Here is a 144,179-nt window from a genome sequence, read left to right as displayed (position 1 = left end):
TATGTACCTATTATCGCCGATTACCCCGGCCTCCTTCCAGCTTCACACGTAAGTGATCCGAAGACACCTTATTCAAAAGAAATCTCTCCTTCCTCATTACCCACCACACTATCCTGTGCTCAAAAGCGGAAGGGTTCAGCGCGCCGTACCGCTCTAAGGGTACCTCCGAAGAGGGCGTCCCCTACTCCGGGCGAGTCTTCCAAGAGGCAAGCAAACGAAGACACGGTCGTACCTTCATCGAAGAGGTATGAATTCGCCAACATGCACCTGAGCAGTCACATCCAACCGTAACCTTCCCGTTTTCCATGTGTTAGGAGAAAGGTGCGCCGGACTATATCCAGAGGTTCGAGCGGACGTACTTCCTGCAGCCATGATTCAAATCCTACCATGAAGACGGGGGCTGATGTGGGGGCAACGCCGAACTGTCCTCTAGCCAAGGACTCGGATGATGTATTCGTCACCAACTCGGAAGTGGAGAGTGCCATGAATCATCGGCGCCGCCGGGCCATTTTACAAGACCCTGTCTTTTCAGAAGAGTCGTTTAACGCATTCAGCTCGGCCGATGCATACATCCGAGCAGCTCGAGATGGAATTAACAGGGCCACAAAGCAACATTTGTAAGATGTGCAGGTAAATTTGTTTTGTCTGACTATGATAACCATATGCCAGTAGCCCCCGAGACTTAAAGGAGTTGAAACAACTGATTTAAGGATCAATGTACAACCAGGTGCTTACGGAGAAGAACACCCAGCTAGCTCAGGAACTAGAAAAGTGTCAGCGCCAGCTTCTTGCTGCCAATGCCGAACTGGAGAAATACAAGGCATCTCCCGGTAATATTTCCCTCTATAGAAAATTCATAATGATACACCGATAGTGTGAATCTGGGTACTTATCTTTGTGTTGGGTCGTTAGACCAAGTACGGGAGCAGCTGGATGCCACTCGAAGCGAAGAACACGGAGCCAAAAAGCTACTAGCAGCGGGCGAGAGTGTATTGACAAAAGTCGTTCAGGAGAAAAAGGAACTCCAGGATTCGAATGCCAAACTGGGTGAAGAACTGAAAGATGTGCGAGCTTAGCTAGCGGACTCTGTGAAGGAGAACAAGAAGCTGCGAGGCGGCATATTCAGTATGTGGCCGCTTTTACCTTATAACAGTTTGGAGGTAACGGTAGCTGATATAGCTGTAATTGCAGGTGTATTGATGAACCGCCCTGAAGAGGAGATGTCCAGATCTTCAAGTGATCTTCTGCAAGGGCTGTCGCAGTTGCATGAGCAATCTCGGCAAGCGATGTGGAGTGTAGCCAAGGCGTTATGGCCATCCGACTCCCCTCCATGAAGCATGGAGAAGCTAGTAGAGTTGTTCAAGGGAGCGTGGCGGCGTGTCCGGCTGTGGAAGATATCGGCCCGCCGAGAGGGTGCGCGAGAGGCCTCGGCCATGGTGAAGACGCGATATACCAAGATGGATCCTAATCACATGGCTCGTGTCGGACCGCTAGGGCCGAATGGGGAAGAAATTCCCATTAGTTTAGTATATGACCAAGTAGAGGTGGCCGCCAAATATTCCCAACAGGAGTGTAAATTAGACCGCCTTTTGGACGGTATAGAGGAGGAAGTGTTTGAGTCGTGAGCGACTATGAACTTTCCTTCTAGCTGGATAATAAAGACAATTGTCATCATCGACCTTTTCGCTTCAACCTCTTGACCTGAAGGTTTGGAGTGTTTTCGAACACCGTAGTGGTAGAATATACCGGGGTATGCATGGAAACCAGGCGTAGGGGTCATAATTGCTCAAACAGACAATGTGTATCTGGCTAGTTATGTTCTATTACATTATGTAAGAAACATCTTCCAGAGAGAATAGTTCCGTTAAGGGTTCCTTTCCCTGGGTGTGCATACATGTTAATGTGCATGTCCGAACTTTGATTGATAAAATCATAGAGTAAGTAACATCTAGGGTTCACAATGGAGTGAATGCGGAAACACCTTTAATTCACAGACTGAATATTCCCTTAAGAATGCTAGCTTTCGGCTTCACCCATTCTGAGGTACACATCCGGATGACCCAGCAGTAACAATCGCAGAGGTGCTCCCTTTATGCCCTAGCCGAACTAACGGGAATGTAGGGCATAAGCACAGGAACCGGGCAACCCAGATTGGCCAAAACTTAAGTCATATCGACGCATATAGTGGCAAAGAAAAGGTACATACGGAAAAAAGGAACGCATATGTGCTGAGCTTGATGCTCGAAGAATAGTCGCAAGCTTCTGTACGAGAAGCCCCCAGGTATAATGAATGTACATATTTAGAGATGTACGCATCAGGTAGGGATGGTCTAGCCGCACTAAAGCCGTAAGGCTAAAGAGAAAACGAAAAAAGGTAAAAGACGAAAAGAGAGAAAAAATAAATAATGGAAATAACAGGAGGGAGGAAACGAACACAGAGTTCGGCGTTAGGCATAAAATCGTCGTAGTCTGGCCGCATTCCAGGGGTTCGGCTCCAGGTGATTATCTGACTCATCACGTAGGCGGTACGCTCCTCCGGTGGGAACTTCGTCAATGATGAAGGGACCCTCCCACTTGGTCTTGAGTTTGTCCTTTTTCTTCTCCGGCAAGCATAGAACGAGTTCACCAACGTTATACGTATTGGCCCGCACTTCTCTGCTTTGATACCTGCCAGCCTGCAGTTGATAAAATGCAGAACGGGCTTTGGCGACATCGCGCTCCTCCTCCAAGGCATCTAAGTTGTCCTGCCGATCAAGCTAGGCTTCTCTCTCTTTGTACATATGCACTCGAGGTGAGTCATGAATAACATCGCAGGGTAACACTGCTTCCGCACCGTACACCATGAAGAAGGGTGTATATCCAGTAGAGCGGTTGGGCGTGGTCTGCAGTCCCCAGAGTATGGGGTCAAGTTCCTCCACCCAGTGCTTGTCCGATTCCTTCAAAGACCGCACTAGTCTGGGTTTGATGCCGCTCATAATAAGACCATTAGCCTGTTCGACTTGACCGTTTTTTTGCGGGTGATAGACAGAGGCGTAATTGAGCTTAATGGCTAGATTAGCGCACCAGGTTTTCACCTCATTGGCTGCAAAATTGGAGCCATTATCGGTGATTATACTGTGCGGGACACCATAACGGTGTACCACGCTGGATATGAAATCTATTACTGGCCCCGCTTCGGCCGTTTTAACTGGTTTGACCTCTATACACTTAGTGAATTTATCCACCATGACCAGCAGATACTTTCTCTTATGGCTTCCTCCTTTAAGGGGTCCGACCATATCGAGTCCCCGGACCGCAAAAGGCCAAGTGATGGGGATTGTTTGTAAGGCAGTCGGGGGCATATGGCTTTGATTGGCAAAGAGTTGGCATCCGACGCAACATTGGACAAGGTCCTGTGCATCTGCTCGGGTCATCGGCCAATAAAACCCTGTACAGAAGGCCTTGCTAACAAGGGCCCGAGCAGCGGTGTGGTGACCGCCGAGTCCATCATGAATTTCAGCCAAGAGTTTCCGCCCCTCTTCCCCGGATATACATCGTTGAAGGACTCCGGTGGCGCTTTTCTTATAGAGCTCTCCATCATGAACCATGTATGCCTTTGAATGCCAAACAATGCAGCAGGCCTCATTCTGGTCCTCAGGAAGCTCTTTCCTGTTAAGGTAGGCCAGGAAGGGTTCAGTCCATGGGGCAATGACTGCCATGATGAGATGCGCCGATGGTGTTATTTCGGTGGCTGAGCCCCCGACGACGTCGCTGTTTCTGGGATCTGGGGTTATGTTTGGATCTAGACTAGTATTGCTGTTTTCCCCCCTGCCACACCACAGATGGCTTAAAGAGCATTTCCAGGAAAATATTAGGTGGGACGGGGACGCGCTTAGCACCGATATGAGCAAGAACATCCGCCGCTTGATTACTTTCTCGAGCCACATGATGGAACTCGAGCCCTTCGAACTGGGCCGACATTTTTATGACTGTGTTATGATACGCTGCCATCTTTGGATCTTTGGCGTCGAAATATCCATTTATTTGAGATATTGCAAGGTTTGAGTCCCCGCATACTTGTAGGCGTTGTATGCCCATGGAGACAGCCATCCAGAGACCATGCAATAAGGCCTCGTATTCGGCTGCGTTATTGGAGCCTGTGTATAGTATTTGGAGAACGTACTGGATGACGTCTCCAGTAGGGGATGTTAAAACGACGCCCGCTCCTAACTCTGCCAGCATTTTGGAGCCGTCGAAATACATTACCCAATTGGAGTACGTGCCATACTCTTTAGGGAGTTCGGCCTCTGTCCATTCGGCGACGAAGTCGGCCAGTACTTGGGATTTGATAGCCCGATGCGGCTTATATGTAATGTCAAATGGGAGGAGCTCGATGGCCCATTTGGCAATCCGGCCCATAGCATCGCGGTTGTTTATAATGTCATTGAGTGGTACTTCGGAGGCCACCGTGATCGAATACTCCTGGAAGTAGTGACAGAGCTTTCAGGGTGCCATGAAGACCGTGTATGCTATCTTTTGATAATGAGGATACCAGGATTTGCATAGTGTTCATCCTCCAGTAGATACGTAGTATACTGGCTTCTGAAGCGGGAATTTATGTCCATCCTGTTCTCGTTCAACGACGAGTATGGCGCTGACCACCTGATATGTTGCCAATATGTATAATAACATCGGTTCGCCGGCGTTTGGTGCGGCCAGGATTGGATTGCTCGCAAGAAGGGTTTTTATTTCCTCCAGTCCAGCTGTTGCCACGTCCGTCCACTCGAAGTGGTCGGTTCGCCGTAGAAGGCGATAGAGTGGCAGTGCCTTTTCTCTCAATCTGGAGATAAAGCGGCTTAGAGATGCTATGCAACCCGCGAGCTTTTGAACTTGTTTAAGGTTTGTTGGCTTAGCCAATTGTGACAAAGCTCAGATTTTGGCTGGGTTTGCTTCAATTCCTCTATTGGAAATGATGAAGCCCAGCAGTTTTCCAGCAGGGATGCCGAAAACGCACTTCTCCGGATTGAGCTTAATGTCATACACGCGGAGGTTGTCGAATGTGAGACGTAAATCGTCTATTAGTGTTTCGACGTTCCTAGTTTTGATGTCGACGTCGTCCATGTAAGCTTCAACTGTCTTGCCGATCTGTTTCTCCAGGCATGTTTGAATCATGCGTTGGTATGTGGCGCCGGCGTTCTTGAGCCCGAAGGGCATAGTGTTGAAGCAGAATGGCCCATATGGGGTGATGAATGTCATTGCAGCTTGATCGCATTCCTTCATTTTGATTTGATGGTATCCGGAATATGCATCAAGAAAACACAGTAAGTCGTGTCCTACGATGGTGTCAATGATTTGATCGATGCGGGGGAGGGGGATGGGATCCTTGGGGCATGCCTTGTTGATGTCTTTAAAATCGACACACAGGCGCCAGGATTTGTCCTTCTTTGGTACCATCACCAAATTTGCCAGCCAGTCTAGATGTTTTATTTCTCTAATGAATCCGGCCTCGATTAGCTTGGCTAGCTCTTCCCCCATAGCTTGGCATTTGGGTTCGGAGAAGCGCCGCAGTGTTTGCTTGACTGGTTTGTGTCCCTTCAATATATTGAGGCTGTGTTCGGCCATCTCGCGTGGGATTCCTAGGATATCAGAAGGGTGCCAGGCGAATATATCCCAATTCTCACGCAGGAACTCTCGTAGAGCGGCGTCAACCATTGGGTCTAGTTGTGCTCCTATGGATGCTGTCTTCTTGGGGTCCATTGGGTGGACTTGTAATTTGACTATTTCTTCTGCCGGCTTGAATGAGGTGGATTTGGGTCGTTTGTCTAGGACCACATCATCTCTGTCCACCGTGGAGCAGCGCGGTTAATTCTTCGGCAGCGAGGGCTTCAGATAATGCCTTGATAACCCACAAGTATAGGGGATCAATTGTAGCCTCTTTCTATAAGTAAGAGTGTCAAACCCAGCGGGGAGCTAAAAGTAGAACAAATATTCCCTCAAGTTCTATCGACCACCGATACAACTCTACGCACGCTTAGCGTTCGCTTTACCTAGAACAAGTATGAAACTAGAAGTACTTTGTAGGTGTTGTTGGATAGGTTTGCAAGATAATAAAGAGCGCGTAAATAAAAGCTAGGGGTTGTTTAGATAAAGACACAACTAAGTTAGTTTTAGTAAAGAGCATTTTGTTACGAGAAATTTATTTGCCCCTAGGCAATTGATAACTAGAACGGTAATCATTATTGCGATTTTATTTGAGGGAGATGCATAAGCTAACATACTTTCTCTACTTGGGTCATATGCACTTATGATTGGAACTCTAGCAAGCATCCGCAACTACTAAAGATCATTAAGGTAAAACCCAACCATAGCATTGAAGTATCAAGTCCTCTTTATCCCATACGCAAACAAACTACTTACTCGGGTCTGTGCTTCTGTCACTCACGCCACCCACCATAAGCAAATCATGAACATATTGCAAACCCTACCGCGGGAATCCCTCATGCTTGCGCGACACGGAGAGCACCATACGACAACACCAATAATAAAACATACAACTCAAACCAATCACGATCATCCAATAACCCATAGGACAAAACGGATCTACTCAAACATCATAGGATAGCCATACATCATTGGGAAATAATATATAGCGTTGAGCACCATGTTTAAGTAGAGATTACAGCGGGTAAAATAGGGGTTACACCGCTGCATAGAGGGGGAGGAGTTGGTGATGATGGCGGTAAAGTTGTTGGTGAAGATTGCGGTGATGATGACGGCCCCCGGTGGCACTCCGGTGGCACCGGAAGCGAGGGGGAGAGATCCCCCTCCTCCTTCTTCCTTGACCTCCTCCCTAGATGGGAGAAGGGTTTCCCCTCTGGTCCTTGGTCTCCATGGCATGGGAGGGGCGAGATCCCCTCCGAGATTGGATCTGCCTCTCTGTCTCTCTCTGTTTCTGCGTTCCCTGATTCTGGTCTTTCACCGTTTCTTATATTCCCGGAGATCCGTAACTCCGATCGGGATAAATTTTTAACACGATCTCTATCCGGATATTAGCTTTCTTGCGGCGAAAGAAGGGCACCAACCGCCTTACGGGGTGGACACGAGGGTCAGGGGTGCGCCCAGGGGGGTGGGGTGCGCCCCCCTGCCTTGTGCCTCCCTCGGGCACCGTCTCGCGTGGATTTTTCTTCCCAAAAATCATATATATTCCAAAAAAAATTCTTCATCAGTTTTTATCCCGTTTAGACTCTGTTTGATATGGATATTCCGTGAAACAAAAAACATGCAACAAATAGGAACTGGCACTGGGCACTGGATCAATATGTTAGTCCCGAAAATAGTATAAAAAGTTGCCAAAAGTATATGAAAGTTGTAGAATATTGGCATGGAACAATCAAAAATTATAGATACGACGGAGACGTATTAGCATCCCCAAGCTTAATTCCTGCTCGTCCTCCAGTAGGTAAATGATAAAAAAGATAATTTTTGATGTGGAATGCTACCTAGCATAATCTTGATCATGTAATCTAATCATGGCATGAATATTAAGACATGAGTGATTCAAAGCAATAGTCTATCATTTGACATAAAAACAATAATACTTCAAGCCTAGTAATAAAGCAATCATGTATTTTCAAAATAACATGGCCAAAGAAAGTTATCCCTACAAAATCATATGGTCTGGCTATGCTCTATCTTCACCACACAAAATATTCAAATCATGCACAACCCTGATGACAAGCCAAGCAATTGTTTAATAATTTTTACGTTCTCAAACCTTTTCAACTTTCACGCAATACATGAGCGTGAGCCATGGACATAGCACTATAGATGGAATAGAATGGTGGTTGTGGAGAAGACAAAAAGGAAAAGATAGTCTCACATCAACTAGGCGTATCAACGGGCTATGGAGATGCCCATCAATAGATATCAATGTGAGTGAGTAGGGATTGCCATGCAACGGATGTACTAAGAGCTATAAGTGTATGAAACCTCAGAGTGAAACTAAGTGGGTGTGCATCCAACTTGCTTGCTCATGAAGACCTCGGGCATTTGAGGAAGCCCATCATCGGAATATACAATCCAAGTTCTATAATGAAAATTCCCACTAGTATATGAAAGTGATAACTCAAGAGACTCTCTATATGAAGAACATGGTGCTACTCTGAAGCACAAGTGTGGTAAAAGGATAGTAACATTGTCCCTTCTCTCTTTTTCTCTCATTTTTTGGCCCTTCTCTTTTTTTCCTTTTTTGGCCTTTCTTTTTTTTCTCTTTTTTCTTTTTCTTTTTTTTATTTTTTCGTCCGGAGTCTCATCCCGACTTGTGGGGGAATCATAGTCTCCATCATCCTTTCCTCACTGGGACAATGCTCTAATAATGATCATCACACTTTTATTTACATACAATTCAATATTACAACTCGATGCTAGAACAAAGGTATGACTCTATATGAATGCCTCCGGCGGTGTACCAGGATGTGCAATGATCTAGCGTAGCAATGACATCAAAAAAGGACAAGCCATGAAAACATCATGCTAGCTATCTTACGATCATGCAAAGGAATATGACAATAAATGCTCAAGTCATGTATATGATGATGATGGAATTTGCATGGCAATATATCTTGGTGGCTGTTTTGAGGAAGGTATATGGTGGGTTTAAGGTACCGGCGAAAGTTGCGCGATACTAGAGAGGCTAGCAATGGTGGAAGGGTGAGAGTGCGTATAATCCATGGACTCAACATTAGTCATAAAGAAATCACATACTTATTGCAAAAAATCTATTAGTTATCGAAACAAAGTACTACGCGCATGCTCCTAGGGGGATAGATTGGTAGGAAAACACCATCGCTCGTCGCCGACCGCCACTCATAAGGAAGACAATCAATAAATAAATCATGCCCCGACTTCATCACATAACGGTTCACCATACGTGCATGCTATGGGAATCACAAACCTCAACACAAGTATTTCTATAATCCACAACTACCCACTAGCATGACTCTATTATCACCATCTTTATATCGCAAAACTATTGCAAGGAATCAAACATATCATATTCAGTGATCTACAAGTTTTATGTAGGATTTTATGACTAACCATGTGAATGACCAATTCCTGTCATCTCTCTAAATAGATATAAGTGAAGCAGGAGAGTTTAATTCTTTCTACAAAAGATATGCCCACGCTCTAAAAAATATAATTGAAGCAAAAGAGCATTCTACAAATGACGGTTTTCTATGTAAAGAGAAACGGGCAATCCAAACTTCAAATGATATAAGTGAAGCACATGAAGCATTCTATAAAGCCAAACTCAAAAGATATAAGTGAAGTGCAATGAGAATTCTATAAATCAACCAAGGACTATCTCATATCAGCATGGTTCATAAAAGAGAAATGAAAACTAAATGCAAAAGACACTCCAAGATTTGCACATATCGCATGAACGAAACGAATCCAAAAACATATTGATACTTGTTGAAGAAAAATGGGATGCCTTCCGGGGCATTCCCAAGCTTAGACGCTTGAGTCTCCTTGAATATTTACTTGGGGTGCCTCGGGCATCCCCAAGCTTGAGCTCTTTCCTCTCTTCCTTCATCTCACATCAAGACCTTCTCGATCATCGAACACTTCGTCCACACAAAAGTTCAACAGAAAACTCGGTAAGATCCGTTAGTATAATAAAGAAAATCACTACTCTAAGTAATGTTGCAAACCAATTCATATTTTGTTTTTTCATTATAGCTACTGTAATATAACTTTTCCATGGCTTAATCCACTGATATAAATCGATAGTTTCATCAAAACAAGCAAACTATGCATCAAAAACAGAATGTGTCTAAAACAGAACAATATGTAATAATCTGAACATTCACCATACCTCTGGTACTCCAAAAATTCTACCAAAATTAGGAAAAATAAACAATTTGTATAGAAAGACAGTACAAAAAGAATCAGAACCATTTGACGTTCCAGTAAAAAAATGTAAAATCGCGCACTACAGCCAAAGTTTCTATCCTACACCGTACAAACCAACAAGCATTGTAAACATCCTAAAGGCAAACCTTGACACGCTATTTTTATAATACAATGGAATTGTACAAGGGGATAATTATTTTTGTTGAAAAGTTTCTGTAATTAAGATTCACAAAGTTTCCATGGGCATGAACAAAGTTCAAGGACGTCCCCAACTTTCACAATGCTCGTCTATCTCACTTTCACTTTTCTTTTTGAAAAGTTTTGGGTTCCCCTATTTATTTTTTTGTTTTTAAACTATATAAAAGCACACAACAAAAATAAACGACTCTCTAAAACTTCCGGGTTGTCTCCCTGGCAGCGCTTTCTTTAAAGCCATTAAGCTAGGCATAGTGCTCAAGTAATGGATCCACCCGGATCCCAAGGTATATCAAAGACAATTTTAATTAAAAATGATTTGTAATTTAGTAGTGAGCAAAAAGTAACATATATCATGTAATGACGAAGTCTAACTCTCTTCCTATGCATCGGCATGTCATAAAAGAACAATCCATGCACACACAGGAAAGGCCAATGCATAGTATAAACAGTTTCTTGCAATTTTATCGTATTGGAAACATAGAGAGGTGGAGATATAGTTCCTCTCTCATAATAATTGCAAGTAGGAGTAGCAAGCACATGCATATTATGTTCATCAAAATCATCATGTGTAATAGTAAAACGCAACCCATCAATATAATCCTTAATAAGGGTAAACTTCTCCGATATAGTGTAGTCGGGAGATTTCAAAAAGATAATAGGACTATCCTGCGTGGGTGCAATAGCAACAATTTCATGTTTAACATAAGGAACTATAGCAAGTCCATCTCCATAAGCATAATTCATGTTGGCATCTTGGCCACAAGCATAGCAAGCATCATCAAAAAGGGATATTTCAAGAGAATCAACGGGATCATAATAGTCATCATAGCAATCATCCTTCGGTAAGCACGAAGGGAAATTAAACAATGTATGAGTTGAAGAGTTACTCTCATTAGAAGGTGGGCACGGGTAGCTAATCTGCTCTTCCTCCTTTCATTCTTTGCTCTCCTCATCATCTTTTTCATCCAATGAGGACACAGTTTCATCAATTTCTTCTTCCATAGACTCCTGCAAAATATTAATCTCTTCTTGGACAGCGGAGGAGTCCTCAATATATGGTTTAACATAGGCATTAGAAGCATAATTATCATAACAATATTCAAGTATGGCAATATTTTCAGACTTGTAAAGAGTAGCATCATACTTTTCAATCAAAGAAGCAATTTCATAAGCACCCTTAAAAGCAACAAATTCTTCAATTTGTTGAACATCATAGTAATTATAAACACCCTTAGCATAAGAAGATACGATTCCATTATCACTAAACAAACATTGGTAGGGAAGCTGTTTCTTAGGGTCTTCAGAACAACAAGTATAATCATATATTTATCCAAGCATGGCATTGCAAATGATGAATTTGATCCAGTAAACGTTTCCCTTTTTCAGATATGTGGTGTCGCACATAACAAGCATGCTCATCTAAAGATTTGCCCTCAACTAAGCTAGTTGGGGTTTCAGCACGAGCACATAGGGATCGAAGATGATCCAAGTACTAAGCTTCAGGAGTGTGATAGATTTTGAGTGGTTCTTCAACCAATACTTCAGTAGGTACAACTAATTTTTTTGGTATTTTGTGTTTCCTACCCATAACTAAAGATAGAAAACGACTAAGAACAACAAATAAAAATTACTTAGTGATAAAGAAAACAAGCATACACGAGAATATTCACCGCACGCTATGGCTCCCCGGCGACGGCGCCAGAAAAATGTCTTGATAACCCACAAGTATAGGGGATCAATTGTAGCCTCTTTCGATAAGTAAGAGTGTCGAACCCAATGAGGAGCTAAAGGTAGAATGAATATTCCTTCAAGTTCTGTCGACCATCGATACAACTCTACGCACGCTTAGCGTTTGCTTTACCTAGAACAAGTATGAAACTAGAAGTACTTTGTAGGTGTTGTTGGATAGGTTTGCAAGATAATAAATAGCACATAAATAAAAGCTAGGGGCTGTTTAGATAAAGACACAACTAAGTTAGTTTTAGTAAAGAGCTTTTTGTTACGAGGAAGTTATTTGTCCCTAGGCAATCGATAACTAGACCGGTAATCATTATTGCGATTTTATTTGAGGGAGAGGCATAAGCTAACATAATTTATCTACTTGGATCATATGCACTTATGATTGGAACTCTAGCAAGCATCTGCAACTACTAAAGATCATTAAGGTAAAACCCAACCATAGCATCAAGTCCTCTTTATCCCATATGCAAACAACCTACTTACTCGGGTATGTGCTTCTGTCACTCATGCCACTCACCATAAGCAAATCATGAACATATTGCAAACCCTACAACGGGAATCCCTCACGCTTGCGCGACACGGAGAGCACCATAGGACAGCACCAATAATAAAACATGCAACTCAAACCAATCACGATCATCAAATAACCCATAGGACAAAACGGATCTACTCAAACATCATAGGGTAGCCATACATCATTGGGAAATAATATATAGCATTGAGCACCATGTTTAAGTAGAGATTACAGCGGGTAAAAGAGGGGTTACACTGCTGCATAGATGGGGGAGGAGTTGGTGATGATGGCGGTGAAGTTGTTGGTGAAGATTGCGGTGATGATGATGGCCCCCGGTGGCACTCCTGTGCCACCGGAAGCAAGGGGGAGAGAGCCCCCCCTCCTTCTTGTTCTTCCTTGACCTCCTCCCTAGATGGGAGAAGGGTTTCCCCTCTGGTCCTTGGTCTCCATGGCATGGGAGGGGCGCGAGCCCCTTCGAGATTGGATCTGTCTCTCTGTCTCTCTCTGTTTCTGCGTTCCTTGATTCTTCCCTTTCACTATTTCTTATATTCCGGGAGATCCGTAACTCTGATTGGGCTGAAATTTTAACACGATCTCTATACGGATATTAGCTTTCTTGGGCGAAAGAAGGGCACCAACCGCCTTACGGGGTGTCCATGAGGGTCAGGGGCGCGCCCCCCTGCCTCGTGCCTCCCTCGGGCACCGTCTCGCGTGGATTTTTTTTCCCAAAAATCATATATATTCCAAAAAAATCTCCATCAGTTTTTATCCCGTTTGGACTCTGTTTGATATGGATATTCTGCGAAACAAAAAATATGCAACAAATAGGAACTGGCACTGGGCACTAGATCAATATGTTAGTCCCAAAAATAGTATAAAAAGTAGCTAAAAGTATATGAAAGTTGTAGAATATTGGCCTGGAACAATCAAAAATTATAGATACGATGGAGAAGTATCATGCCTCATGGGCTAGGGATGCGGTTTTATTCTCGGCGCGGAGTGCTATGTCCGGATCACTAACTAGAGTGATTATGCCGTTGGGCCCGGGCATCTTAAGCTTCATGTACCCGTAATGGGGTATTGCGTGAAAGCGCGTGAATGCATCTCGCCCTAAGAGGGCATGATATCCTCTGTTGAAGGGGGCCACCTAGAAGGTTATTTCTTCGGACCCAATAGCTCTCCGGCATGCCGAATACCACGTCGAGTGTGATTTTTCCCGCACACCGTGCCTCCCGATTGGGAATGATTCCTCAGAAGGTCGTGCTGCTTTGCTCAATGCGGCTCCTGTCTATTTCCATCTTTTGTATTGTATCCTCATAGATGAGGTTTAGTCCGCTGACGCCGTCCATGAGAACCTTGGTGAGCCGAAAGCCATCCATAATTGGGCTGAGGACCAAGGCGACTGGTGCTTGGACTGTCCTGTGTTTTGGTTTGTCACTAGCGTTAAAGGTTATCGCTGTGTCATTCCAGGGGTTTATTGTTGCGATCTGGCAGACTTCGGCGATTTTGCGGAGTGCCCTTTTGCGCCTATTATTTGAAGTGAATGTCTCAAAGACTATCAGTACTCTGGGTTCATCGTCTTCTGGAGGGTGTTGCTCCGGGATGTCCTTGGTGAGGATGTCCTCGCCGTTTTTGGCTACCTGCTGGAGTATCCAACATGCTCTAAGGCTGTGGGTTGGTATAGTATCCGGTGTGGTGTGTATTTTGCAGGGGCCATCAAGCCATCCCTCTATAACGGTTCCGCGCCACGTAATGGGTTTGTATTTCTTGGCTATTGGTCTGGGCGCGTTACAGGGGTGCACCCTTTTTGCTTAGACCAGTGGTTGAGTTGGGGCCGATAGCTCCCAAACTATGTGATCTCTCCAGGCGCTCTCCATTGCGCTGTACTTTGGTACAATAGTTGCCAAGTCAGCGAAGTGTAGTATGCGGCAACGATTAATGGCGTTGAGGAGTCCTTCGCTCGTGCAGTTATTGCGGAACGCTGATATCGCGTCCTCGTCGCGGCAATCCTTGACAAGTAGAAATCTGGCCCAGAAGTGGTGGACCGTTTCTTGAGACTGCTGTTTTGTGCTCGTGAGAGCACTTATGTCTGGGTGGGTGGGTGGAATTGGATCTGAACCCTGACCCGATTGATGATCTGGAGTCTGAGGTTTTTTCAGACTGAACAGTCCGGGCTCCAGAGTGTCTTCTGATTTTGGAAGCCTACCGTCCGACTCTAAGTTTGGAGGGCAAGGTGTGTCCTTCTGCCTGTAGGTGTCCGGCTTCTCGAGGTCAGAGATCCGAACATAATTCATCCTCAATATAGAGGAAGGGTTATCTTGCTCCTCGACTACCGCTATCTGGTGGGTGATCGGTGGAGAATTAACCTCTCTCTGGTCGGGTTTAAGCCCAATCCGATCGTAGTCTGTAGCAACTCCCAAGGCAGTAATACGATCTAGGAGTTCATTCAAAGACGATAACTCCGCCGGATCCATCCGTTTGGCATATTCAGAATCAACACAGATGTGTTTTTCAATTACTCGAGAGGTCATCCTCGCCGCCTTAGAGGCTGAGTGGGCGATCATGGTAAAATCGCCCAGCCGGAGGGTTTGGCCCGAGGCGAGAGCTCCTCCAGAGGTAATATTTTCCTTGACGATAAATCGAGCCATCAACTTCTGCAACGACGGCACAGTGGAACTCTCAATGAAAGCACCAATGTCGGTGTCAAAACCGGCGGATCTCGGGTAGGGGGTCCCGAATTGTGCATCTAAGGTTAATGCTAACAGGAGACAGGGGACACGATATTTACCCAGGTTCGGGCCCTCTCTATGGAGGTAATACCCTACTTCCTTCTTGATTGATCTTGAAGAATATGAGTGTTACAAGAGTTGATCTACTACGAGATCGTAATGGCTAAACCCTAGAAATCTAGCCTGTATGACTATGGTCTTGAGTATCCTCTATCCATACTAAGTCCTCCGGTTTATATAGACATCGGGGGGATCTAGGGTTACATAGAGTCGGTTACATAATATGGAATCTTCATATGTTATTCGCCGAGCTTGCCTTTCACGCCAAGGAGAGTCCCATCCGAACACGGGCACCGTCTTCGGTCTTCATATCTTCACAGCCCATCAGTCTGGCCCATACATAACAGGCCGGACGCCCGAGGACCCCTTAGTCTAGGACTCCCTCACCGGCACTGAGTCTAAACCCCCCCGGACACTCCGGACCCTGGGCTAATGACTTAGAAAATTTTCAAAATCCAGATTCCACAATGGGTCAAGGTTCAGATTCAAGCCCCCCCACCGACCACAATCAATACTCTCCAAGCAATTTCGGTCCCCCGGATATATGTGATTTAATGTATATACGACAGCAACCTCTGGAAACAGTCCATCACTTTTGGGCTAGATTCCCACTTGTTAAAAACAAGATCAAAGATGAGCGCGGCCGCAATCTGTGACCGAGCGGCAAAGGCAGCCCAAATGGCCATTGTTGCTTCTCAGGTGGCGGCAGCAACATCTGCATCGGGGATAGCAACTGGCGAGAGCGGCATGACAGCTGTCCATTCCGTAGCGGCGGCCTTAGCCCTGATGGAGGCCACCCACGACCATGTCAAGGCCGCCCACGCCCAGCTCCTGGCGGTCACCGCACAAATCGAACGAAGCTTCTTCGACAATGGTCGGCAACCCACGGCCGAAGAGCTGGCAATCGCCGAGAGCGTTCGAGTAGCCGTCCGTTCCTCCGCCGCATACCTTGCGACGACGGAGCCCGTCCAAGCACGATCGTGTCCACCCACGCCCAGCTTGTGGCGGCCTTTTCCAAAGAGATGGTGGACGCAGATGGTGAGATGCTTGCCGAGTATGGTGCGATGGATGCCATGGAGCCCCTTCCCCAGGAGACCGTCAGGCGTGAGCTGGACATGGAGGCGGTGGCAGAGATCAACGAGCACCAGCCATAATAGTACTCTTTGTTTTGTTTAATTAAGAGCGTTGGTCTTTAATTTGTTAGAGTAATGTTTAGGTCAGCTAGCTCTGTTTAATTGCTGAACTTGCTCGATTAAGAAGTGTGGGTGTGCTGTAGTCTCCTTTGTGTACCCAAATTATGCAATGACGTGGATGACCACTGTAACCATGGAAATTCAAACCAAAACTTTTGAAGTTCAAACTCATCACACACGAGTTAAGCTATCTGAATCGTTTGTGATGTCCACATATCGTACACAGTTCTGAATAAGGGGCCATGTCTGATGACACTTTGCGCGCCAGTTTTTTTCGCTGAAGCAATTCCAAATTTTCGGCTTTCGCGGAAATATCTAACTCCCCGCCCCTCCCCCTACCAAAAGCCACATTTCCCCTCTTTTCGCCTTCCTTTCCAAGTTGAAACCTTCACTCCTTGCTTGCAGCGCCGCCTCCTCGTTGGCGACCCTCCTTCATGCTGCTCGGCCTCCTCTATCCAGGCAGGTAATCCACTCCCGACCCCCGTCCTCCTCATCCTTCCACATCCCACATGCCCCGACCGCTGGCGCGAGCACGACACCTTCCACCCAACTCACCGACCCCTCCACGAAATAAGCGGCGGCCTAAGCCATGGTGCACGCAATATAGCCAGGACCTCAAGGAGCATTTGGCAGCGGAGAAGCAAATCGCGGCCGCACGTGCGGATGAGGTCGCGATGGCTGCCATTCGTGTCGACCCCCAGATCTTGAAGGAGCACCTTGCCATTTGCTAGCTACACCAGTTAAGCATGCTCGGTTTACCCATTGCATGTGCTGCTCCTGCCTTTCCTTCACAAATTCTAGTGAATTGTGCTATCTAATTTTACCTTGAAATCTGTTGCTCTAGTGTATATGTTCTATATGTTGTGTAGTGTGGTGCTCACTTATTAACTGTTTCGTTAATTAGTTGTCGTCTTCAGTTAACTGTTTGGTTCAATTCTGCAAATGTGATGTTCAATTCTTCAGGATGCAATTTTGTATTGTCTTCCGTGCGAGAAATAAATTGAATTTATCTTTACAAAATTCTAGGTGCATTCTGTTATTGTATACCATGTGAGGAATAAATTGAATTTGGCTGTAGTAAATACATGATAAACAAATACAATAGCTACAATTGGTTGTAGTTAACTGTTTGGTTAATTGTCTGATCTTCTATTAGGAGTATGTTATATTGTGCAATGTGGTGCTTAGTTAATGTTTGGTTCATTTCTTGTGGTGTTTAGTTAACTGCTTGGTTCAGTTCTGCAATGCAATGTCCAATTGTCGTGGGTAGAATTTTGTATTGTTGTGCATGTGAGGAATAAATCAAATTTGGTTGCACTTAATACATGAGAAACATATACAAGTGCTATATTTCCTAGTTCTTAATCATGCTTGGTTTGGGTAAATGGTTTTCCGGTGTGGCTTGAATTAATCTGATGAATCCGCAATGTGCTTATTTTTCATCAACATATTTTACTGATAGCATGTGAACCCTTACTTAACCTAATGACTAACTACCTTATATGTGTTGCAGGGAAACAATGGGAAGCACTGAGGTTTAAAATTGAGGTTAGCACGTGCATGGTCTGTTCTCTAATAGCACATTATTGTGCAATTGCAGGAACCATTCTAATGTTTAGGTTTTTAACAATTTGGTTTTGCACATGTTGGTCCTACTGTGAGAGGTTTTGACCCACTGTTCCACCCTTTTTGCATATGGGGAAATAAGTTGTCCATGAATATCAATCAAATCAAGAAACTCAGAAAGATTGTTAGGATAAAGAAATTATCGACAAAAAACAACAAGATCTTTGTCTGCATAATGAAGAAGACATCAGTTCACTACAAGACAGTACTAACTATTATACCTTGCCTTTTTTATTCCTTTGCCCCATTTTCAATACAGAGAAGATATTTATGCACATCCTTGTTTTCAGGCCTTTCCAAAGAAGTTCACTGATGATTACCTCTCAAACCACCTCTATTGTTAGGAGGCGAGGAAGGTTTTCATAGAACACCCACGGTTCAATATTGAAGTGTTCCTAAAGAGGACGAAGGACGGACGGTCAATCATTCACAAGCACTGGCCTAAAGTTGTAAAGACCTTCAACATGAATGAAGGCTCAATATTCGCCTTCCGCTTCAGCAGTTTTCCAGATGAGATGCATCTGTCTATATACCGTCTATGATGCTAATTTCGAAAGGTTCTACATGTTGCATGTGGAACTTGCTGCTAGTGTAGTTGTGTAATGGGGTAGCTGAGTGCTGAAGCTATATCATGTTGTACTCTGATGTATTTCAATTATGAAATTCTACTTCCTTAATATGTAAATGAAATATATTGTGTGCTTAATATGAAATGTCAATTAGATCAATAAATGGATTATGAATAATCGGATAATTAGCCTGCTAATGGTGAATTTGCCTGCTAATTGGGTTTTGCTATTGCAAACAGTTGTTGAAATGATACCATGGGCGATGACCTCAGGCAACGCATACAGTTTCTAGGAATAAACCATGTTGGATCAATGAACAATCACAAACGACTTTCTCTTGAAAACTGTGATAGGTGGGAACCCGATGAATGAGTTCACGCCTGAGGGTGGCCCGATCTTCACGTCGTAGGATCGAATTGGGAGGGATAACTAGCTGCAAGCAGCCGGGATAACTAGCTTTATACCTGCTAAGGTCGGATGCAACCCGTACGTTGGGGATGGCTGACCGAAGCTACAAGAACTCTGACCCGCTGTCCGAACAATTACAGAACCACAAACCGGGACTAATCCACACAAAATGGCCGGAACCGTAGAGCACGAACTAGAGGGAACCAGAGGCCCCTTCTCGCGAATCCGAATGAACTCAGAAGAGCAAAGGTAGCAAGATCTCTCGGATCTCTCTAGCAGTCTTGTTGCATAAGCTTGTAGCTGAATGGTTTGACAAAAGGTTTTTTAGTTGATGGGGGAGATGGGGTTTTATAGCAGGGACAACCCCGCTTGGCTAGGTGTGAAAATGGTTCCAAAAGTAAACAAGTTTGCATGGCTTTCTTGGGAGAATAAGCAGTCAATTTTGGGAGTTGTTGGAGAGCTCCTCGAAAATTCGCGAAGCCTTGATAGCCTGGACACCTTCCACGAGAATGACTACAACTTTTGACTCACAACTCCAAATGGTGTGAGGTTTTTTGCATTGAAAAGATAATTTGATGTAGCTTCTGCTGATGTACCCATATAGCTCCGTCTCTCTACCACATGGGTGTGGCACACCAAAACATCAGAGGTAAAAACTGACAACATCAGCTTCACTTGAAACTTGTTTCCTCCAAACTTGTTCCTCCAAACCGGTTGCTTCAAGAGCTCGTAGGTTGTTGGGTTTCTTCCATGTGATACCTAAGTTCAACCAACAACAATGGAGATGAAAGTGCAGCCATGTGTTCAAGATTGTGATCTGAACATAAGTTAGCGTTCACCTGGCCATGTGTTTGCTTGATTCGGCTTAGTATTTCTTTCCAACTAAATTTTGCACTTTTCTGAAATGTCGTGTATGATGTACCCATGTGCTCATCAAAGTGTTTGCGTTAGGCCAACTTGCGCAAACGTTTACCACATAAAAACTGTGTGTGATGGACAGCCTTTGCCACACAGTTTCTTCTACGGACCGTGTGTGATAGATTCAATAACGCAAACGATTTAACGAGAAAAATTGTGTGTGATGTACCTATGAACGGAAACGTTTTCCTTGGAGCGACTGTGTGGGATGTGCATACGAATGGAAACGTTTATCGAGGACTGATTGTGTGGGATGTACTTACGACCGGAAACAATTTCTCTGTATAATTGTATTTTTTAGCTCTATTGTACGTATTTCCGTATTTGAGCGCTCGCCGGTCGCACACGACCTCATTTTGCCGAACATGGGTGCCAGGAGGGCATATCCCCGACGGTATCTGGGTCGAGTGGGAAGGACCCCCCTATCGCCCACACTCACTTGGCGACGGTTCCAAATGTCGTCGCAGAAAGGGGTTAAAACCGTTTGTTTAGGACCGACGCGCACCAGTGGGCAAATGGCAAATAATGTAAATTGCGAGGAGATGAGATTTGTGATTAGGAACCTGGTAGATGTCGATGATGTCTCCTCGCAATGGTGCCAGAAATTGGCGAGTTGTCGGGAAGCTATCTTGACTCTATCCTCCCCGGCAACGGCGCCAGAAATTCCTTTTGATGTCTGCTAGACTACCTCGGTATTTCCCCAAACAGGAAGGGATGATGCAGCACAGCGACGGTAGGTATTTCCCTCAGTGATGAGACCAAGGTTATCAAACCAGTAGGAGAACAAAGCAACACTATGTAAACAACACATGCACACAAATAACAAATACTCGCAACCCGACGTGTTAAAGGGGTTGTCAATCCCTTTCGGGTAACGGCGCCAAAAATTGGCAAACGGACGCGCTAAAAATATGATAGGTGAGATAGATAGATCTCGGATAAAATAAATTGCAGCAAGGTACTTTTGTATTTTTGGTTTAATAGATCTAAAAATAAAAGAAAAGGAAAATAGATCGCAATGGAAAATATATTAAGGAAGAGACCCAGGGGCCGTACTTTTCACTAGTGGCTTCTCTCGAGAAAAATAGCAAACGGTGGGTGAACAAATTACTGTTGGGAAATTGATAGAACTTAAAATAATCATGAACATATCCATCCAATGATCATTATATAGGCATCACATCCAATATTAGTAGACCGACTCCTGCCTGCATCTACTACTATTACTCCACACATTGACCGCTATCCAGCATGCATCTAGTGTATTAAGTTCATGAAGAAATGGAGTAATGCAATAAGAACGATGACATGATGTAGACAAGATCTTTTTATGTAGAAATAGACCCAATCTTGTTATCCTTAATTGCAATGATACATACGTGTCGATTTCCCTTCTGTCACTGGGATCAAGCACCGTAAGATCGAACCCATCACAAAGAACCTCTTCCCATTGCAAGATAAATAGATCAAGTTGGCCAAACAAAACCCAAATATCGGAGAAGAAATACGAGGCTATAATCAATCATGCATATAAGAGATCAAAGAAGACTCAAATAACTTTCATGGATAAAAATAGATAGATCTGATCATAAACTCAAAGTTAATCAGATCCCAACAAACACATCGCAAAAGAATTACATCATTTGGATCTCCAAGAGACCATTGTATTGAGAATCAAACGAGAGAGAGAGGAAGCCATCTAGCTACTAACTATGGAACCGAAGGTCTACAAAGAACTACTCACGAATCATCGGAGAGGCACCAATGGACATGCTCTGTGATGGTGTCTAGATTAGATCTGGTTTTTCTGGAACTTTGCGGTGGCTGGAATTGATTTTCATCGACTCCCCTAGGGTTTCTGGAATATTAGGGTATTTATATAGTAAAGAGGCAGTCCAGGGGCACCCGAGGTGGGCACAACCCACCAGGGCACCCCTGGGCCTCCAAGCGTGCCCTGGTGGGTTGTGCTCCCCTCAAAGCACCCCCAGGCACTTCTCCGGCCCATTGGATGTCTTCTGGTCCAAAAAAATTCACAAAAAGTCTCGCTGCATTTGGACTCTATTTGATGTTGATTACCTACGATGTAAAAAACATGCAAAAAATAGCAACTGGCACTTGGTACTATGTCAATAGGTTAGTACCAAAAAATGATATAAGATGACTATAAAATTATTATAAAACATCCAAGAATGATAATATAACAGCATGGAACAATAAAAATATAGATACATTGGAGACGTATCAGAGCGCCACAAGCCAAAATTGAGCGACTCCATGATGAGCGACAAGAAAAACTTAGTGCTTTTAGCCACCAAACCAGACATGAGGGATGTGGGTGAGAGCCCATCGAGTGTTCTTCACTTTGTACTTGTGGGCAAAGATGAAGCGGTGAGGACTAATACCTCATGACATCTACCTTTGGTGTTGTCTTGTTTATTGCAGGAATTCAAGGATGTATTTCCCAATGAGCTACCTCCCGAACTTCCTCCACTCTGTGGAATCGAACACCAAATCGATCTCATCCCCGGCGCACCTCTACCGAACAAGGCACCATACCACGTCAACCCCGACGAGACCAAAGAAATCTGTCGCCAAGTATAACATCTCATAGAGAATGGGTATGTACGCGAGAGCTTAAGTCCATGTGTCGTTCCGGTTATTCTCCTGCATAAGAGAGATGGTAGTTATCGCATGTGTTTGATTGTTGTCCAATAAATGCTATCATCGTTCGTTATAGACACCCCATTCCATGCCTTGATGATATGCTAGATGAGCTTAGTGGAGCCACCATTTTCTAAAAAAATGATCTTAAAATTGGCTACTATCAAATTCGCATTCAAGAGGGGATGAATGGAAATCATCTTTCAAAACCAAATTTGGCTGATATGAATGGTTAGTTATGCCTATGGGCTTATCTAAAGCACCTAGCACTTTCATGCGTGTGCTGTATTATGTTCTTCGCAAATACATTGGCATATGTGTTGTGATATATTTTGACGATATACTTGTGTTTAGTCAATCTCTTGAGGATCATGTCATACATCTTAGGGACGTATTGCAAGTTCTTAGAAATGAGCGTCTTTAGGCGAATATGGGAAATGCACTTTTGGTGTTGACAAGCTTGTTTTCTTAGGATTTATTGTGTCTTCTAAGGGTGTTAATGTTGATCAGACTAAAATTGATGCTATTAAAACTTTGCCACAACCAACCAATTTGCAACAAATGCGTAGCTTCCTTGGCCTAGCCGGTTTTTATCATCGATTTTTTAAGGACTTTAGCACTATTGCATCACCATTACACGCATTGATTAAGAAGAATACGGTATTTGTTTGGGGACCTTCCCAAGATACCGCATTTCTTGAGCTTAAGAATTTGCTTACCCATGCTCCATTGCTTGTATTACCCAACTTTGATAAAACGTTTGAAGTGCATTGCAAAGTGATGTCGCTTGAACTACGTTGGTATTTCCCCAAAGAGGAAGGGATGATGCAGCACAGCTACGGTAGGTATTTCCCTCAATTATGAAACCAAGGTATCAATCTAGTAGGAGAACCAAGCAACACTATGTATACGGTACCTACACACAAAGAAAAAAATACTTGCAACCCGACGCTTATGAGGGGTTGTCAATCCCTCTTACAGGTAACGGCGTAGGAAATTGTCCAGATGATGGGATAAAATTGTGATAGATTGGATAAATAGATCTCAAATAAAAGATTCAAATAAAATATGCAGCAAAGTATTTTTGGGTTTTTGGAATGATAGATCTGAAAATAAAAGCAAATAAAAATAGATATCAAAGGCAAATAATAGACCGAAAAGCAAATATGATAAAGAATAGACCCCAGGCGCGTAGATTTCACTAACGGCTTCTCTCAAGAAATAGCACATGGTGGGTAAACAAATTACTATTGGGCAATTGATAGAACCTCAAATAATTATGACGATATCCAGGTAATGATCATTATATAGGCATCATGTCCAAGATTAGTAGACCGACTCCTGCCTGCATCTACTACTATTACTCCACACATCGACCACTATCCAGCACGCATCTAGTGTATTATGTTCATGGAGAAATGGAGTAATGCAATAAGAATAATGACATGATGTATACAAGATCTATTCATGTAGGAATAGACCCCATCTTGTTATCCTTAATGGCAACGATCAATACGTGTCTTGTTGCCCCTTCTGTCACAAGGAAAGAACACTACACGACTGAACCCATCACAAAGCACCTCTTCCCATGGCAAGAAAAATCAATCTAGTTGGCCTAACTGAACCAAAGATTCAAAGAAGAAATACGAGGCTATAAATAATCATGCATATAAGAGATCAAAACTCAAATAACTTTCATGGATAAAATAGATCTAATCATAAACTCAAAATTCATCAGATCCCAATAAACACATCGCAAAAAGAGTTACATCAAATAGATCTCCAAGAGACCATTCTATTGAGAATCAAAAGAGAGAGATGAAGCCATCGAGCTACTGCCTACGAACCCATAGGTCTACAATGAACTACTCACGCATCATCGAAGAGGCACCAATGAGGATGATGAACCCCTCCGTGAGGGTGTCTAGATTGGATCTCATGGTTCTAGAACTTGTGGCAGCTGGAATTGTGTTTCGTCGACTCCCATAGGGTTTTTGGAATATTTGGGTATTGATAGGGCGAAGAGGTGGTGCGGGAGGCCACCAAGGTGGGCACAACCCACCAGGGCACGTCTGGGCCTCTAGGCGTGCCCAGGTGGGTTGGGCCCCCCTTGGGGCACCCGTCTGGCACTTCTTTGGCCCATGTTGTTCCTTCTAGTCCAGAAAAATTCTCCAAAAAGTTTCGCTGCGTTTGGACTCCGTTTGGTATAGATTTTCTGCAATATAAAAAACAAGCAAAAAAACAACAAGTGGCACTGGGCACTATGTCAATAGGTTAGTCCCAAAAAATGATATAAAGTTGCCATGAAATGATTGTAAAACATCCAAGAATGATAATACAACAGGATGGAACAGTAAAAAATTATAGATACGTTGGAGACATATCAGCATCCCCAAGCCTAATTCCCGCTCGTCCTTGAGTAGGTAAATGATAAAAACAGAATTTTTGATGTGGAATGCTGCCTAACATGTTAATCACATATTGTTTTGTTTTGTAGCATGGACATATGGACTTTTATATGGTTCAAAGCAATAGTCTAGTTTTGACATGAAGATTTCAATACTCAAGCATATCAACAAGCAACCATGTCTTTCAAAATATCAATGCTAAAGCAAGTTATCCCTTGCCCATCATGCTCAATGATTTATCCATTCATGGAACATACTCGCATATTAGCTACATCCAATGCTCAAGTATGATCATAGTGCCCCTTAGTCGGTGCTTTATAAGAGAAGATGGAGACTCAAGTAAAAATAAAAATCGCATAAAGCAAATAGAAAGGCCCTTCGCAGAGGGAAGTAGGGATTTGTAGAGGTGCGAGAGCTCAAAGCTTAAACTGAAGATAAAAAAATTGAGAGGCATACTTTTCCCGTCAATGAAAATGATCGAGTAATTCCCAACACTTTCCATGCTAGATATATCATAGGCGGTTCCCAAATAGAAAATAAAGTTTATTCCTTTTTCCACCATTCTTTCACATTCCACGGCTAGCCGTATCCACGGGTACTGTCCATACCATCACTTTCCAAGGAATTTATTATTTTAGAACATAAAGTAAATTTCTTTTTTTTTCATTTCGGGACTGGGCATCCCTATTACCGCCGCACTCTCGTGCAATGACAAGTGAATAAACACTCATCTTGAGAATAACACATCTAGCATGGAAAATATTAGCCACCCCGTGCCGCTTCATGAGGGTTACGAGCACACAAAAAGGAAATTTATTTTAAAAATTAGAGATGACACATACAAATTTGCTTAGAACGGCATGGAAACACCGCATATAGGTAGGTATGGTGGACTCATATGGCAAAACTAGGTTAAAGGACTCTGGATGCACAACTAGTATTTCTACTTAGTATAAGTGAAGTCTAGCAAATACATTGAGAAGCATCCAACCAAGAAACGAAAAATCACATAAGCGAGCATTAAGCATAACTAACACTGAATAATGCACCACAAGTAGGATGTAATTTCATTGCATACCTATTGAATTCCGTGCTTGCATAGGGAATCACAAACCTTAACACCAATATTCTTACTAAAGCATAATTACTCACCAACATGACTCACATATCACTATCATCATATCGCAAAACTATTACAAAGAATCAAGTTTATTTTGTCCAATGATCTTCATAAAAGTTTTTATTATATCCTTCTTTAATATCTATCACTTTGGGACTATTTTCATATGTTTATTTTGAGAAGTCCAAACAAATCTAAGTGAAGAAAATGAGCATAAAATTTACTGTTGTGTTTGGACACCTTTTGGTACTGATATTCTGCAAAGTAAAAAAACAAGCAAAAAACAGCAAATGGCACTGGGCACTATGTCAATAGGTTAGTCCCAAAAAATGATATAATTTTGCTATAGAATGATTGTAAAACATCCAAGAATGATAATATAACAGCATGGAACAATCAAAATTTATAGATACATTGGAGACCTATCACGAAGCTAGTCGTAATGGTGCACTGATTGAGCTTAATTTAGTGAGAAACTTTCCGGAGCGCAACTTAATTATCCCATTTATGACAGGGAGTTATATGCTTTAGTGAGAGTTTTGCATGTGTGGGAGAATCATCATCGTCCTCGTGAATTTGCCATCCATACGAATCATGAAACGCTTAAGTACCTTAAGGTCAAACGAAATTGAATAAGCGACATGCCAACTGGAGTGAGTTCATTGAGTCGTTTCCTTATGTGATCAAGTACATCAAAGGTAAGGAAAATGTCATGGAAGACACTCTTTCCCGGAAATGCATGTTTGTAACTCAACTTGAATTGAATGCCATAGGTTTTGAGCACACAAAGACTTGTATGCTCATGATGTTTCATTTGCAATTCCTATTTGTATCCCCGAGTCTTCTCTTTGTTTGTTGCTTTTGCAAGAGGCTCACAGCGGAGGACTTATGGGACACTTCAAACGCGACAAGACATTCACTACGCTCTCCAAGAACTACCTTTGGCCCAAGATGTTTTGCGACATCTCATGCTACACCAACCGGTGCTCTACATGTCGCAAAGCTAAGTCTAAAGTTCAATCCCATGGTCTCTATATGCCACTTCCTATTCTGTATCACCCATGGGAAGATATTAGTATGGACTTTGTGCTTGGATTGCCTAGAACTCAAAATGGAAAAGATTTGGTATTTGTTGTTGTGGACAGTTTCTCTAATATGGCGGACTTTATTCCATGTAACAAGATAGATGATGCTTCGCATGTTGCAAATCTCTTCTGTAGGGAAATCTTGCGATTGCATGGAGTGCCAAACACTATTGTGTCGGACCGCGACATCAAGTTCCTTAGCTACTTTTGGGAGACCCTACCCGCCAAGCTTAGGAATCAAGCTATACTCTTCTCATCGGCATACCATCTGCAAACCGATGGCCAAACAGAGGTCACCAACCGGATGCTATCGGCTCTCCTCCATGTGTTGATCAAGAAGAACATCAAGGAGTGGGAGGAATGGTTACCCATCATCGAGTACACCTACAATCGAGCAATACACTCAAATACCGGCAAGTCCCCATTTGAGGTCGTCTACAGATTCAATCCATTGTCCCCATTGAACATTCTACCGCTACCTCTACAAGAGCACATCAACATGGACGTGAAGATACAAGGCAAACAATCAAGCACCAAGTACAACGACTCACAACCATGATCAACATCAACAAGCAACCCATGATATTCAACATTGGAGATCTTGTGTGGTTACACCTTCGCAAGGAATGCTTCCCCAACGAGCACAAGTCCAAGCTACTACCACGCGTTGATGGCCCCTTTAAGGTGCTAGCATGCTACAACAACAATGCCTACAAGACCGACATTGCACACGACAAGTACAAACATGAGCGACATCTTCAACGCGAAGGATCTATCTCCCTTCCATGGTGATGAGGTTTTTGATCCGAGGTCGAATTTTTCCCAAGGGGGGGGGGAGATGATTCGGAGCATACTACGGTCATCCCCATGGACCTACCTATGTCTCCCCAAGTGCCAAGTGCACTGATGACATGAGCACACGCAAGAGCTCTCGAGACAGAGGTGACATCTCTCCTTAGTGACATTCCGTATGACCCACGTGAGACATTGATACTCTCCAACGTATCTATAATTTTTGATTGCTCCATGCTATTATATTATTTGTTTTGGATGTTTTATATGCATTAATATGCTGTTTTACATTATTTTTGGGACTAACTTATTAACCCAGAGCTCAATGCCAGTTTTTGTTTTTTCCTTGTTTTTGAGTTCCGCAGAAAAGGAACATCAAACTGAGTCCAAACAAAATAAAACTTTAAGATGATTTTTCTTGGACCAAGAGATACACGTAGGACTTGAGAACCAAGTCAGAAGAGTCCCGAGGCGGCGGCAAGGGTGCAGGGCGCGCCCCCTGCCTTGTGGGCCCCTCAGAGCTCCTCTAACCCTATTCTTTGGCCTATAAATTCCCAAATATTCCCAAACCCTCAGAAGCATCCACAAAAATACTTTTCCGCTGCCGCAACCTTCTGTTCCCGTGAGATCCCATCTTGGGGCCTTTTTCGGCGATCTGCCGGAGGCGGAGTCAAGCACGGAGGGCATCTACATGAACCCTATTACCTTTCTGATGAAGCGTGAGTAGTTTACCTCAGACCTACGGGTCCATTGCTAGTAGCTAGATGGCTTCTTCTCTCTCTATGTTCCTCAATACCATGTTCTCCATGATGTTCTTGGAGTTCTATCCGATGTAATCTTCTTTTGTGGTGTGTTTGTCGAGATCTGATGAATTATAGATTTATGATTATATTATCTATGAATATTATTTGAATCTCCTATGAATTATTATATGCATGATTTGATATATTTGTATTTCTCTTTGAATTATCGGTTTGGTTTGGCCAACTAGATTGGTATTTCCTGCAATGGGAGAGGTGCTTAGTTTTTGGTTCAATCTTGCGTGATTTCACCCAGCGACAAAGTAGGGGTAGCAAGACACCTATTGTATTTTTTCCATCAAGGATAAAAAGATGGGGTTTACTTCATATTGCTTGAGTTTATCCCTCTACATCATGTCATCTTACTTAAGGCATTACTCCGTTATTTATGAACTTAATACTCTAGATGCATGCTGGATAGCGGTCGATGTGTGGAGTAATAGTAGTAGATGCAGGCATGAGTCGGTCTACTTGACACGGATGTGATGGCTATATGCATAATCATTGCCTTGGATATCTCATAACTTTGCGCTTTTCTATCAATTGCTCGACAGTAATTTGTTCACCCACCGTATTATTTGCCTTCAAGAGAGAAGCCTCTAGTGAAACCTATGGCCCCCGGATCTATTTTCCATCATATATTTTCATATCTATAAACCAAAAAAAACCCAAAAATACCTTGCTGCAATTTATTTACTTTTATTTACTTTATGTTTTAGTAATCTTTTATACCTACCTCTATCAGATCTCACCATTGCAACTAACCGTGAAGGGATTGACAACCCCTTTATTGCATTGAGTGCAAGTGTTTGATTGTTTATGCAGGTACATAGATTGGAGACTTGCTTGTACCTCCTACTAGATTGATACCTTGGTTCTCTAACTGAGGGAAATACTTATCTGAAATGGCTACTACTACCTCAATCTAAAATGGCTACTACTACCTCAATCTAAAATGCTATGTGTGCTTAGGTACCAAAAACACTCACTCAAAAACTCTTGTGATAACGGACAAGTACCCAACTGCAAGGACAACGAGACTCAAGAAGGAAGACAATCAATATGCTACAAGACCCAGACATCCAACCCCTAGCCCGGACATTCGACCCCTGATGACTATAATGAAGGCAGTAGGACAATGACTACGAAGCTACAAGACCAGGACATCCGGCCCAATGCCCGGAAATCTAGCCCACTCTATCTAAAAGCGTTTGGAAACGACCGAAGCCGACCCAGACATGCGGCCCCGATGCCGGACATCCGGCTCTTGTCTTCTCATAGTAAACGGGTCGATGGCCCATGTACCCCTTCAACTCTTCCCAACTTCTACTAGCACTATATAGACCTCTCCCCTCTCCATCTAGGGTTAGCAAAGGATTAGCTCACTGATATAGAGCTTTGATCATCCACTTACCCCTACTCCTGTGGAGATCAAGGCCTCCATGTGAGAAGATCCCACAAGTGGATTCAAGACCCCTTCATGGGAAGATCCTCCTAGGATTCAAGACCTTTCTCCTCACATATTGGGATGAACTAGCTACTGTTTGTACCCTCTTGTGTTGACTTTGGATCATGTATCTCTCCGTGTGTATCTGGATTTAGCACATGTGTGATTGTGTCTTGTCTATTTGAGTGATTTCTCTCTTGTGTTCTCCGTTCCCCTCAAAATAGTGAAAGATCGACACCATTAGGGTTCCACCCTACATCATCTCTGTTGGTTTGGGGATTTATGGAAAGTTATGGCGTTGTAATTAGGTTAAACAGAGATGCGTGGGACCCACAAGCTCAGGTGGCGCCCCCCTAGGGGCGCGCCATCTGACCTTGTGGATCTCTCGTAAATTTTTGGGCCTCCTCCCGAATGTTCTAGGGTCCCTTCTGGTCTAGAAAAAAATCACTGTAAAGTTTCACCATGATTGGATTTCGTTTGGTACTGATGTTCTGAAAAGCCAAAAACAACAACTGACACTAGGCATTGAGTTAATAGGTTAGTCCCCAAATATGATATAAAATTGCATATAAAGTATCTAAGATTGGTAATAAAATAGCATGAAACAATAAAAAATTTATAGATATGTTGGAGACGTATCAGAAAGTCATGCGTAATAATTCTAGTTTTTAGTGCTCACAAATGAGTGAAGGTTCGCTAGCTCACAAATTTGAGGTCAGTTCAACACCAGCCATTTGCAAGGTGAGACACTGATTTCATCTTTAGTGTGTTGTGGCCTAAGAGCAGAAGACATTTTCCAATTCCTCAAATTTCTATGGGTTACAAGATTATTTTGGTATGAACTCAATTTTTGTTCATCCAATTCATGTTTACTTCCTACTTGGATTAGGAGCGAGGGTACCGTTGGTTTTGAATTTAATACCAAACTTTAGGGTTATCCCTCTGGTTGTTGGGAAACGTCGCATGGAAAATAAAAAAATTCTACGCACATGCAAGATCTATCCATGGAGATGCATAACAACAAGAAGGGAGAGTGTGTCTACGTACCCTTGTAGACCGTAAGCGGAAGCGTCTAGTAACGCGGTTGATGTAGTCAAACTTCTTCGCGATCCAACCGATCGAGTACTAAACGCACGGCACCTCCGCGTTCAGCACACGTTCAGCTCGATGACGTCCTCTGCCTTCTTGATCCAGCAAGACGGCGAGGTAGTGGATGAGTTCCGGCAGCACGACAGCGAGGTGACGGTGATGGTGAAGCTATCTCTGCAGGGCTTCGCCTAAGTACTACGAAAATATGACCGGAGGTGTACACGATGGAGGGCGGCGCCGCACACGGCTAAGACAATGTTGTAGTTGTGCTAGGTGCCCCCCTCCCACATATATATAGGAGGGGGAGGGAGGAGGAAGCCAGGAGGAACCCCAAGTGGGGCCGAATCCCACTTGGGGTCCTACCCCAAGCCGCGTCCCCTGCCATGTATAGGTGCGGGGGAAAGACAGGGGAGGGATCGAGGCCCCCCCTTTCCTTTCTCCCATGAGAAGGGAAAGGCGGGAAGGGGCTAGCCCTCCCCCTTTCCTTCCCTAGGGCTGGCCGGCTAGGGAGAGGGGCGTACCAGCCCCCTGTGGGCCGGTCTGTCCCCCTTGGCCCATTAGGCCCATACACCTACCGGGGTGTGTTCGGAACCCCTTTCGGTGACCCGATGACTACCCGGTGCACTCCGAAACTCTTCCGGTGTCCGAATACCGTCGTCCTATATATCAATATTTACCTCTCGACCATTTCAATACTCCTCGTCATGTACATGATCTCATCCGGGACTCCGAACAACATTCAGACACCAAATCATATAACTCATATAACACTATATCGTCAACGAACATTAAGCGTGCGAACCCTACGGTTCAAGAACTATGTAGACATGACCAAGACACCTCTCCGATCAATAACCAATAGCGGAACCTGTATGCCCATCTTGGTTCCTACATATTCTATGAAGATCTTTATCGGTCGAACCTTATGACAACATACGTAATTCCCTTTGTCCATCGGTATGTTACTTGCCGGAGATTTGATCGTCGGCATCTTCATACCTAGTTCAATCTCGTTACCGACAAGTCTCTTTACTCGATCCGTAATACATCATCATGTAAGTAACTCATTAGTCACTTTGCTTGCAAGGCTTCTTATGGTGTGTATTACCGAGAGGGCCCAGAGATGCCTCTCCGATACTTGGAGTGACAAATCCTAATCTCGGTCTATGCCAACTTAACAAACACCTTCGAAGATACCTATTGTGACGCCCGGGTAATCAAGCTACAGTAACCTCTGCTAATGATGCCACGTCACCTCGATTACTGTTGCTAATCTCGCGTTAGTTCGAAAACGGTTCGATTTCAAATTCAAAATCAAGCAAACATTAAAAGTTATCAAATATTAAAACTAAAATGTTCGGGGTGATTCAAATAATCCATATTAAATATTGGTGAAGAAACCCCACTGTTATAAAATCTTTAAATACTCTAAAGCGAATAAAACAGTAGCAAAACAATTATTGAAATGCCTTTTATAATTAATAAAATGTTAAGCTATCCTATTTAGGGACTAAACTTTATATGGTAGTGGGTTTAGTGGTAGTACTAATTTGTACTTTACAAAGCTAAAATTAAGGAGGAACAAAGTAAAACAGAAAAGAAACAAAATACATAAAAGAAAATTAAACAAAAAAACAAAAAAAGGGCCTCGTGGCCAACTGGACCTCGGCCCAGCCAGTGAACCAGCTAGTCCCAGCCACCCGAATGGGCCGGCCCACCCCGTGCCCTAGCCTACTAATCCCCCCCACGACCAAAACCCTAACCTACCCCCACTCCCGCTCTCCCCACGACGCCCCCCTCCTCTCTCCCGATCTGGGTCGGGATCCAGAGGAGGCCGACGCCGCTCGACGCCGCCCCGCGCCCGGAGCTCGCCGCCCCCCCACGCCAGGACGCCGCCACCTCGCCGTCCTCCTCCACTCCGTCGCGCGTCCCCGTTCCCCTCCACAACGGCCTCCCCGGCCTCCACCAACCCCCACTGCCCCGCTCCCTACAACGCACCGTGAGCCGCCCCCTCCTCCTTTCCCCGCGGTCACCGCCGCTCACGCGCCCGCCGCCCGTGCCCGCTGCCGCTCGGCCATGCCCTTGGCCGCGGCTTCCACCCCGCGCGCGCTCCGGCCCCGCACTCACCGCTGCCGCGCCGCGCCCTGGCCGCGCGCCGCTCTTCTTGGCTGCGCCTGTCGCCCCGCCCCGACGCCCCTCGCCTGCGCCGCTCGTTCGCTGTGGCCGGCATCCACGCCTGCACACGCCCGCCTGGGCCGTCCCGTGCCACCGCAGCCCCTCCCACTCCTACCTTTTGCCTTGGTCGCGCGCGCCTGCGCTGCGCGCCCCCTTGTCGTGCTGCTCCAGCGCCCTGCCGTGGCCAGTGCCCCGCCGTGGCCAGCACCCCCTGGTAACGTGGGCGTGCGCCCAAACGGGCAGCGCCCAGCGCCCGCATCCGCACCTGTGCGCCGGCGCCCGCTAAGGCCCCCTGACCCAATGACATGTGGGGCCTAGCCCCTGGAACGTTTATAAAAAAGATTAAAAGGAAATAATAAAAAAATATATTAATTAATTAATTGGTTAATTAAATTAATTAACTTAACTAATCCTGATTAGATTAACCTAATAACTAATTAAACTATTTAACTACTGTTAATTAACATAACTAATCTGTTAACTAAACTAATTAACCTGGTTAATTAGTTAACAGGCAATGACATGTGGGTCCCACTGGACCCACCTGTCTGTTTGACTGGTCAACCGACCAGTTGACCTGCTGACGTCACTCTGATGTCATGTCTGCGTCATCATTCACTGTTCTGGATAATGTTGGGTTTAAATAAATAATTAAAATCAGAAAATGATTTAAATCTTTAGAAAATCATATCTTTTAATCCGTAATTTGGATGAAAATACTTTATACATGAAAGTTGCTCAGAACGACGAGACGAATTCGAATACGCAACCCGTTCGTCCGCCACACATCCCTAGCATAGCAAACATGCAACTTTTCCTCTCTGATTCATCTGTCCAAAAACGCGAAACACCGGGGATATTTTCCCGGGTGTTTTCCCCCGTCACCGGTATCACCTCATATCGCGTTAGAACATGTTTAGCTCTGCCTATTGTCCTGATATGCACTTGCTTGCTATGTATTTACTGTTTCTCCCCCCTTCTCTTCGGTAGACCCCGTGACGATGCTGATGTCCCTGTGGTCGACTACGTCACCGACGACCCCTCCTTCTTGTCTGAGCAACCAGGCAAGCCCCCCCTTTGATCACTAGATATCGCCTACTCTTCTCTATACTGCTTGCATTAGAGTAGTGTAGCAGGTTACTGCTTTCCGTTATTCCTATCTTGATGCATAGCCTGTCCTTGCTACTACTATTGTTACCTTTACCTGCAATCCTAAATGCTTAGTATAGGATGCTAGTGTTCCATCAGTGGCCCTACACTCTTGTCCGTATGCCATGCTATACTACTGGGCCGTGATCACTTCGGGAGGTGATCACGGGCATTTACTATATACTCTACATTGATACATTACCTGTGATACTGTTCGGAGATGGGGGCTGAAGGGGCAGGTGGCTCCATCCCGGTAGAGGTGGGCCTGGGTTCCCGATGGCCCCCGATGGTTACTTTGTGGCGGAGCGACAGGGCAGGTTGAGACCACCTAGGAGAGAGGTGGGCCTGGCCCTGGTCGGCGTTCGCGGATACATAACACGCTTAACGTATTTGATCTGAGTCTGGCTACTGGCCTATACGCACTAACCATCTACGCGGGGACAGTTATGGGCACTCGACGTCGTGGTATCAGTCGAAGCCTTCGTGATGTCAGCGACTGAGCGGCGCACGCCGGATTGGACTGGAACACCTACTAGGCTAGGTCTGCTTCCGGCCGCGTTCGCAACGTGCAGGTGTGCAAAGGGCGATGGGCCCAGACCCCTGCGCCATAGGATTTAGACCAGCGTGCTGACCTCTCTGTTGTGCCTAGGTAGGGCTGCGACGTGTTGATCTTCCGAGGCCGGGCATGACCCAGGAAAGTGTGTCCGGCCAAATGGGATCGAGCGTGTTGGGTTATGTGGTGCACCCCTGTAGGGAAGTTAATCTATTCGAATAGCCGTGATCTTCGGTAACAGGACGACTTGGAGTTGTACCTTGACCTTATGACAACTAGAACCGGATACTTAATAAAACACACCCTTCCAAGTGCCAGATACAACCGGTGATCGCTCTCTCACAGGGCGATGAGGGGAGGATCATCGGTTAGGATTATGCTATGCGATGCTACTTGGAGGACTTCAGTCTACTCTCTTCTACATGCTGCAAGACGGAGGCTGCCAGAAGCGTAGTCTTCAAAAGGACTAGCTATCCCCCCCTTATCCCGGCTTTCTGCAGTTCAGTCCACATATAATAGCCTTATTCCAGTTGATACCAATGCATACATATGTAGTGTAGCTCCTTGCTTGCGAGTACTTTGGATGAGTACTCACGGTTGCTTTCTCCTTCTTTTCCCTCTATCCCTTCTACCTAGTTGTCGCAACCAGATGTTGGACCCCAGGAGCCAGACGCCACCGTCGACGACGACTCCTACTACATCGGAGGTGCCTACTACTACGTGCTGCCCGCTGACGACGACCAGGAGTAGTTTAGGAGGATCCCAGGTAGGAGGCCTACGCCTCTTTCGATCTGTATCCCAGTTTGTGCTAGCCTTCTTAAGGCAAACTTGTTTAACTTATGTCTGTACTCAGATATTGTTGCTTCGGCTGACTCGTCTATGATCGAGCTCTTGTATTCGAGCCCTCGAGGCCCCTGGCTTGTAATATGATGCTTGTATGACTTATTTTATTTGTAGAGTTGTGTTGTGATATCTTCCCGTGAGTCCCTGATCTTGATCGTACACGTTTGCGTGTATGATTAGTGTATGATTAGATCGGGGGCGTCACACCTATAGAGCATCTTTATGATCACCCATTTACGTTGTGACGTTTCATAGCACACAAGGTATTCCTCCGGTATCCGGGAGTTGCATAATCTCATAGTCAAAGGAATATGCATTTGACATTAAGAAAGCATGCAATAGCAATAAATTGAACGATCAATATGCTAAGCTAACGGATGGGTCTTGTCCATCACATCATTCTCCTAATGATGTGATCCCATTATAAAATGACAACACATGTCTATGGTTAGGAAACCTTAACCATCTTTGATCAACGACCTAGTCTGGTAGAGGCTTACTAGGGACACGGTATTTTTTTATGTATTCACACATGTATTTAAGTTTTAGATCAATAAAATTTTAGCATGAGTAATAAACCTTTATCATGAATAAGGAAATATAAAATAACAACTTTATTATTGCATCTAGGGCATATTTCCTTGAGTATCCCACTTGCACTAGAGTCAATAATCTAGATTACATTGTAATGAATCTAAAACCCATGGAGTCTTGGTGTTGATCATGTTTTGCTCGCGGAAGAGGCTCAGTAAATGGGTCTGCTACATTCAGATTCATATGTATTTTGCAAACTTCTATGTCTCCATCATTGTCCTTTTCAAGAATGGAGTTGAAGCGTCTCTTGATGTGTTTGGTTCTCTTCTGAAACCTGGATTCCTTCGCCAAGGCAATTGCTCTAGTGTTGTCAGAAAATATTTTCACTGGACCCGATGAACTAGCTATTACACCTAGATCGGATATGAACTCCTTCATCCAGACTCCTTCATGTGATGCTTCCGAAGCAGCTATGTACTCCGCTTCACACATAGATCCCGCCACAACGCTCTGCTTGGAACTGCACCAACTAACAGCTCCACCATTCAATATAAAAATGTATCCGGTTTGTGACTTAGAGTCACCCAGATTAGTGTCGAAACTAGCATCGACGTAACCATTCACGACGAGCTCTTCGTCACCTCCATAAACGAGAAACATATCCTTGGTCCTTTTCAGGTCCTTTAGGATGTTCTTCACCGTTGTCCAGTGATCCACTCCTGGATTACTTTGGTACCTCCTTGCCAAACTGATGGCAAGGCACACATCAGGTCTGGTACACAGCATAGCATACATGATAGAACCTATGGCTGAGGCATAGGGAATGACTTTCATTTTCTCTCTATCTTCTACAGTGGCCGGGCTTTGAGTCTATCTCAATTTCACACCTTGTAACACAGGAAAGAACCCTTTCTTTGACTGGTCCATTTTGAACTTCTTCAAAACTTTATTAAGGTATGTGCTTTGTGAAAGTCCTATTAAGCATCTTGATCTATACCTGTAGATCTTGATGCCCAATATGTAAGCAGCTTCAACAAGGTCTTTCATTGAAAAATTCTTATTCAAGTATCCTTTTATGCTATCCAGAAATTCTATATCATTTCCGATCAACAATATGTCATCCACATACAATATTAGAAATGCTACAGAGCTCCCACTAACTTTCTTGCAAATACAGGCTTCACAATAAGTCTGTATAAAACCATATGCTTTGATCACCTCATCAAAGCGTATATTCCAACTCCGAGATGATTGCATCAGTCCATAGATGGATCGCTGGAGCTTGCACACCTTGTTAGCACCTTTAGGATCGACAAAACCTTCTGGTTGCATCATATACAACTCTTCTTTAAGAAATCCATTAAGGAATGCAGTTTTGACGTCCATTTGCGAGATTTCATAATTATAAAATACGGTAATTGCTAACGTGATTCAGACTAACTTGAGCATCACTATGGGTGAAAAAGCCTCATCGTAGTCAACCCCTTGAACTTGCCGAAAACATTTCGCGAAGAGTCGAGCTTTGTAGATGGTGACATTACCATCAGCGTCTTTCTTCTTCTTGAAGATCCATTTATTCTCAATGGCTTGTTGATCATCGAGCAAGTCCACCAAAGTCCACACTCTGTTCTCATACATGGATCCTATCACAGATTTCATGGCCTCAAGCCATTTATCGGAACCTGGGCTCATCATAGCTTCTTCATAGTTCGTAGGTTTGCCATGGTCTAGTAACATGACTTCCAGGACAGGATTGCCGTACCACTCTAGTGCGGAACATGCTCTGTTCGACCTACGAGGTCCAGAAGTAACTTGATCTAAAGTTTCATGATCATCATCATTAGCTTCCTCTCCAGTTTGTGTAGGCATCACAGGAACGGATGTCTCTGATGTGCTATAGTCTAAATTGGGAGAAGGTACAATTACCTCATCAAGTTCTATTTTCCTCCCACTCACTTCTTTCGAGAGAAACTCCTTCTCTAGAAATGTTCCATTCTTGGCAACAAAGATATTGCCTTCAGATCTATGGTAGAAGGTGTACCCAATTGTTTCCTTAGGGTATCCTATGAAGACACACTTTTCCGATTTGGGTTTGAGCTTATCAGGCTGAAGCCTTTTGACATAAGTGTCTCAACCCCATGATACGTCTCCAATGTATCTATAAATTTTGATTGTTCCATGCTATTATATTATCTGTTTTGGATGTTTATGGGCTTTATTATACACTTTTATATTATTTTTGGGACTAACCTATTAACCGGAGGCCCAGCCCAAATTGTTGTTTTCTTGCCTATTTTGGTGTTTCGAAGAAAAGGATTATCAAATAGAGTCCAAACGGAATGAAACCTTTGGGAGAGTTATTTTTGGAACGGAAACAATCCAGGAGACTTGGAGTATACGTCAGGCAATGAACGAGGAAGCCACGAGGCAGGGGCATGCCCTCCACCCTCGTGGGCCCCTCGTTGCTCCACCGACGTACTTCTTCCTCCTATATATGTCCATATACCCTAAAAACATCGGGGAGGAGAATAGATTGGGAGTTCCGCCACCAGAAGCCTCCGTAGCCACCGAAAACCAATCTAGACCCATTCCGGCACCCTGCCGTAGGGGGGAATCCCTCTCCGGTGGCCATCTTCATCATCCCGGTGCTCTCCATGATGAGGAGGGAGTAGTTCTCCCTCGGGGCTGAGGGTATGTACCAGTAGCTATGTGTTTGATCTCTCTCTCTCTCTCTCTCTCTCTTGTTCTTGAGGTGGTACGATCTTGATGTATCGCGAGATTTTCTATTATAGTTGGATCTTATGATGTTTCTCCCCCTCTCCTCTCTTGCGATGAATTGAGTTTTCCCTTTGAAGTTATCTTATCGGATAGAGTCTTTAAGGATTTGAGAACACTTGATGTATGGTTTGCACGTGCTTATCTGTGGTGACAATGGGATATCATGTGATCCAGTTGATGTATGTTTTGGTGATCAACTTGCGAGTTCCGTGACCTCGTGAACTTATGCATAGGGGTTGGCACACGTTTTCGTCTTGACTCTCCGGTAGAAACTTTGGGCCAATCCTTGAAGTACTTTGTGTTGGTTTGAATAGATGAATCTGAGATTGTGTGATCCATATCGTATAATCATACTCACGAATACTTGAGGTGACATTGGAGTATCTAGGTGACATTAGGGTTTTGGTTGATTTGTGTCTTAAGGTGTTATTCTAGTACAAACTCTATGATAGATCGAACGGAAAGAATAGCTTCATGTTATTTTACTAAGGACTCTTGAATAGATCGATCAAAAAGGATAACTTTGAGGTGGTTTCATACCCTACCATAATCTCTTCATTTGTTCTCCGCTATTAGTGACTTTGGAGTGACTCTTTGTTGCATGTTGAGGGATAGTTATATGATCTAATTATGTTATTATTGTTGAGAGAACTTGCACTAGTGAAAGTATGAACCCTAGGCCTTGTTTCCTAGCATTGCAATACCGTTCACGCTCACTTTTATCATTAGTTACCTTGCTGTTTTTATATTTTCAGATTACAAATACTCATATCTATCATCCATATTGCACTTGTATCACCATCTCTTCGCCGAACTAGTGCACCTATACAATTTACCATTGTACTGGGTGTGTTGGGGACACAAGAGACTCTTTGTTATTTGGTTGCAGGGTTGTTTGAGAGAGACCATCTTCATCCTATGCCTCCCACGGATTGATAAACCTTAGGTCATCCACTTGAGGGAAATTTGCTACTTTTCTACAAACCTCTGCACTTGGAGGCCCAACAACGTCTACAAGGAGAAGGTTGTGTAGTAGACATCAAGCTCTTTTCTGGCGCCGTTGCCGGGGAGGTTAGCGCTTGAAGGTATATCTTTAGATCTTGCAATTGAATCTTTTAGTTTCTTGTTTTATCACTAGTTTAGTTTATAAAAGAAAACTACAAAAAATGGAATTGAGTTTGCCTCATACGCTTCATCTTTTTAATATCTTTCGTGAGAATGATGGAAAGAAAAATTGTGCTCAAGTGCTAGAAGAAGAATGCATTAGAATGTTTGGCACTAAATATTTGAATGATGAGCATGATTGCAATGTTGTTAGTATGAATTCTTTGAATATCCATGATGCTAATGATATGCAAAGCCACAAGTTTGGGGATGCTATGTTTGATGAAGATGATATTTTTAGCCTCCCAAGTTTTGATATGCACATTTGTTATGATGATAGCATGCCTTCTACTTATGATGATTATCTTGATGAAAGTGGGTTTGGAAGTGTGTCAACTTTAGGAAGTAGTAATCCCACTATTTTGGAGGATGTTGAATCTTATTGTGATAATTATGAAAGTGGATTTGGAGAGGTCATGACTTTATTTAGTGATGAATCCACTATTTCGGAAGAGGTTCCAATTGATTATGAGAACAAAGTTGCTATCTATGATGATTATTGTGATGACATGTATGCTATAAATAATAATGATAACTATAAAACTTGTCATCATGATTTTAGTTTTCAATTGGATTATGCCTCACATGATAGTTATTTTTTTGAGTTTGCTCCCACTATTATGAATGAGAAGAATTTTGCTTATGTGGTGAGTAGTAAATTTTATATGCTTGTAGATCATGAAAATAATGCTTTATGTGATGGTTATATTGTTGAATTCATTCATGATGCTACTGAAAATTATTATGAGGGAGGAACATATGTTTGTAGGAATTGCAATAACATCAAGTTTCCTCTCTATGTGTTGAAAATTTTGGAGTTATGCTTGTTTTACCTTCCTCTGCAAGTTGATTCTTGTTCCCACAAGTTGTTTGCTCACAAAATCCCTATGCATAGGAAGTGGGTTAGGCTTAAATGTGTTAGTCATATTCTTCATGATGCTCTCTTTATGTTTTAATTCTTGTCTTTTATGTCAGCATCATTGAAATCATCATGCCTAGCTAGGGGCGTTAAACGTTAGCGCTTGTTGGGAGGCAACCCAATTTTATTCTTGTTCTTTGATTTTTGCTCCTGTTTAGTAATAAATAATTCATTTTTCCTCTGTTATGATTGTTTTTTTTATGTTTTAGTAAGTGTTTGTGCCAAGTAAAGCCTTTAGGATCTTCTTGGGTGATTGTAATTTGATCTTGCTGTAAAAAACAGAAAGTATGCGCTTACGAGAATAATTTACATTTTTTTTTACCGGAGAGTGATAAAATACTAATTCCAACTACAGTAGATCAATAAACAAATTGCCTGTGACTTCCTAATTTATCAGGATTTTTGGGGTTTCAGAAGTATACGTTTGATCCAGACTACTACAGACTATTCTGTTTTTGATAGATTCTGTTTTCTATGTGTTGTTTGCTTATTTTGATGAATCTATGAGTGGTATCGGAGGGTATGAACCATAGATGAGTTGGCATACAGTATATATTACACCAATATGAATTTAGAATGAGTTCACAACAGTACCTAAGTGGTGATTTATTTTCTTATACTAACGGAGCTTACGAGTTTTCTATTAAGTTTTGTGTTGTGAAGTTTTCAAGTTTTGGGTAAAGATTCGATGAACTATGTAATAAGGAGTGGAAAGATCCTAAGCTTGGGGATGCCCAAGGCACCCCAAGGTAATATTCAAGGACAACCAAGAGCCTAATCTTGGGGATGCCATGGAAGGCATCCCCTCTTTCGTCTTCGTTCATCGGTAACTTTACTTGAAGCTATATTTTTATTCACCACATGATATGTGTTTTGCTTGGAGCGTCACTTTATTTTATTTTGTTTTGCTTGCTGTTTGAATAAAATACCAAGATCTTAAATTCTTAAATGTTAGAGAGTCTTCACATAGTTGCATAATTATTCAACTACTCATTGATCTTCACTTATATCTTTCGGAGTAGTTTGTCTTTTGCTCTAGCGCTTCACTTATATCTATTTAGAGCACGGCGGTGGTTTTATTTTGAAGAAATAGATGGACTCTCATGCTTCACTTATATCATTTTGAGAGTCTTTAGAACAGCATGGTAATTTTCTCTTAGGCATAATAAAAAAATTCATATAAGTGCATTGAATACTATGAGAAGTTTGATACTTGATGATTGTTTTGAGATATGGAGATAGTGATATTAAAGTTGTGCTAGTTGAGTAGTTGTGAATTTGAGAAATACTTGTGTTGAAGTTTGCAAGTCCCATAGCATGCACGTATGGTAAACGTTGTGTAACAAATTTGAAACATGAGGTGTTATTTGATTGTCTTCCTTATGAGTGGCGGTCGGGGACGAGCGATGGTCTTTTCCTACCAATCTACCCCCCTAGGAGCATGCGCGTAATACTTGGTTTTTTATGACTTGTAGATTTTTGAAATAAGTATGTGAGTTCTTTATGACTAATGTTGATTCCATGGATTATACGCACTCTCACCCTTCCATCATTGCTAGCCTCTTCGGTACCGTGCATTGCCCTTTCTCACCTTGAGAGTTGGTGCAAGCTTCGCCGGTGCATCCAAATCCCGTGATACGATACGCTCTATCACACATAAACCTCCTTATATCTTCCACAAAACAGCCACCATACCTACCTATTATGGCATTTCCATAGCCATTCCGAGATATATTGCCATGCAACTTTCCACCATTCCGTTTATTATGACACGCATCATCATTGTCATGTTGCCTTGCATGATCATGTAGTTGACATCGTATTTGTGGCAAAGCCACCGTTCATAATTTTTTCATACATGTCACTCATGAGTCATTGCACATCCCGGTACACCGCCGGAGGCATTCATATAGAGTCATATCTTGTTCTAGTATCGAGTTGTAATCATTGAGTTGTAAATAAATAGAAGTGTGATGATCATCATTAATAGAGCATTGTCCCCCAAAAAAGAGAAAGGCCAAAAAAAAGAAGGCCCAAAAAATATATAATAAAAAGGGGCAATGCTACTATCCTTTTTCCACACTTATGCTTCAAAGTAGCACCATGATCTTTATGATAGAGTGTCTCTTGTTTTGTGATTTTCATATACTAGTGGGAATTTTTCATTATAGAACTTGGCTTGTATATTCCAACAATGCGCTTCCTCAAATGCCCTAGGTATTCGTGAGCAAGCAAGTTGGATGCACACCCACTTAGTTTCTTTTGTTGAGCTTTCGTACATTTATAGCTCTAGTGCATCCGTTGCATGGCAATCCCTACTCCTTGCATTGACATCAATTGATGGGCATCTCCCTAGCCCATTGATTAGCCGCATCAATGTGAGACTTTCTCCTTTTTTGTCTTCTCCAGATAACCCCCTTCATTATATTCTATTCCACTCATAGTGCTATATCCATGGCTCACGCTCATGTATTGCGTGAAAGTTGAAAAAAGTTTGATATTACTAAAGTGTGAAACAGTTGCTTGGCTTGTCATTGGGGTCGTGCATGATGAGAGCATTCTTGTGTGACAAAAATGGAGTATGACCAAACTATATGATTTTGTAGGGATGAACTTTCTTTGGCCATGTTATTTTGAGAAGACATGATTGCTTAGTTAGTATGCTTGAAGTATTATTATTTTTATGTCAATATTAAACTTTTATCTTTAATCTTTCGGATCTGAACATTCATGCCACAATAAAGAAAAATTACATTGAGAAATATGTTATAAAGCATTCCACATCAAAAATTCTTCTTTAATCATTTACCTACTCGAGGACGAGTAGGAATTAAGCTTGGGGATGCTTGATATGTCTCCAATGTATCTATAATTTTTTCTTGTTCCATGCTATTATATTATCTGTTTTGGATGTTTATGGGCTTTATTATACACTTCTGTATTATTTTTGGGACTAACCTATTAACCGGAGGCCCTGCCCAAATTGTTGTTTTCTTGCCTATTTCAGTGTTTCGAAGAAAAGGAATATCAAAGGAGTCCAAACGGAATGAAACCTTCGGGAGAGTTATTTTTGGAAAAGAAGCAATCCAGGAGACTTGGAGTATACGTCAGGTAATCAACGAGGTATCCACGAGGCAGGGGGCGCGCCCATCCCCTAGGCGCGCCCTCCACCCTCGTGGGCCCCTCGTTGCTCCACCGACGTACTTCTTCCTCCTATATATGTCCATATACCCTAAAAACATCGGGGATGAGAATAGATCGGGAGATCCGCCGCCAGAAGCCTCCGTAGCCACCGAAAACCAATCTAGACCCGTTCTAGCACCCTGCCGGAGGGGGGGATCCCTCTCCAGTGGCCATCTTCATCATCCCGGTGCTCTCCATGATGAGGAGGGAGTAGTTCTCCCTCGGGGCTGAGGGTATGTACTAGTAGCTATGTGTTTGATCTCTCTCTCTCTCTCGTGTTCTTGAGGTGGTACGATCTTGATGTATCGCGAGCTTTGCTACTATAGTTGGATCTTATGATGTTTCAACCCCTCTCCTCTCTAGTGATGAATTGAGTTTTCCCTTTGAAGTTATCTTATCAGATTGAGTCTTTAAGGATTTGAGAACACTTGATGTATGTCTTGCACGTGCTTATCTGTGGTGACAATGGGATATCATGTGATCCACTTGATGTATGTTTTGGTGATCAACTTGCGAGTTCCGTGACCTCGTGAACTTATGCATAGGGGTTGGAACACGTTTTCGTCTTGACTCTCCGGTAGAAACTTTGGGGCACTCTTCGAAGTACTTTGTGTTGGTTTGAATAGATGAATATGAGATTGTGTGATGCATATCGTATAATCATACCCACAGATACTTGAGGTGACATTGGAGTATCTAGGTGACATTAGGGTTTTGGTTGATTTGTGTCTTAAGGTCTTATTCTAGTATGAACTCTATGATAGATCGAACGGAAATAATAGCTTCATGTTATTTACTACGGACTCTTGAATAGATCGATCAGAAAGGATAACTTTGAGGTGGTTTCATACCCTACCATAATCTCTTTGTTTGTTCTCTGCTATTAGTGACTTTGGAGTGACTCTTTGTTGCATGTTGAGGGATAGTTATATGATCCAATTATGTTATTATTGTTGAGAGAACTTGCACTAGTGAGAGTATGAACCCTAGGCCTTCTTTCCTAGCATTGCAATACCGTTTACGCTCACTTTTATCATTAGTTACCTTGCTGTTTTTATATTTTCAGATTACAAATACTCATATCTATCATCCATATTGCACTTGTATCACCATCTCTTCGCCGAACTAGTGCAACTATACAATTTACCATTGTATTGGGTGTGTCGGGGACACAAGAGACTCTTTGTTATTTGGTTGCAGGGTTGTTTGAGAGAGACCATCTTCATCCTATGCCTCCCACGGATTGATAAACCTTAGGTCATCCACTTGAGAGAAATTTGCTACTGTCCTACAAACCTCTGCACTTGGAGGCCCAACAACGTCTACAAGAAAAAGGCTGTGTAGTAGACATCACCCCAAACTTTAAGAAACGACAGCTTAGGTTTCTTGCCAAACTATAATTCATACGGTGTGGTCTCAACAGATTTAGATGGTGCCCTATTTAACGTGAGTGTGGCTGTCTCTAATGCATAACCCCAAAACGATAATGGTAAATCGGTAAGAGACATCATAGATCACACCATATCTAATAAAGTACAGTTACGACATTCGGACACACCATTACACTGTGGTGTTCCCGGTGGCGTGAGTTGTGAAACAATTCCACATTGTTTTAGATGAAGGTTAAACTCGTAACTCAAATATTCGCCTCCGCGATCATATCGTAGAAACTTTATTTTCTTGTTATGATGATTTTCCACTTCACTCTGAAATTGTTTGAACTTTTCAAATGTTTCAGACTTGTGTTTCATCAAGTAGATATACCCATACCTACTCAAATCATCTGTGAAGATAAGAAAATAATGATACCTGCCGAGTGCTTCAACACTCATCGGACCACATACATCGGTTTGTATTATTTCCAATAAGTCATTAGCTCGCTCCATTGTTCTGACGAACGGAGTTTTAGTCATCTTGCCCATGAGGCATGGTTCACAAAGTATCAAATGATTCATAATCAAGTGATTCCAAAAGTCCATCTGCATGGAGTTTCTTCATGCATTTTACACCAATATGCATGACCTAAATGACAGTGCCACAAATATGTTGCACTATCATTATCAACTTGCATCTTTTGGCATCAATATTATGAATGTGTGTATCACTATGATCGAGATTCAAAAATAATAGACTATTCATCAAGGGTGCATGACCATAAAAGATATTACTCATATAAATAGAACAACCATTATTCTATGGTTTAAATGAATAACCGTCTTGCACTAAACAAGATCCAGATATAATGTTCATGCTCAACGCTGGCACCAAATAACAATTATTCAGGTCTAAAACTAATCCCGAAGGTAGATGTAGAGGTAGCGTGCCGACGGCGATCACACCGACCTTGGAACCATTCCCGACGAGCATCGTCACCTCGTCCTTAGCCAATCTTCGTTTATTCAATAGCTCCTGTTTTGATTTACACATATGAGCAACCGAACCAATATCAAATACCCAGGCGCTACTACGAGCATTATTAAGGTACACATCAATGACATGTATATCAAATATACCTTTGTTCACTTTGCCATCCTTCTTATCCGCCAAGTATTTGGGGCAGTTCCGCTTCCAGTGACCAGTCCCTTTGAAGTAGAAGCACTCAGTTTCAAGCTTGGGTCCAACTTTGGGCTTCTTCCTGGGAGTGGCAACTAGCTTCCCATTCTTCTTGAAGTTCCCTTTCTTTCCCTTCACTTTTTCTTGAAACTAGTGGTCTTGTTAACCATCAACACTTGATGCTCCTTCTTGATTTCTACCTCCGTGGCCATAAGCATTACGAAGAGCTCAGGAATCGTTTTATTCATCAGTTGCATATTATAGTTCATCACGAAACCTTTGTAGCTTGGTGGCAGTGATTGAAGAACTCTTTCAATAACACTATCAACTGGAATTTCAACTCCCAGTTGAGTCAAGTGGTTATGATACATAGACATTTTGAGTATGTGTTCACTGACAGAACTGTTCTCCTCCACCTTGCAGCTATAGAACTTGTTGGAGACTTCATATCTCTCAACCCGGGAATTTGCTTAAAATATTAACTTCAACTCTTGGAACATCTCATATGCTCTATGACGTTCAAAACGTCTTTGAAGTCCCGGTTCTAAGCCGTAAAGCATGGTACACTAAACAATCGAGTAGTCATCAGATCAAGCTTGCCAAACATTCATAGCATCTGCTTCAGCTCCTGCAGCGGGCCTGTCACCTAGCGGTGCATCAAGGACATAATTCTTCTATGCAGCAATGAGGATAATCCTCAAGTTACGGACCCAGTCTGTGTAGTTGCTACCATCATCTTTCAACTTAGCTTTCTCTAGGAACGCATTAAAATTCCGGGGAACGGTAGCTCGGGCCATTGATCTACAACATAGATATGCAAAACTATAAAACTAAGTTCATGATAAATTAAGTTCAATTAATCAAATTACTTAAGAACTCCCACTTAAATAAACATCCCTCAAGTTATCTAAGTGATACATGATCCAAATCAACTAACCCATGTCCGATCATCACGTGAGATGGGGTAGTCATCAATGGTGAACATCTCTATGTTGATCATATCTACTATATGACTCATGTTCGACCTTTCGGTCTATAGTGTTCCAAGACCATGTCTGTACATGCTAGGCTCATCAAGTTTAACCCAAATATTCTGCATGTGCAAAACTGTCTTATACCCGTTGTATGTGAATGTAGAGTATATCACACCCGATCATCACGTGGTACTTCAAAACGACGAACTTTGGCAACAGTGCATACTCGGGGAGAACACTTTTATCTTGAAATTTAGTGAAGGGATCATCTTATAATGCTACCGCCGTTCTAAGCAAAATAAGATGCATAAAAGATAAACATCACATGCAATCAAAATATGTGACACGATATGGCCATCATCATCTTGTGCTTTTGATCTCCATCTCCAAGGCATCGTCATGATCTCCATCGTCACCGGCTCGACACCTTGATCTCCATGGTTGCGTCAGGGTCGTCTCGCCAACTATTGCTTCTACAACTATTGCTAACACATAGCGATAAAAAGTAAACCAATTACATGGCGCTTGCATTTCATACAATAAAGATACAACCCTAAGGCTCCTGCTGGTTGTCAATATTACAAAACATGATCATCTCATACATCAACATATATCACATCACGTCTTGACCATATCACATCACAACATGCACTGCAAAAACAAGTTAGACGTCCTCTACTTTGTTGTTGCAAGTTTTACGTGGCTGCTACGGGCTTTCAGCAAGAACCATTCTTAACTACACAAAAACCACAACGATGTGATTCATCAAGTTTGTTTTTAAACCTTCTTCAAGGACCGACCGTAGTCAAATTCGATTAAAGTAAAGTAGGAGAAACAGACACCCGCCAGCCACCATTATGCAAAACTAGTTGCATGTCTATCGATGGAACCGGTCTCATGTGCGTGGACATGTAAGGTTGGTCCAGGCCGCTTCATCCCACAATACCATCGAATCAAAATAAGATGGTGCTGGTAAGCAGTATGACTATCACCGCCCACAACTCTTTGTGTTCTACTCGTGCATATCATGTAAGCATAGACCTGGCTCGGATGCCACTGTTGGAAAATGTTGCATGGAAAACAAAAAAAATCTACGCACACGCAAGATCTATCCATGGAGATGCATAGCAACGAGAGGGGAGAGTGTGTCTACGTACCCTTGTAGACCGTAAACAGAAACATTTAGTAACGCGGTTGATGTAGTCGAACTTCTTCGCAATCCAACCGGTCAAGCACCGAACGTACAACACCTTCGTGTTCAGCACATGTTCAGCTCGGTGATGTCCTCCGCCTTCTTGATCCAGCAAGACACGAGGTAGTGGATGAGTTCCAGCAGCACCACGGCATGGTGACGGTGATGGTGAAGCTATAACCACAGGGCTTCACCTAAGCACTACAAAAATATGACCGTGGTGTAAACGGTGGAGGGGGCGCCGCACACGGCTAAGACAATGTTGTAGCTGTGCTAGGTGTCCCCTCCCACATATATATAAGTGGGGCCAAATCCCACTTGGGGTCCTGCCCCAAGCCGTGCCCCCTGCCATGTATAGGTACGATGGAAAGGCGGGGGAGGGAGGCGCCCCCATTTCCTTTCTCCCATGAGAAGGGGAAGGCAGCAGGGGCTAGCCCTCCCCCCTTTCCTTCCCTAGGGCTGGCGTCCAGGTAGAGGGCCACACCAGCCCCCTATGGGCTGGTCTGTCCCCCCAGGCCCATTAGGCCCATACACCTACCGGGTGACCCGATGACTACCCGGTGCACTCTGAAACTCTTCCGGTGTCCGAATACCATCGTCATATATATCAATCTTTACCTCTTGACCATTTCGTGACTCCTCTTCATGTTTGTGATCTCATCTGGGACTCCAAACAACATGTGGTCACCAAATCATATAACTCATATAGCATTATATCGTCAACGAACGTTAAGCGTGCGGACCCTACGAGTTTGAGAACTATGTATACAGGACCGAGACACCTCTCCGGTTAATAACCAATAACGGAACCTGGATGCCCATATTGGTTCCTACATATTCTACGAAGATCTTTATCGGTCGAATCTTATGACAACATACGTAATTCCCTTTATCCATCGGTATGTTACTTGCCTGATATTTCATCGTGGTATCTTCATACCTAGTTCAATATCGTTACCGGCAAGTCTCTTTACTCATTCCGTAATACATGATCATGTAACTAACTCATTAGTAACTTTGCTTGCAAGGCTTCTTATGATGTGTATTACCGAGAGGGCCCAGAGATATCTCTCCGATACTCGGAGTGACAAATTCTAATCTTGATCTATGCCAACTAAACAAACACCTTCGGTGATACCTATAGTGCATATTTATGATCACCCAGTTACGTTGTGACATTTGATAGCACACAAGGTATTCCTCTGGCATCCGGGAGTTGCATAATCTCATAGTCAAAGGAATATGCATTTGACATTAAGAAAGCAATAGCAATAAACTGAACGATCAATATGCTAAGCTAATGAATGGGTCTTGTCCATCACATCATTCTCCTAATGATGCGATCCTGTTATCAAATGACAACACATGTCTATGGTTAGGAAACCTTAACCATCTTTGATCAATGAGCTAGTCTGGTAGAGGCTTACTAGCACTGGTACGGGTCGGTGCTATGCAAACGGTTTTTAACCCCTTTCTGTGATGGCATTTGGAACCGTCGCCAAGTGAGTGTGGGCGATAGGGGGGTCCTTCCCACACGACCCAGAAACCATCGAGGATAGGCCCTCCTGGGACTCGTGTGCGATCGGTCAAGGAATTGAAACCCAATCATTTTCGTTCGTATGTACATCCCACACGGTGAATCCCAGAAAAACATTTCCGTTCGTATGTATATCACACACAGTCAATCCAAGGAATAAGTTTCGGTTCTTATGTACATCCCACACAGTCAATCCAGGGAAAACGTTTCCGTTCGTATGTACATCCCACACATTTTATGTATACGCTCGTGTGTGAAAGGTGTAACTATCACACACGCTCTGCCTTGGTTAACTGTTTGCTTTTATGAACTATATCACACATGATTTGATGTAGAAAACTGTGTGGCATTGGGCTATCCATCACAAGCGCTTTTACTGCCAGAACCGTTTGCAAAGTTCCATGAGCGTCTATTCTCTTTTTGCATCGCACATGATGTTTTCTTTCTAACCGTGTGCACATTATTTTATTAGCTCCTGCATATTTTTATTTTTGCCTATAATTTATTATTTAAATTGGAAATTTTGAAATATGAAATGTGCAATTCAAATTCTCAGCACAATGGTTCAACAACGGATCCATAAATAAAATTTCCAGTACAATATGTTCAATAATTACAGGATTAGGCAGCAATTAACTATGATGAACCATAATATTTAAAGATGGTAAAGTTGAAGAGACAAGTGTAAATCATTTTGACTGCTGACGGTGTTGAAGAAGCAGAATGCCCATAATGTGCCTTCCTGCATGCCATAGGCACGAACCACTTTTGTCCAACCGCTTTTGACGATCGCCCACCCATCCTTCACTGCCTTCAGGAAGACTTATAGAGCATTATCATGGTAGCATGAATTATATGCTTTAACCTTAGTTGCCTCCACTCCGGTCATGTAGTTTGCAAGGTAATCATCAGTAAATAGCTTCGGAAACCACTGAAAAGAGAAAAATATCAGATATTGAGGTCTAGTAGAGTAACTTGTTGTGGGAAGGGGGAAAAGGAAACACATTACGTACCATCCTAAAGTTCACTGTTGTCTTGGACAAAGTGTAAATAAAGAGCTTAATTCCAATCACCCGTTTCTTTCTCCTAACAATCTTTCTTAGTTTCCTCACTTGACGCTTGTTCATGAATATCTCATTGCCCCATACGCAAAAGGGATCGAAGCATGGATCAGTACCGCTCATATATGTACCTACAAGCAACCAGTAAATGTTAGAAGCTAAACTGAGATTGCACAAATGATGTAAAATACAACTACATTTGTTCCAAAGTACAAGTATTTTTTTAGATTTCAATATGAACTACATACAGATGTATATAGAATTATAGATATAGTTTAGATTATAATCTAGATTCACTCATTTTGCTCCTTATGTAGTCTATATTGGAATCTCTAAAAATACTTATATTTAGGAATAGATGGTGTATAAGACATGAGATGCAGCTAACCTCGATGGCAAACAACAGCATCGCCCATTGTAGCCCTGTGTAAGTACATGGAAAGCCAATGTTAACTACAATAGGGTTAACATCCACCAAAAATAGAAAATGGTAATCAAACTGCAACATCTGTAGTGATATCTTCATTGCGAAAGAGTAGCACGGTAGCAAAGGGATGGATTAAAAAAAGATACAAACTGTTAATTGCAACAGGCTTAACAACATCCTAATTCATGTTTTGTAAGTTTGTAGCCATTGAAATACAACTCTTTAAAAATGAATACAACTGTTAATTGCAACAGGCTTAATGGCCATTGAAACCGGTACTGATAAAAATGCAATTGGCAGAGTTAAACATCACAGGGCAGGTGCTGCCAGAATAGATAATGGCCCAGTTGTCTATAAAAGGTAGGGAAAATAGCTAAAACGTGTTAGGCATGTTTACTACAACATGCTTAATACATCGACCATACAGAACATAGCCATTAATTGCAACCGGTATTGGTAAGATTGAACTAGTGAGTACATACTTGGTAAGTCCTGAGAGGTAGTTGCTGGGGCACTTCATCTTGGCCAGAGCCCGCCCAAAGTCAGCGGCGCCGGAGGCGAGCTGTTCCTCCGGGTCGAAGCGTGGATCAGTGCCACTAACATGTGTACCTACAGGCAACCAGTAAATGGTAGAAGTTAAATTGCAATTGCACAAATGATGTGAAATACTATAATACATGGGATGCAGCTAACCTCGACGGCAAACAACAGTAGTCGTTATGACCCTGCGTAAGTACATGGACAGGCACGTTAAGTACAACAGGGTTAGCATCCACAAAAAATAGCGAATGGGCAGCATCTCTAGTATATCTTCATTGCGGAGAGTAGCATGGTAGCAAATGGACAGATTAAAAAATGGATGCAACTGTTAAATGCAACAGGCTTAACAACATCCTAAGTCATGTTTTGTAAGTTTGTAGCCATTGAAATACAACTATTTAAAAATTGATTCAACTATTAATTGCAACAAGCTTAATAGACATTGAAACCGGTACTAATAAAAATGCAATTGGCATAGTTAAACATCACAAGGAAGGTGCTGCCAGAGCAGAGAATGGCCTAGATGTCTATAAAAAGGTAGGGAAAGTAGCTAAAACGTGTTAGGCATGTTTACTAGAACATGCTTAATACATCAACCGTACAGAACATATCCATTAATTGCAACTGGTATTGGTAAGATTGAACTGGTGAGTACATACTTGGTAAGTCCTGAGAGGTAGTTGCTGGGGCACTTCATGTTAGCCAGAGCCCGCCCAAAGTCATCAACGGCGGGGGCGAGCTGTTCCTCCGGGTCGAAGCGTGGATCAGTGCCACTAACATTATCGGATTTCGGGTTCCAGCAAAACCCTCGAGGTTCAAACACTGGGGTGCGCACGAAGATCTCTCCCCCCTCTAGCTCGCACACACCACGATCTCACGGCCTAGCTCGACAAACGCAAAGAATACGAGACACAAGAATTTATACTGGTTCGGGCCACCGATGTGGTGCAATACCCTACTCCAGTGTGGTGTGGTGGATTGCCTCTTGGGCTGAGGATGAACAGTTACAAGGGAAGAACAGCCTCCTGAGGAGACGTGCTCTTGTGCTTGGTGAGTGTGGTGGCTTTGGTGGAATGGATCTAGTCCAAGGTGGTCTCTCCAGATCCGGTCCCTTCTCTACGGTGGTGGCTAGTCCTATATATGGAGGCTCGGGTACTCTTCCAAAATATTAGGCGGGAAGGGATCCCACAACGGCCAATTTGAAGGGGGGCAACTAGTACAAGCTATCCTGACAAAAGTAGTCTTCGTCTGCCAAAGGCGCTGGTGGTGACGTCGTCTTGGGCTCCACGGTGACCTCCATCCTGTTGTCCTACTGGTCTTGGTCTTGTTGCACCGATATGGAAACCTTTTCCTGATGCGTCGGGACTCATCGCCTGCGCTTGCCTCTTTAGCACCAAAGAGGAAACGAGGACACTGCGCGGTGGTGCCCGCCTGGCTCCAGTCGTCATGGCTTGCGTCACACAAACCTCACGAGGTGTCCCTTGCCTTCATCTCTCCGCCCCTCGCGAGCCAGCCTGGTGAGGCCGCCCTTGAGGAGGTCTTGCATCGTCCGCCTCGCGAGGCTTGGCCCCTCGCAAGGGTCTTGAGTGTTTCCTGGTGAAGATGGGCCGTATAGGGCTGCTGGTGGAGCCACGCCATGGGCCGCAGGCAGGCAAGTCTGGGGCCCCCAATTCCCAAAATGCCGACAGTAGCCCCCGGGCCCAAGGCGCGCTCGGACTTGACTTCGAGGCGAAGACAAAGGGCAAGTGCGGAGCGCCACGGGCCCCAACAGCCTGCGGCCACGGTTGGCGCGTGGCGACTGATTGGACATGGGCATCTCCGCTTCCCCACGCTGCCTCGGCAACTGCCCGACTTGATGAGTCCTCGCTGCATGCAGAAAAGATCATTATTACCTTAGATCATGGAGGCCGGCGGTTGGCCTCCCCTTGGCTATAAATGGGAAAAGGGGGGCGGAGCCCCTGTCACCCATCTCTTCCTTTGCTTCTCCCGCTCCTTTTTATTCCTCGCTTCATCTCTTGTTGCATCGACCATGGCGCCGATATAGAGGTTCTCAGCCACGGAGAAGGGCAAGACTCCCCTCGACGAGCCCGAGCCACTTCCATCGAAGAAGAGGTTGTCTCATCGTCGAGACATCGTCGTGAGGTCGGAGGTGTCGCGGCCATGGTACGAGCGGCCACTTCCAGGGTATCTGTTGCCCTTGTATGCCCAAGTTGAGGGCTTCGGAGGGAGGGGCGACGAACACCGTCGCCCGCGTCAGGGCCATGGTCACCGTGTCGCGATGACGCACGCCGTCGCCCCAGGGGTCCATGCCGTGGACTCCTTGCGCGAATTCGTGTTGTGGGCGGTGATGCCTCCGCGCACTTGGATCCGTTTCCCGCAGTTCTTCGCCGCCGAGGGGCCCCCTCGAGCTTTGGTTGCAGCACGCCGACTACGATGCCCCGGCGACTGGAGCGGAGGTTGAAGCCGTCTCCACTAGGAAGATCTTCATGACTCGCGGGGGGGGGGGGGGGGGCAAGGTCGCCCGAGTCTGTCGCGCGGAAGGTGCCCTCGCCATCCATTTCAAGTTCGACGGCGCCTCCACGATGTTCTTCAAGGTCTTCGACAAGGAAGGCCGCTGCTGGAGTGCTGCCCTGAAGGGGGTCATCAGGACGGCGCAGTGGCCAACGCCGAGCCTGCTGCTGGGCTCACCGGCAGCTCCTCCAGCGACAGTGGTGACTCCTGGTGGTCCAGCGACTCTCCCGAGCTTGTTGAGACTCCAGAGACAAGCAGCGGCAGCTACGTGCCCCCGAGCTCTCGCCGGAGCAAGGCTGCAGCGTCCGGCCGCCATCGTCGCTGATCTGGATGGCGTTGGCGCTGGCCTTCGGAGGCCCCCTGTTGATGATGGCACGGCGATGTTAGGAGCGTATAGATAGGAACTCCCTTCTTTTGTTCCCTGCGAGGAATTGAAACGAACCCCGTGGGGGCGTGTAAAGGGTCTGCGATGTATTTTGTTGATATTATCCTTTATATGAAAATTTGCGAACGCATGTCCTGCTAAGGCTCGGTCTCCCCTTTCCAATCCCACGGCAGCTTGAGCTCTACACCGACAGGTCCTGGTCCCCAGGCAGGCTGCAGCCATCGCTGGTATGCCAGGTCGTGATGTCGTGGTCAAGGCCAGGAGGTTAGCGGCCTGAGGTCCAGTAAGAGCTCCTGAGGCGCGATGCTCAAGAGGTCCCCTTTAGTGCGCAAGCAGCTACCTGAGGATGGGAAAGGGAGGCGACGTGGCCGCAGCAGGGCAGCGGAAGGCGATGATCTTATTCCGTTGCGCTGGGTTGATCCAGGCTCGAGACTTATCTTGGCATTCCGGAGCTGGTTCCTCGTGTTGCACCAGACTTGTGCGTCGGTCGCTGTCGAGTAGCTAGGTTAGGCCCGTGCGAGCCTACCCCTCTTCTCCATTCTCTTCTGTGCTCTACGTCCTCAGGTCCCAGCCCTCGAGTGAGCTCAGCCGCCGCTGGTATGCCAGGTCATGATGTCATGGTCAAGGCTAGGGGGTGAGGGCTGGAGAGCCAGTAAGAGCTCCTGAGTCGTGATGCTCAGGCGTCCCCCTTTTAACGCGCAAGAGAATTGCATGGGAGAAGAGAGAGAGCCTGCGGTACCACCCACTTTAGTCCTCAGGAGGTTCCTGCAAGTTAGCGCGAGGAAGGGCACAAATTGCCATGGTGATCACCAGTCTGCCACTGGTTGCTCCGCAAGGAAGTGAAGGCACTGAGGGCCTGGTGAGGTGACGTGCGCGGGCGTGCCGCGAGCCAGAGCTCAACTGCTTAGATTTGTCAGCATTGTAGGGACGGACCCGAGCACAAGCGCTGTGCCGACATGAGAGGTTCCCGTGGCGGGCGACAATCAAGCAGGCAGTGATGACCATAGATAGGTTTTGCATGAGAAGCAAACTAGCTTAGGTAAATGCAAGAACGATACATGCCACTGGGTTGGACCTGAGCGGCTTGGGGAAGATGCAGCCCGAGGGGCGCCCCCAGCATGGTGAACTAAAGATGTAGACGGATACATGCCGCAGGGACAGACCCACGCGGCCTGTGAATGATGCAGCCCAGGGGGGCGCTCCCAGCTAGATAAACTTGGAAAATGTCACCTGGTTTGGTTGTCGAAGGAGTATTGGGGTAGCTAAAGACACATGGCGAAGAAGTCGCCCCTCACGAGTCATCGATACCCAGAGCCTCAGGAGGCTCTGGAGGCTCAGGTGGCCTCCTGAGGACCGTCTCCATCTCCGCCAGGACTGTGTGATGCCTAGCCTCCTGACCTGCCAGGATGCTCCGCAGGTTGCGCTGGAAGGCGGCTACCATGCTCGGCAGGCCGAAGGGCATGTGAACATAGCTGTGAGGTGGACCCTCACACTGCCCAGCACGCGAAGGCTAGAAGCGCTCCTGAGATGCGGCCCTGTTGAGCCTTGGGATGTCGATGAAGACACGCAGCTTAACACCCTCGCCTGGATGGGGAGCAGCGCCAGGTGGGTGGCGGTCGCCGCGTATTGCCCTTGCTTTTCTGAAGCTCCTGAGTGGTCTTGACGATGAACTCTTGAGCGCCGGGCGCTCCTCACCCGGTGTCCTCCTGAGGGAACATGCCGCAAAGCATGCCTCCAGGTGGTGCCCGAGTGCCTCCCTCATGATGTTAGCCAGGTCTGAGGCCCTCCAGAAGAGAGCCCCTGAGCCCTGCCCGAGGATGGCGCCGGGTGCGCCTCCCTATGCGAGGGAGGAAGGCGCCCCAGGCGCAGGCGCAGATCCTCAGGTGGCGATGCTGGAGGCGCCGCTCCCTTGAGGCCCAGTGCGGAGTAGCTACTTCTTCTTTTTGGGGTTGGCCTCAAGAGGGTATTGCACACTCGCGCTGTCAGGGTCTTCGATTGATCCAGCTTGGAAGGCGCGCTCGAGGGAGCACACCGCGTCTCTTTCTTCGCAGGGGACCGTGATGATTCCGCCGCTTCCCGGCATCTTGAGGATGTTGTAGCCTTGGTGGGTGACTACCATGAATTTGGCTAGCGCTGGGTACCCGAGGATGGCATTGTATAGCAGGCGGATGTGGGCGACGTCGAAGTCGACGAGCTCGGTGTGGTAGTTCTCGCGCTGACCGAAGGTGACAGGGAGACGAACTTGCCCTATCGGGGTGGTGGAGCCGTCAGTCGCTCCTGAGAAAGGCTTGGTGGGCTGGAGCTGATCGTATGGCACTTGAAGGATGTCGAATGTCTCGACGGACAGGACACTGAGCCCTGCACCGCCATCGATGAGGGTCTTGGTGACTTGGACATTGCTGATGACGGGCGAACAGAGCATCAGGAGAAAGCCGGCGGTTGCCGCGCACTTGAGCTAGTCCGCCGTGCTAAAGGTGATGGCGTACTTGGACCATCTGAGCAGGCGCATGGCCCCGAGCTTGGGGACGGCTACCTTCACCTCGTGAGAGAACTGCTTGAAGATGCATTGGGAAGCTGGGGCTTGAGCGCCACCCAAGATGCAGGCGATGGTGCGTGGCTCCTAGAAGCGCCCAGCCCCTTCGTCCTATTGGTGGTCGTCGCTCCTCCTTGGTGGCGGTGGCAGCGGAGGGAGACCAGGGTTGCCCTGAGGACGATCCTCACGAGGCTGGTCCCTCTAGGTACCCTCACGAGGCTGGTCCTGCTAGCCCGGGCGAGGGCTGCGGTCGTCCCAACGTCCTCCACCTCGTCCACCTCCTCGGCCGTAGCCCCGGTCGTTGCGCTCGGGGAGTCGACCGAAGCGTCCATCTTGAATGGCCCTGAGCTCTTGACAATCATTGGTGTTGTGGCTGTGCATGTTGTGGAAGGCGCAGAATGTACGGCTTCCCTTAGACGACTCAGGAAGATCCCGGCCATGCTTCGTGTCTGGTTCTACCGCGAGTACGGCCACGCCCTTGCGCTTCACGTCTTTGACCTTGGCCTTCTTCTCCTATGGATCCGCTGCAGGGAGCTCGAGGAGGGAGAGGCGCCCCTCCTCAGCTCGTGCGCACTTGGTTGCTATGTTGAAAAGCTCCAAAGTCGTGCACAACTCCTCATGGATGGCGATCTCCTCCTTCATATTGATGTCACGGACACCATCAAAAAACGCTGAGATGATGGCCTCGTCCGTCACCTTGGGGATCTTGAGGTGCACGTTGTTGAAGCACTGGATGTACTTCTATAGGGTCTCTCCCGGCTATTGCTTGATGTGGTGCAGGTCACCCGCGACCAGGGGCAGTCGTGAGTGCCCTAGAAATTGGCGACGAAGTGGTCGCGCATCTCATCCCAGGAAGAGATCGAGCCCAAGGGCAAGTTCAGGAGCCATGAATGAGCGCCGTCCTTGAGAGCCATGGGAAACCAGTTTGCCATGACCTTTTCGTCGTCATTGGCCACCTCGATGCTCAGCTCGTAGAGCTGCAAGAACTCCGCAGGCTCGGGGGTGCCGTCGTAGCGAGGAGGAAAATTCAGCTCGAACTTTCCTGGCCAGACGACGCTAAGCATCTCAGGAGTGAAGGCGTGACAACCTGCCGTGGCCACTGGGGCCCGTCGTGGAGGCGGAGGTTGATCCTAGTGCCCCTGCACCGCCACGGCAAGTGGCGCATGGCCCTGCCGCGGCAAGCGATCCTAACGTGGCGGTGATGGGAGCAGTGGAGCGTTTTCTTGCGGACGGGAAACCACTTGGCAGCTTCTTTCTTCGTGCACGGGCACACGGCACAGTGGATCATGCCGACGGACCACGCACCTTGGAGCGAGGATGCCGTCTTGACGTGGAGGAGGAGGAGGCACTCCATGAGCCGCGCATCTCGGTGTGAGGGCGCCATCTTGGTGTGGAGGGGGCGGAGGCGCTCCGTGAGCCACATCACCTATAGCCGGAGGTGGGCGAGGCAGTGAGAGGGATGGAGCAGGAGAGCCCCCCGCGGCGCTGACGAGCTCAGTGATGCGGTCCAACAAGTCCTCGTAAAGGTCATTGACCGGGCGGTAACGCAGGAGCTCGCGTGCCATGAGTAGCGCGGCCTGTGCGTCTGTCGGTGCGCGGCGAGCATGAGATGATCGCCGGCCGGAGTCAGCGACGGGGTGGCGGTGCGGCCATCTCGACGCACGGAGGGGTGCAGCGAGGACGCTTGCTGCTTGTTTCCTGCCCGGCCGGTGGCAGCGTTGGCGGCGGGTGATGGAGAACGACGGGGAGGCCTGCCGACAGGGGTTGTCTGAGCGACATGGGTGGCGAGAGCGGCCCCGCGCTCAGCGCAGGCCCGGCGAGCGTCGGCCATGAACTTGGTGGAGTGGCGAAGCGCGGATCGACAAAGGGAAAGCTTCGGCGCACCCCTACCTGGCGCGCCAAATGTCAGATTGTAGATTCCAGCAAAACCCTCGAGGTTCGAACACTGGGGTGCGCACGAAGATATCTCCCCCCTCTAGCTCGCACACACCACGATCTCACGGCCTAGCTCAACGAACACAAAGAACACGAGACACAAGAGTTTATACTGGTTCGGGCCACCGACGTGGTGTAATACCCTACTCCAGTGTGGTGTGTTGGATTGCCTCTTGGGCTGAGGATGAACAGTTACAAGGGAAGAACAGCCTCCTGAGGAGAGGTGCTCTTGTGCTTGGTGAGTGTGGTGGCTTTGGTGGAATGGATCTGGTCCAAGGTGGTATCTCCAGATACGGTCCCTTCTCTACGGTGGTGGCTAGTCCTATATATAGAGACCCGTGTCCTCTTCCCAAATATTAGGCGGGAAGGGATCCCACAACGGCCAATTATTGAAGGGGGACAACTAGTACAAGCTATCCTGACAAAAGTAGTCTTCGTCTGCCAAAGGTGCTGGTGGTGACGCCGTTTTGGGATCCATGGCGACCTCCATCCAGCTGTCCTGCTGGTCTTGGTCTTGTTGCACCGATATGGAAACCTTTGCCTAATGCCTTGGGACTCATCACCTGCGCTTGCCTCTTTAGCACCAAAGAGGAAACAAGGACACTGCGCGCGCTGGCGCCCGCTTGGCTCCAGTCGTCATGGCTTGCGTCACACAAACCTCACGAGGTGTCCCTTGCCTTGATCTCTCCGCCCCTCGCGAGCCAGCCTGGTGAGGCCACCCCTGAAGAGGTCTTGCATGGTCCGCGTCGCAAGGCTTGGCTCCTCACGAGGGTCTTGAGTGTTTGCTGGTGAAGATGGGCCGTACAGGGCCACTGGTGGAGCCACGCCACGGGCCGCGGGCAGGCAAGTTTGGGGACCCCCGTTCCCAGAATGACGACAGACATGTGTACCTATAGGCAACTAGTAAATGGTAATAGTTAAACTACAATTGCACAAATGATCTGAAATACTGTAAGACATGGGATGCAGCTAACCTCTATGGCAAACAATAGCATCGGCTGATATGACCCTGCGTAAGTACATGGACATGCATGTTAAGTACAATAGGGTTAGCATCCACTAAAAATAGCAAATGGGCAGCATCTCTAGTGATATCCTGAGTCATGTATTGTAAGTTTGTTGTTAGTATTGGTGAAATTGAGCTGGACACTGTAATATTTGAACATCACACACTGTGCAGTACTGAAATAAACAAGGCACAAACATGCTTAATACATCAACCATACAAATTATAGCTATTGCATGTGGTATTGGTAAGATTTAGCTGGTCACATCTTACCTGTTAAGTCCTGGGGGTAGTCACTAGGGCACTTCATCTGGGCCAGAGCTTGCACCATGTCATCGGCGGCGGCGGCGGCAAGGTGTTCCTCTGGGTCAACACGCACAACAGCCATCGCACCATGGACCACCATCAGCTCCTGGCGGTGGGTATTTGGAGGCATGGAGATGTTTCGTAGGTGCCATTTAAGCAATCAAGCCGAGGCCATGATAGAGATCGGTGGGTTACCTGACTGGATCCGAGCAGAATGTAGATGTGGTTGAAGTTGTGGTTGCGGCGGCGGAGGTTTGAGATGCTGAGCGTGGGTATGTGGTTGGAGGAATAAATTCTAAAATCGCATGCCTAATGTAAATTTCGCTGTGAAACTTGAAACTTGGGCGGCGGAAACACACAACATAGATGAAGCGCTAAACGTGTAGTTGATTTTTTTCGGTCAATGGTACGCCTGGTTTATTAGGAAACATCGCACAGGTAACTGACTTATGGATCATTGACACAAAAAACGCAGACGCCTACGACATAGAAACCGTGTGTTTTGTGATCTTCTAATGATTAATGCAAAAAAACGCACACGGGCACACATGCTAATCAACGCTCAAAGCCCTCAAAGGATGCTCTTACCGACAATGTACGTTAATACTACAAACTTAAAGTACCACTAGTAATTTGCTCTAATACTACAAACTTAAACTACTTCTCACATGCTGCCATCGGGGCATGTTGGCTAGAAGCCGGCGTTCTCCTTCCCGGCCTTGTAGGCGGTAGCCCACCGTGCTTTGATCTCCACCAAGCTCTCCTCACCACGGCGTGCGACGTCTTTTTTGTTGTGGTGGCGGGACTCTCTTTTCTTGACTGCTTTCTGCCTTTTCTGCTCCTTCTATGCGGCTTTGGCTGCCTCTAGATCCACCATCCATTTGGCCATGGCAACCTCAAAGTCCACCCATGTAACTGTCTGGCTGCCGGCGGCGATGAACTCGGTGCGACGAGATGCCATCGCTTCCTTACCATGTGTGCGGTCGCGGGCGGCGAGGAACGCGGCGCGGCGGGATGCCATCGCTTCCTTACCATTTACTGTGCGATGCGGTGCCATGGACGATAGCCTGGAGAGAGCTCTGGGACGGAGGCGACGGGCAGCCATACAGTGCGGTGGTATTCAAGAGCTCAACAACAAACGGCAACAAAAATTTGGCTTCCCTTACAATTTTTCTCGTTCATTATCGCACACGGTTCATCTCCGTCGCTTCCGGAAACAGTGTGAGCTGAGCCTATTGTGTGTTGCATTATGATTAGCGGGAACCCCAGCCACACGATGACGGAAATATGCCCTAGAGGCAATAATAAAGTTGTTATTTATATTTCCTTATATCATGATAAATGTTTATTATTCATGCTAGAATTGTATTAACTGGAAACTTGATACATGTGTGAATACATAGACAAACGGAGTGCCACTAGTATGCCTCTACTTGACTAGCTCGTTAATCAAAGATGGTTAAGTTTCCTAGCCATAGACATGAGTTGTCATTTGATGAATGGGATCACATCATTAGAGAATGATGTGATTGACTCGACCCATCCGTTAGCTTAGCACTATGATCGTTCAGTTTATTGATATTGCTTTCTTCATGACTTATACATGTTACTATGACTATGAGATTATGCAACTCCCGAATACTGGAGGAACACCTTGTGTGCTATCAAATGTCACAACATAACTGGGTGATTACAAAGATGCTCTACAGGTGTCTCCGATGGTGTTTGTTGAGTTGGCACACTGGTGCGCGTCGGTCCTAAACAAACGGTTTTAACCCCTTTCCGTGACGGCATTCGGAACCGTCGCCAAGTGAGTGTGGGTAATAGGGGGGGTCCTTCCCACACGACCGAGAAACCATTGGGGATATGCCATCCTGGCACAAACGCTTGGCAAAATGAGGTCGTGTGCGACCGGCGAGCACTCAAATACAGAAATACATACAGTAGTGCTAAAAAAATAGAATTATACATGCGAAATCATTTCCAGTCGTAAGTATATCCCACACAGTCAGTCACCACGAAACGTTTCCGTTCGTATATACATCCCACATAGTCACTACAAGGAATACATTTGCGCAAGGTGGCGTAACATGAGCAGTTTTGAAGAGAATGTCGTGTGTGATTGTTCATTGATCCAACACGGTTTATTCCTAGAGACTGTGTGTGTTGCCTGAGGTCATCCCCACGGTGGTTTCTCATTAACCGTTTGCAATAGGAAAACCCAATTAGCAAGCTAATTGGCCAATTAGCGGACTAATTGCCCTATTATTAATAATCAATTTACTAATCTAATTGACATTCATATTAAGCACATAATATATTCCATTTCGATATTAAGGAAGCATGATTTCATAATTGAAATACATTAGAGTACAACATGATATAGCTTCAGCACTCAGCTACCCCATTACACAACTGCACCAGCAACATGTTTCAGATGCAACATCTAGAACCTTTCGAAATTAGCATCATAGACGGTACATAGAGAGATGCATCTCATCTGGAAAACTGCTGAAGCGGAAGGTGGATATTGAGCCTTCATTTATGTTGAAGGTCTTTGCAACTTTAGGCCAGTGCCTGTGGATGATTGACCGTCCATCCTTCGACCTCTTCAGGAACACTTCAATATTGACCGTGGGTGTTGTATGAAAACTTTCCTCACCTCCTGACCATAGAGGTGGGTTGAGTGGTAATCATCAGTGAAGCCTGAAAACAAGGATGTGCATAAATATCTTCTCTATATTGAAAATGGGGCAAAGGAATACAAAAAGGCAAGTTATAATAGTTAGTACCATCTTGTAAACCTCGATGCTTCCCATTGTTTCCCTGCAACACATATAAGGTAGTTAGTCATCAGGTTAAGTAAGGGTTCGCAGGCTATCAGTAAAATACGTTGATGATAAATAAGCACATTGCAGATTCATCAGATTAATTCAAGCCACATGGAAAACCCATTTATCCAAACCAAGCATGATTAGGAAGTAGGAAATATATCACTTGTTTATGTTTCTCATGTATTAAGTGCATCCAAATTCGATTTATTCCTCACATGTTATACAATAACAGAATGCAGCCACAACAATTGAACATCGCATTGCGGAATTGAACCAAGCAATTAACTAAAAACCACAACAAATGAACCAAACGTTAACTGAGCACCACATTGCACAATATAACATACTCCTAATAGAAGATCAGACAGTTAACCAAACCAAGCATGCTTAACAACTTGGAAATATAGCAATTGTATTTGTTTCCCATGTATTTAGTGCAGCCAAATTCGATTTATTCCTCACATGGTATACAATAACAGAATGCAGCCACAACAATTGAACATCGCGTTGCAGAATTGAACCAAGCAGTTAACTAAACACCACAACAAGTGAACCAAGCCACAAAAAATGAACCAAGCAATTAACTAAACACCAATTGGACAATATAACATACTCCTAATAGAAGATCAGACAGTTAACCAAACCAAGCATGCTTAACAACTTGGAAATATTGCACCCTAAAGAATTGAACATCACATTTGCAGAATTGAACCAAGCAGTTAATTGAACACAACATTGCACGATATATAGAACATATACACTATAGCAGAAGATTGCATGGTAAAAGTAGATAGCACAATTCACTAGAATTTGTTAAGGAAAAGCAGTAGCTAGCAAACTGAACATGGGTCCTAATAGTGAGCTAATAAGACAAGCTACTCCTCATTGTTGGAGATATCAATGACGATTGGCTCCTTGGACATGGAAGAAGGCGAGGCCTCCGCATCGTGGGTGCCCTCGTTGTAGTGGTGAGTTGCCTGAGCCGCTCCAGGCACCAACCTGCTGGCTCTCGAGATGAGGTAAGCACGTGCATGCTGAGAAAACACCTCATAGTCTTCATCGAAGGCACCGACGGTGGCCTTGAGAAAACGCCACGAACTGCCGTTTAAAGCAGCCAACCGCGTCGCGACATCTGCGTGCGAGGCGTCAACTGTGGCCTCAACGGCGAGGTGCTCCTCCAAGATCTGGGGGTCGGCACAAACGACAGCCATCGCGACCTCATCCGTGCGTGCGGCCGCGATTTGCTTCTCCGCTGCCAAATGCTCCTTGAGCTCCTGTCTATACTGTGTGTACAATGGCTTAGGCTGGCGCTTTTTTGGTGGAGGGGTCGGTGCTTTGGGTGGAAGGTTTCGCGCTCGCGCCAGCGGTCAAGGCATGTTGGATGTGGAAGGAGGAGGAGGATGGGGGTCGGTGTGGATTTCCTGCCTGGATAGAGGAGGCTGAGCAGCGTGAAGGAGGGTCGCCGACGAGGAGGCGGCGGTGCTGCAAGAAAGGAGTGAAGGTTTCAACTTGGAAAGGAAGGCGAAAAGAGGGGTAATGTGGCTTTTGGTAAGGGGGGGGGGGGCGGGGAGGTAGATATTTCTGCGGAAGCCGAAAATTTGGAATCGCTTCAGACAAAAAACTGGCGCGCAAAGTGTCATCAGACATGATCCCTTATTCAGACACGGTCCGAAGATATTTCGTTTTGCATCTCACACGGTTGGTTATAATAAACTATGTGGGATCTACTTGATTTTTGGTATTGGTTTGAATCACATAATGGGGTCACAGCGGCCATGGACGGTGTTTGAATTGCTAGAACTTTTATCTGTAGTGATCATAAAAGAATTGGAATTATTCAAGGTTCGTTTGGATATTTTTATACATTAAGTGAGTTTTCAATGCATTTATGTGCATAATTCAAATTTGAACTATATGCGCATTCTCCAGTGCATATAAATTCGTTGAAAAATCAAATCTTTGTCCTTAGGTGCATGCTTAGGTCCCATGCAAGAAATGGGAATGAATCTCAAACAACATGGCACCGTTGATTCCCGGCAAAACATTGAGATGCCTCGTTTTTAAATTCTAGTAAATCCAAAACTCGTCTGAAATTCATGAAACTTGGCATACTATCATGGAGCGGCATCAACATGTCGTGGTACAAATTTTGTCTAATTTGGCGCAGGTTTGGGTATATGCTTCTCACAAACCGGAGCTTCTCACAACAAGCATGATGGTTTTCGGTAGGGAACGTCCCACCTTTGGGGACGAAATGACATCCATTGCCTCTTATTGCTTTCAAGTTTCTTCTCATGTCAACATAAAACAACAGGAGTGTTGTGTGAATTCTTGTGATTTTTCGGGGTTCGTTTGGACATTTTTATGCATTAACTGAGTTTTCTATGCATTTATGTGCATAATTCAAATTTGAACTACATGCGCATGTTCCAGTGCATATAAATTGGTTGAAAAATCAAATCTGTGTCCTTGGGTGCATGCTTAGGTCCCATGAAAGAAATGGGAATGAATTTCAAACACTGGGGCACCGTCGATTGTCGGCAAAACATTGAGATGCCTCGTTTTTAAATTCGAGTAAATCTCAAACTCGTCTGAAATTCATGAAACTTGGCATGCTATCATGGAGCGGCATCAACATGTTGTGGTACAAATTTTATCCCATTTGGGGCAGGTTCGGGTATATTCTTCTCACAAACCGGACCTTCTCACAAAAAGCATGATGGTTTTCGGTAGGGAACATCCCACCTTTGGGGACGAAATGGTATCCATTGCCTTGTATTGCTTTCAAAAAGAATTCTCATGTCAACATAGAACAACAGGAGTGTTGTGTGAATTTTTGTGATTTTTCGGGGTTCGTTTGGACATTTTTATGCATTAGCTGAGTTTTCAACGCATTTTATGTGCCTAATTCAAATATGAACTACATGCACATGCTCTAGTTCATATAAATTGGTGGAAAAATCAAATATGTGTCCTTGGGTTCATGCTTAGGTCCCATGCAAGAAATGGGAATGAATTTCAAACACCAGGGCACCGTTGATTACCAGCAAAACATTGAAATGCCTGGTTTTCAAATTCTAGTAAATCCAAAACTCGTTTGAAATTCATTAAACTTGGCATGCTATCATGGAGCAGCATCAACATGTCGTGGTTCAAATTTTGTCCCATTTGGGGCAGGTTTGGGTATATGCTTCTCACAAACCGGAGCTTCTCACAACATGCATGATGGTTTTCGATAGGGAACGTCCCACCTTTGGGGACGAAACGATATCCATTGCCTCTTATTGCTTTCAAGGTTTTTTCTCGTGTCAGCATAGAACAACAGGAGTGTTGTGTGAATTTTTGTGATTTTCCGGGGTTCGTTTGGACATTTTTATGCATTAACTGAGTTTTCAATGCATTTATGTGCATAATTCAAATTTGAACTACATGCACATGGTCCAGTGCATATAAATTGGTTGCAAAAACAAATATGTGTCCTTGGGTGCATGCTTAGGTCCCATGCAAGAAATGGGCATGAATTTCAAACACCGGTGCACTGTTGATTGCCGCAAAACATTGAGATGCCTGGTTTTTAAATTCTAGTTAATCCAAAACTTGTCTGAAATTCATGAAACTTGGCATGCTATCATGGAGCGGCATCAACATGTCGTGGTTCAAATTTTGTCCCATTTGGGGCAGGTTTGGGTATATGCTTCTCACAAACCAGAGCTTCTAACAACAAGCATGATGGTTTTCGGTAGGGAACATCCCACCTTTGGGGACAAAACGATATCCGTTGCCTCTTATTGATTTCATTTTTTTTCTCGTGTCAACATAGAACAACAAGAGTGTTGTGTGAATTTTTGTGATTTGTCAGGGTTCATTTGGACATTTTTATGCATTAACTGAGTTTTCAATGCATTTCATGTGCATAATTCAAATTTGAACTACATGCACATGCTCCAGTGCATATAAATTGGTTGAAAAATCAAATATGTGTCCTTGGGTGCATGCGTAGGTCCCATGCAAGAAATGGGAATGAATTTCAAACATCGGGGCACCGTTGATTGCCGGCAAAACATTGAGATGCCTGGTTTTTTAATTCTAGTTAATCCAAAACTCGTTTGGTGCGCAGGTTCACCGAGAAGCGTGCGAGATGTTCACCGCAGGGTTTGTGCATCTCTTGAACGCAAACGGTTCAGTGAAATAGTAAAGCGGCAGAAAATAAACCAAAAAATATACGTGCTGCCACACGCCCCGTGTGTCGTGCGAGGAGGCGTCAGTTGACGGGACGCATGCGAGCAGTCCGCCGCGCAGGCATACCGGGAGGCGTGCGTGCAGGTGTGTGTATTGACGGGGAGGCGTGCGAGTAGCCATGTGAAATTATGCTAGGAATGGCAAACGTCCACCGCGCAGGCTCACTGGGAGGTGAGACAACTTTTGACTGTAGCCTACCTCGCTCCCACAGGTCCGTATTAATTGCGCAGCCGAGCTGCCGGCCATAATAGGCGGCCGCACCCCCGGTCCACAGTGGTCACCGATGTCTGGACTTCGGAGTGTATGACGATGCCGCCGAAGCGCACCTTCGGAGGGAGTGGTGACGCCGAGGCTACTGAAGCACCCGCACAACGTGTCAAGCTGGCCATAGAGGTTTCTGTCGCCACCGACGAGGTCTCCCGCGGGCAGCAGCACGACCTTGAGTTCATCGGCGCAGTTGTGCCCCCCCCCTAGCCGGAGCCGGAAGTCAACAGCAACTCCGGCAACAACTGCGACTCCGACGGAAAACCGGTCAGTCACCTACATATATGTTTGTGCCTTTTTTCTTCCTAATCTTGAGAATTGATTTCGAATGTCCTACATGTTATGCCATTTTTTCTTTCATATTGGTATGTACACAGATGAGGCTCCGTCTAGCGCCGCCGCCAGATGTAGATCTTGGACTCAGCTATGCGGCCAGAACCGCCCCCTGGACCTGAGGAACTAGTAGAATCTCTGGCGGACCGCATCAGCAATCTCCCGGATGTCATCCTTGGGGAGATCATCTCCCTTCTCCCCACCAAGGATGGCTTCTTCACACAAGTCCTCACATCTCGGTGGCACACCCTATGTTGCACCGCGCCTCTTAATCTCGACTGTCGTCAGCTATCTGTCGATGATGATTTTGAACTCCCCAGAGCCATCATCTCCTCCCACTGGGGCTACGTTCAACGCATCTGCATCCCGGCATGTAACCTGCTGGACATACCCTGCATGGTGGCTGCCTAGATGACATCCCGTCAATTCAATAAACTACAGTAGCTTGAGTTCTACCATTACTACAGCGATAGGTTACCACCAATAGCTGCATCTGTGCCCTCACCACCGATGCCCATCTCATTGTTTTCCTCCTCTCTCTACACCGCCAGCTTGACCCGGTGCCATCTAGCAAACAATATGGTACAAATGCTTCAACTGCCACTGCTGAAAAAACCTGCGCTTGTGTTGGTTCATCTGTCAGCTGCCCTGCACTGGAGCGTTTGGTGCTTGTTTTTGGAGTAGGAATCGATATCCCTTGTCTCAAAATAAAGTCGCCTCACCTTGTAAGCATTGGAATTAGTATTGAAGGACATGAGCTCATCATCGAAGATGCCCCTTCACTTCAAAGGTTGGTCCTTGATTGTTGTTATAAACCTAAGCAAATAAATGTGGTCTCCGTGCCTAAACTGGAGACCTTGTGTGCAATTCGTGATCCGTTTAAATGGTTCGAGATGGTGTTTGCCTCCACACCTACTGAGGTACTGTATATTATTCACGTACACTTTTGTAATTTGCATTTTTCATTTGTGCGCATAAGTTAAGTATCATCTTGGATTACACTTTTCGTGTTAATATTATGTTATATGCTCAATCAAGTGCTTGTCCATCATATCAGTGGTGGTGGATTCTGTCAAGACCTTATGTATCAGTATGTGGTGTTTTGATCACAACATCATTATTTCCTTGCTGCAATGCTTTCCATGTCTGGAGAATTTGTATATAAAGGTGATGATTTGACGCACATTGAAAGCCCATATATAATGTACTATAATTAATCATTCAGCTATCACTCTTTCAACATAATCTTTTTTGGACATTAACTGTTTTCAGTCTTCATCTCTATTTAGGCAACAACACATGGAGAAAAAGGTATAACCAATCGATGGTTGATGAAGCACGGGGATTTTCTCAGATCTCATGACATTCGTTTGAAGACAGTAACATGGAACGATATTCATCCAACAGTGCAAACACTAGCTTTGTTAGATTCTTTATGTTGAATGCGAGGGCACTATTGTCCGTGAGGATTAAGTTTTTCAACAAGAAATTACTCACGGTTGCAAGTGTTGAAAAGCATAAAAAGAGGTTTCAGGTGGACCTAAGGGCTTCTGAACGTGTTCGGCTTCTATTTACAACAGCTTGTGGTCATCATGGAGCAATAGAATTATTGTATTGGGATCTTGATTTTATGGATCAGACTGATATGTTTGATTATAACTGTCGAAAACTTTGGTTGAGTTAGCTGTCATTGTCCTCTTCAATCTGGGTTATGTGTAAACCTGATGAAGAATTAATCCTTGTGCCTTTGTACCTTTTGTACGCTGGAGTTAGACATTGTTACCCTTTTCAACTAGGGTTTGACCCACATTTTCTTTCATACTGGGCCAATGGCTTGCCATTTCTTTAATTAACACATAACTATTATAAGCATTCACAACATAGGGAAAGAGCCTCACTCTCATGGGATCCTTGAGATCTTTGTTCATTACAGAACCGCAAGTTCTTAGCACCCACCAGCACCCACGAACTTATTTTCAGCTAGCACACCAAATGGGTTGTAATTCTTAATAAGAAAAGCTGCATGGTAGTGAAAAATTTGGATTTATCATTTGGGACCCATGAGGAAAAAGCCTATCCAGGGCGGTGCCGACTCGACAATAAACATTGAGAAACCTGGTTTCAAAATTACTGTAAATCCAAAACTTGCCTCAAAATTATGAAACTTGGCATGGTGTTATGACATAGCACCATCATGCTGTGGTAAAAAGTTAGTCCAATTTGGGACAAGTTTTGGTACAAACTTCTTACAAACCGGAGCTTCTCTCAAAAAGGCTCATGGTTCCGAGAGGGACCTTGTCACCTATGTGTGTGAAACGACATACGCTGTCTCTTCCGACCTTGATTTATTTTACAGAGGCAACATTCAACTATAGTAGCGTCGTCCTAAAAATATGAAATTATTCACAGTTTGTTTTGCCTTTTAATACATTATTTGAGTTTCCTAGGCATTTTGGAACGTACTTTGGTGTGTGCAAAGGTCATGTGTGTACTAGCCACATATGTAATTGGATGTTCAATCTGTTTATGGAATCAAGTCCTAATAAGTTATAAGTACATATGTTGTTGTTCTGTGTGCAATGGCATTGCACACGGAGCATACTGGGGAACCCGTCGGTGATGACTTCATCAATCGCTGACAATTGTATACCACCAAGCATTTGCCCACAACACACATGACCTACTAGCAGCAATCGTCTGTGTTATTATCAGTCTTCGCACACATTTCTGATTACAGACCTCTTTGCCACATATAACACACATCTTGTTATATTGAACCATTTCTGTTCTTTTGGCTCAAAGAAAACAGTTTATCCAATTGAACCACGTGACGTATATTGCACACACCTTGATCTGGCTGACCGTTTCTTTTGTGTTGCCTAATCACAAGCAGTTCATCCGAGTGAACCGTATGTTGTATATCGCACACACCTTCATCTGGCTGCCCATTTATTTTGTTCCTCATCATCGCAAACAGTTAATTGAACTGAACTGTATACCCTGCATCGCACATGCAACCAAAATCTGAACTGTGTTTGATGCATCCCCCATCGTAAAAGTTTTGAACCTTTTTTGACAATTTTTTTACACCACTGTTTGCGATTATTGCATCTCACACAGTTTCGTCGAAGGTTCTCTGATCGTAGTGTCATGTTAGCAGCATCCTGTAGTAGTGGCATAGATCGAGATTAGGATTTGTCACTCCGATTATCGGAGAGGTATCTCTGCGCGCTCTTGATAATGCACATCACTATAAGCCTTGCAAGCAATGTGACTAATGAGTTAGTTGCGTGATGATGCATTACGGAACGAGTAAAGAGACTTGCTGGTAACGAGATTGAACTAGGTATGGTGATACCGACGATCAAATCTCGGGCAACTAATATACCGATGACAAAGGGAACAACGTATGTTGTTATGCGTCTTGACCGATAAAGATCTTCGTAGAATATGTAGGAGCCAATATGAGCATCCAGGTTCCGCTATTGGTTATTGACCGGAGATGTGTCTCGGTCATGTCTACATAGTTTAGGAACCCTGTGACGCCCCCAATTCAACCGTACACTAATCATACACGCAAATGTGTACGGTCAAGATCAGGGACTCACGGGAAGATATCACAAGACAACTCTAGACACAAATTAAAATAATACAAGCTTTATATTACAAGCCAGGGGCCTCGAGGGCTCGAATACATAAGCTCGAGAACAAACGAGTCAGCGGAAGCAGCAATATCTGAGTACAGACATATGTTAGACAAGTCTTGCCTTAAGAAGGCTAGCACAAAAGCAACATTGATCGAAAAGGCAAGGCCTCCTGCCTGGGAGCCTCCTAACTACTCTAGGTCGTCAGCGGCCATCACGTAGTAGTAGGCACCCTCGGGGTAGTAGTAGTCATCAGTGGTGTCGTCTGGCTCCTGGGATTCGTCATTTGGTCACAACAATCGGGTATGGGGGAAAAAGAGGTAGCGAAGCAACCGTGAGTACTCATCCAAAGTACTCGCAAGACTTACATCACATCTAAACTAAGTATGCATCTGTATCAAACGAATGGGTTGTATCTGTGGACTAAACTGCAGAATGCCAGAAGAGAAGGGGAAAGCCTAGCCTATGGAAGACTAGCATCTTCAAGCATCTTCAAGCATCTTGTAGCATATAGAAGAGTACAGATCAACATAATGTAAAGTAGTAGTAGGGTTATCAACCTCGGCCAGAGATCCTTTCTCGACTCAATGCGAGAAAGCAATCCCAGAGCCATACTATCCATTTATCACCTCAGGTATCCAGTTCTAGTTGTATCGATCGGGATACAACTCCAAGTGTCCGTTGCCGTAGGACAGGCTATCGATAGATGTTTTCTTCCCTACAGGGGTGCACCAACTTACCCACCACGCTTGATTAACTCCGGCCGGGCACACTTTCCTGGGTCATGCCCGGCCTCGGCCAAACAATACGCCGCAACCCAACCTAGGCTTAATAGAGAGGTCAGCAGGCCGGACTAAGCCTATGCCTCCAGGGGTCATGGGCCATCTCCCCGGGAACTCCTGCATGTTGCGAGGGTGGCCGGTGAGCAGACCTAGCTACCTCCTTCAACAAGGCAGGTGCTTACGCAGTCCAACTCGACGCGCGCCGCTCAGTCGCTGACGTCTATTAAGCTTCGGCTGATGCATACGACGCAGAGGCCCCTCGGATTAGGCCAGAGGCCCCTCGGATTGAATGTCCAAATGGTAGTCAATTAGGAATGCGCGGTAACAAGCAGAGACTCACGAAAGATGTGACCCCGTCGCCCCGTCTCGAGGACTTGCGGCAAGGGCTAAGAATGCCCAGCCACGCCTCGTAAGAATCTCACGGGCACCTTCCAGGTCAACCTGACTCCACATCACTCGCAAATAAGCTCGTGCGGGTTCCCCTCAAGGCCGACCCGTCTTTAGTAACATGGTTCAGTGTAAAGTCATAGTAACTAGAGTAACCGTGTGTCTAACACCAAGGGGAAAACCTGAGGAATCACCCCCGGTGAATTCCACTCGATGTAACCATCAAGGTGAACATAAGAGGATCCACCCTCGAGGTTCACACTTGAGGAGTTTGCATGACAGAGCCGTATCGGAAGTGGTTAAGGAGGAAATCACCCTCGATGACCACAACCGTATAACTACACTACAGAGATCTCATCAGGAGTGATCTAAGGGGTTCCACCCTCAGCACTCGATGGTAACTCTACAGAGTCGTACAACTAGGGGGGTGATGTGCGGTGTTGGGGCCTGGACGTCGATCACGTTGATCGAGTCATCAAACATAAAGCAAGGCAACTGGGACAAGGTGGGGGTCACTGATGGATCACTAACCAACCTATACTAAGCAGTTTAGGATAAGCAGGTAAGGTAACAATAAGTAGGTAACAAAAACAGGCTATGCATCAGAGTAGGATCATACAGAAAGCGGTACAATTCTAATGCAAGCATGAGAGGGAAAGGAATGGGCGATATCGGAATGCTCAAGGGGGTTTGCTTGCCTGGAAGCTCTGCTGAAAAAGAAGAAGTGTCGTCGACACAGTCGATCACAGGGGCGGCATCGGTCTCAGGGTCTACCGGAGAGAAGAGGGGGAAGAAACAGTCAATATAGAGCAAACAGATGCATCACTAAGCATTACATGATGATAGACAGAGCTAGGCTTGTCCTAACGTAGTACTACACGTTGTAGACGGAGGGGATAAACATCCGAGGATGAATTCCCGGCATTAGACGAATTCCAGACAGATGGAAGAGAGGGGGACGGTTCCATGTTCAGCATGCTAGGGGCATTTTACAGGTGAATGGACCGCGCATTCGGATCCGTTGCATTTTTCTGAGCAACTTTCGTATAGAAAACATTTTCATCGGAGTTATGGTTAATTTCTAGGAATTCTCAAAGTTTTTAAAAGTTTTCTGTCTATATTTAAATTAACAGAATTATCAGAATAGGAATATGACGTCAGCATGACATGGGGATGATGTCAACAAGTCAACAGACTCGCTGATTAGTCAAAGTTGACCAGTGGGTCCCACTGGTCAGTGACTGGACTAATTAGTAGTGCTTAATTTAACTAAACTAAGTTAATTAGCTAGTAGGCCCCACCTGTCAGTGGCTAATTAGATTAACTAAATAATTTTTAGTTATTAAAACGTTGGTTAAAGGATTGGGCCCGCATGTTAGTGGCTCTGCGCTGCCCAGCCAGCATGTTGACTAGGTCAACCAGGTCAGCGGGGCCCACAGGGCCCACTACTCAACGACACTGGGGGTGGCCCCCCGGTTCAGCCAGGTCAGCACTGGCGCCAGGGTTGCGCCGACGAGGCCATTCGCGGTGGCCGAACACCGGAGAGGGCTCCGGCGAGCCTTTTCACGGCGGCTCCTCGCCAGAGTTAGCCGGAATAGCGCCACAGTGGTCCGTTCGTTGCGCGTGAGGCGGCGTTCGTAAGTCGGTGATGTCACGCGTCCAAAGCGGTGGTTGCAGGGGTCGGGGGTGGTCAGTCGAGGCACCGGCGACGAGTGGGGGCGGTGGTGTTCGGGACCTCGTCAGGATCGCACTACGGGTCACGGGGTGGGGTGCGGCAAGGCGCGTTCGAATGGCCACTCGGCTGCGCGTCGAGTGATGGTGGTGGCATTGCCGGACCTGGCCGGAAACATCGCCGGCGACGATGTCCGCGGCGGAGTGGCTACGTGTAACATCCCAAATTTTATATTTGGAATGTTATACATTAGATCATGATGCATATCATATTTTATTTTGTATTTTGGTTGATCCTAGAAATTCTACGCAACTCAATGACCCACGGAGAGAGTTGGGGATTTCGTTATTTTCATATTTGAGTTTTCTCAAATTTTAAGAATAGGATCATTTGATTTTATTTATTTTATCATCAATTATTTCTATTAGAAAAATATGAGAGAGGGAATAAAATGACTTTCCCAAAATAAAGAAATATTGAGTATTTAATAATAAAATCAAATAAGATTTTATTTCAGAGTTTTTCGGCGTTTTATTTGAATTTAGGAAAAATGTGTGTTTTTCAAAATTGCATTTACGGCCCAAATAAATGTTCACCTTGTGCGGCTTGATTTTAGAAGCCCGTGAAAATTTATTTCAGAATTTTTGGAGTCCGTTTAGTATTTCCTTTTATTTTTTCTTCCGAGCGGAATAATTAAAAAAAAACGAACCGACTTTGGGCCGTACCCGAGCGGGACACCGCCCGGGGGCAGCCTTTAAATAGCGCTGCCCCGAGTCGCCCCAGCCCATCAGCCCCGCCTCGATCCATGCGCGCCGCCGGAGCCGGCGCCGGCGCCGCCGACGATCCCGCCGCCTGAGGTTCGTCGCGCCTCGATTTTTGTGCCGAAAAAAATAGAGAAAAAAATAAATTCGGCGTTCTTCGTTTTTCTTTTTCTCAGATTAAATCCGCGATGTTTCTGATCGCGATTCCTGATCCGATTTTCATTTTAGTATAACTTTTCGCTCGTTTATCAGAATCAGGCGATTCAAGCGCCTAGAGTTTCGTCTCGAAACCCTCTATCCGTTTAACAAACTTAAACAAGTTTTTGTTACTGTAAAATTTTTCCTAGATCCATATTAGTAGAACAAAGTTGTTTTCTTTCGCCGTTTGTCTTTCGTTGCTTCGTTCGATTTGATTCTTTTTGCCAACCGGAGTTCTTAAGTTGAACCTTCTGGTTAGATCTCTTATTTGAGTTTTACCTGAGCATTAGATGAGTACTTATTGTATGCTTGTTTGTTTGTATGCGATAGAATACCCGGAGTGTGCCGCCTGTTACTTCGAATTGTTAGGTTTCGCGGATCATCAGCAAGGCAAGTAACACTTTGATCATACCTTTTCTACTACCCAGTTTTATTGCATTAGATCAATCCTCACACATTGCATGATTAGGATCTAATTAAATTGTGGGATGGGAAGTAGATGAGGTAGTACCTATTACCTATTTATTATCAAACCTTTGGGAGTTACTTCCACGTTTGCTTATTATGCCATGCTATGCTAGTAGACGTGGATTGGGTGAGTGAAATCCATGACAGATGTGAGATTGTTAATTAATGGTTTATCTAAGGTGGCAACTTAAACACACATCTGGGTGGATTGAGGCACCTGGGTATTCTAGGACTTGCCTATTTTCTTTTGGACCGCCACCCAGGCTCAAAGGGATCATGAGACTATTCATACTAGAAACTTCTGTGTGCAGCCACAAGCTATTATGGGCTCTAGCATAGTTGACTAAGTCGTGCGAACTCTTACAGTGGTAGACTAGCAGATGTAGGGGATGTTGGTGGTACGGTCTACCCATCGTAAGGTGCTAGCGCTTCTGAAAGACTATGTCTCGGTCATCCGTCTTCTGAAACACCATGTAGTGCGAGAAACCAAACGGAGGCGATCGAGTCTTGTGGGGAAAAGTGCGCAAACCTCTGCAGAGTGTAATAAACTAATCATGGTTAGCCGTGTCCCCGGTTATGGACATCTTGAGTATCTAGTACTTGGATTATCATGTGAATCTCAACATGTTACTCTAAATTAATTTTGATGGGTTATGTTTAATGATGATTTTTAATTGGGATTGAGAATGCTGTCAACCATTCTCAATGTTTAACAACCACCATGATAGTAATTAAATTTTATTAATTTGAAATAGGGAAAAATTGGCTTTACGCAAAACTGTAACCATAGATCTTTCCACCAGCCAAATATGCATATAGTATAGCCGTTTCATTCATTACTCTCTATGTGTTACATTGCCAGCATATTCCATGCTGACCCGTTTCGGGCTGCAACGTTAATGTTGCAGACTTTTCAGACGATGATTAAGGAGTTTTAGGTCGTGGTCCTATACTCAGTGATGCCGTTGGAGTTGATGGACTCACTTATCTTCCAAGCCTTCCGCTGTTATCGTTATTATATGGCCTTAAGCCATACTTATTGTAATAAGTTCTCTTTTGAGACACTCAATGTAATAAGTGTGTGATTGCTACTCTGCTATAAATCCTCCGAGTACTGTGTGGTGTCAGCATTACTGATCCAGGGATGACACCGGAGCATAGAGATCAGACTGTTTGAGGTCTGGTCGCTATAGAGATGGTATCAGAGCACACGCTGACTGTAGGACACGACCACTAAGCTAAAGAACTAGATCACTATTCACTCTCTTCTCTTCTGACCTCTCATCTTTTCTACTCTTTAGGATGGCGGATGCAAGGAACAAGTTCACACAACCGGATGAAGATACACCCTTTGGACGCCACTTGAAGGAAGTCACTAGATACCTGAATATAGGAGTACCAAGCTTCATGGGAACCTACAACGCCACTTTACCTGAAGAAGAGCGTTGGATGATTCAAGTTCAAGTACCAGGAAGGACGTTCATGCCAGTCACGGAGCCCATAGAATTTTCTTTTGATGCACCAACTTGGAGTCTAGGAAAGAGCATGGCAGCTCACATCGCCATGGGACGCATTGGAGAAGTCTACCGCAAGGATCTCAAGGATACTATCTACCAGATTTGTGGGCGCCGAGATGAACACTGGGAGATGATCAGCACCAGGAAGGATAGATCAATCGCAGCTTTTATCCAGGAGCTAAATCAGCACATTTGACGATAGGAGAACCAGATGTGCACCGACATGATAGACCTGAAGAAGGCAAAGACTAGAATCAAGGAACTGGAGGAAGAACTCAAGGCTACATGTGAAGATTATGAAGAGGAAATTAAAGTATTGGTGGAGAAGAATGACGACCTGATCAAGAAGATTGGAATATTTATGGGAGACCCTATGCCAGTAGATGAAGACGAAGAACCCCAGGAAATCAGCCCGGAAGACTACATCATCATCGAGGGCACCGACTCAGAAGCAGATAGTAGCTGTAACGCCCCGAGACCGATGTGCCAGGTGTCGTCCAGTTATTCACTGTTGTTGCGTTGTCATTGCTTGCGTGTCTTGCATTGCATATCATGTCATCATGCGCATTTCATTTGCATACGTGTTCGTCTCATGCATCCGAGCATTTTCCCCGTTGTCCGTTTTGCAATCCGGCGCTCCGTTCTCCTCCGGTGGTCATTTCTACCTTCTTCTTGTGTGTGGGGATTAAACATTTCCGGATTGGACCGAGAGTTGACAAGCGGCCTTGGTTTACTACCGGTAGACTGCCTGTCAAGTTTCGTACCATTTGGACTTCGTTTGATGCTCCAACGGTTAACCGAGGGACCGAAAAGGCCTCGTGTGTGTTGCAGCCCAACATCCCTCCAATTTGGCCCAAAAACCCACCTAAACCTCCTCCATCATCTTGGTCGTTCGATCACGATCGCGTGGCCGAAAACCGCACCTCATTTGGACTCTCCTAGCTCCCTCTACCTATAAAAGAGCACCCCTCCCCGAAATTTCGGATCATTTCGCAGATGAAACCCTAGATCCACTCCCTTCGCGCCGCCGGACACTTCTCCCACCGGCCGGACATGTCCAGCCGCCGCTGCCACCTCGCTCCAGCGAATCCCGTCTCGACACGTCACCCGCCGCCGCCTCCTGCACCAATCAGACGCCGCCACCTCAGCCGGACGCCTCCCTCTCTCTCCACCGCGCCTGCCCCAGGCCCGCGGGGCCCGAGGCCGACCCGCCCGAGCCGCGACCGGGCCTGAGCCCCCGCGCGTCGCCCGCCTCTCGACCGCGCCTCGCCTTCGTCACCGTATGCCTTGCCGCCGCCGCCATGCTTAGTCCCGCACCGCCACCGGAGTTCGTCCCCAGCCGCGCCTCGCCTTCTTCCCGCCGGCGCCGCCCTTCGCCGGCGTGACCCCGTCGCCGCGTGCCTCCTCCTCTACGGTGCCTCTACTCCGACCACCTCGCCGGCGAGCTCCGGCGTGATCTCCGGCCGGCGAGCCCTCTCCTCCGGCGAACGCAAGCACCGGCAACCACTGCTCCGGCGAGGATCCGGCGAGGATCCGGCCCCGCCTCGATCTGCGTGCACGAACCCTAGATCTGTTTTCAGAGGGTATATTTTTCCTAAGTCCTCGAGATTCCTAGTTTCATATGGCCATGTTCATAGCATCGTAACTTTGCATCCATAGATCTGTTTTGGGCATATAGCATATCAAAATGTTTGTCTCAGAGGATACATCATTTCATATCATTGCATCATTTTCATTTGAGCTCATCTTGATGCCCGAAATACTGTTGGAAGAGTGCTACTTGAGATAATTGTCAGATCTGCTGCTCCATTTATATATTTGTCATTTTTGCCATGATTATTGTGTGCATGATATGCCCATGAGCCCTACATATGTTTTGTTAAGGGTTTTGCCATCTTTCTAGAGGTGCAACCCATGTATTTTTTGTGATGTGTGTGGTGACTAGCACAAGCTTGCAAAGTGAGGCACTTGTTAATGTTGATTTCAGGGACTTAGCATTTCCACTAAGTCCTTGACCTGTTTATCTCATTATGCCATATGTTCATGTTGTTTCCTAGTAATCCGTGCCTCTTTTGAGGATGATCAGTAAGGATGATTTGTTAATATTGTAGGGCTATATCCATCCATGTCTTTGTTTGCAATTATGGAGAACCCTAGCTTGGTCAATCGAGCTCTACTTTTGCTACTTCGTGAATCTGGGCAGATTGTCTACTTGTTAGCGATTTTGCCGAGGATGTTGCAGTTGATCCGTGCATGCTATGCTATTGTTGTTGCCATGTCTAGCTTGCATTTTGTGTATTCTTGGTGGGTGTATACTTAGCTTGTCATGACTTGCTCCGTAGTGAGTGCATCGAGCTCGTTAACATGCCTACTTGATATCTGTTTCAGTATACTCCAGTTTTCACTAAGTCTGAGAACTGATTATGTTTTGCCATGTTCACATGCTTGCAATTGTATTTTCTGATCCCTTTTGCCTCAAGGTCACTAAGGGACTTTTGTTAAGCTCTTTGAGTAGCTCGATGCCATGCTTTACTTTGCCATGTTCAGGTCCTGTAGCATATAGTTTTGTTGCTCCAAAGAGTGCTATCTGATCTGAAATTCCAGACAAGTGTTAATTTCACAAAGTCTGAGATCTGTTTACCATATGCATTTTTGCCATGCTTGTTTGAACCTGTTAATGTATGAATTGGCCGTAGCTCAGTGCTAGACTTTTGTTAAGCATCTTGAATGCATCCCTGACATGTATTTGTATGCCATGTTTGAATGCTGTAGCATGTTCATCTCATTGCATTTAGATGGCTACTTGCTGCATATTGCAGACCGGTGCCATATTTGAATTGCTTGCCATTTCCAAACTGTAACTCCGATTCCAGCGTTCTTTATATCATTTTCAAGCGATTTCATCTCACCCTTCCAGTGGCACACTTGATTTTCCAAGTTGAGGCCAGGTCCAATCATTTCCTTTGCAAATCATGCATATGCATCGCATACCGCATCCCGCATATCATACCATGTTCATGTGTTGGTTGTTTACTATGTCGTGTGCTTCTTTTCGGTGTTTGCTTCTTCGGGTTGGTTCCGGTAACGTCGTGCTTGTGAGGAACCGTTCGTCTACGTCTGTTTGTCTTCTTCATGGACTCGTTCTTCTTCCTTGCGGGATTTCAGGCAAGATGATCATACCCTCGAAATCACTTCTATCTTTGCTTGCTTAGTTGCTCGCTCTTTTGCTATGCCCATGCTGCGATACCAACCACTTGCTTATCATGCCACCCATATTTTTGAACCAAGCCTCTAACCCACCTTGTCCCAGCAAACCGTTGTTTGGCTATGTTACCGCTTTACTCAGCCCCTCTTATAGCGTTGTTAGTTGCAGGTAAAGATTGAAGTTTTCTTCCTTGTTGGAACATGGAGATCGTTCCTTGTTGGAACATGTTTACTTGTTGGGATAACATAATATATCTTATTTAATTAATGCATCTATATACTTGGTAAAGGGTGGAAGGCTCGGCCTTATGCCTGGTGTTTTGTTCCACTCTTGCCACCCTAGTTTCCGTCATATCGGTGTTATGTCCCGGATTTTGCGTTCCTTACGCGGTTGGGTAATAATGGGAACCCCTTGACAGTTCGCCTTGAGTAAAGCTCTTCCAGCAATGCCCAACATTGGTTTTACCATTTGCCACCTAGCCTTTTCTTTTCCCTTGGGAGTCGCGCTCCTGAGGGTCATCATTATTTTACCCCCCGGGCCAGTGCTCCTCTGAGTGTTGGTCCAACTGAGCGATGTCCGGGGCTACCAGGGGCAACTCTGGGCTGGCCTACCCGACGTCTGGCTCATCTGAGTGTGCCCTGAGAAAGAGATATGTGCAGCTCCTATCACGATTTGTCGGCACATTCGGGCGGTGTTGCTGGTTTAGTTTTACCCTGTCGAAATGTCTTGTAGAACTGGGATACCGAGTCTGATCGGAATGTCTCGGGAGGAGGTCTATTCCTTCGTTGACCGTGAGAGCTTGTGATGGGCTAAGTTGGGACACCCCTGCAGGGATTTGAACTTTCGAAAGCCGTGCCCACGGTTATGGGCAGATGGGAATTTGTTAACGTCCGGTTGTAGAAAACCTGAAGTTGACCTTAATTAAAATGAATCAACAGCGTGTGTTACCATGATGGTCTCTTTTCGGTGGAGTCCGGGAAGTGAACATGGTGTTGGAGTTATGCTTGACGTAGGTTGTTTTAGGATCACCTCTTGATCATACTTTTATCGACCGTGCTTTGCCTTCTCTTCTCGCTCTCATTTGCGTATGTTAGCCACCATATATGCTAGTCGCTTGCTGCAGCTCCACCTCATACCTTGTACCTTACCCATAAGCTTAAATAGTCTTGATCGCGAGGGTGTGAAATTGCTGAGTCCCCGTGGCTCACAGATACTTCCAAAACCAGCTTGCAGGTGCCGATGAGACCGTGCAGATGACCCAACCAAGCTCAAGAGGAGCTCGATGAAGATCTTGTCCTTTATGTTGATTCGTTCTAGTTGATCAGTAGTGGAGCCTAGTTGGGGTCGATCGGGGACCTATGTCGCATTTTGGGTTCTTCTTTTATTTTGGTTCCGTAGTCGAACCTTGATTGTATTTGGATGATGTAATGTTTTATTCATGTAATTGTGTGAAGTGGCGATTGTACGCCAACTATGTATCTCTTTCCCTTATTATATTATATGGGTTGTGTGAAGATTACCTCACTTACGACATTGCTTTCAATGCGGTTATGTGGCGACCCGACCCGAATGGATCAAGTCTACTGTGCTCGGGTGTCATCCCTGGATCAGTAATGCTGACACCACACAGTACATCGAAGGATTTATAGCAGAGTGGCAATCACACACTTATTACATCGTTGTCTCAAAGAGAACTTATTACAATAAAAATGGCTTAAGGCCATCTAGTGACGATAACAGCGGAAGACTTGGAAGATAAATGGGTCCATCAACTCCAGCGGCATCACTGAGTATAGAACCACGACCTAATAACACCTTAATCGTCGTCTGAAAAGTCTGCAACATGAGAAGTTGCAGCCCGAAAACGGGTCAGCACATGGAATATGCTGGCAATGTAACACATAGAGAGTAATGGAATGAAACAACTATACTACATGCATATTTGGCTGGTGGAAAGCTCTATGGTTACGGTTTTGCGTAAAGCCAGTTTTTCCCTACTGCAAAGGAATAAATTTATTTAACTATCATGGTGGTTGTGAATCATTGAGAATGGTTGACAGCATTCTCAATCCCAATTAAAATAATTAAAACCCAACAACATTAATTAGAAGTAACATGTTGAGATTCACATGATATTCAAGTACTAGATACTCAAGATGTCCATAACCGGGGACACGGCTAATCATGATTAGTTTGTACACTCTGCAGAGGTTTGCGCACTTTTCCCCACAAGACTCGATCGCCTCCGTTGGATTTCTCGCACTACATGGTGTTTGAGAAACGGATGACCGAGACATAGTCTTTCAGAAGAGTACCACCTACATCCCCTACATCTGCTAGTCTACCCCTATAAGAGTTCGCACGACTTAGTCAACTATGCCAGAGCCCATAATGGCTTGTGGTTGCACACGTAAGTATTTAGCATGAAAGATCTTATGATCCCTTCGAGCCTGGGTGACGGTCCAAAAAAAAACAGGCAAGTCCTGATAGACATCAGGTGCCTCAATCCTCCCAGATGTGTGTTTAAGTTGCCACCTTAGATAAACCATTTAAATTATCAACTCACATCTGTCATCGAAAATCACTCACCCAATCCACGTCTACTAGCATAGCATGGCATAATAAGCAAACGTAGAAGTAACTCCCAAAGGTTTCATAATAATACAGGTAATAGCTACTACCTCATCTACTTCCCATCCCACAATTTAATTAGATCCTAATCATTCAATGTGAGAGGATTGATCTAATGCAATAAAAACATGGGTCGTAGAAAAGGTATGATCAAAGTGTTACTTGCCTTGCTGATGATCCGCGAGACCTAGGGAATCGAAGTAACAAGCGGCGCAATTCGGGTGATCTATCGCAGACAAACAACAAGCATACAATAAGTACTCATCTAATGCACAGGTAAAACTCGAACAAGAGAACGAACCAGGAAGTTCAACTTAAGAACTCCGGTTGCAAAGAAAGAACGAACCGAACAAAGAAACGGAAACCAAACGGCGGAAGAAACAACTCGGTTCTAGCAAGTTGAAATTAGGTCAAATTTTACCGGGGCAAAACTTGTTTAAGTTGATTAGACGGAACGGCGGTTTCGAAACGAAACTCCAGGTGCTTGAATCACCTGATTCCGATAAACGAGCGAGAAGATAAACTAGAACGAAGATCGGATCTGAGATCATGATCGCGGAATAAATCTGACGAGAAGAAAAAGAAAAACGGTTAAACGAACGGACGTTCGTTAGGACGAACGGTCCGGTGAACGGTCCAAAGGCAACTAAATCGGAAAAGAAAACGAATCCGATCTAGGGTTTCGGAGAAGAAAACTGAAACGAAAAACCGATCTAGAAAACGAATTGGAAGAGAAGAAAAGAATCGGAACGATTAGAAGAAAACGATCTGAGGAAAAGAGACGCGGGGAAACCTCGGCGAACGGGCTCCGGCGGCGGCGTAGGGCGGCGGCGGCGTGGGCAAGGGGCGGCGGCGGCGGTGACGCAGGGCGGCGGCGGCGGCACTAGGGCGGCGGCGGCGCTAGGGCAAGGGCGCGGGGTGGGGCGCGGCTTGGGGCTTGGGGTTTGATTTGATGATTTAGAGGGGGGGGGTGTTGGGGTATTTATATTGGGGAGGGGAGGAGAAAACTTGGGGTAGGGGACAAGAAATAGAATAGGAAAAAGAGTCCTAGAAGAAAAAGGAAAACGGAACAAAGGAAAGGGGAGGGGTCTACCCTAGAATCCTAAAAGGATTCGGTAGAGCAAGAGGCGGCGGCGGCCTGGCTGCCTGCCTGGCGCACGCGCGCGGCTGGGAGGCTGGGGCGGCCGGCCGGCTGGCTTGGGCCTTTGGCCCGGCTGGCCTACAGTTTTTTTTAAAACGGTTCTGCGCGCAGAAAACAAAAGAAAAGAAAACTAGACGAACTCCAAAAATTCTAAAGTAAATTTTCCCCGACTCCTAAAAATGAGTCGAACAAAATGAACTTTACTCCGGACCTAAAATGCAATTTTTGAAAACACGCATTTTTCCCTATCCAATTAAAATGCAAATAAAACTCCGGCAAAACCGAAATTGATCTATTTATTAAATCTTCGTTTTTCCTCAATTTGGGAAAGTCATATTATTCCCTCTCTCATATATTTTGACACCGGAAAAATTATTGAAGATGAAATAAATAAATCAAATGATCCTCTTTTCCAAATTCGAGAAAACTCTCAAATATGAAAATAACGAAATCTCCAACTCTCTCCAAAGGTCCTTGAGTTGCGTGAAATTTCTAGGATCCACCAAAATGCAAGAAAATATGATATGCATGATGATCTAGTTTATAACATTCCAAATTGAAAATTTGGGATGTTACAGGTTATGCCTCTAAGTCGTGCTTCGACACGTGGGAGATATAGCCGCATCGAGGGCGTTACAGTAGAGATGATGACTATGTTGATGAAGCTGGAGCAGATATCATGGAGTCAACGACCGTAGAATATTTCTAGTAGACCACCTCATCAGTAGTAGTAGTCCACCATGTAAATATAGTAGTCCGAGCACTTTTGCGATAGTTAGATCGATTGTATGCCTTTGTTTGATTGAATGAAGTGAATTGTTTGTTTTGCCTCATGTGCGTATGGGTAGTGTTATCTCTTTAGACCCCCTCTATTCTTATATCTCATCTTTTCTAAACCCTCAGATGCCTCCGAGACGTGACCCCGGATTTGCCTTTCCACCGGAGCTCACCCAGTTGATCCAGCAGCAGAACACATTGATGCAGTTACTAGTCCAGAATCAGAATCAGGGGAACAACAACAACCCACCACCACCACCACCACCTGTTGACCACTTAGCCCGTTTTCTTAGGCTGAATCCGCCGGTGTTTTCCAGTAGCACCGAGCCCATGGTAGCAGATGATTGGCTCTGCAAGACAGCTAGGGAGTTGACCACAGCAGGATGCACAGATGCGGAGAAGGTGAAGTTTGCCGCACATCAGCTAGAAGGACCAGCAGCATCATGGTGGGAGAATTTCACAGCCACTTTCCCAGTTGACACTGTCACATGGGACCAGTTTCAGCAGGCTTTTCGTACTGCACACGTTTCAGCAGGAGCTATGGCCATGAAGAAGCGTGAGTTTCGCAACTTGCACCAAGGAGGAAGGACAGTTGGCCAGTATGTGGAGGAATTTAGTAAGCTAGCACGTTATGCCCCAGATGACGTCGCTACGGATGCAGCTAAGCAGGAGAAGTTTCTAGAAGGACTGAATGATGAGTTGAGCATGCAGTTGATGGTAGCCACCTTCAACAACTACCAAGAGTTGGTAGATCGTGCTCTTATGATTGAAGGGAAGCAGCAGCAGATTGAGAATCGCAAGAGGAAGTATGGACAAGGAAACTACAATTCAGGAGCTCAGCAGAAGCCACGTTTTACCCCTAGACCGGGAGGACATTTTCAGCATACTCATGGAGGAGGTAGCTCACACAATCACAATGGCACCAAGAATGGTAATGGCAATGGAGGAAGCAACGGCCAGAACCGCACCAACCCCTCAACCCCAGCCAAGAAGGACCTAAGCCAAGTCACTTGCTTTAAGTGTTCAAAGACAGGACATTATGCCAATGAATGTCCTGAATTACAAAATGAAAATAGCAATGGAAGTTCTGGGAAGAAGCCGAACCTTTTCAACAGGGGACAGGTGAACCACGTTAGCGTGGAGGAGGTTGAAGCTCAGCCCGATGCAGTAAAGGTAAGTTTTTGGTTAAGTCATTTACTGCACTCGTTCTTTTTGATACTGGTGCATCGCATTCATACATCTCAAGGGGATTTGTGGATAAGTATAACCTACCAAGCCAAGCCCTTAGGTCACCCATGTTAGTAACCTCGCCCGGAGCAGAGTATGTGGCTAATCTATGGTGTGATCAGTTACCATAAAGGATTGGTAACTATGTTTTTCCCTCAGACCTAATAGTATTGGAATCTCAAGGATTGGATGTGATATTAGGCATGGATTGGTTATCAAAGTATGAAGGGAATATTGAGTGTGCTAGTAAGTCAATTTTGCTTACCACCCCAGAAGGGAGAAGGATCAAGTATGTATCCCGGCATGTGCCAAAGAGGACTCAAGTAAATTGCCTAACAGGAGTTGTGCAGGAGGAAGTACCGGTGATAAGGGATTTCCCTGAAGTATTTCTAGAAGAGTTGCCAGGCATGCCACCGGATAGAGATATTGAGTTTTTGATTGAGCTATTGCCAGGCACAGGTCCAATATCAAAGAGACCATATAGGATGCCAGCAAAGGATTTGGTGGAAATTAAGAAGCAGATTAAAGAGTTACTGGATAAGGGATATATTCACCCAAGTTCTTCACCTTGGGGATCGCCAGTACTTCTAGTGGAGAAAAAGGATGGATCGTTAAGGATGGTTGTTGATTATCGAGGATTGAATGAAGTAACGATCAAGAACAAGTACCCACTACCAATGATCAACGATCTGTTTGATCGATTGCAAGGAGCTAAGGTATTTTCCAAGATCGATCTGCGATCAGGATACCACCAGTTGAAGATTCGAGAACAGGATATTCCGAAGACAGCTTTTACCACCAGGTATGGGCTGTATGAGTATACCGTTATGTCATTTGGTCTGACTAACGCACCTGCCTATTTTATGAACATGATGAACAAAGTGTTTATGGAATTTTGGATAAGTTCGTCGTAGTGTTCATTGATGATATCCTGGTTTATTCGAAGAATGAGGAACATAAGTAGCATTTGCGTTTGGTACTTGGAAAGCTCAGAGAACATCAATTATATGCCAAGTTCAGCAAATGTGAGTTTTGGTTGAAGGAAGTAGGATTCCTCGGACATGTTATATCTGGAGAAGGTATAGCAGTAGATCCCGCTAAAGTTGAAACCGTGACCAAGTGGGAAGCCCCAACAACAGTTGGAGAGATCCGGAGTTTTCTTGGACTCGTAGGATACTACCGGAGATTTATTGAGAATTTCTCAAAGACTGTGAAGCCTATGACGGAGTTGTTAAAGAAAGATACCAAGTTCATATGGACAGAGGAATGTGAGGCTAGTTTCCAGGAATTGAAGAAACGTTTGGTTACCTCACCAGTGTTGATTTTACCAGACCAGACCAAAGATTATGAGGTGTATTGTGACGCTTCACGTCGAGGACTTGGAGCAGTGCTCATGCAGGAAGGGAGAGTTGTTTCATATGCCTCAAGACAACTGAAGCCTCAAGAGTTGAATTATGCTACGCTTGATTCGGAGTTAGCAGCCGTAGTGCATGCATTGAAAACATGGAGACATTTTCTCATTGGAAACCATTGTGAGGTGTACACGGATCATAAGAGTTTGAAGTACATTTTCACACAGAAGGAGTTAAATCTCAGACAAAGGAGATGGTTGGAACTTATCAAGGATTATGATATGAAATTGCATTATCACCCCGGAAAGGCTAATGTAGTAGCTGACGCATTAAGCCGCAAGAGCCATGTCAATACGTTAATGACGGGAGGAATACCAAGGGAGTTAGCCGAAAATCTTCATGAACTATGTTTGGAAATAGTTCCGAGAGGTTATGTAGCAGCAATGGAGATTCAGTCAACCTTGATGGATAAAATCAGGGAAGCTTAGAAAGCTGACAAAGAGATGGCCGCTATAAAGGAGAAACTGAGCAAAGGAAAAGCTAAAGGATTTCGTGAGGTTGAGCACGACACCTTATGGTTTGAAGACCGCGTTTATGTGCCCAATGACGCGGAGATCAGGAAGTTGATTTTGCAAGAGGCACACGACTCACCGTATTCAATTCACCCAGGAAATACCAAGATGTATTTGGATTTGAAGGATATTTTCTGGTGGACCGGAATGAAGAAGGATATTGCGGAGTATCTAGCAGTTTGTGATGTATGTCAGAGAGTAAAGGCAGAGCATCAGAAGCCAGCAGGATTGTTACAACCATTGCCGATACCTGAATGGAAGTGGGATAATCTAGGCATGGATTTTATCATGGGATTACCCAGGACTCATTCAGGCTATGACTCGATTTGGGTTGTAGTTGATCGATTGACGAAAGTAGCTCATTTCATCCCAGTAAAGACCACTTACACCTGTGCTAAGTTGGCAAAGATATACATGAACAGGATCGTATGTTTGCATGGAGTTCCAAGGAGTATCGTATCGGATAGAGGAACCCAGTTTACCTCAAAGTTCTGGAAGCAGTTGCACGAAACTTTGGGAACCAGGCTAGAATTCAGTACAACTTTTCATCCACAGACAGATGGACAGACCGAGAGAGTCAATCAGATTTTGGAGGATATGCTGAGAGCTTGTGCGCTAGATTATGGATCTAGTTGGGACGATAATTTGCCACATGCAGAGTTCTCTTAAAACAACAGTTACCAAACCAGTTTAAGGATGGCCCCTTTCAAAGCCTTGTACGGAAGGAGGTGCAGGACACCGTTGTCATGGGACGAAGTTGGAGACCGCCAGTTGTTTGGTCCTGACTTGATTAAAGAGTCTGAACAGAAGGTGAAGCTGATTCGCGATAGGCTCAAGGTAGCCCAGTCCAGACAGAGAAGTTATGCAAATTCTAAACACAGGGAGACAGTTTACGAAGTCGGAGACAGAGCTTATCTTCGAGTATCTCCACTTCGGGGAACAAAGCGTTTTGGAGTTAAAGGGAAGTTAGCACCACAATTTGTAGGACCATATCAAGTTTTGGAGCGTATGGGAGAAGTGGCCTACAAGTTGGAATTGCCCGAAGGATTGTCAGGAGTTCATGATGTATTCCACGTTTCCCAGTTGGAGAGATGTCACGCGGAGATGGCTGACATACCATTTAGAGACACAGTGCCATTGGAAACTATTCAGTTGGATAACGATTTGACCTACGAGGAGAAACCAGTTAAGATTGTCGAGTTTGCCAGCCGAGTTACTCGCAGCAAGGTTATCAAGTTTTGCAAAGTTCAGTGGAGCCACCACACGGAGGATGAAGCCACCTGGGAGCGAGAGGAAGATTTGCTCAAAGACCACCCCACCTATTTTCTAGCCAACCCGAATCTCGAGGGCGAGATTCATCTTAAGGGGGGTAGGTTTGTAACATCCCAAATTTTCAATTTGGAATGATATACATTAGATCATAGCATATCATATTTTATTTTGCATTTTGGTTGATCCTAGAAATTCTACGCAACTCAATGACCCACGGAGAGAGTTGGGGATTTCGTTATTTTCATATTTGAGTTTTCTCAAATTTTGAGAATAGGATCATTTGATTTTATTTATTTTATCATCAATTATTTCTATTACAAAAATATGAGAGAGGGAATAAAATGACTTTCCCAAAATAAAGAAATATTGAGGATTTAATAATAAAATCAAATAAGATTTTATTTCGGAGTTTTTCGGTGTTTTATTTGAATTTAGGAAAAATGTGCATTTTTCAAAATTGCATTTAGGGCCCAAATAAATGTTCACCTTGTGCGGCTTGATTTTAGAAGCCCGTGAAAATTTATTTCGGAATTTTTGGAGTCCGTTTAGTATTTCTTTTTATTTTTTCTTCCGAGCGGAATAATTAAAAAAAACGAACTGAGTTCGGGCCGTACCCGAGCGGGACACCGCCGGGGGGCAGCCTTTAAATAGCGCCGCCCCGAGTCGCCCCAGCCCATCAGCCCTGCCTCGATCCGCGCGCGCCGCCGGAGCCGCCGACGATCCCGCCGCCCGAGGTTCGTCGCGCCTCGATTTTTGTGCCGAAAAAAGAGAGAAAAAAAAGAGAAAAAAAATTCGGCGTTCGTCGTTTTTCTTTTTCTCGGATTAAATCCGCGATTTTTTTGATCGCGATTCCTCATCCGATTTTCGTTTTAGTATAACTTTTCGCTCGTTTATCGGAATCAGGCGATTCAAGTGCATAGAGTTTCGTCTCGAAATCCTCTATCCGTTTAACCAACTTAAACAAGTTTTTGTTACTGTAAAATTTTCCCTAGATCCAGATTAGTAGAACGATGTTGTTTTCTTTCGCCGTTTGTCTTTCGTTGCTTCATTCGATTTGATTCTTTTTGCCAACCGGAGTTCTTAAGTTGAACCTTCTGGTTAGATCTCTTATTTGAGTTTTAAATGTGCATTAGATGAGTACTTATTGTATGCTTGTTTGTTTGTCTGCGATAGAATACCCAGAGTGCGCCTCCTGTTACTTCGAATTGTTAGGTTTCGCGGATCATCAGCAAGGCAAGTAACACTTTGATCATACCTTTTCTACTACCCAATTTTATTGCATTAGATCAATCCTCACACATTGCATGATTAGGATCTAATTAAATTGTGGGATGTGAAGTAGATGAGGTAGTACCTATTACTTGTTTATTTTCAAACCTTTGGGAGTTACTTCAAAGTTTGCTTATTATGCCATGCTATGTTAGTAGACGTGGATTGGGTGAGTGAAATCCATGACAGGTGTGAGATTGTTAATTAATGGTTTATCTAAGGTGGCAACTTAAACACACATCTGGGTGGATTGAGGCACCTGGGTATTCCAGGACTTGCCTGTTTTCTTCTGGACCGCCACCCAGGCTCAAAGGGATCATGAGACTATTCATACTAGAAACTTCGATGTGCAGCCACAAGCTATTATGGGCTCTAGCATAGTTGACTAAGTTGTGCGAACTCTTACAGTGGTAGACTAGAATATGTAGGGGATGTAGGTGGTACGGTCTACCCATCGTAAGGTGCTAGCGCTTCTGAAAGACTATGTCTCGGTCATCCGTCTTCTCAAACACCATGTAGTGCGAGAAACCAAACGGAGGCGATCGAGTCTTGTGGGGAAAAGTGCGCAAACCTCTGCAGAGTGTAATAAACTAATCATGGTTAGCCGTGTCCCCGGTTATGGACATCTTGAGTATCTAGTACTTGGATTATCATGTGAATCTCAACATGCTACTCTAAATTAATTTTGATGGGTTATGTTTAATGATGATTTTTAATTGGGATTGAGAATGTTGTCAACCATTCTCAATGTTTAACAACCACCATGACAGTAATTAAATTTTATTCCTTTGAAATAGGGAAAACTTGGCTTTACGCAAAACTGTAACCATAGAGCTTTCCACCAGCCAAATATGCATATAGTATAGCCGTTTCATTCCATTACTCTCTATGTGTTACATTGCCAGCATATTCCATGTGCTGACCCGTTTCGAGCTGCAACGTTAATGTTGCAGACTTTTCAGACGACGATTAAGGAGTTTTAGGTCGTGGTCCTATACTCAGTGATGTCGTTGGAGCTGATGGACTCACTTATCTTCCAAGCCTTCCGCTGTTATCGTTATTAGATGGCCTTAAGCCATACTTATTGTAATAAGTTCTCTTTTGAGACACTCGATGTAATAAGTGTGTGATTGCTACTCTGCTATAAATCCTTCGAGTACTGTGTGGTGTCAGCATTACTGATCCAGGGATGACACCGGAGCACAGAGATCAGACTGTTTGAGGTCTGGTCGCTACACTACGTGTAAGTGCATCTAGTGCCCCTTAGTGATTTTGGTGCATTGAAGACTTATAGGTTAAGGGACTAATGCGTTTGTGAGTGTACACAGGTCTATAAGTCTATGAGGAGTTTATTTTTATAGAGAAAGTCGACCCCTAAACATGAAGTTCTTTGACTGAAGACTTTGCATTTCTGAAGACTTTCTGAAGACATTGAAAGTGAAGAAATTGGTGTAATTCTGAATACTTGGTATTCGTTCAAGGAACATGAAGTGTGAAGACTTTTGTTTTCGTAGTTTCATTTTCTCCTTCTTGAGTCATAGGAAACACCATACTGTTAAAGGGGGTTAAGGAAATACTAAGAAAAAATTTCCAAGTGATGCTCAACTCAAATCCTACACCTACCAATCCCTTCGAGTGAAGCTAGTGGAAATCTCATACAGCTCAGTCAATTTCTTCAGTGACAGAGACGAAGTTTTTCTGGTCTCTGAGGAATTTGTTCTGACTGAGGAGTTAGGAATTCGCTAGTGCGGATTGCCTACATAGCGAGGAACATGATAGCCCTGAGGAATTTGATACTCAAAATTCCGACCGTTTATGCGCTATGTGCGAGCTGTCCCAAAATATCTACCCACCTAACGGTCATATCATTGAACGACATTTATGTCTTATCATGTCGGGCTTCTCCCTAGGCTATAAATAGCCACCCCCTACAACCACTAGTTGGTTGGCTGCTCCAAGAGAAACTGACACTTCTCATTTGAGAGCATCCCATCCTCCGAGGACTTTGAGTGAAAATCATCAAGAGAGGAAAACCCAAACCCAAACATCTACAAACCCCAAGTGATTGAGCATCACTGAAGAGATTGATCCTGCGTGGATCCGACGCTTGTTACCTTTGAAGACTGTGCATCTTCCAGACGGTTAGGCGTCATGGTCTAGAGCATCCAAGAGGAAATTGTGGATCGCCGAGTGACCAAGTCTGTGAAGGTTTGGAAGTCACTTGAAGACTTACCACGAGTAATTGGGCGAGGTCTGTGTGACCTTAGCTCAAGGGGAATACGGTGAGGACTGAGTGTTCTGGACTGCATGTTCAGAACTAGGTGTCCGAGACTGTGTGTCCTCAGGTTTAAATACCTAGCCGCCCTAACCAGATGTACAATTGTCAGAGCAGTTGGAACTGGTCTACCAAATCATTGTCTTCACCAAGCTACCTAGTTTCATTTCCTCAACCCTTTCATTTCCTCATTTCTGTGTTGTGAGCTTGTTCATATCTGTTTGAAGATTTTGACTGAAGACTTTCTCAATTTCCTCAGATCAATTTCTTCAGTCAGTTTGTCTTCTTCATGTGTTATCCCGTGTTTACGCTTTTTGTACTCTGTGCTTGTATTTCATTTCATCATGAAGACCATGCTCGTGTTCTATTATGTTTACTTCTGAGTACTTATTCCGCTGCAAGTAGTTCTTCACTCAGGAATTTCCTCACCCTGAAATTCCTCAGTGAAGATTTCATGAAAATTGCCTATTCACCCCCCCTCTAGTCGATATAACTCACTTTCAATTGGTATCAGAGCAAGGTAGTCCCTTGTTTTGTGTGATTTTAGTTTAACCGACTGGAGTTTTAGTTATGTCAACCACAGAATGAAGACTGTGACATGCCCCATCTTTGACGGTCATGATTATCCCAAGTGGAAGGCCATGATGAAGAAGCGCCTCATGGCGATGAACAGCAAACTCTGGACCGTCACCGAGATTGGTCTTAGTGACCTATGCAAGATGACGGAGGCTGATGATATTTGCAAATACACACTTCTCAACCTCACGGCGAAGGACATCATCTGCTCCAGCTTGTCACAAAATCAGTTCAGGAACGTTATGCATCTCAGCCATGTGAAACTCATCTAGAACCGACTCTCTGAGGTCTATGAAGGTCATCGATCTCTCCATGAACCCTGGTTCGAAGAATTCATGGAATCACGTAAGGCTATGACCTTCGATCCAGAATCATCATCCTCTGCACCATGTATTATGGCAAAAGGTGCCAAGGTAACTGAATGCTACTTATCTGAGTCCAGTGATGATGAATTTGGTGATGAATTTGGACCCAGTTATGTCAAACTTGCTTCCCTTGCCACTAAACAACAAAGAGCTTTGGAAAAAGTTCAATACATGCTGGATAAAAGCGATTATATGCTAGGTGAAGAAATGGATCAGTCGAAAGCTTTGGTTGATAGTCTTCAGAGACTTCAGTCTAAGTTTGACACCCTTCAAAGTCACCATAAAACTCTCTTATCTGATCATGAGAAGCTTTCTTACGAATTTCTTCAAAGAAAGCAAGATCTTGAGAAGCTAAGAGTGAGTTATGAAGATCCTCAGAAGGAGCGTGATTCATTACTTGCTCAACAGATCAACGCTACTCAGGATGAATTTGTTCCTCCATGTTTGAAGTGCATTGAACGTGAAACTACTAATTCTTCACCTGAATGCTCAAATACTTCGATTGCTGCAAATTCTTCAACTACCTCTGCTATCAGTAATTCCTCATCTGAGGACATTGCTAGTATCACTGATGATGTAGCGCTGAAGGAATTGTATATGACAGGCATGTACAAAAGCCTCAAAGGGCATCAGGCTCTTTGTGACGTGCTTAAAAAGCAGATCCTCAACAAGAACCCTAGGAAAGAGGGTATTGCCTTTGAGAGGAAACTCAATGCTGATGGGACCTACTGGAAACCTGAGCAGTATCCCAAAACCTCATGGGTTGCTGCAAAGGGACCTTCAGTGGATCCATCTACTCTATCTAGATTTACATGTGAATCTTCATATTCTTTTGATGAGTCATTTGACTCCAATTATAAACTGTTTAAAACACAGAATGGTGAAGTATTTGCTAGATATGTTGGCACTAACTGCAGGAACAGTCCTCCTATGAAGAAAATCTGGGTTCCCAAAAGGTGCCTTGAAAATCTTCAGGTGAATGTCATCATGGCACCACCTATGAAGAATAGGAACCCCAGATCAAATTCTTCATATGGACCAAATTCTTCATATGGATCCAAGTCCTCATACGGACCAAACTTCTCACTTTGATCAAATTCCTCAAAAGATTGAAGTCCTTATATGAGCATCATTGTGCTAACCCGTCTATTTCGTAGGGAAGATCTAAGGATTATGGATATGTGCATTATTCTTCAAATCATTATGTTCATAAGTCCTCGAAGAATTTCTCTGCTTACTCTTATGCTTACCCTAACCCCTCTTATGTGAAACGAAGTGGATTGGCATCTATGCCACCTTTCTCTTATGGAGCCCGCGGAATGATGAACTCTTTGCCACCCCTTCAGATGTGGGTGGTGAAGAAAAAGAACTAATCTCTTATGCAGGATCAGGTCTCCAGACGAACTTAATCATCTGAAGAATTTGCTGGAGACCTGAATGTGCTTGGAAGGATGCAAGCTAATCATGAAGAAATGAATTTTCATTTCTCACGTCCTCGTACTGCTTTATCTATTCTATTGCTTGATGAAATTGATCTAATGAAATTGATACAATATTCATCACTGCTGGAGTATATGAGTTCGTATGTTGCACTAATTCATCTGCAGGATGATCACCCCAAAGCCACCGAGTGGGTCCTCGATAGTGGATGTACAAATCACATGACTGGTGACAGGAGCTTATTGATGGACTCTGCTTTATCTCCATCACATCTGAAGCATATCACCTACGCTGACAAAGGCAAAAGCAAGGTATTGGGTCTAGGTAAGGTTGCAATCTCAAAGGATCGACACATGGACAAAGTCATGCTTGTCGAGTCCTTAGGGTTCAACCTCATGTCTGTCCCAATGATCTATGATCTTGATATGGTTGTTGTCTTTGGCAAGTATCGTTGTGTTGTGATCATGGAAGCTGACGGTTACAAAGTCTTCGAAGGCTTTAGTAGAGGAGATTTGTATATTTTTGATTTCTCTACAGGACCACAACCTGCTACATGTCTACTTGCAAAAGCTTCAAAAGGCTGGCTATGGCATCGTCGACCTGGTCATGCTGGCATGAGGAATTTGCACATGCTCGCGAAGAAGAAGCATATCATTGGCATTGAAAATGTCAAATTCCTCAAGGATCACTTGTGTGGAGCCTGTGAAGCTGTAAAGATGACCAAGGCCAAGCATCCAGCGAAGACTATCATGACTACTTCTCGACCATTTGAATTACTTCACATGGATCTCTTTGGCCCTACTCACTATGCCACATTTACTAATGCTGCATCCTTATATGGCTTTGTTATTGTTGATGATTATTCTCGATTTACATGGGTCCATATCATCACTTACAAAACTGAAATGCAGTAAGTTTTCAAACGATTTTCATCGAGGGCTTCAACCAACTTTGGTGTGAAGATCAAGCACATCAGAAGTGATAATGGAACAGAGTTCAAGAACACTGGTCTTGATGACTATCTTGATGAACTCAGTATTACTCATGAGTTATCTGCTCCTTATACTCCTCAGCAAAATAGCGTCGTGGAGCGCAAGAACAGGACTCTTGTTGAGATGGCCCGCACTATGCTTGATGAGTACAAGACGCCTCCTCGCTTTTGACCTGAGGCAATCAATACTGCGTGCCACATCATCAACAAGGTATATCTTCACAAATTCTTCAAGAAGACTGCATATGAACTCCTCACTGACAAGAAACCCAATGTGAGTTATTTCAAAGTCTTCGGTGCTAAATGTTGGATTAGAGATCCTCATCACAGTTCTAAATTTGCACCGAAAGCACATGAAGGTTTTATGCTCGGTTATGGTAAGGACTCGCAAACCTACAGAGTCTTCAACACCTGTCACCACAAGGTTGTTGAAACTGTAGATGTGCGGTTCGATGAAACTAATGGCTCACAAAGAGAGCACCTACCTCCTATGACAGATGAAATACCTCCTGAGGAATCTATCAAGTTCAAGGCTACTGAGGATGTCATTCCTACTGAAGAAGTCATTCCAGAACATGAAGACGTCATGCTGACGCACCTGAGGAAAATGGTGCTGAAGAAAATGCTGATCACATTCCTCAATGTCAACCCGCTCATCCTCGTGTTGTAAATGAAGTGTGAATTGAGAAAATCATCAGCGACATCAACATTCCAGGTCCTCTCACACGCTCAAAAGCTTCACATTTAACTAACTTTTGTGGGCACTTTGCTTTCACCTCTATCACAGAGCCCACTAAGGTAGATGAAGTATTTCAGGAGCCTGAGTGGATTCAAGCTATGCAAGAGGAATTACATCAATTCGAGCTCAACAACGTCTAGGAACTGGTCAAACGTCCAGATCCTCGCAAGCACAAGATCATCGGCACAAAGTGGATCTACCGCAACAAGCAAGATGAAAATGGCCTTGTGGTGAGGAATAAGGCACGGCTTGTAGCTCAAGGCTACACACAGGTGGAAGGAATTGATTTCGATGAAATTTTTGCACCTGTTGCTAGACTTGAGGCTATTCGCATATTACTTGCTTATGCAAACCATCATGATATCATCTTATATCAAATGGATGTGAAAAGTGCATTCCTCAATGGTAAGCTTGAGGAAGAAGTATATGTTGCTCAAACCCCAGGTTTTGAAGATCCAACGCATCCTGACAAAGTCTTCAGACTAAATAAGGCCCTCTATGGCCTCAAGAAGGCCCCATGGGCGTGGTATGATACCTTTAAGGAATTCCTCATGAAGAAAGGCTTCAAACCTGGTTCACTTGACCCAACTCTTTTCACTAAATCTTATGATGGTGAATTGTTTGTGTGCCAAATATATGTTGATGATATCATTTTCGGCTGTACTGACCAATGTTACAGTGATGAATTTGCCTATATGATGAGTGAAGAATATCAAATGTCTATGATGGGAGAATTGAAATTATTCTTAGGTCTTCAGATTCGTCAACAGCGTAATGGCATATTCATATCTCAGGAGAAATACCTCAAGGACGTATTGAGGAAATTCGGCATGCAAGATTGCAAAGGAGTCAAAATCCCTATGCCCACAAATGGTCATCTATGCACTGATGAAAATGGTATTGACTTCGATCAAAAGGTATATCGCTCCATGATTCGTTCTTTATTGTACTTACACTAGTAGAAAAAGGGTCAAACGTGAAGCACATTAGTGCCGGTTTGAATTTGAGCCGGCACTAATGTGTGCATTAGTGCCGGTTCCAACGGCTAGCCGGCCGCTCTCATTAGTACCGGTTCGTGGCGAACTTTTAGCACCGGTTCGTGCCACGAACCGGTACTAAAGTGAGTGGTGGCAGGATGCTGTCAGTCCGGGGCCCCTCCAGCACCTTTAGTACCGGGTCGTATCACGAAACGGTACTAAAGGTCATCCTACATAGACCCTTCGTCCACTCGAGCTCGCTCTGTTCTTCCCCTTTCCCCTCTCCTCTCTGTTCTTTTCCCTCTTCCTCTCAAGCTCATCACACATTTTGCCCAAAATTTGTCAAGATTTGAAGGCCCCCATCCATTCAAATGATCACAAAGGTTAGCAACTTTGTCCTTTCATCTCTCATTGCTAGATTAGCTCGTGCAATGCTTTATATAGTGATTGATTTTTGAGTTTAGTAATTTGGGGGGAATTATATATATGTGCTAGTATTTGATTTATATGCAATTTGAGGTCAAAAATAACACTTAGTTTGCATATGTAGGTGTGGTTTACTTAGTACCTTCTAAATCTCCGTCGTAACCACCGTCGATCGCTCGCAATGTCCCGTCGCCGGCACCACCTTGTGGTGAGCCTCTTGTTCATGAAGTTTTATATAAAAAATTGATGTTTGTGTGATTTGGATATGTAGTTACTCGTATAATTATCTTACCCATACGTTGTTTGTTATACATAGTGCCATGGTTTTGATGTCCGTCCCCGTCGGCCCTCATCCGGGTTATGATTCGGATGTGGTATATTCTCTTTTAAAACTATTCATTGCATTTCGTGTTTATGACAAATTATGCCCATCAAGTTGACATAGATATTTGTATGTAGGAGGTAGTTGAACCAGAAATTCCAACCGACCCTATTGTCGAGATGTTAAATTTAGTTGAAAGAGAAAACGAGGATTTGAAGGAAAAATTGAAAAGAATTGAGGGGGAGAAGATGGAATTGGAGTTGCATGTTGCCGATGTCGTCGCTGATCACAAGATTAAGATGGAGAAAATGCGCTTGAAGATTAGAAAGATTAGAAAATATGCCATTCATAGTGAGGCTTGGTATCATTATGATGTTGGATCAATTGTTACCTTAGTTGCGATCTTGATCGCATTTGTTGTTGCATTTAAATTCTTTAGCTAGAGAGTTATTTGTTTGTTGCATTTAAGTGTTGTATGATCTTTATGTATGAACTTTATGTATTGTATTAATTTGGTGTTTTCGGTGTTGTGTATTGAAGATGAGCCGGCAATGGATGTACGATGACCGATGCTGTCCCGAGTTCATGAATGGCGTGCGTACTTTTCTGCTTGCTGCTGAGGCAAACAAGCGGGCGTATGGTTTTATGCCTTGTCCATGTGCTGGCTGTAAGAATGGTCACAATTACTCTACATCAAGAACCATTCATGTCCACCTGTTTGAGTCCGGTTTCATGCCCCACTATAATGTTTGGACCAAGCATGGAGAAAGAGGGGTTATGATGGAAGACAAAGAAGAAGAAGAGGACGACGACAGCTATCCTGGCCATGGGTTCCCTGAATACGATGATACAACAATGAGGGAAGAAGCTGAGCCGGTAATGCGGGAAGAAGCTGAGCCGGCAATGCGGGAAGAAGCAAAAGAAGAGGCATCGGATGAGCCCGTTGATGATCTAGGTCGGACCATTGCCGATGCAAAGAGAAACTGTGCAAGTGATTTGGAGAAGAAGAAGTTGCAGCGCATGTTAGAGGATCACAAAAAATTGTTGTACCCAAATTGCGTAGGTGACAAGAAAAAGCTGGGCACCACACTGGAATTGCTACAATAGAAGGTAGAGAATGGTGTATGTGACAAGGGATTTGGAAAGTTGCTGGTAATGATAAAGAATATGCTTCCAAAGGACAACTAATTGCCCGAGAGTACATACGAAGCAAAGAAGGATGTCTGCCCTCTAGGGTTAGAGGTGCAGAAGATACATGCATGCCCTAATGATTGCATCCTCTACTGCGGTGAGTACGAGGATTTGAATGCTTGCCCAGTATGCGGTGCATTGCGCTATAAGATCAGCCGCGATGACCCTGGTGATGTCGAGGGTGAGCGCCCCAGGAAGACGATTCCTGCCAAGGTGATGTGGTATGCTCCAATAATACCACGGTTGAAACGTTTGTTCCAAAACAAAGAGCATGCCAAGGCGATGCGATGGCACAGAGAAGACCGTAAGAAAGACGGAAAGTTGAGAGTACCCGCTGACGGGTCGTAGTGGAGAAAAATCGAAAGAAAGTACGGGAAGGAGTTTGCAGATGACACGAGGAACGTATGGTTTGGTCTAAGCGCAGATGGCATTAATCCTTTTGGGGAGCAGAGCAACAACCATAGCACCTGGCATGTGACTCTATGTTTTTATAACCTTCCTCCTTGGTTGTGCATGAAGCGGAAGTTCATTATGATGCCAGTGCTCATCCAAGGCCCTAAGCAACCTGGCAACGACATTGATGTGTACCTAAGGCCATTAGTTGAAGAACTCTTACAACTGTGGAATGGAACAGGTGTACGTGCATGGGATGAGCACATGGGGGAAGAATTTGACCTAAAGGCATTGTTGTTCGTGACCATCAATGATTGGCCTGCTCTCAGCAACCTTTCAGGACAGACAAACAAGGGATACCGCACATGCACGCACTGTTTGGACGATACCGACAGTATATATTTGGCTAATTGTAAGAAGAATGTGTACCTGGGACATCGTCGATTTCTTCCGAGCAGGCATCCCGTAAGAAAGAAAGGCAAGCATTTCAAAGGTGAGGCGGATCACCGGACGAAGCCTCGCCACCGTACTAGTGCTGATGTACATGATATGGTCAAGGATTTGAAGGTGGTCTTTGGAAAGGGTCCTGGTGGACAACCTGTTCCGAATGACGCTGACGGACGCGCACCCATGTGGAAGAAGAAATCTATATTTTGGGACCTGCCCTATTGGAAAGATCTAGAGGTCTGCTCCGCAATCGACGTGATGCATGTGACGAAGAATCTTTGTGTGACCATGCTTGGCTTCTTGGGCGTGTATGGGAAGACAAAAGATACACCTAAGGCACGGGAGGACCAGCAACGTATGCACGGAAAAGACGGCATACATCAGGGTCATGCAAGCTACGCTATTACCAAAGAAGAGAAGGAAATCTTCTTTGAATGCCTGCTCAGTATTAAGGTACCGTCTGGCTTCTCGTCGAATATAAAGGGAATAATAAACATGGCAGAGAAAATGTTCCAGAACCTAAAGTCTCATGACTGCCACGTGATTATGACGCAACTGCTTCTGGTTGCATTGAGGGGGCTTCTACCGGAAAACGTTCGATTAGCCATTGTGAAGCTATGTGCATTCCTCAATGCAATCTCTCAGAAGGTAATCGATCCAGAAATCATACCAAGGTTAGAGAATGATTTGGTGCAATGTCTTGTCAGTTTCGAGTTGGTGTTCCCACCATCCTTCTTCAACATCATGACGCACGTCCTAGTTCACCTATGTGAAGAGATTAACGTTTTGGGTCCTGTATTTCTACACAATATGTTCCCCTTTGAGAGGTTCATGGGAGTCTTAAAGAAATATGTTCATAACCGTGCTAGGCCAGAAGGAACCATCTCCAAGGGCCATGAAAATGAGGAGGTCATTGAGTTTTGTATTGACTTTACTCCTGACCTTAAGCCGATTGGTGTTCCTGAATCGCGGCATAAGGGCAGACTGGATGGAAAAGGCACGCTAGGAGGGGAACAAATAATATGTATGGACGGACATTCTCTCACTGAAGCACACTACACAATTCTACAGAATTCCGCCTTGGCGGCTCCGTATATGGATGAACACAATAATCTGCTACGCTCCAAACACCCAGAGCGGTCTGATGAGTGGATTACACGTGAACAAACCAGGAGTTTCACTAGCTGGTTGCAGACACGTACCATGCATGACGCCTCTATTGAAGATGACTTGTACTTGCTGTCCCAGTTACCATCTTCGAATATAATGACTTTCAAAGGGTACGAGATAAATGGTAATACATTTTACACGATCGCCCAAGATAAGAAGAGCACCAACCAAAACAGTGGCGTCTGCTTTGATGCAGAAACCAAGATGGGAAAGGAAACATATTATGGTTATATACAGGACATATGGGAACTTGACTATCGACGTGGTTTGAAGGTCCCTTTGTTTCGGTGCAAATGGGTCAATATGACACGAGGCGGGGTAACGGAAGACCCGCAATACGGAATGACAACAGTGGATCTCAACAATCTTGCGTATGCAGACGAACCATTCTTCCTAGCCAATGATGTGGCACATGTTTTCTATGTGAAGGACATGTCTACCAAGCCGAGAAAAATAAAAGATAAGGAAGCGAATGCATCGTACGATGAGCATAAGCGGCACATAGTTCTTTCTGGGAAGAGAAACATCGTGGGAGTGGATGACAAGATAGACATGTCAGGAGATTATGAAAAGTTTGATGAAATTGCTCCATTCACAGTGAATATTGACCCGATTATCAAGTTAAATGATGAAGATTTTCCATGGCTACGGCGCAAAGGGACACACGCGAAGAAAAAGTTTCACACCCAAAGATCTGGGATGTGATCGGCTTCACTATCATCACTTTCTTCTGTGTTTCACACCCAGGAGGGAATCTCTGTAATAGTTAGGGTAGCTAGTTATGTGTTTTGGCATTTGAAACCCGAAGAAATTTTATGTGCAAGCAAATTCTTTCATGCATTTACTGATTTTTTCAGCTAAATGACCCTAAAATTGAAAAGCATTTCAAATAAACTCAGAAAAGGTTGAAAGTTGTCATGGTATCATAATTTCACCCACATAGCATGTGCAAAAAAGTAGAAAGGGTTACCGCAAAAACTGGATGCACTTCGTGTACAAAATGGACAATCTCTTTCGAAGTGTCAGGGTTTCGGACGAAAACTCATCCGTTACAAAGGCATTTCATTTTTTAAATAACCTAAGCATTACCAAATTGAATATAATGATAAAACACACTAATATTAAACATAATAAAAAAAGAATCACTGAAAAATCTATTTTCAAAGTTAAGTTATTCACAAACTAGTGATTCACACAAATTTCAAATAATTCAAAATTTAAACTATTCAAATTTGTAAACTACCGGTACTAACAGAAAGTTTGTAATATTTTGTACCTAAAGCAAAAATATTCACAAACAAACTCTAAATACAGCAAAAAACAACTCTAAAATAAATAAAACAAAAATAAATAAAGCAAAAAAATAAGAAAAAAAGCCCACCTACTGGGCCACAGCGGCCTGCATACGACTAGAAACCCAAATTCTAGTTGGGCCAGGATGCAGGCCCGCTAGCCCAGTAGGCCCAACAGGGCATCGCAGAAGAGGTAGGCCCAGAAGGCCTGCTTAAGAGAGGAGCTCGAGACAGCAGCGAAGGCGGGGCTTATAAGCAGGTGCGAGTGCCCCTCGGCTAGCGAGGTGGGACTAAACTTTTGCGCCCCTCGCCTGGCAGCGCACACCCTTTAGTGTCGGGTCGTGGCTCCAACCGATATTAAAGGGGGGGGGGGTCTTTAGTACCGGTTGGAGCCACCACCCGGTACTAAAAGGGGTGGCTTTTCCGCCGCTTGGCCTGGCCAAAACAGACCTTTAGTACCGGTTGGTGGCTCCAACCGGTACTAAAGGTTGTTCTATATAAGAAAACACTTCAAAAAAATTGTCAGTTTCTCATCTCCCTGTTTCTTTCTCCTCTGCCCCATTGCCGCCGCCCCTCGTCGCCGCCCCTGTCACCGTCCCCATCACCGTCCGTCGCCGTCGCCGTCCCCGTCGTCGCGCCGCGCCCCGTCGCCGCGCCCCGCCCCGCCCTCCTTTCATCCCCGCCCGGCCCCGTCCTCCCGTACGTCATCCCCTCCCAGCCCGTCCCCGTCCCCGCCGTCGCCGCCCCGTCTCCGTCTCTGTCCCCGTCCCCATCGCCGCCCACCGTCGTCGCGCCTCGCCGGTGAGCTGTGCCCCGGCCGCCAACCACACACACATACACACACATTGTTATAGAATTGTTAGCAATCTTTCTGTTTTTTAGTTATAGAATTATTAGAAATGTTAGTTTTAGTTATAGAAATGTTAGTTATATAGAAATGTTAGTTACATAGAAATATTAGAAATGTTAGTTATATAGAAATGTTTTTTAGTTATAGAAATATTAGAAATGTTAGTTTTAGTTATAGAAATATTAGAAATGTTAGTTTTAGTTATAAAATTTAGAATTTGCATATATGAAATCACATTCCATCATTTAAAAAATGTTACTTTACTTTTGCGTCATATAGTATTTGTTGTCGACGATGCCCGGCCCGCATCGTCGTCGTCGACCCGTTCGCGACGACGTCTTGCTTCAGAGTACCCATGTCCGGGACTGGGCTCCGTCGGGCTGGCACTGGGAGGTGCTACTTTTATGGGCGCGACGCTTGGTGAGGAACCCGGCCCTGGGTTCCGTCGTCGACCCTCATATCCTTTGGTGGCGTTCGCGTGGGCCACTTTCGGTGCGGGGGGAGCCGGCCCCGCCGGAGGTGGTACGTCGCCGTGTCAAGGAGGAGGACGAGCACGTCTATCGCTACATGGCTGCTATGGACGTCAGGTTCTCCAATACCTGGCAAGTTCTTTTGGGAGATCACCCGAGCTATGATCCAGTGATGGTTCCTTCTCTTTGGGTGTCCACCGCCCGCAACTCAGGAACCGCGAGTGGCCTAGATTACTCTATAGTATTCGATCTTTATTAGCTTGCTAGCTAGCTAGCTAGTGATGTATTCGATATTATATCTATTATTCGAGACGATGTATTCGAGATTATATCTATTATTCAAGATGATGTATTCGAGATTATATCTATTATTCGAGACGATGTATTCGAGATTATATTCGATGATGCTTATTATGTACTATGATTGATTCAGTTTTTCCTTATTAATTGATTGCATCCATACAATGTAATTTGAATATATTTCTTTTGGATTAGTGAAACAAAACCTATGGCGGACAATACCGGCAGAGAGGGAGAAGAGGCCTTGTTCAATATGATACGCAATCCTCGCGGGCCAGATGATGATCAGAATGAAGAAGATTATGACGGCTCCGAATATCTAAACAACACCGGGGAGGGTGATATGATATTCGATCGCGACGACCGAATTGATGAAGTCATGAACTATGAACATGACGAAGAAAATGTTGATCTTGAAACAACAAAGACCGGCGAGGTATATATATTTATGTAAGTAGGCATCTGGTGATCATCACATGTTTTAAATGACTTGAAGATATATTAACGAATCGATCTTTCTTCTTTCAGCCATCCGGATCGAGCAAATCTTCAAGCAAAAGGAAACATGGCCTGAACAAAAAGTTGAAGGAGGGCGTAAAGTACAATATCGAGGCCATCAGACCTAATGGCGAACCATTAGCGCCTAAGAAGATTGCGGACAAGTTCATTCGTCAGTGCGGAGTTCTTGTGAAGGACCAACTCCCGATCTCCCTTCAAGAATGGAGAGAGCTAGCAAAGCCACGTCCAGGAGTTACTTTTGTCGACGACAGACAAAAACTTCTGCTTTGGGAAATGCTCATGGAACATTTCACCCTACCAGATCATTTCACAGATGCAGATGTGGAGAAAGTCAAGGACGCTGCTCTTAGGAAGATGGCGGTTGCATTCAAGAACCACAAGATTCGTGAATGGGCCAAGTACGTAAACGGAGGAAGGAAGACTCCAGTATTCGAGGGAACACTAGAGAAGCAAAGTGCTCATTGGGACGATTTCATGAAATTCAAGGATTCGAAATTATCTAAGGAACGGTCGAGAATAAACAAGGCCAATGCCGCAAAAAGGGATAAGTTCCATAAGCTGGGGCCAGGTGGCTATGCGGTGGGAATGCCTAAGTGGGATATGTCTGAGAAAGAGATGCTGGATGCAGGTGTCACTCCAGAAACATTGAGTTGGCCCCCCAGGTGCAGGACTTGGTTCTATGCGCATGGGGGGGAGTTGGACCCGAAGACAGGCAAAGTTTCGAAGAAGGCATGTCTGGACGGAGCCGAAGATAAGCTACTTGTTGCAATAGAAGAGGCTCGATCGGGGTTGTTCGAGCCCAACAGAGAGAACGACGAGCTTACGCGTGCCCTGGGAAATCCTGAACACCCGGGAAGAACATGAGGCATGGGCGCTATTCCGTGGTATGAGGGGTTTTCGGACTGGAATGCCGACTACAGAACCCGTGCGGGAAAGAAGATTGTGGAGGAGAAGAAGAGGAAGATGGAGGAGGAGCAGAGGAAGCTAGACTATGAACGCCTTCAAGGCCTAGAATCAGCGCACGCAGACTTGGCGGTCAAATTCCAGCGGCAGCAGGAGCAGATCGACTCACATAGCCAGCAAAGGGGGTCTCAGCAGCTAGCGGATGATCCACCATTGGATAGCACCGTCCCATCCATGCCGAGAAGCAGCATGGGTTCCGCCCCGGGCGACGCATTGCTGGATAGCTACCCAGTGGATGACATCATGGAGAACACTAATTGTGAGCTACACTTCAAAATGAAGAACATATCCATGAAGGTGGCGGACGCCCTTGCTTTTACAAATCCCCCCGAGGCAACCTTCCATTGCAACCCGATTCCAGCGGGCTATGCTCGTGTCTTGGTTGATGAGGTGGTGGACCAATATTCGGGGCTAGAGCTTGACATTCCTGGAGGTGACGATGAGCACACACTAGGAGAGGCCAACCATCATATCATCTTTCGAAGGCCACCGACACCGCGTCATCCGACTCCTCGTCGCAGTCCGCCACCGAGTCAGCAGACTCCTACTCCTCCAAGTCCACCAACGCGTCAGGCCACTCCTCCTCCAAGTCCGGCACAGCTTCAGGCCACTCCTCCTCCTCCAAGTCCGGCAAAGCGTCAGGCCACTCCTCCTCCAAGTTCGGCATAGCTTCAGGCCACTCCTCCTCCAAGTCCGGCACAGCTTCAGGCCACTCCTCCTCCTCCAACTCTGCCACGTCAGCCGTCTTCGCTGCCTCAGCAATCACGGAAGAGAGCCGCCTCAGATATGGTGCGTAGTGGTACAAGTCGAGGTAGTACTGGAGGTACAGGAGGAGGCAAGCGATTTCAATATGGTCCAAGCCTCGCGCCTCTTCCGCAGAGGCCTTACGACAAGTCCGAGGAGGAAAACGTAGCCATATCGAAGGCCGAGGTGGAAGCCCATTTTGCACCGAAAACCGCCACCGCCGCCATGGGAGAAAGTGCCTGTGGAAAAGATTGACCACTTCATTCATATGGCTAGAGCACCAGCTCCCAAGCCTGTTGACACAGACTATGAGCGCCACATCAAGAAGTTAAATCGAGCACGTCTACAGAAAGAGGCGAGCTCGAGCTCGAGCAAATCAGCTGGCAAAAGGAGCGGATAAAACCGTTCCCCAGCTGGGAGAACAGGCGGCACAATCAATCCCCCCGCTTGTTGTGCCAACAACACATGAGAGTAGGCGCACCCAATATTATTGTGGGCAAACCGTTAACGTTCCCGGGGTGGGCGATGTGGTAATAATCGAGGAGCATATTGTGCAGGCTGAATCAATCGGGATCACTATTGGACAACTCCTCGATATCGAGCCCATGTCTCCGACTAGAGAGGAGGAAATAAAAAGGAAATATGCCCGGGGCCAACCTTTGGTCGAGCCAGAGGAGGTGAATAAGCTCCCAACGAGAATGTATGAATTGCATCAATGGTACATGGACATTACCAAGATTTCCAATCGAGAGTCCCTCATGGTGAATGTCAACAAGGATCATTACTACCATGAGAAAGCTGTGACCGTTAAGTATTCAGAACTATTTCAGCTATACAATCAAGACGCACTCGATAAAAATCTATCGTCAGTTGCTATTGTCTGTAAGTGATCTCTTTCTGTAATTTAAGTCTCAAGCTAGCTGTAGTGATCATTTTGATCAATAATTACCTGTAATTATCCTCACTATATTCTTTTCTGTGGTATTATGCAGGATGAAGATTTATGAAATGAAAAATGTGGATGCTATGGCATTGGGTTCGTTGACCCAAATACCATTAATGAATACACATGGAAAATAGATCCATATCACGAAAAAAGTGTAGAGGAAAGCATGCTACTGTTCTTCAAGGAACTCAAATACAATGAAGATATACTACTTCCTTACAACTTCCAGTGAGTCACACTGTCTTGTACTACAAATTCTGTTTTTCCCTACTAGCTAGCTACATGTTTTTGCTTACATATGCCCGCTTAATTAAGACATGCAAACATGTGTGCATGCAGATTTCACTGGATCTTGTTAATCATTAAAGTTGATGAAGGAACAGTTGAAGTACTAGACTCACTACTTAAGATAGCAGGTGACTACACCATCGTGAAGGGGATAGTCAACAGGTAATTTCAATCATTATTAACTATATCTCGGCCAATTTAATTAGTTCGTCATTTCCTGATAACAACTATTTAATAACCCATTTATTCATTTTCTTTGTCGGCGGGCAGGGCTTGGGCAAAGTTCATCAGGGCCACTCCAGGCCCATGGAAAAAAAATCTGAAATGGTATCGACCCAAGGTAAGTAATTAAGTAGTACTAGCTAGCTGCCATCTCTTTAATTATCATGCTTGATTAATTATTATCTGATCAAATTCCATTCTCGTAAAGGCCCTGAAGCAGGCGCTGGGGAATGATCTATGTGCATACTACGTTTGCGAGAACATTCGCATGATGGCGTCCGAAAGGAGCAAATCTCAAAGACAGGAGTGGGTACGATATCGATTATCAAAACACTATTCACAATGTTTACACCATTATCGATATCTAGTCACACAACTAATACACATGCATATTGATCTCCTTCTTAACAGTTCAAAGAGGTGCGGGACAAGCTCCTAGCACAAGACCGCATAGAAGCAATTCAAGAGGAAATAGCGTGATTTTTGCTCGACCAGGTCATAGATCCCAAAGAAGAATACTATTACCCGCTACCGCCCCCATGAACCACTTCCAATTGTTATCATGCTCCGAAGGCACCAATTAGCTAGACTAATGCCACTGGCTCCGAAGGCACCAATTAGGAGAAATTGTATATATATATACATGTGTGTATATATGTGTGAATTAATTAATGGTGGTTGTGAGACATTCCATGATATATATATATATTATGATCGGTTCTACTAGAAATTCTATTTATATATATGCATAACGTGTACAATATGTAGTATCGTAAAATACCAGCAAACGAAAAATAATTAAATGGAAAACACAAAATTAAATGAAAAAAAATCATAAACCCAAACCCCCCCAACCTTTTAATACCGGTTGGTGACACCAACCGGTACTAAAGGGCTCCCTGCCCCCGAAGCTGGCTCGTGCCACGTGGTTACCCTTTAGCACCGGTTCATGCTGAATCGGTACTAAAGGGGGACCTTTAGTGCCTACACTTTAGCACCGGTTACCAAACCGGCACTAAAGGGCCTTACGAACCGGTGCTATTGCCCGGTTCTGCACTAGTGTTATGTGCATCTAGGCCAGATATTATGCTTAGTGTTTACATGTGTGCCCGATTTCAAGCTACACAGGAGGAATCACACCATAAGGCTGTGAAGCATATTCTTTGATATCTAACTCACACACCAACACTTGGATTGTGGTACCCCAAGGGCTCGGCTTTTGATCTCATTGGATTTTCAGACTCTGACTATGCTAGTGATTGTGTGGACCGCAAGTTAACATCTAGCACATGCCATTTCCTCGGACGATCTTTGGTCTATTGGTCCTTGAAGAAACAGAACTGTATATCACTATCTACTGCTGAAGCTGAGTACATTGCTGCTGGGTCTTGCTATGCTCAACTACTATGGATGAAGCAAGCACTCAAAGACTACGGTGTCAACATGAAGAATGTGCCACTCTACTATGACAATGATAGTGCCATCAAGATTGCTCATAACCCAGCTCAGCACTCGAAGACAAAGCACATTCAGATTCGTCATCATTTTCTTCACGATCATGCGATGAAGGGCGACATCTCTATTGAGCATGTGAAGACTGAAGAACAGCTAGCCGATATCTTCACTAAGCCCTTGGATGAGAAGAGATTTAGCAAGTTGCGGTGTGAGCTAAATATCCTAGAATCTTCAAATGTTCTTTATAAAGGACACTCATCCTAACACTTATGCAAAATTGAATACTTAGATGTGCAACACATGAAGAAACTTTTTTCTTCAATCAATGAAGAATAACACTCTAAGTGTGAATAAATTAACGAAGAATTTGATTCTCAGAACCCTACGACAAGTGTACGAAGTGTCTGAAATCATCATTCTTATACGGTGGGCCACGCCACCACAAAATGTTGAAAATCTTCAATTGAGTTTTTCCTCAATTCTTTCAAACTCCACAGTTGTTTTTCAACTTGCATTGTCTTGACCATTTCCATCATTTTTCTTCATTGGCTATATATATATGTATGTATGTATATATATGAGTTTATGTCCTTTACAACATTCACTTATTGCTATTTCTACAAGTTGCTTGTTCTGCTAAGTGAATGTGATCCGACCCTTCCCCTCCTATGCTAAAGTTAACCCAGTCTATTCACAAATTCTTCATGTGCGTTCTATTTGAATCTCGTTCAAAATCTTCACTGTGTTCTTGTCAGCTGAAGAAATTGCGAACGAAACTTTGAAACCTATCTTATCTAAATTTCCAGCTTTGCCGCTCAAACCGTTCCGCATTCTATGCGATGTTTATCTATTCACCCACGATCACACATGATCGTTACCTCTCTATATGTGGGTGACACATGTCAAGCGAATGAGAAAGGTCAGGGGAACGTTCGTCCTATTTCCTCGGGCGAGCGGTTTTTTCACTTCGGCTATAAATACCCCTCTCCCTTCCTCACTTCACTTTTACTTCGCTCGATCTCACTCCCTCGCTCGAGCTTCCCAACCCTAGCGCCGCCGCTACCTCCATCGTCACCGGTGAGGAAGAGCTTCACTGCCTCAACCTCGTCCCCGCCGTACTCACGCCGGAGGTGGATTTCTTCACTCCGCCGCCGCCGTAGCTATCTTCCTCAGTCAAGTTAGGGCGTGGAAGATCTGAACCGATGAGCTTCAAATCTACGCTTCCTAGTTCGTCATGTTCTTCGTCAAGGGTAATTAAAAGTTACTTTTATTGCCCTTGTTGATTCTTATGTTTTCTTCAAATCTTCAAATGGTGTTTATTCATCAACTCTTCACACACTAAACACCTCACATATCATTTGTTCTTGACCTGTTTCTCTAAGCAACATTTTTCTTCAAGATTCCTCAATTGTGTGGATTTTCAAATCTGTACAACTTTGGAACCTAAGTCAAGGAATGCTTAGTGAAATTCTTCAAGACTCATCTGGTCAATTTCCTCAAACTTGTTCTTTTTGCAAAAACTTCTGAGAATGTGTATAACCTCTCCAAATTCTTCGCACCTATACTCTGTTCATAGGTACTCATGTCCGCTGCTAAATCATTAGGTTCTCATTAACTTAACTCATTTGCAGCGTTCCTCGAAGAAAAGTTGCATACCTCTTTAGAGAACTCAATTGTTAAAAACCCTCAGCTGAAGAAAATGGCAGATGGCAAGAAACCTCAGAAGGGAGGAAAGAGGCTGGAAGTTAACACTGCGTTTGAAATCCCTGAGGACATATACAAGGATTATTGCACTCTTGATGAGTCCACTCATGGAAAGGAAACCAAGAATGAGCGCAAAGTGCGCATCCAAAGAATAGAGAGGAGATGGGCACGGGAATGGAGGGAATATAGATATGTCACTCCCAAGTATATGAAGAAATTCGCTCTTCATCCTCCATGCCCAAGACCTCCGTTGGCACCTAGACAAGAATTTGATCCCACTAGCCTCAAGCGTGGTGAGGATTATCCTGATGAATGGGCCAAGCGCCAGGCCAAGCTTGCCAGAGTTGCTAAGGAAGCAGTGAGGAAATTCAATGAAGACTCTGCTGCTGTTGCTACCACTACTGAGGCCTCTGCAAGTAAGCCCAAGAAGGCTATGCCAAAGAAGCCGGCTCATAAGCCAAGTGCTTCTACTCAAATGCCCTCTTGGCCAAGTTCCTCAGCTATGCCCTCACAGCTAGTTTCTTCAAATCCCTCACGACAAATTCCTCAACCCTCACCTACTCCTCCAAAGTCCTCAGCTGCTCCGACCAAATCCTCAGCACCTGTGCATCTCGCCACGTGCCAAAGGACAGCAGGCGTCTCTATTGCCTCAGGAGCATCTGCTAGTTCCTCAGCACCACTGCATTCTTCAACTGGTCCCACTCTGTTGAAGACCAAGGCAACTGCTCGACGAGGCTCTCGACAAAGTCCTTAAAAGAAGCAGGTCGCTTTTCAAGTATCGTCTGATGAAGACGAAGCTGATGATGAAGAACTTGCTGAAATCATCAGGGACAGACAAGTCAGGGCCGCTAGAGCAAAAGGCACAAGTGTGCCTCTACTTTTGGATCCAAAGTCGATCCTTGATTACATTGATCCCTGGCACAAGGACCCCAACACTCCCATGCCTGATTTCAAGTTGACTCCTGGCCAAAGTCATATGTTTGACTCACTTCATTCAAGAAGATAAATGGAAATTTAAAAAGGCCAGGCAAATCAAGAAATCACAGTACAAAAAGGAGCGCTTCCTGAAGAAAAACGTTGTCTCTATGACAACTGAAGAACTCATCAATATGCAGTCTGAGATCAAGAAACTCAGTGATGAATTTGATGCATACCATGCTGATTGGCCGGGAGCCAAGGTTCATTTTGTGAGACTCGCTGACAACTTCACCTCCACTCTTGCTGCCCAATCGCAACAAGAAATTCCTCAGGCTGCTGCATCTGCTCAGCCTACTGGAGAAAATGCCAGCACCGCTGATGACACTCAGGCTGCTGAAGGAAATACTAATTCCAGGGCTGACGACTGCATTCCAGCTGCTGAAGAAATTGCTAGGGGAATCTCTAGTGTTGCGCCTGAAGAAAATGATGAAGTCAGGGCAACTGCATCAGTTGTGCCTGAAGATCTTGAACCAAATTCCTCTGCTCCTCCTGCGACTACACCAACTCCTATTCCTCCATCTGCATCAGAAGTGAAGAAGACCAAGGCTGTAGAGCATGTAGCTGTGAAGAAAAGGAAGGCATCAACTGCATCAGATTCTTCAGCTCAGAAGAAAATGAAGCCACTGACAAGCTCCTATGACAATCCAATTGATGTTGTTCCTATCTCGTCCATGCCATCAAAGTACCTTGTTCCTTTTGATGAAGAATACATGATCCCAAGTGGATTAGATGATGATATTCCTTCTGCTGCTTCGTCAGAGCAGTTGGATGAAGAAATTTAAGTGGATGAAATTCCTTCAACCCCACTTATCGCATCGCACATGCCTCGGTTCACTGCTGAAGAGGCCGGCATTGAAGAAATGGATGAAGAAGAAGATGTGGACATTGGAAGCACTACACCAGTGATGAACGATGACTTTTGGGAAAGTTAGCACCCCAATTCTCCTCTGTTCACACTGCTTCAACAAATTCCTCAGTCCCCTATAGCTACAGAAGTACAAATGGGATCTGATGAACCACATGCAACCCCATCTGTTCTTGAAGAAATTCCAGCCACTAGTGCTGAAGAAAATGTAAATGAAGAATTCAAGCCCTAGGCTGCCACTGAAGAAGGACCTGAAAATCCTCAGCCAGTGTAACCTGAGATCGAGATCCCTGAGGTAGTGATGCAATTGACTGACACTCGTCACCCCAAGCCAAAGGATCCCTTCTCGAAGAAACAAAAATTCAAGGCTGATGACTTCTTTGGCGAGCATGTATTCTTCACTGACTACAGCCCTTATGACTCTGCTCGTCTAAGGAGGAAGCGTTTCTGGACTGCAAGTCAGGACAACTTCTATTCTTCACTGCTTTTCCACAAGGACAAAATCTTCTACCATGAGCATATTCCTCACATCAACATGGAATCGTTGCCTTGTTTCTCTCATGTCCTCGGTGTGCTTCATGATGCAGGCCTCCTCAACTTTTGCTCTGACATTGTTGATTGGAATGAAGAGCTTATTCTTCAGTTCTACGCTACACTGCATATCACAGGTGATCCTGAAGATATCAACACCTGGCTCTTGGACTGGATGACTGATAACACTCACTATAAGGCACCGGCCTCTGAATTACTTCACGCCCTGCCCATCAGTCCACCCAGTGAAGGAGCTCGCTGCCTATACTAAGAACCTGAACTCACTGCTCATTACATGGAAGTTCTAATGAAGCCTCTGAAGCTTGGTCAAGCCCCACGGACCAAATTCCTCGTGAAGGACTTACTCTATGTGCCCCAAACAGTCTATTGCATTCTGACGAGGACAATGAGTCCTATCAAAGGCCACAACTCATCTAATGAGGAAATTGTTGGCATCATGAAGAATCTGCTATTTAGCATCATTCATAGCATTCTTGTCAATTACTATGATTTCTTCATGAGGACTCTGGCCAATGTTGCTCTCTCTCCGTTTGAGTTGAAGCCTTACGCTCCTTGGATTATGAGATTCCTCATAACAAGGTCTTCACTCAACTACAAGGCTAATTTTCAAAATCACCTCAGCTACCTGCCCCCGATTGAAGTCCTCAAGCAGACTTTTACTTCAACTGATGAAAAGGTCAAGGCACCTGTTGTCATTGATGAAGGCATTCATCCGTTGGATGGTCAGTTTTGCAAAGCTGCATCTTATTCCACCAATGATGACTCTTCCACTCATGACTCTGCTGCAAATGCACCCAAGTCTATTCCTCAAGCCACAGCTCCAAGAGTGATGACTGACCGTGAGCTGCTTCTTAGTCTTCACCAGAAGGTGGATCGCAACCATAAATGGGTTAAGCGTCAGTTTGGTTCAATTCTTCACAACATGACTGCTACACATAATGCAGTGAAGAAAAACCACTACTACCTCCATGAAGTTTCCGGTCGCACCTGGGCTGTCTTATCACATCTGTATGGCGAGGAAGATCTGAAGAAAATGGGTCTCAAGGAGAACTTTGACTGGTCTGCACCTCCTCCAAAGAAATTCAAGAAGGTCAAAGTTCCTACCTTGGTGGCCAGCTCCTATTCTTCATCCCGCTACACCGACGAGTATGAAGACTTGGACGACACTGCGGTAGGCCCTGCAACAACAAACGACCCCAACAACGCTGGCGCTCCTCCATCAACTTGATATTCTTCAGGGGTGTTAGTCCTCATTTTCGATCCTTTTGGTCATTCGATGACAAAGGGGGAGAAATTTGAGTTAGTCTTCAAGCGGGTCTACTTATATGGGCGTTTTTTCTAAGTTACAACTCTCGTTCTTCTGAGACTTTATTCGATCGAGTTGTAAACTTAAACTCTATGGTGGTTTGATACTTTTGCTGAGTTTTTCTGCATGCTTATTCCTCATTAATGTTAATGCATGCATGCTGAATTACATCAGTCACCATATTTCATCATGCATTTCAAACTCTTCATATTATATGTTAAATGCGTGTATGAATTACAAGATATAGGGGGAGATCTCCATGATTCTACTCTTCAAGTGTGCATTGCTTCAAAAGCAAATTCCTCACTATGCACATCTTCAGGGGGAGTTCTTCTATATCTTGCAATCAAAATCCTCAATTTCAGTATTTACACTTCATATGTTTATCCCTGTTGAAAACTTAACCTATATTGTCATCAATCACCAAAAAGGGAGAGATTGTAAGTGCATCTAGTGCCCCTTAGTGATTTTGGCGCATTTAAGACTTATAGGTTAAGGGACCATTGCGTTTGTGAGTGTACACAGGTCTATAAGTCTATGAGGAGTTTGATTTTTACAGAGAAAGTCGACCCCTAAAAATGAAGTTTTTCGACTGAAGACTTTGTATTTCTGAAGACTTTCTGAAGACTTTGAAAGTGAAGAAATTGGTGTAATTCTGAAGACTTGGTATTCGTTCAAGGAACATGAAGCGTGAAGACTTCTGTTTTCGTAGTTTCATTTTCTCCTTCTTGAGTCATAAGAAACACCGTACTGTTAAAGGGGGTCGAGGAAATACTAAGGAAAAATTTCCATGTGATGCTCAACTCAAATCCTACACCTACCAATCCCTTCGAGTGAAGCCATTGGAAATCTCATACAGCTCGGTCAATTTCTTCAGTGACAGAGATGAAGTTCTTCTGGTCTCTGAGGAATTTGTTCTGACTGATCATTTAGGAATTCGCCAGTGCAGATTACCTACATAGTGAGGAACATGATAGCCCTGAGGAATTTGATACTCAAAATACCGACCGTTGCTGTGCTATGTGCCAGCTATCCCAAAATATCTACCCACCTAACGGTCATATCATTGAAGGGCATTTATGTCTTATCATGTCGGGTTGCTCCCTATGCTATAAATAGCCATCCCCTACAACCACTAGCTGGTTGGCTGCTCCAAGAGAAACTGACACTTGTCATTTGAGAGCATCCCATCCTCCGAGGACTTTGAGTGAAAATCATCAAGAGAGGAAAACCCAAACCCAAACACCTACAAACCCCAAGTGATTAAGCATCACTGAAGAGATTGATCCTGCATGGATCCGACGCTTATAACCTTTGAAGACTGTGCATCTTCCAAACGGTTAGGCGTCATGGTCTAGAGCATCCAAGAGTAAATTGTGGATCGCCAAGTGACCAAGTCTGTGAAGGTTTGGAAGTCACCAGAAGACTTACCATGAGTAATTGGGCGAGGTCTGTGTGACCTTAGCTCAAGGGGAATACGGTGAGGACTGAGTTTTCTGGACTGCGTGTTTAGAACTAGGTGTCCGGGACTGTGTGTCCTCAGGTTTAAATACCTAGCCACCCTAACCAAACGTACAGCTGTCATAGCAGTTGGAACGGGTCTACCAAATCATTGTCTTCACCAAGCTACATGGTTCCATTTCCTCAACCCTTTCATTTCCTCATTTCTGTGTTGTGAGCTTGTTCATATCTGTTTGAAGATTTTGACTGAAGACTTTCTCAATTTCCTTAGATCAATTTCTTCAGTTTGTTTGTCTTCATCCTGTTTTATCCTGTGTTTACGCTTTCTGTACTCTGTGCTTGTATTTCATTTCATCATGAAGACCATGCTCATGTTCTGGTATGTTTACTTCTGAGTACTTATTCCGCTGCAAGTAGTTCTTCACTCAGGAATTTCCTCACCCTAAAATTCCTTAGTGAAGATTTCATAAAAATCGCCTATTCACCCCCCTCTATTCGATATAATGCACTGTCACTACAGTCGGTGGCAGAAAGGTGCTATGGCGTGCTACAGAGCAAAAGGAAAGGATGGGGAGGACCTGCACACAGCGGAGAATCCAACGGGCACGACCCCGTGACCAAAAGGTCACCAGAAGGACGCCGGCGACGAGCACACGTGGCGTCGCGTTCGGCCATGGTGGGAGAGATGGCTAGGGACCACGCAAGGGCAGACGGAGAAAGGGACAAGGAAGGTGGTGGCACACCGTGCAGCTACGGAAAGCCCTTGACGGCTTAGGAGCAGAAGTGCGTGCCGTAGAGTCACAGGAGTTGCTATGGCCGTCGGAGATGGGGATGAAGGGGTTCGGAGCTGCGGTGCCTCCCAGCTCCAACGGAGGGCACCGAACGGCGTAGTGGTCCATGGTGGAGCGCTACTACATATCGGCGAGGCAAGGCAGTGGCGGTGTCCGCGGTGGCGATGAAGCACGGCAACGGTGTTGAAGGAGAGCGAGCGAGAGGAGAGGGGTGAATGAACGGGGATGCCAGGGGGAGTGGGGGTGAGAGGAGGCGGGGAGGCGCAGGGCCTTATCCCCTCGTCGTCGCCGGCGAGGTGGTCGGACGACGACGAGCCCCTGTAGCGGCGCGCACCGGGGGAACAGGAGAGAGGAGAGAGCGACCGGGGAGGGGGCGTGGGCCGGCCTAGCTGGGTCAGCTAGCTCGGGTGGGCCGAAGCCCAAGTGGGGCAGGGCTTTCCATCCCCTCTGCTTTTCCTTTTTCTTTTTGTTTCTCTTTTTCCAAAAGTTGTTGCATTTTATTTTTGCCACAAATGACTTTGCAAAAATATGCCACTGGCTAAAACAATTCCATAGAATTATTGTGCACTGCCACAAAATGTTGGGAATGCTTTGAATCCATTTGGATTTATTCAAAAAGAAAAGGGCATTTTAAAAGTCTATTTTGGCTCTGTTAAAAGCATTAGGCCCATTTAGAGTTGAAGATGATGTTGTGTTCCTTAAGAGCAAATAGTTTTGGATTATTTTCTAAAAGGTGAACATTTTTCCAACAAGTTTTGAGCAACTTCATTTTGCCCTTTGAATTTGAATGGAATTCAAAGAAGGAATTTGAAATGGGATATTAAGCCAACATGATTATTATTGCAAATCTTAGTAGCTTAGCATCATCATGATGGATTACTGTAGCTCCATTACATAGGGGTGTTACAACTGTCCACCTCTAAAAGAAATTATCGTCCCGAGAATTAAGAGGTAGAAGGGAACAGGTCGGGGTATTCCGCACGGAGGTTATCTTCGTGTTCCCAAGTGGCTTCCTCTTTAGTATGATTCGACCATTGCACCTTGAGGAACTTGGTAACCTTCTGGCGGGTTCGAGTTCAGCTTCTTCAAGAATGTGGATCGGATGCTCTTTGTATGTGAGATCATCTTGAACTTCAATCAATTCCGGGTCCACTTCACGTTCCGGATCCTTGAAACATCGACGATGCTATGACACGTGGAAGACGTCATGGACGTGAGAGAACTGAGGTGGCAACTCCAATTGATAAGCCACCAGTCCATGATGGGCGAGGATACGAAAGGGACCAATGTAGCGCGGAGCTAGCTTGCCCTTGACTCCAAACCAATGAGTGCCTCTCAAAGGAGTGACACGAAGATAAGCTTGTTCACCAGGTTGATAAGTTGAACCCCAGTGTTCCCGGTCATAGTTGCTCTTCTGGCGGGACTGGGCCGCCTTGAGATTATCCCGGACAGTGCAAACCTGCTCTTCAGCTTGTTGAATAATGTCTGGACCAATGAGCGTCCGTTCCCCAGTTTCTGACCAATTCAGAGGGGTTCAGCACTTACATCCATAAAGCACTTCGAAGGGTGCCATCTTCAAGCTGGCTTGATAGCTGTTGTTATAAGAGACCGCATAAGGGAGAGATTATTCCCACTTTTTGCCGAAAGAAATAACACAAGCCCGAAGCATGTCTTCAAGAATTTGATTGACTCGCTCGACTTGGCCTTGGGATTGGGGATGATAAGCAGTGCTCCAGGTAATATGAGTTCCCATTGCCTCTTGGAAACTATCCCAGAACTTTGAAGTGAATATACTACCACGGTCTGAACTGATCTCCTTCGGAATGCTATGGTGTGACACAATTCGGGAGATATACAAGTTTGCTAATTGACTAGCAGTGATAGTCTCCTTGACTGGCAGAAAGTGAGCAACCTTCGAGAATTGGTCGATGACGAAAAAGATAGCATCGTTACCTTTCTGAGACTTGGGAAGGCCAGTGACGAAGTCTGTCGTGGAATTGTCACGACAGATGTCCTAGTGTGAGGACTTAGTCATGAGGCCAACGCATATATGTGGTAGCTTGAGAGGGGTTGAGTGGAATCGAGAGACACAACGCAAGACAAGGGTTTAGACAGCTTCGGGCCCCGGGAAACATCATCTGGTAACAACCCTACGTGCTGTTTGAGGCTATCTCTCACTATGATCATGAGGAAATCGCCATAAACTGGCTCTCCCAGTTAACCCTAACCCTTCAAGATTGTTTCTTCCTCCCTCTCCCTCTTTGGGGAGTCCTGCCCCTCCTTATATATGTTGAAGGGGCGGGTTACATGTAGAGTGCAACTCGGACTTAAGACTTAACTATTATAACTTCTCTTCTTGGGCTTCTTAACATCTTGGGCTTCTTAACATCTTGGGCTTCATAACGTCTCGGGCTTCATAACATCTCGGGCTTCATAACTCCTGGCAACCTAGTTACCACTGCCTTCCCGGGAGTTAACTGGTGCCGGTTTAAGATGGTCTGCCGGGAGTTAACTGGTTCCGGTTTAAGAATGTCTGTTGAGTTATCATCTGACTTAACTCCTGTCTTAATTGTCAGCCGGTTTAACAACCTGCCGGTTTGTCGTCTGACTTAACACCAATCGGTTTACCACCTGCCTTAACACCTTCCGATTTACCACCTGCTTTAACACCTGCCGGTTTACTAAGTCCCAGCTGGGTTATAACTCCGGCCGGATCATACCGCGGGGTATATCCCCGACATTAGCCCCTAGTTTAATTTGGATTTATCCATGTTAAACTGATCCTCATCATCCTTAAGTCCTTGTCACTTCCTTCTTCTATAAAATCCAAGTCAATAGACCAGCCTCATAATCAATTTGCTGACATTGGTTTGTCACAGAGAAATATTGTGAAGAATAACTCCTTTGACTTCAGCTCCATGCTTAACAAAAATATTGGCCTTTGAAATACTCATTTGATCTTCAGCCGGTTTAAGAATATAGAACTTGCCAGTTTAAGAATGTAAAACTTTGATGGTTTACCATTGCCAAAATTGCCGGTTTAAGAATATTGATGGCACCGGATCAGAACTGTTTGTTAACATCAGTTTTGAAAATATACCTCTTATATGCCTATCACTTGTAGCCCCCAAGTCTTGAGAAGATAGCATAGCTACAGCTTAAGACTTGCTTCAATATGAATATCACAAGCTTGAAGAAATCCAGGCTTGTTCATCTCAATCACCAGTCAGAACTGAGTATTCCACATATATAGCCCCCAAGTGCCGGGTTGTCATGCTTGCAGCAACCTGGGACTTGAAATTGCCTTATGCTTATAAAAACTTCAACCAGTGTAGCCCCCAAGGTCCGGGTCATTATGCAATAAGGAGCAGGGACTTTATAGATATGATCATGTAAACTTCAGCAGCAATGTGTAGCCCCCTAGGGCCGGCTCAGTAAGATAATATTGAGCTGGGACTTTATATATACTTCATTGAGAATAACATTATACGATGTAACCCCCATCATGGGGCTTGAACCCACGTCCACAAGGTTGAGAGCATTGTGCTTTACCAACTGAGCAGTGGATCCTTCAATAATAGATGAAAATTTTTGTACCTTGAATTCTTGATAGGTGCAATTGGTAGCCCCCAAGGGCCGGCTCATAACGATGTGATGAGTCGGGTCTTCAGTAAGTGAGCAAATAATGACTTTGCATTAGCCCCCAAGTGTCATGGTGCATGCTTGCAGCGACATGAGACTTGTGTATTTGATGTAATCCCAACTTGAATAATGTAGCCCCCAAGTGCCGGGTCGTAAGCCTGTAGCGACTCGGGACTAATCCTTCCATTGTATAATAAATTATATCCATTGCGCTGAAGCAACTTTGAAAACCTCAATCATAATATTGGTTATTGATAACCATAATAAAAATCCAGCCATGTTGGCTATTAAAGATTTGAATAATATAATCTGGTTTGAAAATCGATTCCTGCCATATAAACCGGTATAACCATGCCCATATGATACATGATATGATGGTGTAATGATAATGCAATGTATGATTTAATATATGATGATGTATGTGTATGATCAAGAGGGTTTAAGCTATGGTTCGAATACGACCAGAGCCCCCAAGTAGTCATAATTGTGGCATTGCGCCTATCAAAAGGTGTAGCTATGGTTCAAATACGACCAAGCCCCCAAGTGATTTCCCTAGTGCCCTTATGCCTATCAAGAGGTGCAACTATGGTTTGAACCCATAGCCCCCAAGTGATTTCCCTGGTGGCCTTATGCCTATCAAGAGGTGTAGCTATGGTTCGGATACGACCAAGCCCCCAAGTGATTTCCCTGGTGCCCTTATGCTTATCAAGAGGGTATAAGCTATGGTTTGGATATGACCAGAGCCCCCAAGTGATTTCCCTGGTGGCCTTAAGCCTATCAAGAGGTGTGACTATGGTTTGAACATAGCCCCCAAGTGATATTGTGAGCTATGCTCAAGGGATACCCATGTTTGAGCTGTGATGTGCAGCAGACTCTCTTTGGCCCCTTATGATAATATTGGCTTGATAGCCGGATCAAGAGGTGTAGCTATGGTTCGAATACGACCAAGCCCCCAAATGATACTGTGAGCTGTGCTCAAGGGGTACCTATGTGTTGAGCTGTGCTGTGCAGCAGACTCTCTTTGGTCCCTTTAATATTTTCTGAGGACTCGAACTTGCGAGAGATTTTTTTTAAACCGGATATTGAGAGCTTCAAAGCTTTGTGGGAGATAGCTTTCCCTTGAACTGGATTTTAAACCAGAATATTTTTTTAAGCCGGAAATTGTCTGACGGCCTTTAAATTTGCACCAACATGGCGGTTTAGGGTCCTGCATTAAGTAACTTTTGCAACCCGGAGTAATCGCTCTTGTAAAGGATGCAATATGTAATATAAAAATATATTGGATTTCACCTGATATGTTAGGCCAGTTAATACACATCGTGAGGTTGATGATCACCATGGTGAAGCTGAAATCAATCATGGGTGAGTCGACCGCAGGAGTGGAAAAATGAGCCGGGCGCGGCATTTTAAGCGAGCGCAGACGGGCGAGTCAATCACCAGCACGGTAAGCCATGCGAACGGCGAGTCAATCACGGGCGTGGTCCCGCCGAGTTGATGTAGATTGAGCTATACGGGCGGCGGCTTGCACACACTCGTTCAGCAACAAGTGGACACGGACACCGGTGCATGATGATGCCAACGCACACTTCATAGATATAGCATGGCACCACTTCTATAATGAATCCTTGTCCTGCACATAAAAATATACAGACCAACATAATTGTTCTTTGATAAAAACAATATATACTAAAATTAGATAGAAACAATAGCACCTGATTATATTTTGTCGGATGAACCGGATGCTGCTGAAAGTAGATAAATATGTCTCCTCTGACTTTTCCATGCAATAGTGATGTTTTGGCTTTTGATAGAAGAATTGATCTTCCAACACGTCTCCTTTTGTTCCCTTGGAAATTGTGCTATGTTGAGAGGAGCAATAATACTGGTTCCCTTGTTTTTAAGTGCCTAAGAGTATATAGTTGCTTTCGGCCTGCAAGTAGCACCTGACCATCGAACCTTTTGCGTGAATAGTGGCAGAATTGACTCATGGACCTTGCTTCCTCCCCACTGTTTCTTTTGTCCTCACATGCATGTATAGCAGATATTTGTTAATTTTCCACATCATTAAGACATCCATGTAAACCGGTCTCTCCAGCTGATAACAAAAAAGGCCCCAGCATTACTTAAGTAGGTTTGCACGGGCGGCGACTCAAGCTTCAAAAGTCCGAGCGACTCGCAAGCTCCAGAAAAAACATACATCTTGAAGTGGCGACGAGTGACTTGGAACGAGGCCGCGACGGCTTGAGGTTATGACGGAGGAAATGGGTGGTTTGACACTGACGGTGGGGGTGGCGTTTTGTAACCAGGTACAGCGACCCGGTACGCCGCAAACTCGTGCGGTGAGGCCGGTTCAGAGCGAGGTCGTGGACTCGGGGTAGCGGCTTGGAGTCAAGGCAGTCGCGCTTGATGGAGGCGAGCCAAAGACGGCGGCTTACAGTGGCGGTTGAAACGGGCAGTGTGACTATTGCAGGGCTACTGCAGAAAACGGCATGAGGCCGACCGGTCGATTTGTCTCAAGGGAGGCTCGGGGCGGCTCACGGGGGTAGCGAGGTCGCACCAGAAGCGGAGATGCAGCGGCGGCCCAGCCACGGCTGAGATGGAGAGCATCCGGCGGCTCTGGGCTGGCCGGCGGATCGTAGGCGAAAATGACGACTCGTGCACGGCGGCTCAGCAGCGGAGGCCGGTGACTTGAGGTCATGGCGGAGACCAGTGATAAAGAAAAAGTGAGTCGGCGCCAGCTTGCAAGAAGGGCCGGTGTCGGTGTCAAAACCGGCGGATCTCGGGTAGGGGGTCCCGAACTGTGCGTCTAGGCCGGATGGTAATAGGAGACAAGGGACACGAAGATTTACCCAGGTTCGGGCCTTCTCGATGGAGGTAAAACCCTACGTCCTGCTTGATTAATATTGATGATATGGGTAGTACAAGAGTAGATCTACCACAAGATCGAGGAGGCTAAACCCTAGAAGCTAGTCTATGGTATGATTGTTGATGTGTATGTTGTCCTACGGACTAAAACCCTCCGGTTTATATAGACACTGGATAGGGTTAGGGTTACATGGAGTCAGTTACAATGGTAGGAGATCTTCATATCTGTATCACCAAGCTTGCCTTCCACGCCAAGGAAAGTCCCTTCCGGACATGGGACGGAGTCTTCAATCTTGTATCTTCATAGTCCAGGAGTCCGGCTGAAGGTATAGTCCGGCTATTCGAACACCCCCTAATCTAGGACTCCCTCAGCCAGGTCACAGCCACGGCACACTTGAAGGCAAGTTGATGAAGCGGACTGACGAGGCAGCTTGTAAATACTGGTGTTTAGCAAGTCCAGTGCAGTAAACCGGAGGCTGGAACCAGTAGACGGCCGGGTCGCACGGCGTTGGTGGCGAGGGACATGAAGTTTTACCCAGGTTCGGGCCCTCTCGATGGAGGTAAAACCCTACGTCCAGCTTGATTAATATTGATGATATGGGTAGTACAAGAGTAGATCTACCACGAGATCGAGGAGGCTAAACCCTAGAAGCTAGCCTATGGTATGATTATTGTTGTCTATGTTGTCCTACGGACTAAAACCCTCCAGTTTATAGACACCGGATGGGGTTAGGGTTACATAGAGTCGGTTGCAATGGTAGGAGATCTACATATCCGTATCGCCAAGCTTGCCTTCCACGCCAAGGAAAGTCCCTTCCGGACACGGGACAGAGTCTTCAATCTTGTATCTTCATAGACCAGGAGTCCGGCTGAAGGTATAGTCCGGCTATCCGAACACCCCCTAATTCGGCATTGCAAGGCGGGTTCCTCCTCCAAGTACTTCATAGAAGATTGTGAACACAAAGATAGTGTCTGGCTTTGCAAAATAAGTTTCCACATATTCCCATAGAGAGAATAATATTTACACCAATCTAATCTGCTGACATATTCCGTAGCGTGTCACACCACGGCCAAGCCTTTATTTGAGTTGTTTCATTATCCCACCTCAGCGCGTCATGCGAGGCGGTTTCCTTGGCAGGTCTTGTTAAAGCAGAGATGGTGTCCCCTTATCCCGGGATTCTCATCAATACGGGCGTGGGTAACCCAACCGCGCCATCGATTACGGTGCTTGGAGATAAGCGAGTTTTACCAGGCTGGTGGGGACATGTAGTTGCGTCCACTCATATAAGGGGATAAAGATCCACCTTTTCACCTACGCCTTCTTCCTCCTTCGCCTATCCATTCTTGCGCACTCGAGCTCCAGCGCCCAAGCCCGCACTCCCCACCTCAACCTTCTCCAGCCATGTCCGGAGCGGGAGGCAAGTGGATGGTCTCCTCCGTCACGGAGGGACATATCAAAAAGCTGAGGAAGGCCGGATACCTGTCTAACGACATCGCGTACCGGCTCCCCGAGAAGGGGCAGCTCATCCCCACCCCTACGCTCATGAGAGGGTGGTGTTTCTCCCTCATTTCCTCCGCGGACTGGGCTTCCCTCTCCACCCATTTGTCTGGGGGCTCATGTTCTACTACGGCCTGGATTTCCATGATCTGGCCCCGAACTTCGTCCTCAATATCTCGGTGTTTATCGTCGTGTGCGAGGCCTTGCTCCGCATCTGCCCCCATTTCGGCCTATGGCTCAAGACTTTCAACGTCAAGCCGAAGGTGGTGCGCGGCAGCCAAGCGGAGTGCGGAGGCGCCATGGTGGGCAAGATGGCCAACGTCCTATATGGCTCGAGGGCTCCTTTGTGGAGACCATGAAGGGGTGGCAATCGGGGTGGTTTTACATCACCAAGCCGTGCGACGCCGAATGGGTCGCACCCCCCGAGTTCCGGTCCGGACCCCCAACGCGGCTCACGTCCTGGAAAGAGACGGGCCTGTCGTGGGGTAAAAAAGGAGAGCTGATCAGACTCCAAACATGCGTCAAAACCCTAGTGGACAAGAAGCTCAAGCTTGTCAGCGTAGTCCAGGTTATGCTCATCCGCTTGATCCTCCCGTGCCAACAATGGGCTTTCAACCTGTGGGAGTTCGACCCGGCGTGGCACCAAACTCTGAGCAGGCTCTTCGACACAGCGTACGAAGATGCCTGGAAGGTGCTTTTCAAGGGAGCCGAGGCTCCCGCATCCGCTACTGAGGATCGCGGATTCAGTGCGCAGCGTCACACTCTTGCGGTAAGCTGTTTTTTCCTTTTACTGGGTAGCAATTTTTCATAGTTTGACTCTATGCGGGATCTAAGCCCCCTTTCCTTTGACAGCATTGGCAGGTGACGCTCGGACAGATCAACTGTCTGGCCCCTTTGCCCGAAGGCCCAGCGGACGCTCGCTTGGCGAGGCTACTGGTTCCGGCACCCTATGTGGTGCCAGAGAAGAAGGTCAAGAAGAAGGCCACGGGGACTCGAAAGAGTGCCCGACGCCCGGAGGTATCGGATTCATCATCCAACGAATCCAAGACGCACTCCTCCCGCGAAGACCAGGAGGAGGAAGAAGAGACCCCTCCCCCTCCAGCGGGGGAAGGGAAGAAAAGGAAGGCTGGCCCAACTGGGGAGGCGGAAGGGTCCAAGAAGGGGAAAACCCTTCCTCCGGACTGCTCCACCGACACCGACGGCGGCAGAGAGGAGTGGGCGCCTAGGGCCAAGCCCCTGGCCAAATTGTAAGTATCCGGATACAAGAGTAATTCATAGTATTTGTTTATTGCACAGCTTTCCCTCATGTCGAATATGTTTATGCAGCCCACCCAAAGACCGGCTCGACGCGTCGTCGAGCGGCTCACTGGACTCGTCGGATGTGAACTCTCTTCCGACGGCTTCCTCCCGCCGCCCTACGAACGACACCGAAGAGTTGTCCCAATAGGTTCCAAGCCGGGAGGAGGTGGTCCTGGAGGCGCCGCAAGGCGACCTCCCGGACTCCAGGAGTAAAGGGGACGAAACCCCCGGGGCTCCAAGTCCGGCTCTAGGCCGGACACCGCTCTGGAACCTTCAAAGGTTCCAGAGTCTGGCGGGTGACCTCCTTCCAAGAGGAGCCAGCCCACTGTGTCGGTGGCCCCCGTCCAACAGGAGGCGCCGGACAATATGTTGGAGGCGCTCCAAGGCGCCTCCATCGATGAGGAGCACCGTGCCATTATGAGTGCGGTGGTCCAGAAGGTTCAATCCGCCAAGAGCGGACTGACTGAAACTTGTACTAGACTTTTGACAGGCTTTGAGGTAAGTAAAGAATGTGTAAATAATATTACCGTATAGATAGTAGCCCCTGATGCTCTGTTTGGCGTTCGGGAAGAAAAGCCGAATAGAGGATCAAATAAAATTCGCAGGAGTCTAACAAAAGGGGTCAATATGCGTATGTAGGCTTCTCTGCTTGCGTCCGCCGCACTGACTGCGGAAGTGGACACGCTAAAGCAGAACCTCGAGCGGTCCGAGCAAGAGCTCGTTCGTGCCAAGAAGCAGCTCGAGGACAATGAAGGTAAGAAATACCTTGTTTAAATATATATAAAAAAGGTGCAATTGCAAAAAATGACAGGATTATCATGGCTATTGTAGGGGCCATGTCTGAGGTGGCGACCCTTAAGCAAGGGCTGGACGAGGCCGAGAAGAGGGCGGCCTCGGAGCGCACCGAGCGGGAGAAGTATGAGGCCGAGGTTGGCAAGGTGCGGCAAGAGCTCCAGACTCTCATGGAAAAAACATGAGAGTTTGGAGCTTGACTCGAAGACGCAAGCGTCCGAGCTTGCGGTGGCTATTGAAAATGCCAAATCTGCCAAGGCCGAATCCCAGAAGACCCTCCAGGAGTTGGATGAGGTGAAGAAGATAGCGGCGGGTAAGGCATTCTTTATGCAAAGCAAACACATAAACGTGAGTTACTTGTTACTTACCCGAATCCGGAGCTCTCCAGGAGCGTTCGCAGATCTTCCCCGGAGTGTGTCCGATGCCGCCGCATTCTATCGAGCCGAGGAGGGCAGCTCGACGGAGAAGGTGTTCTGGTCTCAATACGCTGAGGCCGGACACCCCGTGCCCCTGAGCGACCAGCTGAAGCAACTGGTCGAGCTCCACAAGGCGGCCGAACAGGCCATGAAGGGCCTCATTGTTCGGCTGTGGCCTGGAGGGGCACTGCCTGGGAGCTATTTCGGGCTGGTGCGGCGGCTGGTGGAGGCCTGTCCAAGGCTCGAAGTCATCAAGCGCTCCGTCTGTATTGAGGGTGCCCGTAGGGCCCTTGCCCGTGCTAAGGTGCACTGGGGCAAGCTGGATGCTAAGAAGCTTGTGAAGGACAGGCCACCGTCGGGGAAAGAGCATCGCAAGCCCGAGAATTACTATAAGGATGTTCTGAAGGGTGCCCGCCTTGTGGCAGATGAATGCTCTAGGGATGTAATTTTTGAGTGAAACTTGCTCGTTTTGTCCTGTATGCTGAAAACTTGTTTATATGCGCTAAGCAATGCTGTTGGAATTTAAAATATTACCTTCTGTGTGGCTGTTTATCAATTCTGAGAGATGGCAAGTCGTCGGCTTCTGCCCCCGTGCCGCTAGTGCTGGGGTGTTCGGGGATAAACCTGAGCGCTCTTTTTCCCATGTTTGGGTCCTTCGAGGGAGGCGCTCAGCCCAACGAACAAGGCAATCGGACTATAATGCGTGAACACTCTCACTTAGCCATAGAATTCTATAATTTTAAATTTCGGCGAAGCCCCTGGTATTCGGAAGACCGAGTTCGGGGCGCTATCCACGCCTTGGCCGGACAGAGCGGGCTCCTCGCCCTAAGCGGCATAAGTCTTTAGGGACTCGAAAAAACCTCTCGAACAGCGACCAGCTCTCGCTTCATCATGACAGTCAGTTTTAGCTTTCTCCACTAAGGTGCTCGACCCAGGTCAACCGGGGCACAATCGCAGTGGTTCTCCTAGTGCTACCTTAGCCGATATAGCGGAACGTAAGGCACCAAAACATAGGAGCCGGGCAAACCCAACTATTGACCCAAGACATGATTCGGAGCCGATGCATATAATGCTATAAGTTCGGGGTGCCGCACTTGTTAAAGTGTTCGGACTTCTCACACCATATTGAGGGGTACTAAAGCCCCTGGCGTATTTTGGCCGTACCAACGTGTACGGGTGCAACATGTCGTTAAGGAACATATATAAAGAAAAAAGGTAATGCAAAAATAGACGAAAGCTATGCATTGTTTATTAAAAAGGGCTGCGATCAAAGCAGAACGATACAAATAATGCGATAAGTGGAAGGTTGGACTAGTTAACATGTCCGTTCCAGGGGCAAGCTGCGGAATAGTATGCGGAACGGGTATACTGCTCGTGATAGAGACCACCTGGGAGTTCCGTAGTGCGGCGTGGCTTGTCTGCTTCCCTGGTTCTTGCATTGTTTGTGCGGCAATGGAACTGCCAAACAGGCCTTGCGAAGGATGAAGTCCTGAAAGTAAGAGCAAATTAAAAAATCGGCAGCCCCTGGTACGGTTTAAGCCGTGTTTTGGGCGTGCCGTGATGGTGCCCCTCCCTCTGTGCCCATGGTATCTCTAGAGCGTAGTTATGTACGCAAAGTACTAGCGTCGCCTTTTTGCGAGGGTTGGGGTTGGGGCCGCATTGCTACGCCTGCTCAGATCGTGCCAGGCGGTCTTGTTGTAGATTACTCCGGGCGCGCTTGACGGTGTCTGGTCGTTTAGTGGCCGGACTAGGGAACTGCCTGGAGAGGCTGCTTTGAACTTCCAGTGCAAGGGCCGTCGTGTGCTCCTCCGTTCGGAGGGAGCGTTCGGTGTTTCCATTGACCGTAATTACTCCTCGAGGGCCTGGCATCTTGAGCTTAAGGTATGCGTAATGCGGTACCGCATTGAACTTAACGAATGCGGTTCGCCCGAGCAGTGCGTGATAGCCACTGCGAAACGGGACTATGTCGAAGATTAACTCCTCACTTCGGAAATTATCCGGAGAACCAAAGACCACTTCAAGTGAGACTGAGCCTGTACAGTTGGCCTCTACACCTGGTATTATGCCTTTAAAGGTCGTTTTGGTGGGCTTAATCCTTGAGGGATATATGCCCATTTTCCGCACTATATCCTACTACAGCAGGTTCAGGCTACTGCCGCCGTCCATAAGGACTCTAGTGAGATGAAATCTGTCAATAATTGGGTCTAGAACCAATGCGGCGAATCCGCCATGACGGATGCTAGTGGGATGGTCCCTTCGATCAAAGGTGATAGGGCAGGAGGACCATGGGTTGAACATTGGGGCGACTGGCTCTACCGCGTATACGTCCCTTAACGCACGCTTCCGCTCCCTCTTGGGGACATGGGTTGCGTATATCATGTTCACCGTCCGCACTTGTGGGGGAAAACCCTTCTGTCCGCTGTTGTTCGGTGGCCGGGGCTCCTCGTACAGCCCCTTGTCTTCATTTTCGGTGTTTAACTTGCCTGCCTGCTTGAACACCCAGCAGTCCTTGTTGGTGTGATTGGCTGGCTTTTCGGGGGTGCCATGTATCTGGCACGAGCGGTCGATTATTCAGTCCAAACTGGACAGGCCCCTAGGATTCCTTTTGAATGGCTTTTTCCACTGACCGGATTTAGAGCCTCTGAATCCGACATTAACTGCCGTATCATCAGCATTGTCGCTGTTAATGCGGCGCTTCTGCTTGTTGCGATGCGACCTGCCACTACTGTCCCTGGTGTCCGAATTACCAGGGTTCTTGGTCATATTGTTGCTACGAGCAAGCCAGTTGTCTTCTCCCGCGCAAAAGCGGGTCATGAGTGTCGTGAGTGCTGCAATAGATTTCGGCTTTTCCTGTCCAAGGTGCCGGGCCAGCCACTCGTCACGAATATTGTGTTTGAAGGCTGCTAGGGCCTTAGTGTCCGGACAGTCGACTATTTGATTTTTCTTTGTTAGGAACCGTGTCCAAAATTGCCTGGCCGATTCCTCCGGCTGCTGAATTACGTGACTTTGGTCATCGGCGTCTTGGGGTTGCACGTAAGTGCCCTAGAAATTGTCGAGGAATGCGGCTTCCAGGTCCTCCCAACAACTGATTGATCATGTTGGCAAGCTGTTAAGCCAATGCTGAGCTGGTCCTTTAAGCTTGAGTGGGAGGTATTTGATGGCGTGAAAATCATCGCCGCGGGCCATGTGGATATGAAGGAGATAATCCTCGATCCATACCGCAGGATCTGTTGTGCCATCATATGATTCGATGTTTACGGGTTTGAAACCCTCGTGGATTTGATGATCCATTATTTCGTCTGTAAAGCAGAGTGGGTGTGCGGCACCTCTGTACTGGGCTATATCATGACGTAGCTCCAATGAACCTTGTCTACTGTGTTCGGCCCCGCCAAATTTGTGGCGGGCGTGACGTTTACCGTCTCGAGCCGTGGGGCGCCCACGCGATCCGTAGATCGATCTTGTTTGCCTTGCCTTGTTCTCCAACATGTCTTGTAGGTCCGGCGCATATTCCCATGCCTTGGTACGGGGTGCGGCTTGAGTGGAGGGCCGAGAGGCCTCTCTGTCGCGAGCACGAGGTGACCGGTCGGCCGCATCAAGTGCTTCCTCCTCTAATCGGGGTAGCAACCTGCGCTTTGGATAGCTCTTAGAGGGGCGTTCGAGTTTATGCTCTTCGGCCGCAAGGACTTCAGTCCATCTGTCGACTAGCAAATCTTGATCAGCTCTAAGCTGTTGCTGTTTTTTCTTGAGGCTTCTTGCCGTGGCCATAAGCCTGCGTTGAAAACACTTTTGCTCGACGGGATCCTCTGGAACGACGAATTCGTCGTCATCGAGGCTTGCCTCGTCTTCGGAGGGAGGCATATAATTATCGTCCTCGACCTCTCTGTCTGCCGCTCTCTCATGGGGGCTGGTTTCTCCATCCTCCTGTGCTAAATCTTGCTGGAGGGGGCTTTCTTCGGCACTTTCCGGAGTATTATTATCTCCCGTGCTGGAATCACCGTGTTTGTTTTGGCAGGATTTTGAGCGGCGCCGCTGACGCCGGCGCTTAGGCTATTTCTTGGAGGGGTCATCCTTCGCTGTTCCATTGCCATCTCCCAGTTTTGGGGTGTCCACCATGTATATGTCATACGATGAGGTGGCTTTCCAGGGCCTAGTAGGCGCTGGTTCTTCATCATCTCCTTCATCGGCGTCCATACCATCGATGTCTTCAGAGTCGAAGTCGAGCATGTCGGTTAAGTCGTCGACAGTGGCTACAAAGTGGGTGGTGGGTGCGCTTTGAATTTCTTCATCGTCCGTACCCCAACCTTGCTGACCGTAGTCCGGCCAGGGCTCTCCTGATAAAGAGAGAGACTTCAGTGACTTCGGGATATCGCCGAAAGGCGAGTGCTGAAAGATGTCCGCGGCAGTGAACTCCATCATCGGCGCCCAATCGGATTCGATCGGTAGGGGCGCGGAGGGTTCGGAGTTCGGAGAGGAGTCCTGTTCTTTGGAGTCACGAGTCTCGCAGAGTGCGGGGCTGGTGCTTGGCTCAATCGCCGTTGGGGTCACAGCCCCCGAGGTGACGTCCAATCGCCCATCCTCGATTGGTGCAATTGGCTCCGAATTAAGGGTCGGAGCCGATGCGGGTGCGGCCTCCAGGGCACTATTCGGCGGCAGAGCTAGATCATGCTCGTCGTGACAGTGCGGCGCGCTCGGCAGTGGCTCGAATCCGTCAAAGATCAAGTCCCCGCGGATGTTAGCCGTGTAGTTTAAACTTCCAAATCTGACCTGACGGCCAGGGGCGTAGCTTTCGATCTGCTCCAGACGGCCAAGCGAATTGGCCCGCAGTGCGAAGCCGCCGAAGACGAAGATCTGTCCGGGGAGGAAGGTCTCACCCTGGACTGCATCGCTATCGATGATCATAGGAGCCATCGAGCCTGACGGCGACGACACAGAGGAACTCTCAACGAGAGCACCAATGTCGGTGTCAAAACCGGCGGATCTCGGGTAGGGGGTCCCGAACTGTGCGTCTAGGCCGGATGGTAACAGGAGACAAGGGACACGAAGTTTTACCCAGGTTCGGGCCCTCTCGATGGAGGTAAAACCCTACGTCCTGCTTGATTAATATTGATGATATGGGTAGTACAAGAGTAGATCTACCACGAGATCGAGGAGGCTAAACCCTAGAAGCTAGCCTATGGTATGATTGTTGATGTGTATGTTGTCCTACGGACTAAAACCCTCCGGTTTATATAGACACCAGATAGGGTTAGGGTTACATGGAGTCGGTTACGGTAGGAGATCTTCATATCCGTATCGCCAAGCTTGCCTTCCACGCCAAGGAAAGTCCCTTCCAAACACGGGACGGAGTCTTCAATCTTGTATCTTCATAGTCCAGGAGTCCGGCTGAAGGTATAGTCCGGCTATCCAAACACCCCCTAATCCAGGACTCCCTCAGCCGGGTCACAGCCATGGCACACTTGAAGGCAAGTTGATGAAGCGGACTGATGAGGCAGCTTGCAAATACTGGCATTTAGCAAGTCCAGTGCAGTAAAACGGCGTCCGGAACCAGTAGACGGTCGGGTCGCACGGCGTTGGTGGCACGAGCCTGCAAGCCGCCACACCGATTGCAGTGGTGACCAGAGACGGCCCGGATGGTTGCGACATGTCAGACCGGCCAGGCGATTTGAAGGCGAGGTCGTGACGACGCCAGCGAGTCGGCGACCGAGGAAACAGTTTGGGGCTACGGGGAAGAGCCGGAGAGGTTACACGGCGATGCAGCAGAACCGGCCTGAAGCGACGCCATACAGATGGCAACTCAAGCGGCAAAGGAGACTGCCACGCAGGTTTGAGGCTGTACGCGGGCGCGCGGCGACTTGGCAATAGCGCACGGACATCAAGTATACATGGCCGTACGCAGAGGCGATTCACGGCTCGGGTCGGCTCAAGGCATAGCCGCAGAGGACGCCTCAGAGGCAAGGCGAGGCAACCGTGGTGACTTGACGAGGCTGCAGCCACGCGATGGAGGTGGCACTGAGTCCCGCCGATGGAGACGGTGTAGGCGAGGAGGCGATCCGGCGGCGGGTTGGCTCAGTCAGAGGCCACTTGCTGCGGAGGAGAGGGTCGCGGCGGGTCATGGCAACTCGGCGGCTCAGAGTGGAGTGCGACCCCGAAGAAAGGAATGAATCCGGTTTGAACGGCAAAGGCCGGCGACTTAGCGCAGTGCCGTAGAGGCCGTGGTGAGGCCAGGCAGTTTTGACGGCAGAAACTGAGGCCGGTTTGTGGAAACGACGGTGGAAGCACTCCGGTGGTGGTTCAGCGACGGTAGCAGAGGCCGGTTTAATCCCAAGCGAGCAGGGCGCATCGAAGTGAGATGGCAGCTCACGGTGGTAGGCCGGCGACTTGTAATAGAACGGAATCAGCAGCGGTTCCGCCGGTTCAACTCGGAGGCGACGGCGACTCAGGCAGGTGGTCAGCTTGGGATGGCGCGGTGGCACCATGGAGACGGGACACCCCAAGCGACTTGAAAAGGGCGGCTCAAAACGACAAGGCCAGGCCGATAGGCGAAGCCACAGCCATGGCGGCGAAGGGGCCACGTTCACGGACGCACCCCCAGCAAGATGAAGACCTGACGGATTGACGTGGTAACGTGAGGCTAGACGGTTTAGCGCGGACGGCTGTGGTCCACGGCAGCGGAGGTGAAGACGGAGGCGAGTGGTTCAGCTGCGCCGGTTCAGTGCAGCTGCGGGTGAGGAGGCCCCCGGCGACTCAGGACATACGCGAGGGGCACAGGCGGAGGCGAACCCCGGCGTAGGAGCAAACCGGCCCCGAGGCAAGGCAGGCCCGATTCGGAACGGCTTGAGGGCGGGTTGTAGCACCCGACGGCGACTCTTGCCGGAGTAAGGCCATGGCCATGACGGCCGGATGATGGCATGAACGGCCCGGGGCGGGTCAAGGCACTAGTTCGTGCTGACAGAGGCGGCGGCTCAGTGCGAGGCCGCGACAGAGGTGTCTGAATCGAGCCTACGGGTGACTCGCCATCAACTTGGCGAAAACGGCTTGAGGCCGGGTGCCCGTGGCGGAGACGAACTGGGGCAGTTTGACTCCGAGTCCATGCCCATACCCTCCAGATCATGGCTTCTCCTTTTTTTGTTTTTATAAATCTCTTCCTGGAATCCACGCAAGTATTGCGGTTGCACATGGGATCTTCACGTGGGTGGGCATCCATCAGGCGCTATGGATATTTAATTTGTACGCGTGTGACCTCGACCAGCACTAAGGACACTTGATTCATCATACACGTTTGCTAGGTTGATCGATTCGGGAGACCACGCAAGGCCGTAAACTGCCGCTATGCGTGACACGTGATTGCTGTCTCCAGTCAACTCGAATTCGGTTTGTACTTGAAGTAGCCACGGCGACTTGCAGATTACCATAAAGTGGCAGTTTATCTTGGCGAAACAGAACCTTTGCCGGTCTTCAGCGGATCGGCAGTGCGGACGATGCACCACCAAAAACATCTCCTGCCAGCTTTCCACCGGCCGTAGGACGTGACGATGCACAGATGCAACCCTAAATCTTTCTCGATCTTAATCTTGTATATACTGCTATGTAAACCTTCTTTAATCTTTGACTGATGAAACTCATAGTTGATGTGAATTCTTCCGCGTCTATTCTTTGTCATCGGACCAATTACGATCTTCTCGAACCCTGGAAAAGATCCCTCCAAGAACTGAACACCACCGTGCGCGAGCCCCACGGCGGGCGCCAACTGTTGTGGAATTCTCACGGCAGATGTCCTAGTGTGAGGACTTAGTCGTGAGGCCAACGCATCTATGTGGTAGCTTGAGAGGGGTTGAGTGGAATCGAGAGACACAATGCAAGACAAGGGTTTAGACAGCTTTGGGCCCCTGGAAACATCATCCGGTAACAACCCTACGTGCTGTTTGAGGCTATCTCTCACTATGATCATGAGGAAATCGCCGTAAACCGGCTCTCCCAGTTAACCCTAACCCTTTAAGATTGTTTCTTCCTCCCTCTCCCTCTTTGGGGAGCCCTGCCCCTCCTTATATATGTTGAAGGGGCGGGTTACATGTAGAGTCCAACTCGGACGTAAGACTTAACTATTATAACTTCTCTTCTTGGGCTTCTTAACATCTTGGGCTTCATAACGTCTCGGGCTTCATAACATCTCGGGCTTCATAACTCCTGGCAACCCAGTTACCACTGCCTGCCCAGGAGTTAACTGGTGCCGGTTTAAGATGGTCTGCCGGGAGTTAACTGGTGCCGGTTTAAGAATGTCTGCTGAGTTATCATCTGACTTAACTCATGTCTTAACTATTAGCCGGTTAACAACCTGCCGGTTTACCGTCTGACTTAACACCAATCGGTTTACCACCTGCCTTAACACCTGCCGATTTACCACCTGCTTTAACACCTGCCGGTTTACTAAGTCCCAGCTGGGTTATAACTCTGGCCGGATCATACCGTGGGGTATATCGCCGACAAAGTCCATCTGAATCTTATCCCACTTCCATTCAGGAATCGGAAGCGGTTGTAGAAGTCTAGCCGGTTTGTGATGTTCTGCTTTGACGCGATGACAAATGTCACATTCTTCAATATATCGAGCAATGTCTTGCTTCTTCTTAGACCACCAATACTTCTGATGAATAGAGAGATGGGTGTCACTTCTTTCATCACCTTCTCTGTCGTAAGCTCGAACCGGGGTACTACAATGTGATCTCTGAAGTACAAGGTTCCGTCTTCACCAAGTGAGAAATCTCTTGATTTCTCTAAGGCAAGATCATTTTTCATCAGATCAACATGAGCATCCTTGGCTTGAGCGGACTTAATTGCTTTCAGAAGAGTTGGTTCCAGGACAAGGTTATTCAGAGAACCCTGTGGGACTAGTTGAAGGTTCAGCTTGCAAAGTTCTTCATAAAGGCGGGGTTGAGCTTTGAAGGCCATGTGATTGTTGCAATAAGACTTGCGGCTCAGGGCATCAGCCATTACATTAGCCTTACGAGGGTTATAGGATATACCGCAGTTGTAGTCAGCAATAGCTTCCATCCATCACTGCTGACGGAGGTTCAGATCTGGCTGAGTAAACGGGTACTTCAGACTGATGATCGATGAAGATCTCGCAATGACTACCCAGAAGGTATTGTCGCCATAGCTTCAGTGCATAGATAACCGCAGCAAGCTCGAGGTCATGAACTGGGTAGTTCTCTTCATGAGGACGCACTTGACGAGAGGCATAAGCAATCACTCTGCGCTCTTGCATTAGGACATAGCCTAATCCTTGACGTGAAGCATCGCAATAGATGATGAAGTCCTTGCGAGAATCAGGGGGAGCAAGCACTGGGGCAGATGTCACCTTGTCTTTGAGTGCCTGGAAACTTTCCTGACATTTGTCTGTCCAATCGAACTTAACGCCTTTGTGAAGCAGATTGGTCAGTGGCTTGGCGATCTTGGAGAAGTTCTCAACAAAGCGGCGAGAATAGCGGGCTAGACCGAGAAAGCTTCTGACTTGCTTGACAGTCTTCGGAGGGGTCCAGTCAAGAATAGCCTGAACGTGCTCTGGGTTGACGGCAATACCATCCTTGGAGATGACATGACCAATGTAGGTGACTTCGGGTAACCAGAATTCGCACTTGGAATACTTGCCATAAAGTTGATGTTATCGAAGCTTCTGTAGAACAAGTCGAAGATGTTCAGCATGTTCTTCTTTGTTCTTCGAATATACCAGGATATCATCCAGATAGACTACGACAAACTTGTCGAGGTAATCCATGAATATGTAGTTCATCAGACGAGAGAATGTGGCTGGAGCATTGGTCAAGCCAAAAGACATGACAGTGTACTCGTAAGAACCATAACGAGTGACGAATGCGGTCTTTGGAATATCCTCTTCACGAACACGGATCTGGTGGTAACCCAACCTCAAGTCGAGTTTAGAGAATATTGATGAACCAGCCAGTTGATCATACAGATCATTGATCTGAGGAAGGGGATATTTGTTCTGAATTGTAGCTTGGTTGATAGGACGATAGTCTTGGACCAAATGGTTTGTTCCATCCTTCTTCGTCACAAAGAGAGAAGGTGCTCCCTAAGCAGAGGAACTCGGACGAATGAAACCACTGCGAAGAGATTTGTCGATTTCCTCCTTAAGTTCGAGGAGTTCGTGAGGCGGCATCTTGTAGGGTCGTTTGGCGATAGGAACGATGCCTGGTTTCAAGTCAATTACGAACTCGACAGCCCGGGCAGGAGGTATTCCTGGAAGTTCTTCTGGAAAGACATCTAGGAATTCGCGAACAACTGGAATCTTTTCGATTCCCTCAAGAGGTGTTGCGTTCAACGCATTCAAGACAAAAAGTCGTGCTTCAACGTTTTGAACCAGACGAGCATTGTAGCTTACTATCTCATCTGAAGGGTGCAGAAGGTGGACGGTTTTAGTGGCGCAAACGATAGAAGCCGTATGTGCTTTCAACCAATCCATTCCCAGAAAGAGGTCAATATTGGAAGACTTCAGAATAATAGGAGAGGCATGGAACTCTAAACCTTCAATCTCAATGACGACGTTGTGGCTAACCATGGTGGTTCGACATTGGCCCGCGGGGGTGTTTACCACTAATGGAATGTGCATCTCTTCGTATTTAATGCCATGCCTGAATGCAAAATCTTCTGATATGAAAGAATGAGATGCTCCTGAGTCAAACAAAACAGATGTTGGTACGAAATTAACTAGAAGAGTACCCATCACAGTAGCAGGCTGGTCTTGAGCTTCATTCAAATCAATGTTGTTAGCCTGCCCACGACCATAAGGTCGGGCATTGTTGTTGCGGGGTTGATTGTTACCACGAGCATTAGAAGGCATAGCCAGCTGATTCTGATTCTAAGGGCAGTTCCTGGAGCGGTGACCTAGAAGGCCACACTTGAAGCATAGACCATCATTGGGGTTGGGATCAGGAGCTTGGGGTGGTACAGCTCGAAGAGGCTGCCTCTGCGGTGGAGAAGGCGGACGAGGTGCAATATAGGACTGTCTTGGTGTCGGTGCAGTTGGGCGGTACATGTTGTGGGGGATCCATATCCGACGCTTCTGCATTGACGGGCCTGAAGATGAGCCAACGTCATGGCTGCGCCTAAGGGATCCCTGGTGTTCCTGAAGATCAGTCTCAACCTGAATAGCCTTGTTCACTATGGTGACGAAATCAGCAAAGTCATGCACCAGGAGTGCTAGCTTGATATCAGGGTGAAGTCCATCATGGAACTTCTCTTTCTTACGAGCATCAGTAGCAATGTCTTCTTGAGCATAACGTGACAAGTCCAGAAATTCCCACTGATAAGCATCTACAGACTTGTTGCCTTGGGTGAGGTTGCGGAACTCGTGCTTCTTCTTGTCCATGATTCCTTGAGGAATGAAGCGGGCGCGGAAAGCAGCTTGGAAATCTGGCCAAGTGATGACCGTTCCAGTAGGCAGGGTACGCATGTGGATGTCCCACCATTGAGTAGCGGGACCCTTCAGAAAGAAAGATGCAAAGGTGACATAGCTAGCAGGGGCCACACTAGCAGACTCCATTTCATACGTGATGTCGCGGAGCCAGTCATCAGCATCAAGGGGTTGAGTTGAGCTGCAGTAAATAGTTGGGTTGAGACGCATGAAGTCCTGCAGAGTTCTAGGATTGCCTGTTGATGCATGTTCGGACGAGGAAACTGAGCCATCATTCCTTCCATGAACTGGTGGTTCAGCTCAAATTGTTGCATCATTCCAGCAAAGAATTCGGGCGGTGGTGGATCGTTGGCACCACGGCCACGACCAGCGGGTCTAACCATCCTGCTAACATGTAACAGGGGGTAGTTCAGCATTAAGCATTTGCAAATACAAGGATCATTCATGATGAAACATGCATAATGAAAGAGGTACGTTGGATACCACATAGTAGTCAACACGACAGAGTGTGTACTATTCAGAATACTATTCTAAGGAATAACTATGTCTTATCCAACTTTGGGGTGAATGTGGTCACGGGATCCTAATGTTAGAGTTAGTAAATTCGTTTAACCCAAAAGGAAGAGAGATCAGAGTCCCAGAGTATAGACGAGGAATAAAAGATCCTAATACCATCCAATGGCGACGTGGGCCCGTAAGACACACAACCAATGTTAGTAAAAGTTTTTTAGTGACTAGACTCAACTTCGGCCAAGGAGTTGGAAAGAGGGCTACCTACAGACAGCCGGCTCTGATACCAACTTGTGACGCCCCCGATTCAATCATGCACTAATCATACATGCAAATGTGTACGATCAAGATCAGGGACTCAGGGGAAGATATCACAACACAACCCTAGACACAAATTAAAATAATACAAGCTTTATATTACAAGCCAGGGGCCTCGAGGGCTCGAATACATAAGCTCAAAAACAAACGAGTCACCAGAAGCAGCAATATCCGAGTACAGACATAAGTTAGACAAGTCTTGCCTTAAGAAGGCTAGAACAAAAGAAACATTGATCGAAAAGGCAAGGCCTCCTGCCTGGGAGCCTCCTAACTACTCCAGGTTGTCAGCAACCATCACGTAGTAGTAGGCACCCTCGGGGTAGTAGTAGTCATCAGTGGTGTTGTCTGGCTCCTGGGATCCGTCATCTGGTCGCAACAATCGGGTATGGGGGGAAAAGAGGTAGCAAAGCAACCGTGAGTACTCATCCAAAGTACTCGCAAGACTTACATCAGATCTAAACTAAGTATGCATCTGTATCAAACGAATGGGTTGTATCTGTGGACTAAACTGCAGAATGCCAGAAGAGAAGGGGAAAGCCTAGCCTATTGAAGACTAGCATCTTCAAGCATATTCAAGCATCTTGCAGCATATAGAAGAGTACAGATCAACATAATGTAAAGTAGTAGTAGTGTTATCAACCTCGGCCAGAGATCCTTTCTCGACTCCCAGCGAGAAAGCAATCCCAGAGCCATACTATCCATTTATCACCTCAAGTATCCCGTTCTAGTTGTATCGATCGGGATACAACTCCAAGTGTCCGTTCCCGTAGGACAGGCTATCTATAGATGTTTTCTTCCCTGCAGGGGTGCACCAACTTACCCACCATGCTCGATTAACTCCGACCGGGCACACTTTCCTGGGTCATGCCCGGCCTCGGCCAAACAATACGCCGCAATCGGACCTAGGCTTAATAGAGAGGTCAGTAGGCTGGACTAAGCCTATACCCCCAGGGGTCATGGGCCATCTCCCCGGGAACTCCTGCATGTTGCGAGGGTGGCCGGTGAGCAAACCTAGCTACCTCCTTCAATAAGGCAGGTGCTTACGCAGTCCAACCCGTCGTGCGCCGCTCAGTCGCTGACGTCTATTAAGCTTCGGCTGATGCATACGACGCAGAACGCACATACAATGCCCATGTGATGGTTAGTGCTATCAGGCCAGAGGCCCCTTGGATCAAATATCCAAATCTTAGTGGATTAGGAATGCGCTGTAACAAGCAGAGACTCACGAAAGATGTGACCCCGTCGCCAAATCTCAAGGACTTGCGGCAAGGGGTAAGAATGCCCGGCCACGCCTCTTAAGAATCTCGCAGACACCCTCCAGGTCAACCCGACTCCACATCACTCGCAAATAACCTCGCGCGGGTACCCCTCAAGGCCGACCCGTCTTTAGTAACAAGGTTCAGTGTAAATTCATAGTAACTATAGTAACCGTGTGTCTAACACTGAGGGAGTCCTGGATTAGGGGGTATCCGGACAGCCGGATTATATCCTTTGGCCGGACTGTTGGACTATGAAGATACAAGATTGAAGACTTCGTCTTGTGTCCGGATGGGACTCTACTTGGCGTGGAAGGCACGCTAGGCAATACGGATATGTGTATCTCCTCATTTGTAACCGACCTTGTGTAACCCTAGCCCTTTCCGGTGTCTATATAAACCGGAGGGTTTTAGTCCATAGGACAACATACAATCATACCATAGGCTAGCTTCTAGGGTTTAGCCTCTTCGATCTCGTGGTAGATCAACTCTTGTAATACTCATATCATCAAGAATAAAGCAAGCTGGACGTAGGGTTTTACCTCCATCAAGAGGGCCCGAACCTGGGTAAAACATCGTGTCCCCTGCCTCCTGTTACCATCCGCCATAGACACACAGTTCGGGACCCCCTACCCGAGATCCGCCGGTTTTGACACTGACATTGGTTCTTTCATTGAGAGTTCCTCTGTGTCGTCGCCGTTAGGCTTGATGGCTCCTTCTATCATCGATAGCGATGCAGTCCAGGGTGAGACTTTTCTCCCCGGACAGATCTTTGTGTTCGGCAGCTTCGCACTGCTGGCCAACTCGCTTGGCCATCTGGAGCAGATCAAAAGTTACGCCCCTGGCCACCAGGTCAGGTTTGGAAGCTTAAACTACACGGCCGATATCCGCGGAGACTTGATCTTCGACGGATTCGAGCCTCTGCCTTGTGCGTCACACGGTCACGATGAGTACGATTTAGCTCTACCATCAGACAGTGTTCAGGAGATCGCACCGGCAGCCGCTCTGACCCTCAATTCGGAGACAGTTGCGCCGTCCATGGACGGGTGGATGGACCCCGCCACGGAGGCCTTACCCTCAGCGGCG

The 144,179-nt window shown here is 45.8% G+C and overlaps 1 protein-coding gene and 1 pseudogene across 1 annotated transcript; one reads left to right on the top strand and one right to left on the bottom strand.

Annotated features, from left to right (window-relative positions):
• The first annotated feature begins 69,272 nt into the window (after window positions 1–69,272).
• On the top strand, window positions 69,273–114,879 carry LOC147975232 (uncharacterized; annotated as a pseudogene).
• A 25,575-nt stretch (window positions 114,880–140,454) lies between these two features.
• On the bottom strand, window positions 140,455–141,219 carry LOC147975231 (uncharacterized). The gene has a single exon (XM_087520322.1). The coding sequence runs from the start codon at window positions 141,217–141,219 to the stop codon at window positions 140,455–140,457; it is 765 nt and encodes a 254-aa protein (XP_087376448.1).
• Window positions 141,220–144,179: the final 2,960 nt, after the last annotated feature.

Source organism: Triticum urartu, chromosome 4A (genome assembly GCF_056163025.1).
Source record: "Triticum urartu cultivar PI428250 chromosome 4A, HENAU_Tu73, whole genome shotgun sequence".
NCBI lineage: Eukaryota > Viridiplantae > Streptophyta > Magnoliopsida > Poales > Poaceae > Triticum > Triticum urartu.
The sequence above is the reverse complement of the archived record's forward strand: the minus strand, read 5'-3'. Positions and strand labels throughout refer to the sequence as shown.

Excerpts from the sequence above, each read along its gene's own strand:
- LOC147975231 (XM_087520322.1), bottom strand. The coding sequence starts at position 141,219 with ATGCGTCTCAACCCAACTATTTACTGCAGCTCAACTCAACCCCTTGAT.